This window comes from Aquila chrysaetos, chromosome 7 (assembly GCF_900496995.4).
Source record: "Aquila chrysaetos chrysaetos chromosome 7, bAquChr1.4, whole genome shotgun sequence".
Classification (NCBI taxonomy): domain Eukaryota; kingdom Metazoa; phylum Chordata; class Aves; order Accipitriformes; family Accipitridae; genus Aquila; species Aquila chrysaetos.
Window position 1 is genome coordinate 12,089,348 of NC_044010.1, and position 144,179 is coordinate 12,233,526.

General features: G+C 39.7%; 1 protein-coding gene across 5 annotated transcripts; it reads left to right on the top strand.

The window, feature by feature from the left end:
* The first annotated feature begins 40,200 nt into the window (after window positions 1–40,200).
* Window positions 40,201–112,624, top strand: NECTIN3 (nectin cell adhesion molecule 3). 5 transcript variants are annotated; one of them, XM_030020243.1, is made up of 9 exons: window positions 40,247–40,512; window positions 69,685–70,023; window positions 77,170–77,466; window positions 79,361–79,478; window positions 82,401–82,552; window positions 96,700–96,838; window positions 98,237–98,318; window positions 110,568–110,630; window positions 111,169–112,624. In XM_030020243.1, the coding sequence occupies exons 1-9, from the start codon at window positions 40,302–40,304 to the stop codon at window positions 111,343–111,345; spliced, it is 1,578 nt and encodes a 525-aa protein (XP_029876103.1). In that variant the 5' UTR covers window positions 40,247–40,301; the 3' UTR covers window positions 111,346–112,624. The 5 variants fall into 5 exon arrangements, with proteins under 5 accessions (XP_029876102.1, XP_029876103.1, XP_029876104.1 ...); XM_030020244.1 differs by having other exon boundaries at window positions 111,173–111,282; XM_030020245.2 differs by lacking the exons at window positions 110,568–110,630; window positions 111,169–112,624 and adding an exon at window positions 101,624–101,800.
* The last annotated feature ends 31,555 nt before the right edge of the window (window positions 112,625–144,179 follow it).

The window sequence follows — 144,179 nt, forward strand, 5'->3', positions numbered from 1 at the left end:
ACTTATATGTTGAAGTGCAAGTTTCCTTAAATTAGCAGGTAAAGGCCCCTGTCTTTTATTAAGGCTTGTTCCCTTCATAAAAACAGCGGCACTGTGAACAATCCTACAGGTTCAGTTTTGTTTTTCCATTCAGCTTGGTTTCATCTTTACTGCTTTTGACTAATATCCAGCTGTTTGCTAACCACGCTTTAATCAAACCTAGTTATCAACATTATGTATGCTCCGGATCAACAATGTGAGCTGGAAGTGACCATCAAAGACAACCATACAAATATAATTATCTTTGCATCAAATATGACTGGGCCAGTTGATAGCTATGCTTATAGCATGTCACCAGTCTTGTGAAAAAAATGCAAGCAATGATGGTTCAGCTCCCACGACTGAGAAACAAGCTTCTCACCTGCTTTGAAAGAAGAAATGGGGACTTTAAAGAGCTTTTTAGGAAGGGTTGTTTATTAACAGTGAAATTTCTTTTGTAGTGGGCTCCAAGATTGTTATAAAGTGTATTCATTCTGCAGTTTGTGTCATATTACAGCTCAGCAGAAATACAGTGATTGGTAAGCTAATCATTTGGTAAGCTCTTTCTTCCAGCCACTGACAATCAGCCTCTCTTCAACCATCAAAACAAGATTACCAGGGCTCTTTGTCCCTCTTAAATAGACATAAGATGTTGTTTTGTCCTTCTGACATCTTGCTTAAGACTGAAGCAGGTTGGAAACCACCTGGTTACCCATGTTGTTTCAGAAGGGTTTGGTGGGCCGTAGTGACCTTCTCTCTGCAGATGCTTTTTTGTCAATTTTTGTCAGTTTATCTGCAGTGCTGTCATCTCTTGTTCCACAGGTGAATCAAACGGATGCATCCACTAACACAGACGTGGCTTCAACAGTCTTCCAGGTGAGCAGTGCAAACTGGCATATGCTAATGCCCAGTAACTGCCTGACCATTTGACCTCTTGATTTTATCTCTTTTGGGGTTTATTCATGATTAGGTCTCATAGCACGCATTAGAGAGAGCTTGAAAGTATTTAACTCTCATGCTTTGGACAAACCCCCTCTTTTTCCATTTAAGAAGGGAACTACGTTATTTTAGAGTTACCAAGATAATCAAGGACTGGAAAAATACCTGGGTTTTTAAAAGTCATGTGTGTAATATGTGACACGGTGGAGCGCTGTAGTACACATTAGGGAATTTTAAAGAATTACCAGAAGGGTGGAAGGGAATCTATTACTAAAACCTTTTTTTCCCTAGGCCTTGTTAACCTGGAAATTTGCAAAAGTCCTCTCATAGTTCACACTTCTCATCAATAATCAAGGAAACAATATCTATAATTGAATATTTATATATTATCATAAATCTATAGTATGATTTACTTGTAGGAGGCCTAAGAAAGCCAGGGAGTTTCAAGTAAAAATTTCTAGTGTTCAGTTAAATGTCATCCATTACACCAAGGTAGTCAACTTTCAAATAAAACTAGCGTTTTATCAAGAATAGTATTGCAATATTTATTTCCAGTCACTTTGTGATAAAGTACTGCAGTCTGAGGTAATATATCAGCACTTTTAACTAGCAATTGAATGGCAATAGGCTATTCCCTGTCAAAGCCAGAAAAATACAAACACACAAAATACATGCCTGCCTTCCTTTTTCTTTTTCTTCCTGTTTCTCTTGGAAACCCACTTTTTGTTCTTATCCCCTCACCTCTGCACAAAATGTACAGCTAACTCTGTAGACCTGGCTTGGTACCTCCCGAGACTTCTAATGGGGTGGTGGGATATGCCACCAGCTGTTAAAGTATAATATACAAAGTTGCATTTTACACTGAAAATGGGCACCATTTTCCCTTTAGCCAAATGAAGCTGTATTACCAGCAAAGTATTTGTACAGCCAATGTCAGCATGTGTGAGTTATCAGATGAACTCAAGCTGTAAGCTCGTTCATGAGGAACTGCTTGAAGACTTTAGGATGCTGATAGGACTGGGGCTGCAATGTTCTTTCTGTTATCTCAGCAGAGTTCTGAGGAGCACTAGGTAAGTCTACACATCAGACTCACATTAAGCACCTCATTCCAAAAGAACAACTGCATCAGCATTCGCTTACATGCAGCAATAAAAATTAACAGATAAACTATTTCTTCTTTTTCTATTAGAAATATTTTCATTTCTTTTTTTTCAGTATAATGTTGGTATATGAATCTTTGGCTTGCACATCACCCCAGAAAAAGAGAAAATGAAATAAAAGTCTTTGCCATGAAAGGAAAATAAATCAACATCTTTTCATTAGAGAGGCCTGCCACCATGGTCTAGCTTTGTAAAATTTACAAGGGTGAAAAATTAAGATTTTGGTGGCCAGGTTGCCAAACCTAATGCATCTCATTTTTCTGGAGGAAGAATGATAAGAAAAGTAAATGAGCAGTTTTAAATCTTAATCTCTAGAAAAAGAAAAAAAAAAAAGACGCAAACCCTGCCAGAAATAAAATAATCCTATCCCAAATCTCTTCACCACAGCTTTAGTTTCAAGAATGAGGCTTTGAAACTTTGAGACAAGGGGAAATAGAGAAACAAGTTCTTTTTATTAATTTTAAGGAAAAGAACAAGAAGTCATCATTGTATTTCTGCCCTGCTATGTCCAAAGAAGCTTTTTGCACCTGTCCTCACTCAAAAAGATGTTCTTTTTGTGTCTGATTTTTAGTGATATAGGTACAGCTTCCCTGTAGTAGCACATCCTGGGATCCACTTTGTAACTCTAATGTCAGCTGAGTTCTAATTAGGCAATATATTCAGAATGAAGTGTGCATGTATGCTTTTGCTTTCTGATTCCAGTGGAGGATAATGCGCTTTTTTTTTTTTTTTTTTTTTTTTTTTGTTAACTTCTATGTTTGAGCAAATAGCCATCTCACCAGAAGCTTTGTTGTTCTTATAGGAAAATTCACAGAGCATAAGAAAATGTTTTAAATGTATTAGAAGGACATCAGTCATAACGTCTTTGTGACAGTCTTTGAAATATACACACACACATGCCCAAACACATACTTAACTTGGGGCAAAAATCTACATATGTTTCTGATTCTGGTAACATTACTGTCTGTTTGAAGAATATATTTCCCAAACTTCCACATACTTTCCAAACAAACTCGGACTGCAAACACAGGTTCTCACCACAAAATTTCAAAATATTTACATCTTGAAAGCCAAACTATGGAGCCAACTAATTCACCTCCAGTTTATATTACATGACTGTATAACTAATAAGTGAAGTCAGAAAACTGAGTTGCATTCCTGATTAATGCAGCAATTAAAAATAATTCTGCAAATTTAGCATCACTGAATTCTCTGCCAGTCATTTATGTTTTAGCTGGTCTGGTTTTCTGGGGAAAGCGGTGATTTCATGTCTGCTGTCTCCATGAGCCACCTGAGATGTGTCAGTCACTCAGGTGTGCTCAGCCTGGCTGGGTACCCCGTGCAGGGAGCTGTGCTGCAGCACCTGAGGGAGCGTCCCAGCACGGGGTGCTGGTGGGGATGGTGGGCAGCCCACCCCAGCCACGGCAGTGTGTGCTTGTCACCGCTGCCCGCACTGTTAGCTAGCCACCTCGGCCCCAAACTCCAGGGGTCTCCATGACCCACAAGCAAGTACCTCGCACTTCTGATACCCTGAATTTTCTCTTTGCTTGTAAAAATGAAATGGTGACTTAAACTTCAATTGATACACATTATAAAGGCATTTTTTAATAAAGAAAATAGAAATTTATTTAAAATTTTCATGAGCCAACATCTTAATGATGTACTTTTTTGTACAAATAGCTCAAAGTGATTCCCAGGAGGAGATAAGCTGCTTTATCCCCAGTTATGGGTAGGAAAATTGTACATCAAAAGCAACATGGGATTCTGTGTTTCACATAGTAAGCCAGTAACACTATGCCAGTGATCTTCAGCTGTGGAAGAAAGGGTCATATACAGTTACCTCTCAAAAGCTAGTATATCAAATATTCACTAGTAAAATACTTTACCTGTCAAATGTGCTGTCCCTTGAGTTTTGCTGGACATGTGCAACTAGAGGAGAAAGTCACCTGAGCACAAGTATAATAGGCAATATGTCCTTTCACAGGAGAGAAACACAGATCCTTTCAACCAGTGCACACACTACATTCGCTGACAGGACTGAAGGAAAAAATACAAAAATTAAGAAATTGAAAGAGGACTACTCTATCACAAAATAATTCAGAATGGTAGGAGGGTACCTCATTCACGCAAAAATGATTTCTTGGAGAATGAGATGAAAGGGCAGTTTAAAACAAAATCTAGAATAGTGGGCAAAACCTTAGTATCTAAAAATTGACCTCATGTGTGGGACATTATTCGTAAGCAAGAAAAGTCTTCTGGCTCCCTTTTTAATACCTGGGGGCATAGAAAGGTTGTATTTTGCTGGCAGAAAGGACCTTGCCCTGCCCTCACGCAAAGCCCATCCAAGTTTGCTCTCCCATGTAGTGAGGTGCAGCAAGTCCACGTTGCACTACTGAACCCACTCGTACAGTGCCTTTCAGCAGGGCTTACTTCAAACCACTGGAAAAACTATGAGAGGGCTCACACCTGGCTGCCCAGATTATGAGCAGAAGTTGTTTGCATCTGTATGCGTAGTTCTGCGTGGAAATACTCACAGAGTACTTGCATACATATTTAGAGACATATGTGTGTATCAAAATCCCCTGTGTTATGTCTGTGGAAAACCTTTGACTCTACAGTGAAATTATTCAACACATCTAAAAAGTTTTCTTTGCCAAAGTGTGGATGGTTTTCCTTTACGTTTACACTGTTTTCACCCATGTGATCCAAAATTACACGCGTTTGTGCAGTGTAACGTTCCTTCAGGGGTATGAGGCAGTCCTTGGGAAGGAGGAGCTGCACGGTGCCGGGGGTGGAGGGCAGAGTGGGAAAAGAGACCCAGGGTCCGGGCTGAGAGGCTGGGCGGCTGCTCCGGGGACAGCCACAGCATGCAGGGCAGGAGGCGATGGAGAGGGAGGCTTTTCCCGGGACACAGTGCTGCAGCCCTGGAAGTTACCCAAAGGTAGCCGGATGAAGAGCAAGCAGGGCACGCAGACCTGTTCCTCAGTAACGTGGTGGGCACAGGATGTCTGTCTGTTTTCTTTCCACACTGTCTTGCCTACTCACTTTGGGTTTTCTCTGGTTTTTAAATGAAATCCAGTTTTCTCATTCACAAGCTGTCCTGGCTCTTCCATGGTGCTAGGACGAGAAGGATGAGGGAGATCCCTATCAAAGCTTTGGCCAACCTGGCATCCTGCCGTAGGCTGGAGCTGGAATTGAGGATCACTGGACATAACAGGCTTCAGCGTGGCTAACTTTGGCAGCCGCCACTGTCAGTGCTGCTGGTCTGTTTTCCCGTCACAGTGGAGAAATGTGCACTCACTTTCTTGCACTGCGTAGGGGTCAGGTGTGAGCGACGAGAGCTTACAGACCCCTCTTTTCAGATTTCTGTTGCAATTAGTCTGAACGAGGAGGAATATTATTCAACTCCACCCTGAACCAGCTGCAAGCTTTTGTCTATGCACAGATCATATCATGTTCCTTGTCTGAATACAAACCATGTAGAAATCTCCCAGGCAGATTACCAACGATGTTTTAAGGTCCCTGATTAACAACACGAAAAGCAAATGTTATATAAATATCCTTCCCAAATTAGCAGAAGCAGAGCTCCCCAAGTTCACAAGACTTGCATAGACCAAGTAAGCAACGCACATCAGAAAAAAGTTTTAATGTCATTTATGCTGTCAGTAGTGTCCAATTCCATTTTGAAAGGATATTGACATATTAAATGGGTCTGTCAGAATGCATTGACAAGTGAAAATCTCGTGTAATTGAATATCTCCATTTGGACTGGATCTCTGCTTGCTCTTATCAGGACTGATTTATCAGTTCACATCAAAGAAGTCTCCAGTACTCTTGGAATAATGTGTTGTCTTTTATTATCTGTGTGAGCACATATGGTATCTCACAAAACTCAAGATGAGAAAGGTGTTTTACTACTGTACATCACTGATAGTCCATCTGTTTGCAGCAATAGTGTGGCAAAGAGATTACTTAACAAAACTGACTCTTCTAAGTAGACTTCATTTGAAATTTTGTTTAATGAAAAGCATAACCAAACAACTTGTAGAACAGAAAAATGCCTAACACAGTAGTCAGCACCATCTCCTGCCACTCAGTGATGATGTGCATGACAGAGCATGATACTTTCCTCTAAAGGGGATAAAGATAAGAAGTGCGTGTGAGATTACTCACGAGCTCTAGGAAGAGAGTTTTTTTCCAGGGGAACATGATACAAAAATGTCCGTGCTGGCAGAACAACCAACCATTACTGTTTGCTTCCTTCTTCAGATCTCCTCGAGGTGATCCCCAGAGCCGGTGTGAATCTTTACGATCTTTTGGACTTTTTCTGTCTTCCCACTTATGAATATTTAGGGCCACTTTATTTACTGATGACTGTGAGAACTTTGGAAAGCCTAACATCACCGGCTTGAGAGCACTTCAAGTATGCACAGGTTTAAACTTCAAGGAGACCAAAGAACTGCGGAAGGATGGAAAGAAAAGCGTCAAATAACAGAAAGTGAAAACTAAGCTAAGTAAACAGGAACAACTTCCTGGTCCTTCAGCCAAGTGCAGTTGTGACATAGACAGCCAAGGGAAACAATGGAAAGTCCATTGATTAGAAAAACCTAAAAACAAGCCAAAGAGACCATGAGTGAGGTAAATCCAGTCTATGATTTGGTTCATACCCTAGAGGAATATCTCCTACAGTACTTTAGGTCAGGCCAGGTCTACATTCAGAAAGTTCTGCTGATACCCTCAAGCCAAGGTGGAAACCAGACATCTTCTGGTAGATATGATGCCAGTAAAACCATTACTGTGGGCAGTTGTTCCAAAAGAAAAGATCTTTATATAATTCAGGGAGCTGCCAGAGAAATTTGGCCAATGGTAAGCATCTCCTATCTGCCTGATCTGGGTCTACATGAGAGGCTCTGTCAGCGGAGCTACATGAGCATCTGTAGACAAGGCTTCAATAGTCAGCCCTTCAGGGTAGCTGAGCTCACAGTAATGAGCTCAGTAATGCTGACCCATGAATAAAACTCATAAGACTATAGATTGAGTTACCAGCATGGTATGGTTATTCGTGCACTAAGTTTCACTTTATTTGTTAACACAGTGAAAAAAGTATGCCTTGTTTTATGCAGTCCTGTAATTCATCTTCAGCAGAACTACAGCTTCGTTTTTGCACATGAAAGAATGCCAAGCCCTGGCATTTTAACATAATCATTTCTATCTAGTTGTGATTCTAGCAAGACTGGTAAATGTGTACACATTTTGCACATAAGCAATGAAACACTGGCGAGAGCTTATGAACACAGTGATGAATTTATAATCTAAAGCCAAGCTACAGTGTACTAGTGTAACAAGAGTTCATAATTCTTTCCACAGGCTAAGGAATGTCAATAAGCTGCTTCATAAAATAATGAATGTTTGTAGTAATAATTTCATGGGTTGACTGCAATTTAATAGCCTTTATTTCCAATATGAGTTCATGAAGGATATCAGTGGTAAACAGGTTCTTATGAATTATGTTCTGTCAGAATTACTATTAAGCTGTTGTCGGTGTGTTTGTTGCAGTTTTTACATGCTGTTACTGTTTATGTGATGATCTGGTTTCATAAAACTTTATGCACCAATTAAAAGCTGGACATTTGCAATGGCTTTACTGAATATTCTTATCGATCAGTTAGGAGCTGGCATGACTCTGGGTTGCATCAGTTTTATGCTTGCCCAATACAAATTACCTCTGAGTGGCTTTTGATTTACGCAGCACGAATCTATAGACACTTTGCGTTCTTTCCCCCCATCTGCCCGTGTGAATCTGTGGTGTCGGAAGGTGTCACATTCACTACCCAAGGGATTAATTTCCTAGTTATTCAACAGGGACAAAGCGAGCAACAGCATCCTACACATAGATCTGCCAATGTGCTCAGCCTTGACCCGCCTCTAGGGCAGAGCAGGTAATGCATTCCCTCCGCTGTTGCCTCTTTAATAAGAGCACTAAGAAGAGTGAAAACCAGTGCTATTAGCACTCTTCCACTAAGAAGTGGACCTCAGATCTTTTACTTGTGATTTGAACTAGTGACCTAAAGATAAAGACTTTGTATGCTTTTATTGAACCTTTGAGATATCCGGTTTCAGCATTTAAAATATATACTTATTTTATAATCAATATGTCTGGGACACAGCAAATTTGGTGATATATTCATGGATTTTTTTCAGTAGCAAAGCTGGCCAGGGCAGTTCTCATTGCCCATTGCTACTCCCTCCCTACATCCCACTCTCTCCATTGTGTATCAACGTCTGTTTGTGCAGTGAACCAGATTTAAAAATGGAGTGCCATGAAAAAATTATACAAGAGAACAAAGTGAGAGCTATGTAAGCCAGTGCTGATGCCAAAAGAAAAATATGTGCTACCATGTTCTTTGTTCATCCTCTACTAGTTCTGATGAAGCTGGCCCTAAGTATTTATAAATTAACTATACTGGATAGTACAGAAATTATTTTACATTCCAAAGCTTGCAGGATAAATCTATATAATGAAGTAACAAATCATTCTGCAACTGCCATAAACTTATCCTCTGTATGCAAACAAAAAAACCCAAACAGTAAACTATTAAATTGGTAGTGAGGACGATGCAGCAATGTATGACAATGACAGCAGGAGACTGACCTGAGTTCTGACTCAACTCTGTGCAAGTCATTTACAAGTGGTTCAATTTTTCCTTTAAAATGTAAGTAAAGAAAAAAATCACCTTTCAGTGTTAAGAAGCTCTGAGCTCTGGAGGAGATGAAAAGAGTTATATAAGTGCAAATTACTGTGCTTACTCATTTATATTAAGAAAACGTCAGTTTTTCATTAAATGTTTTGCTTTGTTCAGAAGAATGAGATCCATATCTTGATGTAACAAACCTTATTCAGCCCACTCAAATGACCAGAATGTGTGATTCATTCGCTGTGTGCAGCAGCATTAAGCTTTGCAATAGCTTTGTCTGTGCCCCATAGTGAGATGGGCTATGATCTCAAAGTCTGGCAGCCTAGGGCGTGATTCGAGTTTGGATGGGAGATCTTTATGAATGTACATTAAATAGCCTTTTTGCTTCAGCAGGTGTCACATTTCCTTGAGTCGGTATTGAATTAAGACCCTAATTTGGCATTAGGAAGCAGTGTGCTTTTGGACGTGTCCTTTACCCAATAATAAAGTGATACCAGGAACCCAGTTGCATGGGCGGGCTTCATTTCCTGTGGTGGTGTTTTATCAGGGATACATGTAGGGCTCATAACCCTTATTAGCTGCAAAGCAAGATCACGTACTTGTTTTCTTTTAGAGAAACACCAAATATTACGATGTCTTATCTTAACTACTTTATCTTATCTTAATCCCCCTGGAAAAAATAGGGTTTCTACACCTTCTGGCCGCAAGACTAGTCAGCCTGTTAATTTTTACACAGCATGCCTGGCCAGCCTGTTGCTCAGTGTTTTGGAGGTTGATATCCATTCTCTCTTGGTCTATTCCATTTTTATTGCTGTCTCTCATCTCCATTCCTATCGGCAAACCTTAGATTTGTTCCTCCCTAATCCACTTTGATGTAACACCATCCACTAACTGACTCACCAGTTAGCAATCACTGTCAGATAAGGTTCTGTTTTCAGGGCAGCTGTTTCCAGCTGTCTGAAGTAGGATTATCTGTAGGGCCAGTCCAGAAACATTTATGGACTGTGCATGCCAAGTAGTCGCAGGTTGCCTACACATACATATTTTAATTTACTATTCAGCATCCTCTAATGTGATGAATAGTAATATTGCCAACAGTAAAACTGAGCTGTACTTACTAGAACGGGGACAAGAGGTTGAAAAAATTAGCAGAGAACTCCTCTACACCAGTCACAAGGTGCTAAAAACAGAACAGCAGAAAGGGGAATATAGTCTCAACCTGCTTGAAATAGGTTTGAACCTACCTTGTGACCTGCCCCATCCAGATGCTGATCTCAACCCTAGTGCATCAGAATAGCCTCAGAGCTGCTAACATCAGCCGCTCACAGCTGAGAGGAGTGAATTTGCCCTCACTGGTGACATCCCGCTAACTTAAGATGTCCCCACTGGGCTGGTGACAGAAAAACAGTCTAGAAGCAGGGTGGTAGCTCTGGATCATCTGGAAATCCAGCAGGGGAGGGAGATGCTCTGAGGGGACAGACGTGCCACGCAGGGGAGTCACGAGTACAAGGTTCTAAAGCAGTATGCATCTGGCCTATAAATCTCTGATGCAACAAGTGTTTCAGAAAAAAAAGTCATACAAATGTAACGTATTGTCAGGTTTCATCGAGTGTTACTTAATTTCTCATTTTTCAGTTGTTTATGTTGTAAAAGGTAATAGCTGAGCTCAGTATGCTAACAACAGTAATTAATGCTTACTTGCCATTTCCAGTGACTTGCTTTTGGCATCCAAAAGCACATCCTGTTCCGTGAGTTCTGGGAAGTGTTCACATTACCAAAGACTTCCCTACAGAAAGCTTGTTTATCGGAGCAAATAACGCTTAGCTGCTTAACACTCACTGTGCAAGTTGTTGAGCCTGCTAGTTCTTTCACACCAAGCTCAAGAGAGATGTAAAATCCAACCTAACAAGAGACAAACACCTGCAAAATGTTCAGTGTCTGTTAAACCAGTGGTACTGATGTAGCCTCCTCTGGACCCACTGGTGAAGCTTTTGCAAAGACATCAGAGAGATGGTACTCCTCACTTTTCCTTCCTTAGGCTTGTGAAGTATCTATATGCTTATGGCTGACGGCTTCCTTGAGATGCTTAGATGAAAATTAACAAAATCATCCATGACAGGATTTTCTAAATTTTGCATGACTGTACATCTCACTTCAGAGGTTGGAGAGGGGATTTATATTTGAGCTTTGAACCCAAGTATGGGACATTATGTTTGCTGTGTTAGTGATGATGTATGTCATCACAAAGGATTTTGAACATGAATTACATCAGTAGTGAATGTAAACAAATGTTTCAAAAGGATAAATGGAGATAAATATACAAAGGAATACTGCCATGCACCTTAGCTGCATGGAGATCCAAGTCTGGGGTTATAAATTAAGTTCTGTATGAGTTGCCATCTGAAGTAGATTTTGAATTGAATCAAAATCTGGCAGAAGGCTTCATCCTGTTCTCCCCGACGTCCACTTTCATGTCTGAAATTTTGTGAAGTCAAAAAGGAGGTCTTGGCAGCGTTGAACCCAAGGCTATGTCCTGAATAGGCTTCAGGCTCGGACTCCTTACCCCAGAACAGCAGAGCTACGAATGCTGACTCCGTGTGCCAGAAATACCACCAGGCTTGGGAGCAAAGTGTGATTGCTTCTATCAGCTGTGGGACTCATTTATGGCAGTTTAAACTGATTATGAAATTATAGCATTTTTCAAAATTTAGTCTTCAGTAGCTGTTAAGTGAAATAATTGTATTGCATGAGTCAGGTAAATGGTTTGGTAATGATCTAAATAGCTGAGCTTTCGATCAAGACTATAAGTTTTGTGAAGAAATGGAATTAACAAGTTTCAGTTCAGCAGGGCAAAATGGGTATGAGTGAAAACACCTAAATGAGTCCTAGACACAGCCCTGTCCCAGGGCAGGAGCTGTAAGTCTTCACAGGCCAAGTGACCCACCGAGCAAGAAGTTTGAGGATCTCCTCCATGTCTGAAATTGCTGAATACATTGACAGTTGTTAAGCACAGTTGCAAGTTGTGAAGCTATTGAGTTGATCCCCTTTACCAAAACTTTTGGACATGTTTTGGGCTAAAGAAATAGGCATCCTTAGAAGAGAAGCCTGAGGCCGTCCGACATGGTTAAAAAATTATTTGTAAGCACATGCACACGCCACTTCACTGACTTCTCTCTCATTCTTACTGCCAGCAGGAACTTGTCAAATCAATATGATTCAAACGTATCAGCCCACAGACTTGTGGTGTTTATATTTTTATTAGGAATACATATGTGTGCTCCTTTGTCCTCTCCTTAGCTCATTTTTTTCACAGTAGGAATTCCCTCAGCACATTTGGCGTGGAGGCACATCAGCACAGTACCACCTCCAGTGAGTACCAAGCAGCTTTCCAGCACGAAGCTGATGAATCCACAGGACTGGAAAAAATAAATGTGAGAGGGGAAGCGCAGTTCTGTTTCACCGTGCCGCTCGCTTTGGAGATCATTTCCCAGGCAGCTGTTTCCAAGAGGCTGCTTGCCCCATCTCCCGCGCTGCCGGAGCGCCCGTGCCAAGCTGGCTCTGCAGCTCCCGCAGCACCAGCCTCCTGCGGCCGGGGCACCACGGCAGGCTGTGCCAGAGGGCTGGGCTGGCAGGGGGACAGGGGTAATTCCTCATTAGCAGTAAGGGAAAAGTCCACGGAGAGACCGCTTTGCAGCAGTTCTTTGCTTTGGGGATGTCCCGTGGCAGTCACTGCACTGGAGGCCTAATTTATTGCCGCCCTTAGGATAAGTATTTCTGCCACGGGAATGATGTTTGCTTCCCGCGGGTCCCAAGAGAAAATAGAGAAGATGGGCACCGGCTTCATCTTTAGTCAGTTCTGTCATGTGTCACCACACTCAGTGTGTGTTTCTCTGCTGAAACAGTCCTTGGGCACTTCTGAAAATTTCAGTCAGTCACTTCCCCATGCTTTGCTGGGTCTTTTTGTTTGCAGTCTGGTATTGCGGCTTCATTCTTTGTATTGTTTTCTGCACTGAGTGGAAAAGGCATGTTACCCTGCCAGCTAAAGGTGGCACAGGCTGTTCTCAACAACATCACTTTAACATACCTATACAGATAGAGGTTTTGTTATTTTGTTTTGAGCTGCAGGGAACTTTCCTAGTTTTGCTGCTGCTGCTACAAAGCATGCTGCTCTCCGAAATGGCTGTCTGCCTGCTAGAAGCTTGCTGTCAGGAGACGGGAACTGGCGTTTAACCTTCATTCCAGTACAAGACTTTAAAGGAAAAGGTGCCTTTTATTCTCATTTTCACATACAGCTTTTTGTTTGTCCTCCCAGACTGAAGAAAAGGTAAAAATTAGACAACTGCAAAGCAAACATGCCACTTCATTTGCATGAATGATGTATTATGCTTCCATCACTTAAAGCAGACATTTTTCTGTTGACCGCTTCACATGAAGACCTACTAGAAAATAAATGACTGGGGTTTTTTGATTGAAATTGTCGTTTGGGTTTTTTTTCTTGTGTTTTCCTCTTAATAGGGAAAGGAGGATAGAAAGAGGGAAATAAAAATGAGTCAGAAAATGATGAATGACATCTAAATGAGTTGCATGGGAAAGTTAGAAAGTTCCAAAAATAAGGGGACTGAATTAGGATCACATGTGTTAAGAAGTAAGTGTAATAGAATTAAAGCAAGATGTAGATTAGAAGTTCACATTTCTGGGGTATAACACAAAGGAAATTATAAGTGAAACAAAGATTTGAGGAGGCAGCAATGTACGTTAAAGTTAATATTGGTCGAAGAGAGAGAAAATGAACAGCTAGGCTGAGTTTGTTTGGACTGAGGTAAAGAAAGAAAGAAAGTGGTTTCTGATTGTGGTATGCCTTCCACAGGAATGCAGACAATTGAGGATCTGAAAAAGCTGCTACACTGATGACAAGGCAGGAGGATTAAAAAAAATTTGCTGTATTCTGCTTGCCTGTCTTTGCCACTGAGTGCATAAGCCCTGGCTGATCCCTTGACGACACAGCGTCAATGCAGCTGTGAAAGGTGCAGGAGGAAAACAAGTCTGGGCTCTGAAAACACATGAACTGCTCAGGGGGCACATGAAAACAATGAATCAGATATTTTCTAAGTGAGAAAAAGCAACGTTGGTCAGAGCGGGGAATGACTTTCATTTATTTCGTTGCTGGCTGACAGTTCTGTTTAATCTATGGTTAATGTAAAACCTTTAGACAATATGTTCAATCTTGGGTGCTTAAACGAAGGCTTTTAAGATCATTTTCAGCACAGAAATGAAGGAGGCCTGGTTTTCAAAGGCAATGACTTCAGTGAGGTTTATTGGTGCTCTGTCAGTTCCCAGCTAGCTGCCAAAATACAGATTTAGGAGCCCAGCCGTAGTCTGGCCACAAAATCTACTGTTGGAGTCTGGGTGGGTGCCTTAAGAGTCTAGAGCAAAGCTTTGGGGAAAAACACAATATAAAAACTTTTTGTTTGTTGTTGAACTAGCTGGGCTGGTTTAGATGGTTATTTATGAGTGTATTACACCACTGTATCAGTATGTGGGTGTGCAGCAAAACTCTGATCCTTCACCGTCCCTCTGAACAGTTGGGTTTTCTCTCACCCCCTGCTAAGCCACCTTAAAACTTTGGCTTGTTAAAAACCTAGGATGCATCTGTTTGTGAGAAAAATTAGTCACTACCATGCTGCGGTGCAAGCCCACCATCTAGTCTGCGGGCAGTGGGGGCAACGCGGGTCACTAAGCAATGCCAGGTGGAGAAGGCAAGCCTCGGACCAGTGTTCCCCAGTACAGGGCTCCATTCCCAACCCAGCCTGCTTCCCACACAGCTCTCATTTCCCTCTCCTCGGGTAAAGCCTGTTGAGGTGTGTCAGCGGGAAAGAGATGAACTCGCCCATAAAATGCAACGCGCTTTCTCCCCTGAGAGACGGTCAAAAGGACTGACTTATTCACTGCCCTGGCTCTGCGTGGTGTCTAGCATAGGCAGGGTGGGGAGGGGGGAGCAGGAGAAGGGAGAGGGGTGACGCAAAGGGATCTGTAAGGTTTTCGCCTGTTTGAAGTTTGTGCCCCTGGGAACACAATGCGTGACAAATCCTAGGATTGCCTACACTGCTTCTTTTTAACATATTCCCTTAAATATTCCTTTGTTTGTCTATACATAGGTGAGGTACAAACAGCTCAGGGAGTAAATTAAATGGCTATTTTTTTTGGCTGAATTTCATTTTATTTGCACTGCTCTCTGGAGAATAAAAGTTCCTGTAGGATTCCCTGCTAACCAGAGGGCAAAAGTCTTTTACAATATTGAATCATTGACAAATTAAGAGAAAATATTAAAAAAAACCCAAAACCAGAATAGAGAAAGTATCGTTTAGTTCTTCTGAGACAACTGCCATTAATTTATTCTACCCCATTAAACTTTGGCTTGTGTAAAAACCTAGGATGCATCTATATGTGAGAAAAATTAGGTTATCACTCCTTGTTGACTCATGACTTTTCACATCATTGGCACAAACCCTCAGTTGAAAAAAAATTTATGAAGCTTTTTTTATACGTATTTCTAAGGTTTATCTGAAAGCCGTGTCCAGTTCAACACTTTTTAATACTAATCAGTCTGAAAATCACTGAAAACATTCAGCCAGTTAAAGTCAACAGTAGGTATGCTGAGGGACCACAGCAAAAAAAAGAGAATTCGGTCCTTGGTAGACAAGAAGCATTGTACACACTGTTATTCTCTGGCAAATTATGACATGATACCTTACTTACAGGTTCCTAGCAACACTATAAAGGACCTCATGGGAGTTATGAAGCCAGCTGCAGAACTGCCTTATTGAGCATGATGTATTTGATCAATGAAAAGCTGGCAGCCTTCATACTAGGGATTACACTGGTGTTGCTGCATCTGGGCAGATCTTCCGCGATCCTTTAAAGGTCCAGATTAACATATTGCTTTTACATATCAGCATTTGAACATCTCTTTGCGAAAGCAGCTGGAGAAAGTAAAGAGCACCAGAAAAAGAGAACAAAGAAGTCCGAAGAGCAGATATAATTGTCCTGTAAATAGCTGATAGAGGCTTTTGATAGCGACATTGTCCACACAAGTGCATTAAAAGCCATGCTGAATAACCTTCAGTGTAACTAGCTGCAGGATGACTTTAAGTACCAGTTGAAGAGATGGTTAGCCAGGATGTGATATCCATGTTCGAATCCCTGGATTAGTCCTGCAGTTTACACGAGGCAATCCCTGAGGTCCACTTGGTAACTGTTTCTCATCATCCAAGGATTTCCTTTGGATTAATTAAAAGATTAATGTCTGGAAATCCTTTGAATTTCCTTTCAGCAGCATAAGAAAGCAGCGAAGTTATTTGCCCAACTAAACATCTCTGTTTGACTTTCCACCCTTATTTTAAAAGTGGTGATTTGGCAACCTAGATAAATGAATATTAATGACAGTTGTCCACCCTTCCTTGGCTTATCTGTGCTTCATCCTCAGCTGCTGCTGTTATGATGATTTGGGATTTCATTTGTATTTAAACTTATGTAAATGGAGGTGCAAATTGGACATGGTGTTGCAGTTCCTGACATGCAGTCTATAAAACACTCATGCCAGAGATGCTTCTTGTTAAACGCACAGATGTGAACAACTTTCTGTCCACAAAGTCCTCCCCAGACAGTGAACCACTGCTCTCCTTCACAAATTTCTATCAGAGGATCTTTCAAACAGCTGACCACTTTAAAATCCTGCTATTGTCCCTACCTGCTACAAACAGCTTAGCCAACTTTGAACCAAACCCTGAGTCTTTTCACTGGATTATGCATTGCAAAAGGCTTTGGATTATTTTGTATGACTGGACCCCTTATTTATAACAAGAAGATTATGGTATTAAACAATAAAGAATTTTTAGACTCATGAGGGTTCAGATCTTTTAATTCTTTTGCTAAAAACTTCAGGATAGAAGGCTCTTGATAATCTTCTAGTGCAATTGATACTGTAGTAATTGGTACATTTCTGAACACTTTGAAAATACTACGCGCAGTCCCTCTGATACTCTAGGTGGCAAAACAAGCCCCACTCACTTATGCCGTGTAGATACTGACTGCAACACTGAGGCTTGTTAACTTGGTTGCTAGTTTAAAAAACCACTTGAGAACTGATACATTTTAGTACTAGTTATTATTCTGTTGTTATTAGGATTTACATATGGCTGGCTGTCTCACAATCTTTCCATTTATTCATGGCTATTTACCCATGGGATGGGTAAATCAGATGAAATTCACAGTGGTAGGAGAGGGTCCCCAGTGAGAAATCCATCACACAGGAGGTTCCACAAGCACCAGACTGATGAAGCTTCATTCTCTGTGAAGTGTTGTCTCATGGTTGACTGTCTTTGGCTTTTTCATTCTGAGCTCAGGGTGAAATTTCTGCCCTGGATGGACATTTATCACACCTCCTGATGTGTGCATTATCATGTTCATAATAAGATAGGAGCTTAAACGGTAGCACTTACTGTAAAAAGGCATAAAAAGGATCTTGTTCATCTCTGTGACCACTTATTTTCTTTACATTTGTAGGAGTTGAACTATCTTTTAAGCCTCTATCTCTCTATGAAAGATTATTGAAATTGGCCAACTATTTCAAATACACTCAATGGAGGGAAAAATGCGGTGGGATTATATTATCCTGCTTCCATAGGAAACAGAGCTAAAAATTAAGTGGTCTATTTTATACCGTGGTGCAGATGAAGTATGTTCCAGGACCACGACCCTGGTGAGGTGAGGAATAGCAAGTGCTGGAGTCAGACCCGCTGTGAATGGGGGGAGCGGAGGAAATCTGCGATGGCCTGTATGCACAGGCTTGTAGCCACCCACGTGGCTAAGGGGAAGCATACAGGTCTCTGAGGCTCAGGTGATCTTCGAGAGCCAAAGTTTCTCTCCGTCTTTTCCAAAGCACAAACTGTCAGAAGAGAAGTTAGAGGAAGAGTTAATGGAGATCAAGCAGGCAAATGAGGAACCAGTTGGGGGTGCACGCAGTCAAAGACTGCTCACACATAACGTGATTAAATTGGTACCCACAAAGGGATCAGTGCTTGAGCAGTGCCAGGAAAAGGGTTTTTTTCAGATGGAATAGATGCAGGTGCCCTCCAAGAAAGCTGACTACTTTATTTGTATCACCATTGAATTCAGCTCGTGACCCCTTGCCCCGAAGGGGTTTTAGTCCAGCCTTCTCTTTAATGAATTTGGCCAACACAGGACAGTAACCTGGAGAAATTTCTATTTACCTGTAGGAACTTGCTGCTATGCTGTACAATCCGCATTGCCTCACAATGTCTTCTCTTACTGTAATAGCCAGCGACCTTGGAATGATTTGAACTGTAAATAACTTCTGGGGCTTATCAGACAAGGAATGGTGTGGAGAATGATAAAACTGTTACTGTACTTGATACTCAGAGAACTCCAGGTCAGCCTCACCTCCAGCGAGGCAACTAACTACCTTCTCACGAAAAACAACAGCAGCTCCCTTCCCTGAGACAAGGATCCATGCTTTGAGAACAGATGGTGCTACATTTTATGCCAAGCATTCTGCACTTCGCTATTTATTAAATTGGCCAGAGAAGACCGTAAGACCAGCTCTCAAATAATACACATGAGCCGTGATGTATGCACTGCTTACGCCGAACCCCATTTACTCTGCAGACCTTTTATGCTGTTAAGGAGTGGAATAAGCACATGACTGGAAATCAGGCCCTCTGTGATTTTTTCCTCCAGCTGATTTGTTTTTAACTCTGTTACTATTTTATTCCTTGATTCTTTTTATTTAATAATTTCTGGAAGATCACAGCAATTGCTTTATTATGCCCCCAGTACAGATGGTGTCAGTGTCTAAAGCTGGTGGAGAGGAAGCACTACTGCTTTGACTTCACGTCTTTCTGGCATCCCCTTTGAATCCCTCCTGTGTCTTAGGTACATAGTTCTTCATAATTGCTCTACTTCTTCCTAAATAAGTGCCAAAACTCCTATGTCTTCAACACTAGCATGCTCATAGTTTCCAGCAGAGTAGAAAGCAAACCTTCTACCTTTCCCTTGACTCATCTCCCCAACAGTGACCCAGTATGCTGAAGTCTGGGACACTCACATGGGCTACAGATATTTGCTGTTCTAGAGGGAGTAACTGAGATGTTTAGATCATTGGTATTTCTTAGGATTCAGCCCAGTTGCTACCATTTTAATCTTCTCAATTTCAGTTGCCTTTTCAGCACTGTAATGTACCACAGCATTATGATCCACACAAAAAAAGAGGCCAAACTGAGCTAATCTCTGTGAAGCTGCAGTTTCTGGAAAGAACAATTCCTGCTATTGATTTTGGCTATTTAATATTTTTGTGTTTTAGAGATTGCTCTGAAAGGAAAGTACGACCCTGAAATAGAAGTTTAAAGCACTTCACAACAGCCTCAAGTACTTGACAAATTCAGTTAAGCATAACCTGTAATCACCATCTACAGGGGGGCCTACTCTGCCCTCAGCTGTGAAATATCACACACCACGTTTCCTTACGAATGCCTGCAATCGCAGTGGCAAGGCTCCTGAGAGAAGCAATACAAACTACAGGCACTGGAGCTCCGACCTGCGCGTGTTGACTGCCAAAAGATGGAAGCTGTTTAACAGAGCCTATGCCCTCTGACCACTTTTGTATTCACTGCCTAGGCTTCTCTTCTTTTTCCCTTTTTTCTTTAAATAAAAAGCAATTCTGCCTTGTGTTGCATTAAATACCGTGTTTGTGTTTTCAGTCTGAAGACTGAAAACGGATCTCGTTACAAATAGACATATATTTCTGGACAACCTAGCTCCTTAAGTAAAGGGATCCCAAGCCTACAAAGATCAAAGTGGCTAAGAAAATGTTAAGCTGGGGAAGCAGTTTAGTGGTCAAAGTCCTAGATTTACAAGCCAGCGGGTGCTGCATAATCAAATCAGGTCTCTTATGGTTGGTTCCAAAGTCACATCGGCAGGCAGGTTTGAGGGCCTGCAGGACGCGTTTATTGAAACTCCACTGCCTCTGGAAACAGCACGCAGCAGTGGGAAGGCAGGGAGAAGGGAACCAGCCGAGCTGGCAGGGAAGAGGTAGAGGAGCTCTGACTTAAGAGCACTCATTTTGCTTTCCGTGCGGCTGGAAGCCATGCTTATTTCAGATTCATTAGCCCTCACTAGCCAGAAGACTTCAGGAAATCAGCTCTTTTCTTCTTTATTCACACCCTGACTAATGCACACACAGAGCATTGGACAGCATGTTTGTTAAAAGGAAAAATTACATACTGGGATCTTGGCATAGGGTTGGGCTTGCGTGGGGAATCAAATCTTCCGAACAGGACAACCGGTCACTGCCCAGTGGTGATGGGGGTGTCTCTTGCGTGGGTTCTTGCAACAGCATCTTCAGCTGGATCAGGAGAGACCCCTCAAACCACTGTTTTTCTCAGTTCTTATAAGCTGGCAGGCCACAGTTCTAGCATACCTGTTATTTCCTCTGCTTTGAGAAAAGGAAGAATTGAGAGCATGATCTGGACTTCCATTAGGCTGCCTTAATTAAAAACATATTGAATCTTTCAATTATCAGCAAGGCCGAAAGAAAACTCAAATTCAGTCTGATCATTTTTCTACTGGAAATACGATTTATTAGGATGAAGTTAGCTTCTTCATATTTGAGAATTACAGTATCCTATAAAGTCTATTACTCTTGATACTCATATTTCATAATAAGTACATTTCTAAAAAGAGCCATCCAGAAAATGGTCTGAAGACGGGGGGGAGGGGAGGGGAGGAGAAGGAGAGGGAGAGAGGGCAGAAGGCATTTTCTATATATTTCAGTGTAGTATCACTTATTCCAGCAAAACTACACTGTTTTACATGAATGAGAATCTAAACTGATGTGACTAAATCAGTACCTAAACCCCTGACTCAGTACCTAAAAACCCCAAAATCAGAGCACCCACTGATCCTGGCTGGCACTTCCTCTTTTTATATGTGTGTATGTAAAACCATCGTTAAAGGTTTTTATGGTAGTACATTTACTTCTTCCTCTCCAAATAATGTCATTTCCATAGTAATCTTTCTTATCTTCAAAGCTTTTATCCTAGTTTTACAGGATTTCTACTGTAAAACAGCAGTGTTCACTGAAAGCTATCAGCAATGCTATAACTCATCTGTAGATATTCCAGTAAATGTTCTTTGGGGCAGCCACCTTCTACCATGAGAGGAAACATGTAGTGAGTGGGAAAATAACATGAACCTCTTCCCTTGGATCCAGATTCTGCAAACTCTTAAACACCCTCAATATTGACCACTTGACACAGGAATGTGCAATACTTGGTTCCCTGGTGGAAATGATCTGCAGCTCACAGAATCGGATACCTTGTTTTAATTTTAAAGTGGCTCAAGGAATACAGATGTAGCCAAATAACATTCCCTATTTCCAAATTATATTATTACTTTTTATCAAAACAACATAAAACGTTTACTTACAAAGTCTTAACCATTGGTATTCAGACAGCTTTGTCTTTTTACATGAATGTCCATCAGAACGTCCAATAGCTTTCCTGGAAGATTAGTGATATTTTACTCTATGGTTAACTAATAAAAGTATTAAAATAAATTGTTGAACTCAGAATAAAAGCAAGAATAATTCTCTAGGGGAACACACTTCAGTGAGAAGCATGTCATTGGACTGGATGAAAAGGTTCCTGATACAGTTCTTGGGGAACATCTCCACTTCATTCCTTCTTCCTGCAGCCATCACCTTCTGTGCAGTACAGCAGTCTGTGTACAGCATTACGTGTGATTTCTCAGACCATGGCATCAGCTTCTTGTTTTACTTATTGCCAATGCCATATGATGGGATCCATGTATTCATTGAAAACACAAACCTATTGGAAATGATTCTTATCTCACCTTAACTATCAGCCACATAGACATACAAGAAGAAATCAATTAAAGCTATATACCTCACCTTCTAAACACGTCTGCCTTTGTCCAGCTATGGATTAATTATATTCAGTGATTTATTAAATCACTTCAGGTAACAACATGAAGTTTGCTGGAATGAACAAACATGATCTCAGTAAAACACAGCAGACCTTAATGTGTATCTGAAAAGACACTTTTTATTATTTTAATGTTTGTATGCTATAATAAACTCTTTCTTGTTTTATGGTTTATACTCAAGATTGGTATAAGTGAAGGAGATCAGAGTCCTAGGTAGCTAGTTAACTAACATTCTTTCACCAAGCTTTTAGTTTCTGCTTTTCTGTCCTTGTTATAACAAACATCTTCACATCTGAAGTAATAAAATGCCATACATTCCCATGGACAAAACCAGAGCTTAAAAAAAGCTCAGAAAAGATTTTGCACAGTTCACATGTCAGACAAACTTGTACAGGCTCAAATTGCAACAGAAGACAAAGATCAGAAATTCCTAGAGGTCTGTACATATGCATTCACTAAAGTTGTCTGTAATTCTTGAGTAATATTGGTACAATGTTGTGCAGGCACAGAGGAAACAATGAGCAGTTTATAAAAATCTCCTTTACTAGGAGTTTGAGAAGACAAAAGCAAGCAAAGACAATGAGAAGCCTGCATGCAGATTCCAAAGCTATTTCAGTCATGGGAACTCAAACATGGGTCAGTCTTGTTTTTCAGTGAGATGTAACGAAGTGACTCATAATACAGAGACCAAGTATGAATTAGCATGGTATTACAATGACATGGATACTGAAAATGTGAGAAATATATACAAACGTTGCTAGGTGAAAGAGAAATCTCAAATTACGTCTACATTATCTGTATAAATAAACGTGAGTATGTGCATAAGTGCATCACGTGCAGCCTCCCTCCCCCTGACTTCTAGCACAGAAAAGCTTAAACATCTTTTTTTTTTCTTACACTCTTTTACTTGTACTTTTTCTTATACTGGGTCACTTTGTGCTCCCCCCCCCCCCCCCCAAATTCCCACAGAAAGGTAGAAAAGGAAGTTCCATCAAGAAAATCCAATCACATTAAACTGAGTGGTGAACAGGAGTGATTTTCACCTAGTAAAGAATTTACCTGAGGTTTACTTTCCGTAGGCACCAGTTCTGCAAGAAACATCGTTCAAATTATAATCTGTAGTGTGTGCGTGTGGTATACTGTCTTTTCTGTGACTACATTAAGTTGTAGGAGTGCTTCAAAAATATAGTCCATTGTAGGGCTGAGGTCCTAGATCTCTCCACTTTGCTTGGTTCCCAAATTTATGGCTCGCAGGAGAGTTTCAAAGGATAGAGTCTTAAGCTTTGTCTCTGTTCTGGCCCTTGGGTGTGGGGCACCCCCTCCTCCCCGCCAGCACTGCGGGGTAAGGTGACCTGCCACGAACTCCCATGCTTCCATGCCGCAGAAAATATTGCAAATATTATTGCTGCTGCACCCCGCATAAGCTGCTTTGTACATCTCCTGGGTGTCAGTGAATAGCAAGATAATAAAGTGTTTTTCTATAGAGTGCTTGAGTGTGGGCTTATATTTCCTACACTTATTCTGAAGTCCTGGACAGAACTGTGATATAATTGATGGTGATGGCAGTGTAAATTACAGTCTGGATAGAACTTAAAATATCCAAGATAGGGATTATGTTTATTACTGATGTGGCTTCAAAATTATATCAATGTGGTTTCAGAGGTATGATAAATATCAAGACTAACTCTAACACTGAAAGTCTAATGCCTGCAATGGCTTTTCAGGTCTGGCTTTTTAGCACAAGGATTGCAAAAGGAATGTAAAATGAATTCTTGAACTGCACTTCTTTCTTTCATACATATGGGCATTAAGCCATACTAGCCACTGCATTTCATTTTCAAACTGGTAATTTTGTAATTTGGCCACATATTACATCATCATGAGGAACACAAATTAGACTCACAGTTTTGACACAGGTATTCACCATAATAATTATGATTAAAACACTTGCTTATTTTCACTTACCATCACTGTGTGGAACTTTGCAATTCTGTATAGTCAGTACTTTGAACAGTAAGAAACCATTTTAAAAATTCTTTTTTTAAATGAATATCACTTAAATAATAAAGATTTTAGCTGCTATGCACAAGAAGTAATGACCCAAATTGCAATAACGAAAATAAGCATCTGCGTTGATGCGCATAACAAAATGATTTTAATGTACCTCATCACGATACTGATTTAGCATGAATTCTGGGGGGGAATATGGCATCTATTTAAACATCAGCATTCTCCCTCTTTTTTTTTTTTTTCCTTTCCCTCTGTCTACCTTTTAGGTTCCGGAGTAAGCAGTGACCATAAGTAGTAATGGGATAAAAAATTTTACAGCATACTTAAGTAGGTATAAGAAATTCAACCAAGATGTCTTTCTAAGTCAATATTTAATTAATTCTTAATCATGGCAACAGGACATCTTTTCTACTTAAGTTATCATGCTCTCCAGACAAACTTGTCTGAAGAACTCAAGCTTCTGGTCACCAATGATCATAAAAGTACCTAATACATTACAAGCATAAATCTTAATATTCTGATCAAATACTATTTTAGAAAAAATTGTTTCCACTAAGTCTTCTCAAATTTTCCACTGGGTTTTTAATTTTTACTACCTCTTTTAAAATATCTCAACCATGCCACCCTTTCCAACACTATAGTCTTAACTCTGCTAAGTTGATCTCATAACTTAGAAGACGACTGCTGAGGAACTAGATACCTCTGAAATGTCACCATGTTTCATTGTAGTTTGGTAAGTTTTTTAATTATTATTCTGCTTTCTGTTATTTTCTTTGGTAGTTAGTTCTTCAACAGAAAATGGCTGCACCCTATCAAAATGTCAAGACATACCATTGTTCATCTCAATATAAATCTTAATTGTGGTAAAATGGGGAAAATGTTCCCTTTCAGCAAATCCAGAAAAGATGTTAAAGCAGTCAGTGAAGTCAGCTGATACTGAATCACTACTGTTTGATACGGATATGAAATTTTCATAATAACCTGACAAGTCTTACATGGCTCAGGTTCAGGAATTACAACTCAGTGTCATGCCAGGCGTTTTTGTGTATGGCACTAAGTTGGAAAAGAAATCAGCAGAAGGTCAATAAAAAACTACTGTGATTGTATCTCCATGTGCATAGGTCTCCAAAATGTTAATCTCTCGTGAACTTCATCCTCCAGTGGAACTAAAGGGTTTGTCACGTGGATTAAAAATGTAGGGGTATGTTTTGTAAATTAATTCCCTAGTGGGGTGCCAGAAAACAGAGAAAACACCATCCAGATTTCACATTTGAGATGGATGCCACTGAAGGGAGAAGTCTTAGAGTGGAAAATGGGTTTGTAGCACCATTTCTATAATTAGTTAAGGGCAAACCTCAGGAAAGAGTGATTTTAGACATGAACTCATGTGCATGTGTATGCTTATGTCCTCATACACATGGTGCGAATAGTAACAGCACACGCCATTATACCAACACCCAAACAAGCCTGTGTGTCCTTTAGAGCCTGACACCCCTGAAGGTGTGTCATTTTAAGAGACGTGTATACAAAAGCTGCATATACATAGTTATGTTTGGGATTCATGTCAGAGAAAACCTCAGCATGGAAAGAAGACTGATGGTTATTAGAGCCTCCAAGGTTTCAGCATGAGGCTGAGACTGATGGTTATGAGAGCCTCCAAGGTTTCAACACCAGGCTGTTAGTCACTTTTTGTGTAGTCCATGAAATCGTTGGTCTCAATAGCTTCCCTGGATGCTAATGCTGTTTATGGTCTAGTGGGACAGCAGAATAAGAAAAAAACCTGACCAGAATCTAACTTCAGTAAAGTGAAAATAAGTAAGCAAATTGAGAGCTTCCAAAAGGTAGAGCCACTGCATTGCTTGTGCATCTGAGAAAACAGGAGTCGCTTCTGGCAATTAGTGAAGTTGGTACTCCACTACGGAGGTGCTCAAAGATTCAGCGCTGGGAACCAGATGGAATGAAATCCTGCTCTTTCCCTTCTGCAGCTGTTCTGAGTCGGGGGCCGTTACAAGCACGGTGCCTACAACCGGCATTATAGCACAGTCAACGACGCATTTACCTAGTAGTGACCAAAGAGGGCTGTAACAGAGTTAGTCATAGAGTGTGCAATATCTCTTCCCTTTGCCTTGTAAGCTATTGCGCTAGTTTTCAGTTAAAGTATGCTCAAACACTTTTCAATTTCCTTTTCACACCTGCGCAGAGGGCACTAAGCTTGTCTCCAGTCACATAAAGTCTGCTCAGGTGCGTACTTTGTTCGTTAGAAAAAGATGTAAACTTCATATGTAAATGACTTGCTTAAATTATGAGTCTTAGTCCAAAGTATATTCATAAGGACTGGACTTCCTTTTCCCTAATTTATATGCCTATAATGTACATGTCTACACCTGAGCTAGTTAGCTTAGGCTTTCTAATCGTTCAAAGTGAGAAGCAGACACTTCTAAGGGTATGTTCGTCTACCCTATTTTAGTTGTCTACCTTACGATGAGATGAACTGCACCACAGAAATGCCTTTTCCTCTCCGCTGCCTATGAAGGAAATCCAGACTGGCGATAATAAATTTACTTTTCATCAGATTAATCTCCCTATGCTTTTTAAGTCCAAGAACACCTTGTACAAGACACTTCCTCTAGGTGTCCATGGTGTCATCCTGAGCCTTGGAGTCTTTATGCACAATCCATGTGACAATTTAGTGGCCCTTAGTTGGGTTTTTCTTACCCTGTTGTGAAATTTTTTTCCTGGAGGGTTAAGTTGGGGGCGGCACTCCTTGTTAAATTACTAAACTTTTCAAGAAGTTATCACCTGTTACATGACTTCCATGAAGCCATTTAATGTACTTCCAAGGGAGGCTGTCATAACCTTCCGAAAGGAGGCGAGCCGTAAGCTGCGTCCGCATTGCCAAGCACCGTTGCAAGGTTTCCTAGCAGCAGCTGGATATGCCATAGGGATGCAGTCCATAGGTGGGCAAGTGCAGTTTCTCTAGCTCTGTGCTCTCCTTCGCCCCAGGAGGAAGAAGCTGCCTCAGCCATTCAAAGGATGAAACCAGATCTGTTGTGTTGCTGGGGCTCCATCCATTAAGTACCCCGAGGATTACGTCTAAAGCCTTCAGCTGACTTTGGAAATCGTCTGGAGCCAAAAGAAGAAGAGGCATGAACTTCTTTCATTTGCAAAAGCCTGAACCTAGTCAGTAGAAGGTGCTACACTTTACAACACACAAATTTGTCATCCTCACCTACAGCTGCAAATTCTGTGAATTACAGTAACCCGACATGGAGGTGAAAAGTGCAAAAATAATTGTTCTATGTTTTTTTAATTACTCCAGTGAATTTTACTCATATGAAGTATCAGAAAGTTACACATTTGCTCTTACATGGGTATTTTAATATCATTACTTATCTACTCTGAATGAAACTGATTAACTACCAGCTGAATTTTATGTGGAGAGCAACAAAGAAGTTCTTTTTGCTAGCAGGAGAGCTGGTTTTGAATGTTCACATTCTTGTTTGGAGTGATCTATGGGTAGTCTGGAATCCTGTAACAGGAAGGATTTTGTAGAAAATAGCTGGCTGCCTGATAGAGTCAAAAAGTAGCTGCTGCAGCAGTAAATCTCTGCCATAGTTTTGCATAAAGGCGTATCTAAATGGGGAAACTGAGCATTGTATTTTAGAAACACATATGAGAAATGAAAGTGTCACAAGTGACAAAAAATGGCTATTTCACCTGGGAAGGGACACATATAAAATCAAAGCGTGCCATGAAATTGGATTCTATGATACATTTCAAAATGGGGAAAAAACCAGCAGATTAATATTGTTTGTATATTTTCAGCAGTCCTGCAGTCACCTTGTACTTAGCATTGGCCATGAAATGATGGCAGAATCAAACTTAGTAAATATTTATTTAGCTCTAAGGTATTAAGACTAATCCCCTCAGTTTTCCCCTCTGTTTTCCTTTCACACAACTATGAAAAAGTTGGCACATGCAAACTTTAATTCACTATTGATAACCCAAGGGGATATAGAGCCGTTTCAACTTACAGAGGTGCTTGCTTAAGCAGTTACAAAATCATTACGGTTTTGCTGTAATATAGGAGAAAAGGTTTAAACTCTGCAGTGTGGTGGCTGTTAACTGACTGTTGGAAGAAAGGTCTTCTGTACAAAGGCCGGAACCCCACCATTTCATGGGGAAGAATTTTGTACTGAGGATTTCTGTGCTGCAGCCAGGAGCCAACAGATGCTTGGTGGGGTTTCACTGGATCAGCTTTACATCAGTTCGGAAAAAAAATAAGTGAAAGAACATGGTCCAAATCCTTTTTTTCTTTTGCATCAGCACAGCTTCTTTAATAGTTAACACTTGTACACTCTGGAATTGTGCCATGCATCTTAACTCTTCTTTGCCCAATTTATGAGATATGCGTGTCGCACTTCCATGCCAAAGCTCCGAAGTGGGGCTCTGGTGTGTTTCAAACACATCTTCCAGATACCCACTTCTGAGTGCAACAAGCTTTCTGCTCCTGTAGCTGTCCCATTCTGCCTCTTCAGCAGATCTCCGAGACTTGAGGAAATAAAGCAAGCCTATGCCTTTCCTAATATCTATCTATACAGGATGGCCTTACGCCAGTCTTTCAACGAACTCTGTGGGCTCTTGATGAGGTCCTTACCACAACAGTTTTTTCCTGCAAAGCTGCCTCATCACACCCTGTACATCTTTGAAAGGACGGAGTGAATTAAGGCAGGCCTCTTCAGAGCCCTGGCCTCATTTCTTGCTCTAATACACTTCAGTTCTCAGGACCTAGTTAGGCTGGTCATGCATTCGCACATGGTGTACTCACCTTTACTTCATTGTGTTACCTGTGAACGTTGAAAACCATATTAATTGCATTGTCACACAGTTCTGGGTTTTTTTCCTTCCAAAATGTAACTGGATCTAAATTGATAGCCATACGCTGGGTTATTGACACCTACAGTCATTACTAATACAGCAGAGTAAATTATGATTCTTTTTAGTTAAATAATTACAATAAAAAATACGGGGGCAAAATCTTCTACATTGAAATAGAAATGGACTTTTTCTGTGTATTTTTCATTGAAATGTTGCATTTTGTTCTCAGATTATGTACTTCTAATTATTTTGTCTTTAAAAAATATAGACTACTCACCAATGAAAAATGTTGTTTGAAAGGGAAAGCCAAAATGATTCATTAAAAAAATGTCAAAATAAGCAGTTGGTGTTTCTGAAATGAAACATTTCAGGTCTTTTTATACTGCTTCCATATTTTTTCAGTTGTAATTATTTGCCAAATTACACTCATTGGTGTGAACAATTTCGGTCACTTTAGAACCATACTTTCAGCGACTTTTCCTGTAATTGAAAAAAAAATTATCTATCCCTGCTGTTATAACAATAAAGGATGTAAAAATATTCACTGTAAAATGGAGCAGGAACAATAGACACAGTCATAGCAGCTGAATAAGAAACAGTATTTCTGTTTCATGAAAGTAATCCAGTAGGCATTTTCCAAGCTGTCTACACTTAACAGTCATGAGTGGTCTGTAGCTGTATCTAAAAGCAAGCCTTCTAGCACCTCACCGAAAACATTCCTTCATCTCCCAGGTTGAGGTTCCTCTCTTGCCTGAGTTAGATTCTGCATTTGGGTCTCCAACAGCATATCCCCACATCAGGACCTTAGTGACTTCTTTCTTTATCAGTGCTCATGCTGTCTTCTCTGTCTGCTAAAGATGTCAAATGTAGTAAACATAATTCAGTAAATAGGGTTTTAAATGTTTCAGCTAACTTTTAGTCTTAGAGATTCTCACTAGCACCAGAAATTCCAGCCTTTTTGAAAATGGTGTATACTCTCTTGTGAGAAAGTCTGATTTAAATTCACCTACATTTTCTGATTAAAAAAATAGTTTTGGTGATATTTCCCAACTCACTGCGATCAAGTTAGATCAGGGCTTCTATATTGCTACGGTTAACACACAGACTGAACTATACATGTGTCAGTGACATTGTTTTGGTCACACCAGCCATATAAAATAAAGCGTATGCATAAGTCTTTGCAGGATCAGGTCACTCATAAGACAGGTTGCATCTAAAATACCAATTTAGATAAATATATCCATACACAGGTAGAAAAATGCTACATACTGGAATCATGACTGGGTTGCAACCATAATTCTATTTTGCTTAGAACACAAGAAATGTTCCTCTAGTAACATACAACTAGAAAACCATAAATTACTCTGTCTTCTACCTCTGTGCCCTTAACATACTTACATATTACTGGTCAAGGACATATAAATATTTAATGGCATAAATCTCTGCTCATAACACACCAAAATTAAGGACTATAGCATTTTTCCTCCTGGAAAGAAGTTGCACAGTACATAATTTATACTATTTTCCACACATATGAGAGAGAGTGCAATGCCTTCTGTTTGACCGAACAGGCAGAGGCAGCACCAAAATCAACTTTTCTTCTCATACAACCTACCAGAATGCCAACACCTCAGTTCTAACACAAGGTTCATATCCTTACAAGTGAAATTGTTTATTATTGTCTCATGTAAGTAATTTTCCTTCCTCATTTCTAAGATTATTAATAAGAATATTATCAACAAGAATACAAGTCATTCTGATTTAGGAGAAGCTTTCTTATTCATCTGTCTTTCCAAGAGCTTACAACCCTGATGAAGGCTTCTCACGGGAAACTGAAGTGATACAACCAACAAACGATGCAGCTAAAAACAGCTCTCAGGGTTTGGACTGAGTATTTTAGATCAGTCTCAGCCAAGGATCCATGGAAAATTTGATTACAATTGGTTATACATTTTGTGCAATTGAAGTGTGAATATTTTCTGTCCTGCTGAAATTGTGCTTGCTTTCTCATTGAAATTCTACATGTTTTGAGGGGCTAATTTTTATGATGGCATTTATTGTTGAACACCCCCTCTCCCCAACAAGATCTGTTAGAATCAGTATGCTACTCATATAACCACAACTATTTACGCAGTTTATTTAAACCCCGTGCTAGTAAAACCTTTCTAAAGCATTGCACCGTTATTGAGCTCATGGAAAACCATGAGTTTCTGAAATGCTCAAGAAAGTCAGGCTTGGGGTGGCAGGGGTTAAGGATGATAGGAACTATCTGTTACTTCTCTGTATTTCCTATTTTATTTGTTGTGAGCTTCACTCGATTGCAAGCAGAGGAAGAACATAACTGATAAAACTAAAGCAGCTCTAAAACTAACATAAAATGGCCATTTCAGCTTGAAATGATTACGTTAAATATCCAGCCCACTCAAGGCTAACAGCAGAAGTCTATAGTGGGAACGTGGAGTCTTCTCTGAAAATGCAGCTCATGAACTGGATGCTGCCCTTCCCGAATGATGTGAAGTCATTTACACAACCAAATTGTAAATATTAACAAGTATTTGTGTTCATATAACTATAAACAGGTAATAAATGAAAAGTCTAACAGAAATATCATGCAATTACACAAACTTGCTTCCCACCCTGCAGAACCACAAGACAACGGGGCTGATGGCTCTCACTACCCCAAAAGTGAACACGGCCACCGTCGTGGTGCTTCACGGCCGGGTAACTCTGAGAGAAAAATCCGAAAAACAGGATTTGTCAGGTTGGCATCGTTCTTCATGCTCATCAAATTGTTTAGAGAGCTTAGCTGAAGCAAAAACTGAAACAGGATAGCAGCTGGTGCAAAAAGATCCTTAAACAACATTTGATAGATGATGTACGTGAGAGAAAGCATGGCTCTTTGGCTGAGGGAGGGAGAATTGCAACAAAGACCTCAATTTATTTTTGCCATTCTACCTATTATACCTAGGATTACCGCAGAAAACAAAGAAATAATGGCATTGTTCCTTTCAAGTGCAAAGCGTGACTGACTGCGTTTCATTCTGCTCTATTCCTTCCGCAAATTAAAGCCCCAAAAGTTACGACTACGTTTTCACACCAAAATATAGATACACGAATAAATCAGTAAATAAAAATGATCATCCACTGCAGGGCAGATGTTAACAAAGCACTTGCGGTACAGAAGTGAAATTGATACCAAAAACATTTGCAAACAACTCTAGGATTGGCAACTGTCAAAAGCCAAGAGATTCATATTTAGTGCTGGTACTTTTCTCTAATTCAGACATATTAAAAAAAGAGACACCATATGCTCAGGGGTGGGAACAGGGTGGATATACCAAAGTAACATTATATAGAAACTATAATAAAATCACTGTTGAAGAATTGATCCCAGATGACATGCTGTTGAATGTACTTGGATGTAAATGAGCTGACAAAAAATAGATAATTAAATATATAATTAGGCCTTGGAACCTGCTGTTGAAGGATAGTATTGAGGATGCAACAAACTTTACGAGGCATTAGCAGGTGTGAGTTTGTGGGCAGGAGAAATATGGTTTACGGCCTTTGTTTCTCAAGGTATTTACAGTAGATGCAACTTAGAGCAAGTTTCCTTTCTTTTAATTGGGTTCTTCTCATACTTGGTTACACATGTGTGTGTTTTACCAGTTAGGCCTGTATTCTTCCTGATTGTGTCTGCTAAAGGATGTCATTAGAAGAACGTCAGGTGTTTCAGTATTGTACATCTCACATAAAATACTCCTTTAAACTGATTTATTTCGTGTAAGCTGAAAAGAGGACTTTTGTATTTCTGTTGCAGGGTGGCCTGTTTTGGATCACTTAATCCTTTCTGAGTGGATTACTATAAATTAAAGGAAAAAAATTCTCAGGCCTTGTGAACTCTTAAATAAGGTGTAGGTGTACCCTTGCTCCCTGCCCCCCCCCCCCCCCCCAACAAAAATAATATTACTCCAAACCTCATTTTTGCAGAATCTGAAAACATTTGTGAATTTGGGACAATTTCCAGCAAATGGCAGAATGTCTCATTCTGGGGGACTGAAACAATAAAACAGCAAATATTTCCAAAATGAAACTTTGATACTTCACATTTAAATGATGCTTTTGTTTAGAAAATGACCTAATTTGAAGAGGTCAGAAAAGTTTGTAAAAGTCAAAAAATTGAGCAATATTTTTTTTGGCACAACACAAATTACATTTTTCCCATATTTTGGCTGGACAACCAAAGAAAAAAAATCCACTATTCATGTGCCTTTAATCTACACAGATTTTTTCCTTGTTACATAAGTTTTGATCCTGAAGTGACTTCTAGGTAAAACAGTTACATAACTGCAATTTAGGTGTAGTTATTATCAATAAAGGCACTTTTTCCTTACAGGAATAAGGGTATTCATTTCTTTATAAAGGCAACTTTGTCTTGGACATGGGAATAGTTGAAGTGGTGCAAGATATTTATGTAGATGAAGATTTCAACCTCAGTAACGCTTTCCATGTGCACCAGAGTACTTCTCTTTGTGTAAAGACACACCTTGGGACAGACCAATGAATGCCCAGGTTAAAGCAGAGCTTTAGAGATTTTCTGTATGCTTCTAACAGCATCTATTAAAAAGCTGTATTGAAATGAAGCACTCTGTGCACAGAGACTTGTTTTTAAAGTTTAATAAGGTTCTTCCAGTTTACAGGGTTTTTTTTCAAAGGATCAAAAGCATGTAGGTGCATTCTGGGCTACTCTTTTCAGATTGAAAGTAGAAGGGCAAATTCTGAATTCAATTACACATGTAAAAGTGTAAAAATAGCCAGCTAAAATTAATACGCATTCGCCTTTGTCACTCAAAGTTTTGAAAGACTTGATCTGTAAGTGACTTAAAATGTGCTCAAAAATCATTCAGAGACTCAAACCTTCATTTAGTTTCAGGCTGACACTAATTTTTATAGATATTAAAAAATGACATAATAGAAACTGCAATGTACACAGGCTTCATGCAGCAGAAACCTCCAGGTATAATAAGATGACTTTTTCTTAGTGAACCACGGCATGTTTCAATCTTATGCCGGTTTCTGAATGCACAGAAGTTTATACAATTTCAAGTACAAAACATGGATGTAAGCAGCAGGAATACAGCATGCTACTGCAGTTACCTTGTGACTTTACCTTGATGCATCTTTCGTATATTACATACCCAGGCTACATCCCTAGGACACAGGCAGGCACAACCTTTGGGTTCATGTACTCCACTCATCATATCTTGGAAAACCTGCTGCATTTATCAATCAGTCCACAGAGGAAAAGACAGTGGAAAAGAAGAAAGGCAAAGTAATAAGATTACACCATTTATAGGAGTTAAAATCTCGCCGAGACGTGCTCATTTCTAAGGATAAGAATAAGCACTCTCCAGGAAAATGAAAAGACTAAGGGAGGAGCAGTTCAGAAGATGAAGAGAGTAAGTCTGAGAAGAAAAAACAGCAAGTTCCTCCAGGGAATTCTAAACCTGCTTCTTCTCCCGTAATTAAGTGAAGCTGGTATAACAGTGCTGATACTAAAAATGAATAGAGGTTCTCATTAAAATGAATGTTAAAACTCCCTTTTCCTCGAATCAAGAGCTAACCTCCTGCTGGGGCTGGCATCATGTCAGTGAATCGGGACAATGAAAATATCATTTGAAATGTAGGTATGCACTATAAAATTGTGACCTCATCGGGATATAATTTTTTTTTCCAGAAGTCAGCTTTCTTCTTTTTGACCCTGTAGAAAAGCAGATCCATTTCGGTTTTCGTTAGTCGTGAGACAAACATCTACTGGGACAGCAAGAATCCTCCTACAGAGCTGAACCAGGACTATCTTGGGTAATTATCCCTCCTCCACCACTATACCACGCAGGAGCTGGATGAAGCGGCAGGTCAGCAGCTCTCTCTTGTGCAGGAAAATCAGCCAGACCATGGAGATGTGCCTGGGGGGCATCTTTTTGGCCACTGGAGAGACCACTGCCAAGGGCAGGGAAGTGGGACTGCAGTATAGGGATGTCCAATTGGCACCCAAGCAGACCGGCAACACCCTCGGCTTCTGGCTAACAGTTTTGGCTAGGGAGCAGCCCCAGGGGGAGTGACACAAAAAGCAAGATTTAGCATCCTCCCTCTGCTACACCAGCTACTCCCCAGCTGTAGATCAGGGTACAGTCCTTTGAGATTTTTCCTCTCTAACCATAGCACTTACCATGCTTCTGAAACGTCATGGTAACAGCCCTCGCTTGCTCATTCTCTCTTTTTCCTCTCTTCTCCACCTGTTCCCTTCACTTTTCTCTCTCTCGCCTTCCCATGCTCTCTTTCTGCTCATCTCAAGTATCTAATGCTTGTGCTTAGAAAGAAATGTGGTAGTTTTAGAACAAAATAAGCAAACTGCGCATTTGTCCATACAGACACATACAAATCAAGGGTGGTTTGTATTTATTAATATAAAATATCACAATTCAACATAAGTATACATAAATAGCTAAAGAGGAAGCAAGAAAGGCAAGAAAACAGGCATACAGAAGGAGAGCAAGAGACTACAGTAAAGGGAAGCAGAGCAGAAAGAAAAGAGGAAGCATTGTCTGGCAAATATTCTTCTGAGAGGAAGCCTTAAGTTTTCTGTCCTCTTTCTCAATGAGGTAAGTGGCAAACAGAGAGATCTAACTGGAAACCGTACCATTTCCTCACCTATTATTGTTTTTCTGTCAGAAATGCATGAGGAATTTACTCAGTTGGCTGAGAGTCTTAAACCTCTTGGCTGAGACAACAGGAATCTCAGTTGCATTGTAGACTGGATGATACGTACTCCTGACCATGGGTATGAAACATAATGTTGGAGGGTGATTATTGTCAGTAACTGCATTACTCTTTTGTGAAAAAAGCGTGAGCTTTGGGACTTTTCTGAGACACATAAAAGTTCTTGCACAAATATGTGAGAGAAGGGCCACTCTGTGTGCAAGAGAACCAGTTTTCTAATTGTACTTTGCAATGAAGAGGGAGTCAGTCACTCAGATTTCTCCTTAAAGGGATAGTCTTGGTTTGAAACAAGATTTAAGTATGTCATCTTTAATAAGCAAAGTACAGGGCAAATGGATTTTAAAAATATCATATACCATGCGACTGTATATATGTTATTCTTGGCTAAGCTCGCTTATGATTTGAATCAAAATATTATGACAGATTTTTCTATGAGATGACAACCCAGATCATTTTGCATTATACTGTATGCAAAGAGCTGGGAAAAATGAGAATAATCCAATTTTACAACATATTCTTAATCTTAGTCATTTCTTAATAACAGTCATGGTTATAGAGCATCCTTCCCCCCCCCCCCCCCCCCCAAAATCCTAACTGTATCCAACACTATTAAAAACATAATTTACCAGTGACAAGCCAAACTCTCTGCATTGTGGGGTGTTGTCTGAGCCTTTTGCAAACATGTTCATAACGGTCAGAGCACCGAGTCCACCGCTGGGTCATGAAATGCGTGCACATAAATATGCAGCCCACGTTCTTTGGTCTTGCTGGAACCGCTGTCAATCATGCCTGCTGCACAGCCTACAGAGATGCTTTTCTGTGGCTTTCTAGACAAGGAATTGGACAGGCACCTTTCTGCGTACAGCACAGAAAACAGTAACTCTGGCTGCAGTTTTGCTGAGGCACGCCCAGAGACACAACTATTCTGACTTCAGCTGGAGGAACGATGCAGAAACACAACCACCTGTTAGCAAATCACAGAAACTCTGCGTAACAACAAGCTAAATATCTCATCCAGCTGGAAGCCCGTGGAAAAAAAAAGGCAGGTTTTGTTGGGGTTGGTTTGGTGTGGTTTTATTCTAAAGGGTCATAAGGGGTGGTGGTGCGCAAGCATCACAAGGGAGGCCCCGTCCCATCCATTCGAATGGAAGCGAGAGTTTTCAGAAGAGCACATTGTTCTGCTACAAATCTATTTGCCGATTCCCACTGAAGTGAATAGCCCTTCATTCCAGTGGGAATTTGTGCCGTCACTTCAAATGTTATGCATATAAGTTAATTTCACACTGCTTCAGGACTTTGTTTTCAAATGACCAAAAGGGTTAAGAAGGGAGAAGTAAATGCTTGCCAAACACCCCGGTCTAAATTAAGGGTAAGGGCTTTTTTTTTCCTGGGGGGAAGGGCAGGTGGGTGGACAATGGCCAGAAAGAGAGGGAAATACAGACTGGAAATAAAGTACAGTCTTTTGTATTTCTGCAGCTCAGAGATGCTTTTGAACAGGTCTGCTGCCAACTGTGGAAAACCATCTTTTTATGAAAAAATATGCCAGTAACAACAGATATACAAGAAGTGAGCCAGTGTGTCCTATACGCATTTATTCAATATTATGCAAGATTAATTGTTTGGAGCATCATGCCTTCAGGAGTGTTCTAAGCATTGAGGAGCCAAATTTATCACAAAGTCCCCAGGATGCCTGATTACAACAGTGCTGAATCTGGCACTGGAAGATGTTACCTACAGACTGGGCACAGTTCTGTTTAAATATGACAAACTGCATTTGCTTCCTTAGCCTGCATGAATCGATGTACATATTTTGGCGCTAGACCTTCAAAACATTTTATTTTGAACAGACTTAATGCCTTTTGTTGTTTTGGAATGAGAAGAAATGAAAATATTATAGCAGATGACAATTTGATTACAGTTGTCACAAATAGGATTTTAAGGGTTGCACTCTCAATTACACTGTGGCCCCATTATATTTCCTGCCCATCCTAAGAGTGCCTTAAACATGGTGTAAATGTAATTATGAGATGTAATTTGCTTCGACTGTTAACTATAAAAGGGGATTTATCTATATAGGACTTGCCTATGCAGGGAAATGGAATAATTACACCCAATTAAAACATCTAGCTGGAATGTTACATCAGCAAAGCCATACCAGTATAAATTATTCTGCTACAATTATGCTCATCAATTTTCCCATGTAAAAAGGCTCTTAGCATAAATAAAAATTGGGCTCTAATGATTAATTCAGTATTATATTTATCCAGGTTTATTGGCATGGTGGAAGGTATTGGTTTCCACGGAATCAAAATGGCAGAGAGTCTAACAACAGACTAAAAGACCAGGCTTCAAAAGTATCAGTAGAGTGGGAAAACCTCTTTTTTTTCCTTTAAACAAACTGTCATACAAATCTGTTTACGTACTTTTGGACAAGCTCCTGTGTATCACCTGAGCAATCCTGAGTCCCAATCCCACAGCACACAGGCACAAGAAGTTTTGTACTAGCTGAGGATTAGATTTATGGAATTACATCAATTTTACAAAACTTTGAGAGTCCTGTCAGTTATGTTGGTTTGCATAGCAATATGTTGATGAACGTCGAAAGTCCATCACGGCTAGCAGTTTGCCTCTAGGAACTCGTCGCCTGAATTCTGTTTTGTTTCACAGTTACAAATTAATGAGGCCAGTTAATTGGCAAACATTCAGTGTAGCTGAAGACCAGATGAACATACTATTGTGAGCATCTGATAAACTTAGCTATCCGTAGCTCTGAGAGAAACTGCTGTTCATGCACACCATTGAAGGAAATTATAAAATATTACGCTGTATTGTGGAAAATGTGGGGCTTATATGGAACCCGCTCCCAGCAGATGTCTCAGCAGCAGGTATGGTATATACAGCTATTCAGTATTCTCCCTGAAGTTTTGTAAGGATAGTTCACCTGAAATGAAAAAGCACACCTACATCGTAAAGAAGCAAGACCCTCACCCCAATTCTTTTGAGCGTCTGTATTTTTCTGTTGAAAATCTGATTTGGGGATACATCCGTTGACATTGTGCTCACAACGCTGACGTTCAGATCAGTGCTGAGATGCAGCAAAGAAACTCTATTTCCCAGAAAAGTCACCTTTAGTTTTGTGACCTGGTTACAGCCTGCTCTAATTCTGAGACAGCCCTTAGCCGGACTCCTGGGACCTTGGGGAAAGGCACGAATCCCCTCTTGACCTCACGAGCAGCCACCTCGCCCTACCACTACAGCATCGGTCTCCACCTGTGCTGGGGCACCATCGCTCCCTCCGGAGCAACTCTGCTCTCATCGATGACAGCCTTACCCAGAGCAAAGCTACGTGCTGTGCCACAGCCGACGATCCCTGTGCACGCGCTGGCGTGACCAAAACCCTCCCCGCTGCCCCCCGGACCCCTGCAGGCCCCTCTGCGAGGGCTGCGCAGGGCCATATTTGGTATTCCTCGGCGATTTCTGCGCAGGGCTCACGCTGCTCCCAGATGGTTTCAGACCCCTTAGCTCTGCCAGAGCCTGCCTTCGGATACAGTCCTCTCCCGCGGCCCTAGGATGGGGTCCGCATCTTTTCGTACCCGTGCGCTCCACGCTCCCCTTCGGCTGCCGAGACACCTCATACCAGCCACGCCGGGCGGGGCTGTGGAAACAAGCGGGTGCCCCTGCCCGGCAGCTCGGTGGCGAGCGGGCAGCACATCACACGCCTCTCAGGAGGGGTTTGCCAACGGCAGAGTAAGCGAGCAGGGGACGACGGCGGGAAAGTTTGCTGTTGGTAAAACCCCGGGGCCGAGGCTGCGCACCCGCTGCCAGGGGCCCAGCGCAGGAGCCGCTGCCTCCCGGCCCCGCAGCGGGCGGGCGGGCGGGCGCCCCGTGGAGAAGGAAACGGCCCGTCCCGCCGAGGAGGGAGCCGCGCCGGCCGGCCCCCCGCGCCTCCGGGGGAGCCCGGGAGCGGCCCCGACCGCGGCCGGGAGAACGGGAACGCCCGTAACCGCGCCCGGCGGAGCGGGCTGCGGTCAGTCCCCCGGCGGACCCCGCCCGAGGCATGCGCTGCTGACCGGTCCCCAGGCCGCGGGGCAGCACCGGGCCGGGCCGCGCAGGATGCCTCGGCCGCACGGCTCCCCTCTCCCGCCGCCTTCCCGCTGCCTCAGCCGGACAGCGGCTGGGAGGACGCGTAGCGGAGCCTCCCTTCCCCGCAGAGGCGAAGCGGGCCGGGCGAGGCGGAGGAGGCCGGCGAGGCTGCCGGGGAAGGCAGGAGGCGCCAGGGGGAGAGGGCGGGCGGTGAGTCAGCCCGGACCGCCGGGGAGCGCGGCGCCCCCTGACCACGCTTGGGGCGGTGGCGGGCGGGGCGGGGGGAGGGGGCGGGGCGGGACGTACCAACAGCCCCCCGGGGGAGGACACCGTGGCACTCCCTCCCACCAGCTGCCCGCGTTGCCACGGGGATCCCCCCCCGCCCCCGGTGCGCGGGCGAGTCTGCGGGTCCACGGAGCGGGCCGGGAGAGGCGGGGGGGGCGAAGCGACTTTCCCCGCGGCGGGTGGAAAAGGGGCGGGCGGGGGTCGAGGCAGATACGCTCGCGGCACACGCCTCCCTCTGCCCACCCCCCCCTCCCCGCGGCGGGGTGGTGTGGCCCGCTCTGAGGAGGGCGGGGAGCGGCGCGCAGCGCCTCCCTGCTCAGTGACACACGCACCCGGTGCGGGGAGGCGGCGGCTGCTCGGGGAGCGAGCGAGCGGGAGAGGGAGGGAGCGGGCGGGCGTCGTAGCGGCGGCGACTGGGAGCCGAGCCCGGAGCATGGCAGGGGCTGAAGCCGCAGCGGAGGCTGCCGCCGGTTTCCCCTCCTCGCCGGCTCCTCCCGCCTGCCGGGAACTTTTTCCGGCGGCCGGCGGCGGTGCCTTCCTCCGGCGGTGGTGGCCGCAGCGGCGGCGGCGGCGGCTCCGCTCGGCGGTGCCTCCCGGGCCGGGGCTGGGGCTGCTGGGACTGGTTTTCTCCCGCTTCTGCTGCAGTAAGTGAAACTTTTTCCCGTTGGCGGCCGGGGCAGGGCGAGGGGGCGGGTGGAGGAGGAGGAGAGAAACCCGAGCCCCGGCAGCGCCGGGGGACTCGGCCGAGTTGGGGGAAACTTTGTGTGCGCGCCCGGCGGGGCGGGGTGGCGGTTGCTGCCGGCCGGCCGCCCTGCGGACGGGGAGGGCGGGTAGGACGTGGTCGGGATCGCGGGAGCGACTGGGGGTGGGAGGGGGTGTCGGAGCCGGAGGCTGCAGCGCGCCGGGGAGAGCCCCGGGAGCTTTTCCCCGCTTTCTGGCCGAGAACCCCGCCGCTAGCGCCGCCGCCGGCCTCGCCGGGAGGTCTCCGGGTGCCGGGCGTCCCGGGAGGCCGGGGCGGTGCGGGCCGTTGTGGGCCGTTGTGGCGGCCGTTGGGTTCGCTTGCCGCGGCGGAGGCCCGTTGCCGGCGCGAGCGGCCGGGGGCGGGAGCCGGCCCGCCGTTGCACCTCCGCGAAGTTTCTTCGGGGGTCGGCTCCGCGCCGCCCGGCCGGGGTGGCCGCAGCCCGGGGCGGGGCAGCGGGGGAAGTTCGTCCGGCGGCGGGGCCGGGGCTTCCCCCCGACGGGCGGCAGGTTATCCGTCGTAATTCCCGTCCTGAACGGCGGGCTTTCGCTTGTTTGCGGGAATTCACGGCTGCTTGGGAGCCCCACCGCCAGCCCCCTCTCCCCCAGCTGGTGGGAAGGACAGAAGGGTGGGTCTTCTTGTTCCCCGGGTGTACTTCGGGGCAGGAATAGTACGCTCTTTGCTTCTGGTGCTGTTGGCTTGCATCGTCGTTCCCTCTTAATCGGGGTGAAATCGGTGCTAGTTACGGCGGGCTAATGGTTTTAGATCGCTTATCTCTCTCGGTGTGAGCGTGGGTTTGTGTACTCTCCGTCACCCCCCTCTTGAGCAGCCGCTGCTGGGGGCACTGCGGTGCGGGGCCACCGTGTGGCTCGGCGTGACCACTCGTAGGAAAAGACAACCATCACCACCACCACCCCCCCCCCCCCCCCCCCCCCCGTGCTTTTTCCTGTGGAAAACAAGCAAGCGACGTAGCAGTTGGAAACTAAATCAGAGCAGGATTTTTTTTTTTTCACTGCGTGCTGTGTAGTGTCATTTTTACAGCAGTGGAAGATGAGAGAAAAAAAAAGTGGACTTGGGCAAGAGCACATCGAAAACCATCATCCTGCTGTTGTATTCCCAATGCAGTAATGAATAGTTGGCAAGGATATTTTATTATAGGATACGCTATGTCCTTTCCCTCTTGAAGGAAGGAGGAACAAGTTAGAGGAGGTAGTCTCTGGAGGTTCATGTGATAAAAATACCAAGACTTGCAAGCCATGCCACCATAAAGCAGTTGTATAGAATCTGAGAAATGCTTTTTCAGGGAGGGAGTTGAGGTACTGCTGCTGTAAGATTGTGCTCTTGCATGTAATAGTCTCCCCCCTCTGGCAATGATGTAGCTTTCAGAAAAGATGATTATTACTAATTTAAGCTTAAACACATGCATTTGCTGAGAGAACCCTGTTAAATGGTCTACGTTCTTCTATCTGTCCCTAAAGAAAGGCACAGAAGGGCGGGTCTTCATGCACATAGGGTTTATTTTGGAGGAGTAAGAGTAGTTCGCTGTCATTCCTTGTCCTGATGGTGAACCTGTTAGTGTTTCAATTTACTGAGAGCTAATGTGCTCACATAAATTTTGTTGGGAGGGATGATTTGGTCCTAGTCAAGCTGAGTAACAACTGTAATACTTCTTACAGCACAAGAGTTCTACGGGGCTAGGTGACTGTCTCCTTGACCAGAGATTACTGGGATGTTGCTTTAGAGAAGATGAACTATATGTTAGTGAAGTGGTCCAAGAGCTGAATTGCTCACGCAGAATTTCTTCTGTGTTGCATAGAGTATGTCCTGGCTACAGGATTAAGTCTTTAAACTGATGGCTTGCTTTTTTTTTTTTTTTAATAGATCAGCTACTAAACTAAGTTGTTGTTGACATAACTGAAACAAGATCTATTGCTTTCTTATATGTTCTCTAGAGCTGCTTGGCTGAATGTTTTAAAAAGTGTTAAAGACGTACTTTTCTTCCTCTTTAAAATACATCCAACAGTTTTATTTCCCACACATAAAACTTTGGAGCTCTTAGTTGATAACAAACACTTATTATGCAGTATTTGCCTTTATTTGTGGTAAATTGACTTTTTCAATATTAAGAAGGCACCGTACTTCAAAACCTTAAGGCTTGAAGACTTAGTTTTCATAGGGTTGGCAAACTTCTTGCACTAGCAGTTTTTTCCCCCTCCCTTTGTTCCGGTTGATTTCTGCTCTTTTGTGCTTAAAAAGGTGAAGTTGCAGACTTGACATAACCTTGCCAAGCTATTTTTACATGTAAACGTGAAGATAATAGTAACAATGAAGTTAAGAGCATCCGTGTGCCATATCATGCGGTGGCTTACTATTTTAGTCTTAATGAGTGTAATTCAGATGTCAGTCTTCCCAGATTCCTTTTGGCATGTGAACTTGACTGATAACGCTTCAGAACATATGCCAAAAGTGGGAATGTTGTGTTGAAATAATTTTCTTTTTCAAGTGCAAGTTTTTGAAGTATAATCTATGGATAAAAGGGGAAACTTAAAAAAATACTAGTGACTTTTGGACTGTGAGATAAGGAGCAGGGGAAGATGGTTTTTCGTCAGTATCTTAGTTTTTAGATTACTTTTCCCCCTGAAATTTCCCACAATTGTTTTCATTATCTCTGTCACAGGTGAGTGTGAAGGGAAAATCATGTAATGACTGAGGCTTTCAAGAGTGCTCATAAATACATTTTGAGCATGATTAGATGTTGATGGAACCTAAACCTGCTGACTACTTTTGGTCACCATTCTTCCTGCTGGTTGGTCAATTCTGATAATACTAGCAAAAAGAGGAACTGAAAATGGCATCACAAAAAAAAAACAAACCCAAAACCCAAACAAACCTAGTAGAATAACTTCATTATAAAATCACATCAATTTTTATGCGATTATTGTGACTGACAGCTGGAAATGATGATTTATTTGATCTATAATTCCTCAGGGAAATACTATGAAAAAACTCCAATGCTCAAACAAAAAAACTGAAGGGGAAAGGAAGAGAGAAAATTTATGTGGAATCTGAAATAACAGCAACTTTTGGATTTTTGAATAAAAATAGACCTGCTTTAATAAATACTGCTGTTTTTAGGAAAGCGAGGCTATCAGGTTCAGCTTACAGGTACAAGTAATTCTTCCACTTCTCAGTTAAACAGTACGTGATGCAATGAAGTATGTACTAAACTTACATGATCAAATGTAGTGTAGCTTTGAACTAGGGGAGATATACGACATCCATAAGAAACATCATCATAACCTTTACTCTATAAAATACCTTGGTATACATTGTGGCAAGTATTTTTCAGCTATGCTGTATATGAGGAGCTGTGTGCTACTAAATAATGAATTCCTTATAATTTCAGTGCCTCGTTAGTTTGCACACAGTGGTTTTTTGCAAAGTGTTTTAGAATGTAAGCATGAATTAAAAACTAAGTCAAATTGTAAAGTGAGGTGAATAGAAAGGAAAAAAATATAAGATGCATTTTTCAGGGACTTCATTTGGGAAATAATTGTGGTTTTTTTCAATTTGAATTGTTGGTTATGTTAAGCTTCTCAGTAAGGCTAGAAAAAGAAGTGTTTGTGGGGCATATGTTTTTAAGTTCTCATTGATTTTTTTTTTTTTTTTTTTTTTTTTTCCCCTTAAAGCAACCTGGAGTACAGACCTCCAGGCTGTAGTGGACTTGGAAGGGTTGGATTACAAAGATGCAGATAATTCAAGTCTAGAGTGTACCATATACAAAAGTGGAGTTGCAAATAAAAAAAAAAAGGAAATTCCCAAGTAACTATTGACCAGAACAGGCTATTTGACTAAAAACTTTTTTTTGTGATTTTCAGGTTAAGTCATGACAAAAATACGAGGTCAAGCAAACCAGGTTACTACCTTGGAAATGAGAAAGTGTGGTAGAGCATTCAAAAAGACAACATTTTTTCCTCATTGTATGTAAAAAGCAATGTTTAGTTTAGAAATTCATGTCTGAATATGCATTTATTTTTTGAAAATGGTACGGAGAGAAATGCACTTTTAAAAAGGTGTTAGGTGAGCCAATATGACAACAGTAGGAGAAGGAATAGGAATACTATAGAAGGTATTTGAGAAGTTGGAGAGAAGGAAATGTTGTTGTAATATGTAGTAGGTAGGGCAGTGTATGAAACTGCTGTGTGAAAAACAGAGCAACTGCACTGGTAGAAATAACAAGAGTAACTTCAAATAGAGGGAGAGTTAAACCTGAATTGTTTAATAATTAGCGAAAAAAATGAAGCCAGAATTTGGTCAATCTGTACTTGAGGATAACTCAATATACTCTGAGGTGTGCTGTTCTGGAACAGCTTTTAGCTCTGTTTCATTGTGGTAGGTCTGTCGTGTTCAAGATTACTGTTAAACTATGGTGCTCACGTAAAATAAATACAAAATAACAAAATGTAGATGCTAACATTTCAATAAAATATATTGTATAGGCTTATAATTCTTGACTGCTATTTAAGTATTAGACAAGACAGTTTCGATTTATTTGTAGCACTGCATGGAAATAGTGCAAGTTGAAGTTGTTCTGAAAGAAGTGGTTATAAAACTTGCATGGACAGGGTGAAAGCAGGTTACAGTAGTCATATATTTTAGGATGAATGAAAAGCGAGTATGCCAACTAACACTTCAGTTTCTGGTGTGCAAGAACTCCCATATATGTATATGGAAGTGAAGTGTAATTTTGAGTGTGTGTTATTTGAGTTAAGATCTGAATGCTTTGAGTATTATAAAAGAATTGTGATGGTTGTGTAGCCGCTTGTGCTAGGTAAAGGTTGAACAGTTTCTTGATTTAAACAATGTGTTTCTCTCTTGCCTCCTTAAATAATTTTATGTTATGGAATATGAAGATTGCTTGATTTTGAACAAAAGAGGGCTCTAGCAGGATTTCTTTCTTGTAAGATTAGAGAGTCAAGTATCCTCTTTAGAAATATGGTCAAATGTAGGTGGTTCACTTTCCCATCCCCTTTAGTATTGCTCACAGGATGATATTGGGAAACAAAGGACTGTTCTGTAGCAGGAGAAGCAAAAATATGTTGCCTTTGCAGAACATCTGTACCAGCTGATTACCCTTCAGGTGCTGGTGTAGAGCTTTTAAGGTACACAAAAATCACAGATGTAAATGCATCTACTGTGAAAAGGGAAAAGGCATTAGGGGTGTGTTACTTCAGTAGGCAGTGTGTGGGGCTAATGAGTAGCATTTGTAGAGCTCAAAGTGAAATTGAGTTAGAAGCTTTAGAGTCAAAAGTCTAAATCTCAATTTTTAGAAGCAAAAGCAGTAGTGAATGGAAGTAGGGTAAGAGAAATACAAAACCTGGTATACAGACTGGTAGAAGGTAATCTTAAGTGCCAACTACTTGCAGTGCTGTTAGTAAATGTCATCCTTTTTTAGTGTTCATTTGGTTATCTATTCAAGAGCAGTAAAGCTGAAGAGTATTACTTTCCTTCCCATGTTACATCATATTGTTGCTGTGGAGGTAGCTTGACCTGCTGTCCTGTGGTTGAATGCAACTTCGTCCAAACAGAGTTCTTTATCAGAACATGTGGCTACAGACTTGTTAGATAAGTCTGCAAAGAAGTGAGAGTGCCGAGATGGCTTGTGTTGTCTGCTTGCTCTGGAGTCTGGTACATTGCCTCTTAAAGATGAGCTGTGTGATGATGGATTACTTTGCTCTAGCACTGTTTGTGTTTGTACTTAGGCTGCTTGTTTCCAACTTTGAATGGATGTGTTGTATTCAGTCAGGATTATTTGAACTTTCTTTTTTTATCCTGATGAGTGCTGTAATGACTGGTATGTAGATACTAATGCAGAAGTTCCTGTGAGGAATTTTCTTGATGACCTGATAATTGGATACTAACAGAATGGCCAGATTTTCTTAGTGAGGAATAGCTATAGGTGCAATTATTTAATTATTATTTTATGCCATGTGGTTTTGGTTTTTGTTTGAAGAGGAGGAGGTGTGTATGATCTTTAAAGGTACTTTCTAACCCAAACCATCCTATGGTTTTATGTGGGGTTTTGTATGGGGTTTTTTGGTAAGGTTAGCCTATGTAAAACAAGATTTTTGAAAAGTATATATTTGAAGGACAGTTGTGTTCAGTCCCTCAGAGCATAGCTATTTGAAATGCAGTAATGTATTTTTATTGAGAGGATGGAGAAGATGATGAATTACTGGGTTAGGCATGAGATAGGCTGATCAGCCTTTCTTGTTAGAGGTAAAGGGGTCATTAACAATATTCTCTATTCCTGGTTAGAACGCAGATGGATTGCCTAGAAAAGAGTGTCATGTAAACATGGGAAGAAATCCCAAGAATAGCTAAGAAAGCAAAGATGGAATAGCTGAATGTGGGTAAAATATAAGGAAATATATGAGAATAGAATAGGATCATTAAGTTTGGAAAAGACCTCTAAGATTGAGTCCAACTGTAAAGCCAGCACCACTGTGCCCACTAAACCATGTCCTGAAGTGCCACGTCTAGATGTTTTTTGAACATCTTCAGGGATGGTGACTCCACCACCTCTCTGGGCAGCCTGTTCCAATGCCTGACAACCCTTTCAATACAGAAATTTTTCCTAATATCCGATCTAAACCTCCCCTGCCACAACTTGGGGCCATTTCCTTTAGTCCTATCGCTAGTTACTTGATAGAAGAGACCAGCACCCACCTCACTACAGCCTCCTTTCAGGTGGTTGTAGAGAGTGATAAGGTCTCCCCTCAGCCTCCTCTTCTCCAGGCTAAACAGCCCCAGTTCCCTCAGCTGCTCCTCAGAAGACTTGTGCTCCAGGCCCCTCACCAGCTTCATTGCTCTTTGGACATGATCCAGTACCTCAATGTCTTTCCTGTAGTGAGGGGCCCAAAACTGAACACAGCACTCGAGGTGCGGCCTCACCAGTGCCCAGTACAGGGGACGATCACCTCCCTGCTCCTGCTGGCCACACTATTTCTGATACAGACCAGGATGCCGTCGGCCTTCTTGGCCACCTGGGCACACCGCTGGCTCATGTTCAGCCGGCTGTCGACCAGCACCCCCAGGTCTCTCTCTGCCGGGCAGCTTTCCAGCCACTCTGCCCCAAGCCCGTAGGGCTGCATGGGGTTGCTGTGACCCAAGTGCAGGATCCGGCACTTGGCCTTGTTGAACCTCATGCCATTGGCCTCGGCCCATCGATCCAGCCTGTCCAGATCCCTCTGTAGAGCCTCCCTACCCTCAAGCAGATTGACCTTCCCTCCCAACTGGGTGTCGCCTGCAAACTTGCTGAGGGTGCACTCGATTCCCTTGTCCAGAAGCAATTAAAGAGTGAATTGTGTGGTAAAGACAATGTCAGGGAATATGATAACTGTGTCTATAAAGTGAGGAGAGATGAAAAAGCTGTTAGGTGAGAGCTTGTTTTACTTCCCTGGATGTGAAAAGACAGTGAAGTTGTAAAATAGTGGGTTAAAATGAGGTGTAGGTATGTATAAGTAAGACTCTTGAGGGGGCTCATGGCCAATATTTACCTTGGTTCTGGAAAAGCTAGGCCAGTGGTTGCTTACTACAGAACTTAGTACACAGGCTTATGGTGAAGAGCTTCAAGGCATAGCACAGCAACTTCCAAGTCATAATAAAAACACGAAACAAACTTTTTTTTATTATCCAATAGATGAATGCTTCAAGAATTATTTTTCTTCTCATTCTTTTCAGGTAATTAACTTCTAGTTTTTGGTCTGTTTCAAATGTGAACTCAAAAATTGGTCTTTCTGTCCATAAGTTACCAATAGAATAAAATTAGCAGCAAGAATAAAAAAAAACTTTCAAAGTCTTGAAAATTCTTTCTCTGTCCTCTATTCTTTTACCTCTGTTTTCCCAAGTGTGAGGAACTGAATAGGTGAAGTTTAACATCAGCATGTTATCAAAAAGGTCACTATTAGTTCAGGTAGTGGAAAGTAACAAGCTTCTAGACTATCATCTTTTATCACTACTGCATTCTTCTGTTCAATATTTTTCCTTCTTTTCAGTTGATTGTCAAGTAGTGTACAGAAGTAAAGCAATTTTAATTTTGTAATGCCTTAAAATAGCATGGTTTTGCATTCTCAATGTGAAGGCTAGTCAAGTGTAGCTTGTTTTGAGTTGACTGGTGTACTAGGATTACCTGCAGCAGTAGATGGCTCTTGTTGATCCCCCCACCCCACCCTGACCACCCTCCTGTATCTGATTTTCATTATCTGGCATTTAAGATACCTTTAAATGTCTACAGGGGATCATTGTTTTCTCCTTTTCTATTAGTCAAAGCTGGCATATGAGAGTTTTTAAACTTGTCCTTAATATCTTCCTGGGATTAGTTTGAACAGAACAGAATGTTTTGCTTGAGTGACTGTTTTAAATACTTTGAAGGTGCTAGTGTGTTGTGGTTTAATCCCAGCTGGCTATTAAGCACCACACAGCTGCTAGCTCACTTCTCCCTTCTGTGGGATGGGGGAGAGAATTGGGGGGGGGGGGGTTGAGACAGTTTAACAGGACAGGAAAGGAAGGGAAAATAATAAAAATAATAAAAATAATAGAATATACAAAACAAATGATGCACAATACAATTGCTCACCACCCGCTGACCAATGCCCAGCCTATCCCCGAGCTATGGTGCCCCCTGGCCAACTCCCCCCTCAGTTTATATACTGGGCATGATGTCACATGCTATGGAATACCCCTTTGGCTTGTTTGGGTCAGCTGTCCTGGCTGAGTCCCCTCCCAGCTTCTTGTGCACTGCCTTGGCTGGCAGGGCAGTGTGAGAAGCTGAAAAATCCTCAAATTAGTATAAACACTGCTTAGCAACAGCTAAAACATCAGTGTGTTATCAACATTATTCTCATCCTAAATCCAAAACGCAGCACTATACCAGCTACTAAGAAGAAAATTAACTTTATTCCAGCCGAAACCAGGTCATAGTGCTATCACTGTAATGCAGTGGTGCATGCAGAATTTGAAGTCATTGAAATGGCAATCTCCTGCCAAAAAACCACATTTGCTAAAAGGTGAGTAAAGGCTAGTCAAACAGGTCTTCATAGTTCATGTGTGTACAGATGAGTGGAAAAAACAAACTGAGGCAGCTTGATGATTTTATTAGTTAGTTTTGGATCTCTTAATTTCACTAGCCCTTGAATTAGAAGATTACAAATTAGTGTTTGACTTACTTTTTCTTAATCCTGTTTTGTGTGGGCATTCTTTGCCCAATTCTGTTGCTTCTTTTTCACTTGCAATACCACCCATGGTGCATATGGTTAAGCTGAAAACTAATTATTGCTGGATCAAGTGCATTTAAGAACAGCCTATTGGATGAAGGGATGCTGGAGATAGAATATGAAGAAGTTGAGATTATGTTCAAGTTGGGCAACTACCTTTAATTTCTTTTCAGTGTACATAATCTGGTAGAACAATAGTCAGTTTAGTCAAGCATAAGTTAAATTACATCAAATGCAAGGAACTTCTTCATAATAACAGAACAACTGAGAGAGCAAAGCTTTTGACTTGTATTAACTTGGGGTAATTTTTTCCCCAGATTCCTTCTTTAATTTCGCCTACATCACCGGTTGGCCCTTGCCATAATTAACAAAGTTGACTAAGTATATTTTTAAGATTATTACTAGAGGTCAGAGAAGCGAAGATCAAGAGCTGTTAAGCTTAATCCCATTTTTGAACATATTTTTAAAGATTGATAGTATACCCCAGTGATGCTACTTCTGTGCTTTAAACAATTCAATGCACTTTTGACTTCAAAAGGTAAACTTTTAAAGAGGTGCTATAGATCTAAAGAAATCAACCATGATAACTTGGTGGTTGTGACCGTACCATTAATCACTTCTTAGGAGATTTAAATGCATCCTGTCGAAAGTTTCATGTGTTATTGGTAGCTGAGGTAGCATGAAATGGTCTACTTCCACTAGCTAGAAAGTGCAATATACCCATTTATCCAGGATATCCTGTATAGAAAGAAGTATAGTAAATTCTGCATAGCTGCGTTTCAGCAGTTTGTGGTATCAGAGGTAGTTCAAGCTTCTGCACATAGCATATATGGCAGGGGGTTGGAACTAGACAATCTTTAAGGTCCCTTCCAATGCAAACCTTTCTATGATTCTATATGTATAAGACAACTGTTAAGGTCAATGGCGATAAAATAGGCTTTTAACTATAACCAGATTAATTATCACAGTTGATGCATTAGTGATTTCACATGAATGTTTAATAATTTGTGTTACCTTCTGACAAATCAGAATGTAATCTGTTGTTGAGAAATAGTTGTGTGTAAGCTTCATGTAAGATCTTTTAAAGATTTTGCTTAGAGTGTTCTGCCTTACAGAAGGAGGTGAGAACTATGGGACTCTATGGAACTGTTAGTTCCCTTGCTGATGCATTTTGAGAGCTACTCTACAGCTCTGTTTTCAAAGACTGAAGAGGCATGGCTTAGATGTGATAAATTGATGTGGCTGCAAATTAGGTGAAAAATGAAGTGAGGAAGAGGAGTTGTGGTGTCTCCACAGTTTGAGACTGCTCTGAAAAGAGGTCCTGAATTGATTGCTGTAAGTACATAGGACAAGACTGTGGACAAAGGGAGAACAGTGAGTGTTATTAATCTTGAGAGGCATTTAACAAGGTGTCCTAAAATGTCCTTGTAGCCAAATTGGTGAGATATGGTTTAGGTAAGTGTATTATTAAGTGGGTGAAAAATTGTGTGTACTGCTGGACTCAGAAGGTTCTGATCAGCTGTATGAAGTCCACCTGGAGGCTTGTTACTGGTGGCATGCCCTTAAGGATCAGTGTGGGGCAGTTTGTACGCATTCCAATCCCTCTTCCAGGTCAGTAATGCACTTTAAGCAATTTTGTGGATGCTGCCAGATTGTGAGGGGCAATTGATATGCTGGAGACTAGGGCTGAGTGGGACATCTGTGGGCTGGAGAAACAGCTGGCAGAAACCTCATGAAATTGAACAGTAAATGCCAAGTCTTTCTGGGGCGGAATGATCCTGCGCAGCAGTGTAGATGTGGTGCTAACTGGTGAAAAGCAGCTTTACAGGAAAGAACATAGTGGTCCTTGTGGGTCAGTATGTGCCTTTGTGGTGTAAAAGGTGAAGAGCATACTAGGCATGATCAGCCAGTTGAAGGAAGCAATAATTCTCTACTATTCAGAGTTTGTGAGACTGCATCTGGAGTACTGTGCCCAGCTTTGAGGTCCCAAGTACAAGGCAGATGCTGAGGTGTCTGTGGAAGGCCACTAAGATAGGGAGTCAGCAGCACGGCATGTGTGAAGAGGGGCTGAGAAGTGAGTTTGTTCAGCTTTGAGAAAAGTCTGAAGTGGGCAATCCTAATTGCTGGCTCTGACTGTTTAATAGGAGGTGACAGAGAAAGTGAAGACTGACTCTCCTTACACATGCACAGGGAAAGGATAAGAGGCAACAGACACAAGCTACAAGGGAAATTCTAATAATGTGTTAGCAATATGTTTTCACACACTGAGAATGAAGCACTGAAACAGGTTGTGGAATCTGTCCTTGAAAATTTTCAGAACCTGATTATGGTATGACCCTGAGCAACTTGATCTGACTTGAAAGTTGGCCCTGCTTTCAGTTGGGGTTTGGATTGGATAACCTCCAGAAGTCCCTTTCAGTCCAAATGAGCCTCATTTTGTGCATGGGTAGGCAGGAGCTGGTATACTATAGTTGCTAGCCCTGGAAGAAAAGTAGTAGTTGGAAGTCTTTTTCTGTTAAGTTGAAAATGTCCAAGTAAAGTCTTAAACAAGTCTTTCCTATAAAGCAATTTGACTGCTAAAAGCTTAGTTTAAAATTGGATCCCATTGTTAACTCCTAATGTAAGTAATAACTTTTAGAGAATTTCTTAAAGGAAGACTTGCCTGCATTTCTTCTGTTACTTCAATAAGCAGCCAGTAAGAGCAGTTCTTTACAGCACAGAGCTGAGTGCCAGCGTGACAGACACTGAAAATGTAGTTTGGCAGTAAATTGAGCAGCTATTATACAGCATTAATATGCTTGGCTATTGGTTACCTAGCCTTGCTGTCTTGTTGCGGTTCCTGGACAAAAAGGGTTAACTTCCTGGAATAGCTTGCAGTGGAGGGTGGCCTTTAAGAGCTAAAAAAAAGCCAGCAGTGTCAGCAATGCAGGGGGCAGCAGGCATCTGCATAACTTTGTAATGAAACTGGTAACTCATCAGATCTTGTCATGGACAGCTGAGATTTAGGCATTTGATTTTATGAATTGCTGCTCCTGGCAAAATATGCTTATTTTGTATTTCATAATATGGCTGCAGTTGTTAAATATTGGCAGACAACATGCAAACTTTACAAGTAATTGAAAATGTGAAGTTAATGTTTAGCTGTCTTCCTGATCTTACTTGAGACTTTGCTACTTTATGTAGTGCAAAGTACAACCTCCCTTCTCCTCCCTCAGACCTCAGCTCTTTCTAGAGTAGGGGATATGTGGGAAGACAACATATAAAAAGTGGAGGAGTGGCCTGCTCAAGGGAGTAGGGGCTTTGCTAGGGATTGAAGGTCTTGTTCCTTCATCTAGGACATCACACATGTCACTGCTCCTGACCAGTTTTTAGTGGTTTTCTAATTTCAGTGTAGGAGGTACGGTTGTGGGGGCAGGGAATGCTGAATGCTTATAACTGTTGCTGTATGCTTAACAAAATTTCAGGTCCTTCCTTAAAATTAATTTCACAAAAAAGCCAAACCCCCAAAATACTGATACCTAGGTGCTTATTTTTAGAAATTCAGTATTTTTTGCTCGTACAGATTTTTTTTGCTAATTTACCCTTGAGCTTTCTGTAAGGACTCTGTACACTCACAAAACCAAATGCAGCGGGCTGTCCCTCTGAGTGTGCCGTGTTCCTTTCTCCATTTAAAGTTTGAACGTTGTCCATTTCTGCTTGACTTTAATTTTTCTTTAATCTTCCTATGTAAAAGTAATATCCTATTAAAGACAACTAAACATGTTAACACAACAGTATTTTTCCATTGCTCTTGTTCCCCCCGACATGGCTGAAATGCCCTATGTAGTTTGGTTTTGGTTTTTGTTTTTTTTTTTTCCCCAGTTACCCTAAGTCAGGAGATGTTATTTGTGCTTAAAACTTTGTTCTTGGTTAATTTTACTAAGAATTTATCAGACACTGCTTTTCAATATGCCACAGCTTTAAATGGCCATCGTTTTGGCTTGTCAATAGCAGCCAGCATTTCTGGTAGTAGGTGTTAAAAGTTGTTTGGGGTTTTTTTTGTTGTTGATTTATTAAACTATCTTGTGTTTATACTGAATGAACTTAACTTGCCTAAGACAAAGGAAAGCAATCTGTGTACTCATCACTTTGACTTTATTGGCCATTATTGACAGCACAGTTCAGAAGTCCTTCTCCCTCCTACCCCTACTTTTGAGTAGATAAAATACAACTTAGTTCTAGGAAATGTAACTTAAACGTGATCACTTTTTATTAGACCTTCTGTTTGAATGTAAGATAGTTAAACAATAATTGTGCAGTCCAGAAATTGATGGTTAATTGTTTCTCGGAGTCCATAGATTAAGGCAAACTTAAGCTATTGTTAATAATGTATGGAGAAGTGGAGTCAGAAGTGCAGTATAGCATAGGAAGAACAGCAAGTATATTGGTGTAGAAAATTAAGTTACTGTATAATAAAATAGTGAAGTACTGCTGTAGTACTGCACATGCCTATAAATGCAGGCATGGAAATACATTAATTCTTGATTTAGATCTTTATTGCTTCTCATAGCCAGCTGAGTTGACTGTCATTCCAACAAGTGTGCCATGCAGTCTTATAGTTAAAATGTAGATTGTGGCTGACCATTGCAGCTTGCTTGTGCTGGCTGGTGTAAATAATGGGAAATGCCCAAAGGATCAGGTATTAATTCAAGGACACTAAGACTTCACCAGTTACAGCTCAGCCCAACTACTTTAATACAATGTTATTGCCTTGAAGATACCTGCTGTAGGATTCCCTTAGTTGCAGTGTAGGGTTGTAACTTTGCTAGGCACTGAACATTTGCTACTTCAAAAAAAACTGAGAAAGAAAAATGGTTTATGTAATATTCTACTTGAACTAATGACAGAAGGACTTGCTTATGAAGATGCCTCAGTCAGCTATTGCTTTTGGTAACATTTAGGATCAAATTTTGGTTTGCTAATTCCATAGGTCATGCATTCAGCAGTATCTGCTAGGCCTGTCAGCATAGTGGTACCTTAACTGTCTTTCAAAAAGGTGTCAACTGAGAGATGTTGTGACAGAGCTTTTTTTTTCCTATTTAAGAAAGCTTATTAACTTATTGGCTACTACCTGGTATTTATACTGCTGGGGGAGTACCTAAAATTGTTGTCTTGGCACTTTTAATTATCAGATTGAGGACGTGAATATTGCTTAGTGGTTTCATCATATGTTTGCACCTAGTTCTGTCCATCTGAAGTCTCCTGTTTTGTGTGAAGGACATAGTATTGTTGGAAAGAAAAGGAGAGTGATAGTTATCAGAGGGAGTTTCCTGTGAGGTTTGGAGGCACCCCATCTGCTGACCTGATTTGATGTCTTGAGAACTTTCCCCATTTCAGGGCCGTTGGATCCAGGATGTTACGGAGAGACTAAGTCTGATCTTTTGACTGCTACGTTTTGCATATATCCGTATGGTCACCAGTGATTCTGCCAAGGGTAACTCTGAGTGTGACTAAAGAACTCTGAGGGCTAAGGTGAAGGACATGAGTTTAGAGCCCACAACCTGGGTGCCTATCCCAGTGAGGGAGAAAGACTCGGGTAGGAGTGAATGCATCTGGCTGTTGTTGAAGGTAGGACTTTGAATTCTCTGACCACTGAGCTGTCCTTGAGGAACAAGAACTGCTGAGCCACAGTCAGGGTCTGTCTGACAAAGAAAGATGGGAGTTTCTTTTCCAATAGTGTTAACTTGTGAGGAGGGCTTTAAACTAGGTATGTTGGCATGTCCTCAGATTTTTCTCTTATCTGAAGAGAAGATATAAGGAGCAATAAAGAAGTGTCAGGGGGACATGATGGGAGAGGTTTTTTCCCCTTCCATTGTGAAGGCAGCACAAACAAGGACTGTGCACAACCACAGACTTACGACCTCATTGGGATTCTGGCAATGTGGTGGGATGGCTTCAATGACTGGAGTAGTGCAATTAGCTGGATTCATACCTTTCAGGAAAGGCAAGCTCGGAAGGTGAGAAAGATAGTGCTGTACAGAAGAGTGGATAGAATGTATGGACCTTTGCCCTTGAGCAGGTGACAAGCCAGTTAAAAGCTTATTGGTAATGTTAAGAGGACAGAGCAAAACAGGTGACACTGTTAAGTGTCTGCTACTGCTGGCCTGATCAAAAAGTACATGAAGCCTTCTTTAGGCACCTGGAAGAAGCCTCATGATTGCAGGCTATGGTGTTCAAGGCAGCTTGACAGGTACAGATGTGGGGTCCTGGTGAACACCAAATTGAGCATGTATCAGCAGTTTGCCCTTGCAGCAAAGACAGACTACCTCATCCTGGGCTGTGTTAAGCATGGCATCAGGTTGAGGGAAGGGATCCTTCATATCTATTTCACACTGAAGCACTGTGTCCAGTTTGGGGCTCCCCAGTACCAGAGAGACACTGAAGTACTGGAGCAAGCCCACTGGTGGGCCACCATGTTGGTCGGGGCCTGGAGCACAGGATGTATGAGGAGAGACTGCAAAAGCTGGGCTTGATCAGCCTGGGGAAGGGAAGGCTGAGGGGAAGGAGACGTTATTGCTGGCTGATGGGAGTGTGGCAAGAACATGGAGCCAGATTTTCCTTAGAGATGCAGCTTGAGGAAATAGGAACAAGCTGGAGTGGGGGAAATTCCAGGTCAATGTAAGAAAAAAATACTTCTCTGAGGGAGATCAGACACTGGAGCAGGTGCCTAAAGTGATTGAGGAATCTCATTCTATGGCAATATTCAAAACCTGACTGGATGAGTCTCCAAGCAGTCTGATATAACTGGACCTACTTTGAGCAGGACTAGGTCGCCTCTAGAGGTCCCTTGCCTTTTACCTAAATGAAATAATTATTCTCTAAATCAACGTTAGAGCTTGTTTGCCTTTGCCCATGAGAAATGCATTATGAAGAAACCTATACGCAGTTCACTTGTATTTGTGGTAATTGGTAGGTATCTTGGTTAGAAATGATGAATATAGCTTATATGTGTGTCGGAGATGATCTGGTGAACGCTTTGGAGACATCACAGGCTTTCTGTGAATGCATTTTCTCTACAAGCTGATACTGATAAATAGTGATTCCTGGGACTTGAGCATTCTGAACGCCTGGGTCTGACAGATGAAGTCAGAATGATTGAGTGAAGAATGTCTTGCTGCTAATACCTTACACTCTGGGGTAGACATGAGCTTTCTAGGTAATCTAGCAAGATACACATTGCAGTTATCCTTATGATTAGTATGGCAGTGTATGTATCTATTGCTGTATAGCAGAATAGTGGCTTTCTACCTTATAATGAAAGACAGCAAATAGCAATGACAAAAATCCTATACTGATCACTTTGTATTGCATTTTTGGATTCTGACTGCAGTTGCCTTGTTGAATTTCTGTTAGTCTATGTAATGGCAAGTTTATTATATGGTAGTGCTCAAACAACAATCATGTAACTTGGAAGGGAAGTTGTTTGTTGGACTTAGTGTGTGACTCCTACCAAGCCATGTTTTTGCAAGTTTGTGGCTAGGTGGAAGAGGCCGTGCTGCTATGTCACTGATAACTCCCAGATTTTTGAAATGAAGTGGGAGTGATGGGCAGTAACTCTTCAGACTTGTGTGATATTTATAGTGCCTCATCTGCCCCAATTTTCTTCTTCCTCTCAAAAAAAAAAAAAAAAAAAAAAAAAAAAAAAGCAAGCTGGTTGGTATTGTGATAGCATTAAATAGCATTAAATTGGTTTTCCAAATAAGGAGTGGAGAGGTTTGGAGTCTGGAAGGAAGTGTGGGAGGATAGTTATCTGACCAAACCTTCAGTAAGCAGTCACTGCAGTCTTGCAAGGACTTTTTCTGGAGAGAACTCATATGGTGGAAGGTGTGGTTCTGGGGGATCTTGTCTATTTCATTCCCTGGAGTATCAGATGCCCTAATTAAACATAACTACTTGTTGCTGATAGCAAGTTGGAATAAAGATGAATTACAGAGTTGTGGAGGACCTTATGAAACTGAGTGATGGAACAATGAAACAAGCTGCAGTGTAGATAAATGTTCAGTGATGCCCATGAGGCCTCCTTTGTGGAGGGAAGGAGTAAACTTCATATGTATTATTGCTTCTGAGCTGACTGTTGGAAACAAGGCCTTGGGTATGTGATGGTCAGTTCTGTGAACTGATGATTTTTCTGTGTTAGTTATCTTTAAAAGGGGGGGGGCAAATCAAGCATTGGATTAAAAGAACAAAACAGAACATACTGTGCTAACATGTAAATAGATTGCTTGCCTGTTCTTCAAATACTTCTATTCAGTTCTGGTCCCTTGATCTTAAAAGTGAGAGGAAAAAAAAAAAACCAAACCAAAAAAACCCCCCAAAACCACCTTAGGTTTGGAGTAGGTTCAGAGGAAGGCAGCAAGGATCAAAGGTATGAAAGTTGGCTAAGACTTTTCAGTTGAGAAAAGAGGCAATTTCTTTGGAGTAAGGGAAGAGAGGGAGGAATATGGTGGAGTCTGTGGAAATCATGAGTGATGTCAACAACATATATAGAGATTAACTTTTACAGTGCAAGAAGTAAGTGTTTGTCAAATGAAGCTACGAGGAGGCAAATTGCAAGCTAAGAAGGTGTTTTTTAGAACTGGTGGCAAGATTGCTGGCACTCCTTGCTATAGGATGCTATGAATGCAGAAAGCTTATGAAATCAACAGGAGATGGATCAGTACTTAAATCAACTGAGGGTTAAGCTGGCAGGTCAGATCAGGCTTGGGACAGCTGAAAGTATTAGGAGTACATGTTTGTCCTGACAAACTGCCCGCCCCCCCCCCCCCCCCCCCCCCCCCCCCCCCCCCCCCCCCCCCCCCCCCCCCCCCCCCCCCCCCCCCCCCCCCCCCCGCCTTGTTGTTGCTTAAATTTCCGCATGTGACTTGGTAACTTTCTCCTTGGTGAGAGCACAAATTGTTATTATAACAAGTTATGCTGTTAGGTTTCTAGGTGATGGGGAAGTATATCTGGAGTGCAGGGAAGGAATCTCAATCTAGAACTGCTGTCTTGATCAAAGTGTCTTCCCTTTTTTTTTTTTTGAACCATTTTATCTAAGAGTTACTGAAAGGTGAGGCTACAGAGGTGATTAGCCCCCCCTGCCCTGCCCCAGTCTACAGTAACTTACATAAAATATTCAGGTCATGCATTTATTTTTGTAATCAAATATTGAATCTTTTGATGCCTTCTTTTCATCTATACAGTCAATTATATAGGCAATCCTGCTCAAGTCAGGTGTGTCTTTGACTTGAGTGCTGCTCTTACCTGAAGGAAGTCCTACACTAAGCCTTGCCTCCACTGGATTGTCCTTCAGTGGCTCAGCTGAGCATCTCACATACAGTTCCAAATGTGGTAGAATAATGGTGATTTATAGCAGCTTGAATGTCTCGTGCTTATCTCTAAAGTTTGGACTGTGGACTGGAAGCTGTGTTGTCTTATCAGTTTTACACTCTTAAGATGAAAGACGACTATCTTTGCCAGAGGTCTTGCATGAAGGCAGCTGCACATGAAAGGTATGAACTAGGCAGTGTACTGTTTTGAAGCATGTCCTCTGTCATGATATTATGTTGGCATCTGCTTTGAACTTAAAGCATAGTAATGCCAGTTTTGGAACTTCTAGACTTAGCTCTGAAGAGCATACTAGAATTGAAACTTTTTAAGAATGAATTGATGTCCAGAAAGTGGCGATTTTTATGTAATGTACATAATTGTATCATGAAAGGCGATTGGTAGTAGGTAATGGGGCTGACTTAAAGGCACATGAAGCTCTGTGTACTTGATTTATAGAAGGCAGAAAAGCTGAAGCACTAGCTGACTAAAACTAAGTGATTAGGTGTTACTCTATCTCCTAAGTGGAATTTATGTTATCATCTTGAATTCACAGCCCTGCAAAAAAAATGAAGAAATGGAGCTTTTAAAAGAAATTTTAAGAAAGCAACACTAAACTTATGTCTAAACATCAGTTTATAAAATAACTTACTAATGATCAAACTCAGAATGAGTTACTTTTCTCAAAGCTGAAGGCTGTCTGTTACTTCTACAAGTCTTATTTGTGGTTGAGAATGAGAAAACTAGTCTCTAAAGAGTGATTTGAGTATGTCACATTGACTCAGCTGAGGACAAACTGATGCTAATAGAGATTTTGTGTGGGTTCATATACACAGCTTTGAAGAGATAAAAGCTTTTAAAAAATACGTGACAAAAGCTGAATATCTGCAAAAGCTGAATATCTGCTTGTGGATGAGAATACAAGAAATAAGTAATAGAGAAGACTTACCTGCTGTGAGCTGGCTGTCCCTCTGAAGAGGAAAACTTTTACTGAAAAGTGTAACTGGAAAGGATACAAATGGAAGCAGCAAATGGTCAAAAACATTTGGTGAGAAGACAGCTGTCTAATTGACCAGGTTGAATATGACATTCAAGTTAAACCCCAAATGCAGTAGACCTGAGGATGAAAAAAGTAGTTGAGTGTTCTGTCTTAAGTAAATACGTGTTAGCTAAAAGCACTGGTGCTCTTGAACCTAGAACTTTTGGTTTCAGAATTCTTTTTTTAAGTGCTGCTAACTGAGCATTGAAAATGGAATGAATTGGCCATCCTAGATGTCTTCTGAGATAATTCCTTTCTGTTTTTGCTAATCCCTTCATATATAACTGTGTTAGTTCCTTGATTTGCAAAGCGAGTGAGGGTAGTCTTGAAACACAGGTGGAAAAATGTGAATCAGCAGGTTGCTGGTAAGAGGACTGGGAATGAAAAGACTTCTAAAAGCAATGTAGTCTGAAATAGCTGAGTAGTGAGGTCTGGGTGAACCAAAAGGTCATGAGGGAGCAAGTGGTATAAGTGTGTGGAATGGATTGTTGCAAATAAGCTCCTGAAAGAAGAGCCTGCAATTGAGTTCATCAGCATGTGTGTTGTATCAGCTAACAAGAATTTGAAGGAAGACCAGATTATTACTTTGCTAAAAAGGTCTGTTAATAATCTTATAGTAATTAGGCTGGCAAAATCCTTGAACAGATCATATCTCTACCCCCAGTTCAGGATCAGCTTAGGTTGGTTTGGATGTTTGTGTTTTTATAACTAAACATCAAACCTTTCTAGAGGTTGTGGAGTCTTACCATTTTGGTCAGGGTGTTCATTTGAGGAATTCACTTTCTGTAGCATCAAAGGTGTTCTTGATTTCAGTGGGTTTTGTTGCTTGTTTTTGTGGGGTTTTTTTATTGCTTCAGTTTATCTCCTTCCTAACCTCCATAAGCATACTCAGCAGTGCAGGCATTCTCTTTTTGCAGTGCAAGTATTTCAGGACCTTTATTGGGTTGCCTTCTTTTGAGAACAATGATCAGTTCTTCCAGTCCTTCCTTGTAGGTCATGTTTTCTAAGGCCTTTGAGCACACTTTGTTTGCTTTCAGACTCTCTAGGTGGCTAATACCTGAAGTATGATGTTCAAGCTGAACAACTCGAGATGGAGCCTCACTGATGTTGGGTAGAGAGTTTACTTCCATATTAGCATAGTCTACAGTGGCACTTTTAAGTCTTGAAACATAATCACCATATACTCATACTTGCTGTAACTTTCAGAACAGTCTTTGCTCTCTAACCAGTTACTTAACATCCTGTATCTGTTACTTATACTTGTTTCTACTGACTATTATTCTAATTTGGACCCACTAGAGCTTGAAGCTTTTTTCAGGCTGACTGTCAAAGATTTGTTGTACATAACTTCACTAACATCTAATGCAGTTAGTTGGCAGCCCCATCAAGATACAGAAGCGTGATGTTCCTTTTGACATCCCACTGTATCTGTTCGATATTTTGGTTATGTGTTTAAACTGGTTGTCATATAGGAGGACTTTAACCTTGTCTTCCAGGTCGGTTTGTCAGAACTATTGACTTGTCTTTTGTGTTTCAAAATATTTTGAAGATGGTCTGGAACTCCTTAACAAAATTTCCAATCAAAGGTTTTAGTTACATGAATAACTGCTTTTTTTCAAGCTATTTTGCTTTTCTTTTAGTGTGTTTATACCTATTGTTCCAGTACTTGGGGATTTAAATTTATTTAAATGGAATGTGAAACACTTTGTGGTGTTTAGGGAGAAGTGGTGTATATTTCCATGGATAACTTTTGAACTACTTGTTTACTCTTACTACTAGTTTTTTGAGGGAGTGCGACTAAGGATGAGATATTCTTTTCCAGTCCTGCATTTGAGCCTGACCCATTTGTTGAGGAAAAAAGTATCTCGTTGTCTTGCTTGTTTCCTTTTAAAGGGGGTGGGATTAGGAGGTTTGTCTGGTTAAACAGAGGTTGGAATGTTCATTGTGGAAGAACTTGAGCTGCCTCATAGCTTGCCTCACTTATTAGTTCAACATGTCTTGTAAACATCTGAATGCTTAGTATCAGGATAAACATGAATGTCTTAATTTGCTCTGTGTTAACGTACATAGAAGATTATAATGTAAGAGTGTGTAAAACAGGTGCTGATGCTAATAAGTTGAAATTCCAGATGAAGTTTTAAAGTTCATGGGACTTTGTAAGCATTCTTGGTGAGTAGTTAGATTTAAAGCTCTAACCTTATAAAACTGGCTTTTTAAGAGTGTCCTTCACAACTCAATTTGAATCATGAGCCTAACCTTTTTTAAACTTTTCTCTAGTGTCTTAGGTTGTATTTAGTTTCCTGCTGCTAGATACTAAAGGTTTGTGCAGCATGGTAGGAAGCAGAGTATGCAGGGGCATGGTCTCTGCCCTCTGTGGAGGTAGTGAAACTAGAACAGAAGCACCAGTTAACATGTGAAGAAAATGGCATTGTGGAATAATAATAGTGGGTCTCAGCCATGTGTGACTTCAAGTGCAGAGGTGCAGAGCTTTTTTGAAGCTCCAAGTCATGACTGTATGAGTTGGACTCAAACTATGTTAATGTTAAACTCTGAGTTTAACTACTTTTTTCTTTGACTTTGTGTTGCACTGGAGTAGAATACCTCTTTCTAATCTGTTTCCTTGCTTTCTGTGATGAAAATGTCAATCTTCCTCATAATAAGTGTTTATTGTGGTGCTGTAGAGATTTGCATACTTTATAATCTCGACCCATTTGTATTAGGATGAGAGTATTATGTCCAGTATTGCATTATCTGGCCTTTTAATAGGCAGTGTGATTCTTCTCTCCGTGGGCTTTGGGTGCTATCTTGTGAATGGTAGCTGTAGCCTTCCCCACAAGTATCAGTATTCCTTAATATCTATCTATATATAGATATACATGTTGATTCAGCAACTAGAGGAAGATAATTGACTGTCCCTTCCATCAGCTGTGGGGAATTAAGTAGTTGAGTAACACAAGCCTCTTGGTAAAATGGTGTGATATGTTGTTAGCTCTACCCTTAGGAGCAGCAGGTAGAGGTTCAAAGTACTTAAAAATTCTGCAGAACATCCTATGATAGCACTTAACTGAGAATTTGTCTGTCTTGAGCTTGATGTTTTGAGTAAAACCCCTGCTTCAGCAACAGTTAACTTTTGAGACAGTACTGAAATCAAGAGACTAACCTTTTCATGCATTCTCAAACTCGACCAGTTCTTGTGGCCAATGTCTTCAACTTCTAGGTTGCTTGAAAAATTTTACCTTTGTGCAACTTCTTTTTACAATTTTCAACTAAAAATGATGTTCCTCTTACTCTAGCCTTTGTAAGCATGTGGGCTATAGTCACCTAGAGGAGAGCTGCTTACGTGTAAGATAAAGTTAAGGCTGGAACCTAGTTTTGGTCCATTTGTAGGTATAAAAAGGTAACATTCAGAAGTTACAGATGCGTTTCCAAGTGATGAATGTACATGAGCCACAGTAGTGATATATCAATGCAGTGGGAGAAGTCTAGGAATATGTCATTATTTAAACAATTGTCATGTTCCTAGTTTCCTTTTGGTATCAGGTAAAGTTGACCTCTGGATTCAAAAGATTAGTCCCTTGGACATTAATAAAATGGAAAAACAGCCTGAGATAGCTGGCAAATGCAGAGTAAGGCTAAGAGGATTTGAGTAGTCTTAGCTTCAGACTATTCAATTGCTATGCCTCATTTCACCAGAATTTTTTGCCTTCTGGTAGGCTTTTGTATGCCTGTTACACTGTTGTGATAAACACTGAACAAGGTTTTAAGAATTACTCTTCTAAGATGGAAATAATATGCCTCTGGCTTGCTTCTTTTTTAAACAAAAAGTGCCATAGAAAAAAAGGAGTTTATGGAATGCTTTTAGAAGCCAACTTCGTGCCCTGTTCCCAGCCCACTTTGGCCCAAAAACTTCATTGACAAACTAGCACTCCACTTCAAGCAAGGGTTGTGATAAGGCAGATCCTTCAGTGAGAACAACCCTAGGTTATAATACTTTGTCTTTGATGCAAGTGTGGGTTTTTTTCTAAGTATTTGTTTAACAATTCTGATTGGAAGCTAGTGTTGAAGCATTTTTTACTACTAAATCTGAATCCCTTCCATTCCTTGGTTCTGATCTTTTTTTGACACAGTAATTTGATTGTGCTCTGGTACTCAAAAGACACATACTGACTTTTTTCCAGTAATTTAAGCATATATTTTTATAAAGCCTCAAGTTGAGGTTTCAGGCTTGGTTTTTGCAGTATCCTTAAGTGATTTGATTCTCTAGCTAAATAAATCTGAAAATGCCACTAGAATGTGTGTCTGTGTTCTTGCTGCCTCTGTTGCATTGCCACTTGTGATTGACTGAGCAGGGAATGAGCCAATTCAGAAGGCTAAATCAGGAAGAAAACAAGTGAGTTTTTGTAGGTTGGGCACTCTTAGGTACCTGATGGGTGCTGATGCAGGAGAAGGCAGGCTGGAAGAATGAGTCTAAGCTTTCTGATGTCAGCTAAAATTAAACTGACCTAACAAAATAATGCTTAGCCTGACCTTAAGAGTGTTTCATGGAAGTTCTGCTGACATAGTAACTTGCTGTCACCAAAATGGTATGTTCTTGTTGTTCTGCTCTGCTCTTGATTGGAACTCTTCTTGGTTCCCTGTGTTAGTGTGTAAGGCCAGATATACCCATGAGCTGAATAATTTGCTGATGTAGGGAAGAACTTAAGTTTTTCTGCTCTTCTGCAGTATGGCTTTATTGTCTTGTGGAAACAGTTGACAGCTGGTGCAAAATAATTGGCTACGAAGTGTCAATGTGGTCTCTCAGTCTTGCCAGTGGTGTGCTGTTAAGCAGGCCAGGCTTCTACAGCAGGTAACAAAATCCATTGCTTTTGTTATTAGACTTGTGCATGGCTGTTCCACATAGAAAATCTCTAGATTTGCTGTTTATTACAACAAATAACAAGCCTGGAAGCGTGGGGAGTACTGTCTTACTTCGTAACATGATTACTTTAAGAAGGTCATTATGTTTTCAAGACCTGATATTTCCTCAGTATCTTTTTTTCAGTTAGTGAGAGAAGCTTGATTAAGAATTACTAGTGAACAGCTTCTGTTATCATGGTCAATATTGATAGCTCCTAGTTCTGTGGCTTTTAATGCTAGAAGTGAGTTTTGGGGATTTTTCTGTTTTGTTTACTCTTCAAACTGCTTTTTGACAAGTTAAGTGAGACTGGTCAGTGCCTTGCTGTTTTGAATAAGATTCTTGCAATGGTCTGAAATGGAAGAGCTAGTGAACACAATGTAAACCTGATTAAAAATTTTGTTTGGAAAAAATTATGAAATCTAGTGTTTATCTGAAATAAAACAACAGCTTGTACAATTTGGACTGAGATATATTTGCAGTACTGGGTCTTGAAATCTGGTCTGTGTGGTGATGTCAAGGATGGGTGGGAAAATGAAGAGGTACTGCAGCTCATTTTGGGGAGGGAGCAGGGGGTGTCAATTCAAAAAGGCCAAAACCATGTTGCTCTGGAAGGTGTTTTACCAAAGGTATAAGAACAAGAAGATCATGCTTTCCCTCCCTGCACTCTCAAATGAGATAATCAGCTTTGAAATTATTTTATCTTAAGACTTTAAGTTGAGGTAGGGCAGTCTCATGGTATTAATAAGTAAGTGTGAAGCCATGAATAGTAAATGACTGCTTTTTTTAAAAGTCCTCTTGGCTGTTAAAATTACAGGTAGAGAAGAACTGTTGCAGTTTGAGAAGCTGAAATGTGGACTGTCAGTGTCTGCATGCAACTAACAGTGTTATATGTGGAATAGGTTGAGAGTTTTATTGGCATGTTGGCAAATACATTGGAAAATAGGTGTGTCAAGTAGATCGACTAGGAGGACTATCTACCTGCTTAACTTCTGTTAGCTTTGGACACAAGGTAGTTTTGTGATAGACTTGGATGTGAAGTATTACCAACGTGGATTGAATCACTGTGCAATCAAAAAAAATAATCAGTTAGTGCGTAGGGACTTAGCTACTCAACTTTTACTGGTGGGTTACAATAATTACTTATCTGACAGTGTCTTCAATTAAGTGGCTTATGCATGAACCTCATTCCACGTTTCAAAGCTGTGCTGGAACATACAACCTGTCAGAGTACACTTGACCGAGTAAATGAGAGGGAAGACATAAACTATTTTTTCTGTCTTCCAAGTGAGCAGAAAGAAAAGGGGAAAAAAATCCACAAGAAACTTTGTCAAATCTAAAGAAAAAATGTAAGAAAACTTCATGATGCTGTTTTTGCCTTGAGAAGTTACAAAATAAGATCTTGATTAGTAAGTGGATACAAATTGTTTACTTAAGGCCTTTCGAGAATGGTGATAAGCAGACTTCAATATGGTGAAAGTGAAGCAAAGAAGGTCAGATTTCCATATTAGATTTCGAGAGGAGGAGAGCTAGGCTTTATTAAAATGGTAAATGTGTCCTATGCATCAGTACCTTGGATCAGTTAAGGAGATGAATAATGTGGCTTTGAAGTGACTTGTTCTTCAGAATCTTGTGCATTGTAAGCCTCTAAAGCTTTACTTTGGAGTAGGCATGTAGCTGTTACTCATTCTTCAAGTACAATCTTTGAGAAAAATACTGATTCTTAAGTGGAAGTCTCCATGTCAAAGGAAGTAGTTATCTTAGAGTCCTGGGTCTTGGAGAGCCCTGGATATCAGCGTAGTAATTAACTTACTAGCTTGAACGGTTAGCTTGAGTGCTCAGCAACCAAAAGAAGTTACTTAAATAATGATAACTGGCTGAAGATTAAAACCAGAGATGCTATTGCAAATTAAAGATGCGGTTGTTCTCACTCGAGCTTTAAACTATTTTTAGAACTTTAAAAACTTTGGAATATATATACTGTTACATAAATTATATGCAAGTCCAAGTTAAATGATTAGCATAGATGAGTTGCGTTTTCTGTCTTTGGAGTCTGAACATATATCAGAAGATTTGGTGTAATGATCTATTGGCTCTACTTCCTTAATTGGAGAAGGTGAATGAATGATAAGATGTAACTGATTAGTGTTCTATAGCTGCAAGTGTGTGTTTATATATAAATATATGTAAGGCCTGCTCAGTTCAGTCTGTAAATCTTAAAAGTAGCAGCAATAAAAAAGTTTCCCCTCTGAAAATATTCATGCAATTCATGTGAGAACATAATGTTCTCATGGTGAAAATGAGCTGTTAGAAGTATTCCTTGGTGGAAAAAATGTTTTATTTTCACATCTTCAAAAAAGGGATAACTGTTAGTCAAGTACTGACTTATTAAATGTACTCTGTTCATCTTTTTGTAGCGAAAGCCTCTAATTATTGGAAGTAGAGTTGTAAAAATAAATAAATAGATAAATAAAAGGAAACAAAATAGCTTGTGTGTTCTGTTAACTAGGGTGACTTTCCAGTTCAGTTTGTTTAACTTCCCAGAAGTCCAAGCAGCCTTTATGTAAGTTTACTTGTACGGCTTTTCTGTAGGAAGTTTGTTGGAGTCACATACAGCTGATCATCATGTTACGGTTCAGTACAGGTTAAGATCCAGTAGATTTAAATATTGCAAATTGCTGATTTCTGAACAAAAGTATGTTTTATTTACTTAAATGACATTACAGAAGATGTATATTCTGAAATACATTGCAGTAATGTAATTTGTGAGCCTTATTTCCATGTGAGGTAGAAAACAATAGTTAAATACTTTTTAAGGAACACCTGACCTTACGCTTAAATGTAGCAATGGCAAGTGGAGACAAAGTTTGGGCAGAATTCTGCGTGTTTCAGTTAGTGTTCAAATAGTTGCCCTCTTTCCAGTGTTTGTCTCAACAGTATGTATTAGTTCAAGACGCATGAGGAGACTAGACAAAATGTTCTTTCATTACTTGTGGATTAGTCATGGTAGATATACTCTATATGAAACTTACTCAGTTTTTTGAGTTTCCCGGCTATTTTTTCCCCCTTACCAGCCCCTCTTAGTAACTGGCATATCAACTATCTTGAAATAAAGTTCTGGTTTATTTTTATTTATTTGTGCAACTTAATGCTTTCATACTATTGGCATTAGTCAGTAGTTTTATGCTGAAGAAATCCATAGCTGAATCTTTAAATTGCTTGTTTAGGGTGACTTCATTGGCTTAAATTATGATTTGAATACTGAAAAATCAATTGATGGGAAACAGAAAGCTTTTAACAATGGACTTGTACATAAAGGTATATAGAGAATTTTTTCCTGAACATACGGTTTCTCTTTTGTGGGAACTTGTTGACTGAATAGGCAGTTAATGTCTCAAGTTGAACAACCTCTTTGTGCTTGTGAAAATGAGGCTGCTAAAATTTATACTTGAATCTTGTTTCCATGGGTGAACTTTCTCGGTAACAGCTTGAGTACTGATTTGATAACTGAAGAGAAAATCAGAGTAGTTGAAATGGCTCTGTTAAAACTTAAGCACAATAAAAAGAAATACAATGCAGACTAAGACTTTGCATCTTTTTCATCATGTTAGTTTACTCCAAGAGAACAGATGATTGAAGTTGCTAGAGCATCTGTTTGGCAAAGAAATTGTGAACCTGTGGTTTAATGAGCTGCTGCTTTGTCCTGGTGGATTTCCTTTCTTGAAAGAAGGTGGTGTAAAATGCTGAGCTCAGAATGCAGTTGCTACTGTGGAGAAGTATTTTGGGTATTAAATGGAAATACATTGAATCTTAAGCAAACACTTGACTATACCTACTCCTGCGTATTTACTGTGTTAATACAGAGGGAAGATCTAGTGTGAAGACACTACACAGTGTAGCAGAAGATTGCATATGTATGATGGTACACATGTTTATTGGAAGCTAGGATACTGATCGACTGTCACTGTTAAGATGGAGTAGTTTGTGGGGTTTGGGTTTTTTTTTTGTTTTTGTAATTGTTGCTTTGCTTTTTAAGTAGTGACTGGTATAGTAAGTGGTAGGAGTTTTACTTCTGCATTTCTCCTTAAGTTATCAGGAGTCTTATCTTTTGAAAGTAGAAGTAAGTGCAGTAGTTTAACTTAAATTTTTACCTGATGCTCTGGATCAGTAATCAGACTGCTAAAGTACTATGTCTGATTACTGTTTTTTCAGTAAATGTGAATACATGCAATGCTCATATCTAGTTAAATTCCCCAAAGATTGATACACCAGTTAATTATCGGGTCATTAATATAGAAAGTTGTGTATTAGCGATAGTATTCTCTGAAGAATGGTTGATCTACACCTAGCTTTAATGTTTCTGCTTAAAGCATGCTTTTGTAATGTTTCCACACTGCTGTGAATCAGCAAGAATACTGTTATTCAGAAGCAGGAATTCTCTTTGAAAAAGGCAAGTTAATTACTGAAGAAGGCTTAATGTGAGGCATAACCATAATGTGTACCAACTAATGATTGCTTTGTTTTTAGGTGCCTTAGCTGGACCAATTGTTGATCCACATGTGACAGCAGTTTGGGGGAAGAAGGTTGCACTGAAATGCATAATTGATGTAAATGAAACAATAACACAAGTTTCTTGGGAGAAGATACATGGTAAAAGTTCACAGACTATTGCTGTTCATCATCCTGAATATGGAATATCTGTTCAAGGAGAATACCAAGGAAGAGTGTCATTTAAAAACTACTCACTTACTGATGCAACAATCATCTTAAAAAATGTAAGCTTTTCTGATGCAGGAGAATATATTTGCAAGGCAGTTACATTCCCACTTGGAAATACACAGTCATCAACAACTGTAACAGTACTAGGTAAGTCAACTTCTTTATGAAAGGAGGTGAAATTAATAGCTCAAACTTGTTAGTGAAATTCTGCAAACTTATTAATACATTTTATTTTACCTTTTAACCTAATGACAATACAAAAAAGTATTTGCCAGTCTTTCCTAACAGGTGTCTTGGTATACTTAGTAACATCGTTGAGGAGACTTCTTTTGGGTCTTGCTTCTTTAGAACTTGGTCATTGATTGTCCAGATATTAAAAATAAGCAGTTACTATTTAGGCATTGTGCTAATCTAAATATTTGGGCAGTGCTTTAGAACTTAGACCTGGGAGTGCTGATAATATAGACTGTGTGTGTGTGTGTACTGAGAAGCTGCCAAACGCAGGTTTAGTTACCACCTTGGCTAAATTTCCTCATAAATGTGTTGCTAATATGATAAGTTAATGTAGCTGCTTGGGGCTGGTGATGTAAACTGTTCTTCGTAATGTAAAGCAAAATTGCCTAGACGACTACTGGGAATTATGGGGAAAAAAAGAGGCAATTTAAGCCCTTGACTGGTTGTGGATAGTCATAATGTGAAGCTAATATAGACTCAGTTTTTCACGTAAACTAATTTTGTCTATCTTGTTGAGAGTTCAGTATTGCTGTCATAAAGGACTAGTACTGAAGCACAGGTAGACTTAGGTGGTAGTGCAATATGAGGTAAAATGATTACTGTGTCTGGAAACTTGAAAACCTACTGACTTGCCTTCTCCTTATAGTATTATACCTTCTTATAACAGAGTAAGTTACTTCTGTATCCGCTGCAAGTAGTCAAGTGATATATTCTACAGCAGAGGTGGTCCTCAATGACTCTTTTTGTAAACAAATGTGCTTTTTAGGATCTTCTTGGTCTGTGATCTCTGCTTTCCACAGCAGTAGAACACTGTGTGAGATAAATCAGATAGCTGTAGCACAGTATGTAAACTGGTTTTCACCACAAGGTGGGGCAAAATAAATGCATCAAAGCAAGTGGCTTAATCCACTTTGAAACAAGTAACTTGACCAAAGAAGTTCTATGTGATATACAAAGCACGTAGCTCTCTTCCATCTGTATTCTGTCTGTAATGTACTACAAGTGGCTATGTCTGCGGCTGTTGTAGCAGTCTTTTGATTTCAGGTTTCAGCTATTGTGCTTTATGAACATACAGTGGGAGGTTCTTACTGCTTTCCCTCATCTCTTCTCATCAGTTCCTATTTCTAAGATATTTTTTTTTCAGGTCACACTAGTAGGTGTGTCCATTTTGCCCTTCAAATTTTAGGTTTATGGAGAATATTAGGAGGAACTAGGAAAGCAAATGTATGGCCTGTGTGTTTATTATTCTACGTTTGAAAATGTTAGGACTGCAACTTGCTTGATAAGATACACATTATCAAAAATGGCAGTTGGAATAGGTAAAGAAGTATTTGTCAGGCATACAGTAGTCCTGATCATACATTTTTTTTCTTAGTTGATGTAGATGGTTGATGATAGTTGTAAGCCTCTCAGTGACTTGGTATCAACCTCTGAATTGCAAAACCCAACTACTACTTGCAAAGATGCCTTTCCATCCTAGTTAGCAGCTGCTTGGCTTGCACGTACAGCTGGGTAGCTAACCCTCTGTTGGACTTACCTATGTTCTGTGGCCTCAGCAGGAGTGTTTTCTGTTCTTCTGAAAACTTTTGGCTACACTGACATTGAGACTTAAACAGTAAAAATACTGGGGAAGTAATGGGTTTCAGAATATGAATGTAACTGAATAACTTTTGAGCTTTACTGGCCTGAACTCAGCAGTTCCACTCTCATCAGAGTCTTAAGGCATGGAATAGCTCCAATCAAAATTTAAAACCTGATATAACTTAAATAAGCTTTATTCTAATTGCATTCTCCCACTGTTCTAAAAAACTCTCCTTTAAGTGAGGAGAGAAAAGTTCATGTCCTAGGACTGAAATCGTTTCCAGTCCGAGCAGCATTGCCTTTTTTCCTAATCCCTGTCTGTTCCTGTTTAGCAAAGAATTCATTTTCTTCCTATATGTAGTGGACATACTTAACTTAGTCATGTAGTAGATGCTTGTACACTGTAAGGCAGAGACACTGAAGACAAATGAAGGGAAAAATAACTACAGGATAACATGTCCTGTATTTTGCCACAGTACCCTCATCACTTAAGACCATATTTAGAACCTCTGTTTTATGCTACTTAAGCTTAACAGACTTACCACATTGGGTGACTTTGCTCACTTACAGTTTGCTTCACTTAGTGCTTCATACTGTCTTAAGGAAATGCACTGTAAAAGAAGAGGTTGACAGTGAAAATATGAAAATGCTTTTTGGGTCAAACAGGTGTATTGATCTTGTCTAAAACTTTGGTTCTTCAAACTTACCTTGTAAACTAGGACAAAAAAATTGCAAAGAATTTTGTATCAAGCTGTTTCTTTCTCAAGATGCTGACTAAACTGGCCAAAATGGTGTTTGAAGGCAGAAGAGGTAGTGTGTGACAGGGTAGCTTGCAGAGCTGCTATAACTTTTATGTGACTAGCTTGAGCACTGTATACAACTATTTTAAATACTTGGTTCGGTTTGACTCTACTGTCTTGTTAAGCTAGTTTTCTCAGCATGGGAATTGATGAAGTAGACCTTGCTTTTTTTTCAGGTTAGCTCCCACCAGTGCTGCAAGTAAAGAATGAGCTGCACAGATGACAATGTCAAAGGTGTAGGTCTGTCACCATGAATAGATCCCAGACACACTAATGTAGAAATTCTTACAATAACAAATTAAAGCAAGATGCATGTCAGACAATATGGAAAATGGATCTTCTCAGACAGTTCTGATAAACTAATGGTGTTTAAAAAGTGCTAGTTGATGGGATGTACACATACTTGAGTACAATACTCTGGGGAAAGAAGAAGTATCAAGTGGATAACAAATTAGTGAACTGACTGGTCTTTAAAAGAAAAAAAGTCAAACCCATCCACAAACCAGAACAAAAACCCCAACAAACACAAACAAAAACCCAAACACAAGAATGAAACAAAAAACCCAAAGTCAATAATAAAGGATTAATTAGTGAACAGGAGAAGTTACACAGAAATCTACAGCTGCTGGCTTTGAGGGGAGAGAGAATAAAAAGTAGAAGTATTGTTTTGGAAAGAAGTTATTCAAGTAAATGTCAGTTGTGATGAAGGGGCTGACAATTCCCAGTGTCATGCTGTTGCCAAGGAATTAGTGAATTTAATGGTAAGTGGAAATAATACTGTTTGTGTTGTAATAATGCCAATTTCATCCAGACCTCCAGTGCACAGTGGCAGAAGAAAATTAGTTTTAAAACTAACAGAAGCAGTTGAAAAAGGCTTATGAAGTACTTAAAACCAAGAGCAACTTTGAGGCCTGGGAACCTCATGTAATAGGATTTAAGGCTCGCTCTTTTCTGGATGCTTTATTATGTAGTTTTTCTATGAAGAAGAGTAAGGACTTGAGCAATGAGAGATCTCTGACTATATGAATGTAAGGTAAAGCTAGAGTAAGTAAGGTTAAATTAAGTAGTGGTCATGAATCAGTAAAAGGGCTAGCACAGATGTGCAAATTAGTTGAGAGCTCCTAAACAGCTGCACATCTAGCTTCTATACTTCAGCCACTGTTTCTTGTAATTTGAATATAATTGATGCTGTAATATTGCTTTGGATTTGCATGACTAATCTTCTAAGATATATGACTGAGGTGATCCATATGCAGTGACCTTTTGATAACGTCTGTCCATTCAGTCAGTATATCTATTCTGTTGATAACTTAAAGGGTATGGGGGAAACTGCAACTGTTCTTGAACGTTTACATTGTGGAAGGAGGTTCCTTCTGCTTTTGGATCTTTGTGGGATTGGTGGCTTCCTTTCCCACACTAAGCATTGTTCCCACCATCTTTTTCAGTTGACCTGAATAGAGCATAATGTTTCTACTGACTGGGTGAAGCAGCTTCTTTAATGCTCTCCCAACCTCCTTCATGTGTCCACTACCACCACCATTGTGAGCAATGAAAGTCTGTAGGACATGCTTCAGTATGATTCATGTGGCACACTGAATGGTCCTGGGACAAAAGAGGACTGCTACAAGAGTCTGTGTATATAGAAGTTACACTTTCCAAAAAAAAAAAAGCAGCCAGCCAAAAACCTGTCCAAACCCCACACTTTGGGTAATCTTTTTTCCAGGTTGAAAACAGTAAAACTGTTTCCCATTGTGAGAGGTGAGATGCCAAGGGCCCCTTGTAATTAGGGATTCGTTCACAAGATATTTATCCTAATCCATGAGTGAAACAGCTAGAAAGGCTGTAGAATAAGTAGCTGGGTTACTGCTGGTTTTGCTTCAGTTGCAGGGATATAGTAATCCTCAAAGGATAGACTATAGAAGTGTTGTTGCAAAAGTTGCTTTCCACTTTTTAGTATGTGGCTGTTATCTTGTAGTTGGTGTGTAGTCCAAGAATCATGATTTATGGGAAGATGTGACAGTAGAAGCCGAACCGTATGTGAATTATAAAAAAACTAAAGCACCAAAACACATTGGACTGGGAATAAGTATATTTTATTAAGTTGAGTAGTTTTGAACAGTTCAGCTTTGTTTATTTCTGACAAGTGTAAAACTAAGAATTATACAATGAACTGAAACTGGCCAGTCTCACAGATTTCAGATATCACTTGAGAAAGCAAAGTATGCTTTTTTCCTGACAATGATAATCTTAGCAGAAACTAGGCTTTTTAAATGAGTCTATATCCTGTTCTCTGGCTACTATCACTTAATACTTGAAGATACTTTTTTCTAAAAGCATGGTAAGTGAAGCAGCACACTGAGTAGTCTGCTTTGGGTCTGGAGACCTCTGCTACCTTAGGTAAGACTTCTTGTTGACTTATGTATCCCTTCACAAAGGGGTAGAGGAAAAATTCTGGAGTTGTGTACTCTTCTTTGAGGAAAATTCAATGGAGTAGAATATATGAAACTTTATTTCCAGCTGAAATGATTTAGGTCTGTAAGTTCTGGCATGAAAAGCTAATGATAGCTGCTGATTTAATTGATTTCACTGTGATGGAGATATTGGGTGGGGAGGGATACAGCTAAAATTAGTATCTTTATGCTTCTAAGACACTAAATGTAAATTTGGGTGTTTACTTTTGCATTTCAGTAATACTACAGAAGCTATTGAAAAGGTTACTACTAGTGATTTGGGGGGAACAAGCTGGTAATATTTGTTAAATCAGGGAAACAAAATTGTGGGTCAAAGAACAAAGCTAAACGATGTCAAGTTCTCCATACTAGGTTTTAAAGGCTTTTTTTCAGATTATAGAATGGTTCTTATGTACATCAGTTCAAATACGCAAGCTTATTGCAGAAAGTTTTAGTTGTTGCTAGTGTTGTAGAGCAGGGAATGAAATTTTGAAAGAAGCTTTGTTAGAGATGCTTCAGCTCTCGAAGAATGAATGTAGGTCTTGGTGGAAAAACCCTGCTGTTGGTTTATTTACAGTAGGGTCACTAACAAATCACAGAGGGTAGGCATTCAGAGAAACAAAGTAGATAGTAATCTGCTCTCAGTATCAGCCCAAACAACCAACCTACAATTTGGGAATGAGGCATATTCTTTAAGCACTTCAAAGAATAGAACAGAAAAACATGTATTTTTATAAGGTTATCCATTTAGTAGTTGCCTTTCCTTTTAGTGTAATTGAGCAAATAACAAACCACCTTCTTCAGACATGAGCGGTGTTAGACTGAGCAGAAAACAAAAAAAACTGATTCTGGCATCGAATTCACTCAAGCTGAAAATATTTGTTACTCAGTTATCTCTTGAAAGTATAGGTAGTTGAAGTGTCTTGCCAGGTATTTTGAACTCTGCTCCATTTCAAGATATGTTGGTCAGCTTCAACTTCTTGGAAAGAAATTCTGTGAAGTAAAGTTCTCCTTATAGGATACTGAAAGGCACAGAAGTTGAAAGAATTGCCTCTGCTTTGTGATTAGTGAGGGCTGGTCCACTGAGGTGGATTCTGAAGCATTATGGTGTGTAGTGATGACTTCACTTCAGAGGACTCTGCCTCATGAGATCAAAAGACAAGGATTATGTAATGGGCTGGTATGCTATGGGGAAATGTGCGTGTTGATAGAAGTGGGCCATCCTAGAAAGCAAAACCTTGGTTTGTATCTGAAACACCAAATCGTATTTCTCATTTAGGCTGCAACTGGTGGATAGCTTGTACAGGGCTGAAACAGATTTCTTAAATAAGAAGGAAATTGTTTTAAAAGCTTTTAGTTTATGGCCCTCAACAGCAGATTTGTACATCAGGAACTCAACTTCCTTTTAGAAGGAAGTGTTCTCTAAGGCTCTAAAATTTTGGGGTGAGCAATGGGTTTATAAGGAGGTTAGGTCCTTCCACTTGCAGATTTCTCGAGTCCTGGACATAGTATTGAGTTGAAATTTTGTACTTCTATAGAGCTTTATTCACAAGAATATATAGACAGAATTTTATTTATATATAGAAACAATTTATTTGTATATCAAAACCATACAAATTTTGTATAAAAATTATGTATGTTATGTATATTTGTGTGTATGTATTTGTATATATAATGTGTGTGTATATGTAATACTTTTTTAGAGTTTAACTGTACTTTCAGCATGGAATCAGTTTGTATTGTACTGATCAACAGAAGCTTAAACCCTTAATGTTGGGTGTTAAAACACTGAAGTAGCTTTGAAATGACACAAACTGACAGTATAGATTAATACTCTTTAAGTATTGAATATGCAGCAGAATCTAAGCGTTTTTAAAAATCTTGGTATAGTTTCAACCTAATAGCTTAAGCTGTCTGTTTTCAGACACTGAACTGGAGCACTGTAGTTGGTGTTCTGAACCTAACCATGTTGGAATTCCCTTTCAATGCATTAAATGTAATGAATAAGCACCACTAAACTGAGCTGACAAAGGTGAACAGTATCAGCAGGCCAAAGCTTTGTATAGCTATCATCTCTGAGATATGGCATAATCTTATTTCTAGGATATCTGATTAGCATGGGCTTTTGCAAATGGATTAGATCTTATCTAACTCTTTTACATAGCAACAGTTTCAAAGATGTAGATTCTGTCTTGTTTAAATTTACTTTTTTTTTTCCCTCTCCCTAGTTGAACCTGTTGTGAGCTTAACAAAAGGACCAAACCCTCTAATAGATGGTGCAAATAGAACAATAGCAGCCACTTGTACAGCAGCCACTGGAAAACCTGCTGCAGAGATTGACTGGGAAGGAGGTCTTGGTGAAATGGAATCCAGCTCTACTTTGTTTCCAAATGAAACGGTGACGGTTGTAAGTCAGTATATGATTGTCCCTACGCGATTTGCAAGAGGAAGACGTATAACTTGTATTGTGAGGCACCCTGCTTTGGAAAAGGAGATAAGATACCCTTATGTGTTGGACATACAGTGTAAGTATTCTGTAAGGTAGTTACTACTTGGTATATATCTTATAACCATCCTCTTCATTGGTGTATACCTTCCGCAGGAAGGAGATGAGCACTTAACTACTTCATGAAAAAAAGGGAAATTAAAACTGTATAGAAAAACATGTGATAAGAGGTAGGTCGGGCAGGAGTAGAAACCTAGGATGTCTGTATCTAAAAAAAAAAAAAAATTAAAAAAAATTTAGTCACAAACCTAGAATACCATTATGTTTCTACTGTTTGTTTTGGGTATTGGCTCATGGGTAAACATTATTTTTCATGTTTATATTCAGCATTGAAAAGATTACAGAGAAAATAACAAACTCAGTTGATCCGTGAACTGTTTATAGTGCCTTGCAATTTCAGCAGTATTAAAAAATAATTCTAATGAAGATTCATGTTTGAGATGACAAGTTGAAAGTAGGTCTTATGGGGGTCAGTAAGTTTATTTTCAAATTACTCACTAAGCTTTTTCCACTCTAATTTGCAGAAGGAAACAAGAACATAACATATACATTCCTAACATTTGTTACTCAGCTTCAGATTGCTCATATAATTCAAACCTGTACCAGGCTTCTTTAACAAATCTGTGGCTTTAAAACACATGAATGTGATGTGAGATGGCTTACAAGGCTGCTTAGCTATAACCAGTTAAGACAAAAAAGCTTTAGGCATGTGATCCATTTTTTGTTACACAATGCAGGTGTGACCAAAGCAAGCTATCTGCAAGTTCTTCCTTTGGTGTCCTGTCTCAGCTGTGTGCTGCTTTAAAGTTCCTAAATCACAGAAGTCTGTTAATTCAATTAGAAGAAATGTCGTGGCTGCAAAAAGTAAATTTTGCTGGTTTGGTTTGACTAGAATCTCTTGTGGGTTAGTTTTTGTACTGTTTGGTAAAGAATCACTTATTTGGGCATAGAATTGATTAGTACTGGTTTATTTTGTCAATGTTGAAATGAAGTTCTAGGTTGAAGTGCCATTGATACAGAAATGGAAGTAAAGATTATTTGTTCCCATTATCCTCTGAAACAGTGAATGAGAGAATGAAGTTCCATATTTGAAGTGAAATGAGGGGGCAAGTTGGTCTTAAACTTATTTTTGTCTGAAATCAGTGGTAAGGCATGTTTCAGAACTTCTAACAAAATCGTGTAGTAAGCAACACAGCAGCGAGTGAGAAGCAGAGGTTTTACATCTGCGCTCTCTAGTCTTCCTTCAGTCTTCCCTTCCGCTTACAGCTTTTGCAGCTACTTCTCCATCTCTGCTGTATGAGCTTATACCAAATCATACTTGTTATTCTGTTGTCTGGCTTCTAAATATTTCAGCTGGGTCTCTCCAGCTTATCTGAAGTAACCTCCTTGCTTTTTAGAGCCATAACAACATAATTCTACGTTATGATGCCAGTGGATAACTGTTAACTGTTTTAACTGGCATCTGTGGATTTTTTGGTGATTTCCTAATTACCTGGCTTTTCAAAATGCTGTTTCTGATCCTTTGCTCTATCTCGTTAGTGAGAAGTAGCTCTAATTTCCCATTCCTCACTTCCAAGAAACTTTAAACTGATTCCTTTCTTTTGAAGTCCTCTCACTTCCCCAAAGTGCTGTATGTTTGCTGAAAACATGCAGTGGGACAGTTGCACTGATTAAAACAACTTGCTGTTCCTGATCTAATCCTCTGCTGCATAGTATGTTGTAGCTTGGACCTGTATTGGTGTTCTTTGTGTATTTTGTTGTTGTCAGGGTTTTAAATTTAAAACAAACAAAGAAAACACACCAAAAAAAAAAACCCCAAAACCACCTTCTGTTCGGTTGAACTGACCATTACACACAGTTCATGCTTAAAGAAAATATTGTGATTGTTGATAGGTTAAATCTTTTTTTGTCAGATGCCCCAGAAGTTTCAGTAACTGGCTATGATGGAAACTGGTTCATTGGAAGAGAGAACGTTCAGCTCAGATGTAATGCTGATGCAAATCCATTACCTATGGAATTTATGTGGACCAGGTAAATATTTATAAAAAGGGGCTTACCACATGATTAAAGCGGTTTAATCTCTTAGCTTACTGTAAACACCTGTTTTGAAAACAAAGAGTACATGACTTGTATTGGGTTCTAATGTTGTTATCCAGCCTTTTAAAAAGAGGATACAAGATGTGTCTATGTTTGAATATGGGTGAGTGGATATTGTGTAAATTTACAAGCCTGAACAGTTTGTCATTACTCTCAGGATAAAATCTTTTATAGTTACTTAATAAAGTAGTCTAAACTGCATGTGTTGCAGTATATAGAGCAAAGCCCAATAAATCTAGTAGGGATCCAACTATTATTTCATCAGTTCTGTTTTATTATTATTTAAAGTAGATTGTAAACACTTGAACAGACTTTTCTGTATCTGCATTTTAAAATCTGGAAATTACAGTTGAGATGGCAAATACTGCTTACTGAATTACAGAATTTGTCACGTTTTTCGAAAGTGCTCAAGTAGTTGCCAAGGCAGATAAATGTGATGTTTTGCATAGTGATGGAAACTAGGTCTTGAACATATGTGTCTAGAAAAAAAAAAAAAAAAAAAAAAAAGGAAAAAAAATTTCTTACGTAACAGCCACATTTTGTGAATATATGGATTGGGTGGGCCCTGCTCTGAAATTTACTGCTTTGCTTTTGCAGCCATGGATGTACTTTGGGCAAGAGACAGACAGAGGAAGACAACAAAAGCAACCATAGATCAAAATCTGTCCTGGGAAAAAAAAAAATTAAACCCAGCTATTTTAAATTGATTTGTTGCCTGTAGAAACAAAGGGAATAACTTCCCTAAGGACAATGTAAATTCTTATGTAGCTATGTTATAGTGCCTCTGTTGGTAAGATCACAGGAATATTAACTGATGTGAAGCAGTAATCCACTGCTCTACCTTCTCAATGGTAGATATGATTTAGCATATAGGAACAGTAGTCATAATGTGGCTTGAAAATGTTGTACTGATAAGTTTGAAATTGCTTGATGGTAGTTTTACAGGAAAACAAATTATTATAACTGACTCAATCCTAAAAGTAGCCATTGAAATCTTAAGTCGGTATTGCAGCTAACCCTAGTCAGAATGGCATGGCTACACTAAAGTAGATTTAGTAAAATGTATGTTTTACCTACGTGCTGCAGTAGGCTGCCATCCCCATCCCATGCTTAGCTCAAAGTCAGTGTGATGAGATACCTCAATGCACAAATTCCTATGTTTAAAAAAGCATGTCAGGCTCTCAGCAGCAGTACCACTTGTTTCTTCAGATAAACTGGGTTCTCAGTTGTTTGATTTGAATTTGAGATGTATGTAAGAAAAATCAATACAACCTCTATTTTCAATTTCAGAAGAAATATATGTTTTTAAATATATTTGAAGCACTTCAAGCTTCAGAGGTCATTTATAAACTTCTTAAGGTTAAAACTGAACCAACTTCTACGAGAAAAGCTTAATCCTCTGGAATAAAACCGGTGTACGTTTTTTGTTTGAGTAACAACAAAACCCATCCGAGAAGCTGTAATGCTGGTGAATGAGGAACTTGAAGGGGGGGGGGGGGCGGGGAAACTCTATGCAAAAGAAGGATAGCTTGAGTGTTTAAGGAAATGGAAACTAGCTGTATTGAAATTGTATGCTATCTTACTTGTTTCAAAGTATAATAGCTTCTAGAACTACCACACCAAAAAATCTTTATCCCTTGGAAGCAAAGGTGACATTGTATTTGCTAGGATAGTAATATTTTCATGGTCAATAATATTTTAAAGTGTTGCATGTATGAGGACTTCATTAGAATAGAGCTTTCAAACCAATTGACTATTTTATCATGGTTTTTGAAATAAATACTTCTGGTACTATGAATTAGGAAGTACATGCTTAATTGCTCTTCTGGCTGAAGCAATTCTGGGCAATAATCATTGTCAGCACAGCAATGGTGAAGTCTTGAACCTACATTTGTTGGAGATCGCGTTTACTGTTAACTGTGGTTTTTTTCCATTTGAGTACCTATTTAAGTGTCAGGGCTGGCTTTTTTGTTCAATACTATTTAAAAATCATTCTGGCTAAATCCTTCTAAGATACTGAGACCTGGTGATTACATGTTTGAATATTGACTTAGTCTTGCTTAGCTGTTAATAGTTACTTAGATAAAAGCAAAATGGGATCCAATGGCATGAAATGACAGGTGTTTAATGGGGCAGTTGGCAGCTCTGCTAAAATAGTTCCAGTGCGTTTGCCCTTTCAACTTTTTCTGTTGTGCTTACACAGTTGTTACTGCAATCACATGCAAAATCCTACAGGGAAATGATAGATTTGGAAAAGCCAGTTGATTAGAGACAAATTTCTTCTAAGCATTTGTTTCCCCAAATTTACCACCAAGCACCAAACTAGGTTTTAGTGCTGTAGTTTATATAGAAAAGTGATGGGGGATGACAAAAGGCAGGCTGAGAGGGAAGAAACTGCTTGAACTCTTGCTCAGAAATCCTAGTCAAAATGTCCTGCAAATTAAGTGTGTACTGACAGAAATATTAATTGTGATAGCTCAGCTGGATGCAAAAGAACAGGCAGATAATCCTGACAGCAGTATCAGTGCTTCTTAGTTTGACTGTTAGTTTTTAGAGCTTGGGTTGGATTGTTCCTCCAAGTTCTTTTGAAATAATGTTTTCTTAGTTGTAGTAGTGGTCATTTATAGACAGCTTGTTAGTGCCAGCGGATTTGACATTTAAAGGATTTGGCACAGAAATTAAATACTAAATATTCAGTTGGACACTGAGAACATCCAATGAAAGCCCACTGACAATGTCAGAGCACAGTGAAAAGTTCACTCTCTAGACTATTTCAAGTACTATTTTAAACTAGTTACATGTAGACTTTAGTTGTAAAGATTCACAGTTGAAATACAACTAACTATTTTGTGTTAGGTCGGATGGACAATGGCCTGAAGGATTGCTATCTGTCAACAACACTCTGCAGTTCAGCAGCCCATTGACTTACAACTACACTGGGACTTACATCTGTAAGGTGACTAATTCCCTTGGTCAGAGAAGTGATCAGAAGACTATCTACATATTAGGTAAGTCTTACTTCTCAGCAAAGACAGTGTGTTAACTTGGAATTTTTTTGCTTAAAATAGCAAACTGAAGAGCCAGTTGATACGTAAAATATTTATGCCTTTTAATTGTGTGAAAAGCTGTTTAAAGTACAGATTTGAGAGCTACAGTAAAACTTGGGATTAAACTGATTCTTTAGTAACAGCAACATACGGTGAAAATTTTTAAGGTTGAGGTAGTTCCCATAGTGCTTCTGAGATTGTTGCTTTCTCTTCCTAAGTGAACTTTATTTTTTTTCTAGTGTTAACTTGTATTTGGCAAGACATACTGACTGCAATAAACAGTATCTTGTCTGTAATAAATTGAAAAAGCAGATGTTAGTGGGAGGAGAACAACTACATTTAGAAAAGTCAAAGATGCTCTGCTTTATGGAAGTTAGGGTTATGTTCTGAATATGTGCGTTGTACTCCAGTTACTCATTGTCTCCTTTTCTCAGGATGCAGATATCCAGTAATCGTAAAGTTAAGTATATCATGCAAAACTCTTGCTGATCTCCTTAGTATAATATGACAAATTTGTGTGTCTGTTTAGCCCCACTGCTGTTGGGAAACATCCTCGTCTCTATTAACAAAAAGTAATTAACGTTTTACTATGACACCTTCTTTGTGAAAGAACAGCATGACTTAAAGGGGTATATGTGAATAGTGCTGTACAAGTGTGAAAAAGCTCTCCAGGTTTTCATAATGGATTAGCTAAATTAGCTAATAGCTAGCTTGATCAGTAAGTGCTAATATATTATAATTTTTTAAGGAAAATAATACAGATGTGGAAATTAAAACTTAATTCTGTTGTATGGTGTTGCTGCTCTTCAGTAAGTTCTTGACATAAATTATTTCACAATGTAAATTAAGTGTCTGAGTGCATGTTGGCCAGTTACAGGATACAGACATAGATGATTTAAGATTAGATTCCATAGATTTAAGGACATGGATCAGTTGGAGCGAGTCCAGAGGAGGGCCATGAACATGGTCAGAGGGCTGGAGCACCTCCCCTATGAAGACAGGCTGAGAGAGTTGGGGTTGCTCAGCCTGGAGAAGAGAAGGCTCTGGGGAGACCTTATAGCAGCCTTCCAGTACCTAAAGGGGGCCTACAGGAAAGCTGGAGAGGGACTTTTTACAAGGGCATGTAGTGATAGGACACGGGGTAATGGCTTTAAACTGAAAGAGGGTTTAGATTTAGAGATTTAGATTAGATGTAAGGAAGAAGTTCTTCACTGTGAGGGTGGTGAGGCACTGGAACAGGTTGCACAGAGAGGTGGTGGATGCCCCATCCCTGGCAGTGTTCAAGGCCAGGATGGATGGGGCTTTGAGCAGCCTGGTCTAGTGGAAGGTGTCCCTGTCCATGGCAGCAGGGTTGGAACTAGGTGATCTTTCAGGTCCCTTCCAACCCAAAACATTCTACGAGTGATTCAGTGATTCTGTGATTTCTTCCTAAAAACTTAAAACTAAATATGAACACTTAAGGATTGAGATGAGAATGAGAAGTTAAGACTAAAATTGAAGGTCCAGGATGTTTGAAGCCACATCTGTCAGAATTCATATTTGATAGTTATCCGCTTCTTTAGAACAAAGGATGGTGTTTCAGTCAGACTGACATAGCTACACTGCAGGCCATTGTGGAAAACTAGTCAGTTCTAATTAACTGACTAGTTAATGAGCTAGTTAACTGGAAGCTTCTAAAGAGCTTGAGACAGTGGAATTACTTGTAAACAACTTAAATTATATAAAATTCTAGCTATTAAAAGACTGCTAAGTCCTGCAAACAAATATGAAAGTCACTTCTGTGAGAAGTTACTTCTGGGTGCTTGGTTCTAATGCCTCCTTTATGGAGAAGAACACATCAAGTTTTTGAAAAAGCAGAATAGATGTAGATGCTAATTGAGCTGTGGTGATGGCTTATGTTCTAGCTGATGGCGAATGCAACATAGCTTAAACTAGCTTACTGCAGAGATAGTTACGCTGTAGTAGTTGGTCTTTGGTGGGGACTGATGGATGCTGTTTACATGTGTGCTGCTTTTCAGCTTTGTTCAGCAGCTTTGTTCTGCTGCAGTAACTTAATTGCAAATAGCAAAACTTAGCTGGTTTTAGGGAGTGCCAAAACTGAACCTCAGCTAGCTAGAGATCGTACAGGGTCATCATTCTACAAACAAATACTTTAGATGACATTAAATTAATTTCAGTTTTTAAAAACTTAGAATTAATCTTGGAGTGTGTAGCATGATGAACATCTTAAGAAAATACAGGTCATTTTTAGGCAACTCTAGAATAAATCTGGTGCTGTATCACTAAAACTAATGCTCAGAAAAGTCATACACATTAATTTAATGCTGAGACAAGCATCCAGCACTCTGCTCTAGATACCTTAGAGAAGATTATACCAAACTGATTAAAAGCACTGTGTATTAACTTTTAGTATCTGGGAGACTTGATTAAAATGAGAGGTGAGGCAATCAAAGTATAGTACTTGTATTGTTTTCAGAAATTAGTATTAAGCACACTTTATTGTGACTTGAACTTTTTAGTGTGACTGGCTCTTTAAATGAAATGCCCTTAAAATGATGCAGGATGAGTGATGAAATAGCAAAAATGTCTATCTTAAATAATAATTGTTCAGAGGGAACATAGAGACTCATGTCAGGAGTACAGAAAATAAGACTGAAGTAGTAAACTTTTAAGTCAAACTGCTTACCATCTCAATATTTGACTTAACTGAGCTGATATTATCTAGTAATGGTGAACATGGCACTGCTGTACTGGAAGGAATCATTTTTAGTTAGCCTATTTTTTCTGTTAGGTATTTTCCACTGTATAAAACTTGGCAAAACCATAAAGAGAAACTTAGAACCTAGCAGACAAAGCTGTATGATCATGCCATCTTTCAAATTTTAATTATGAAGCTGTCAGAGGATTTATGAAGTTAATGTTTCTGGACAGTCATGATGCTGGTAGTTGTAAAGCTTTTTAACTGCTGGAAAAAACTTAAGTTGAAATGTGTTGTAGGATTGGAATGGAAGCTGAACAAAAAATGCTTTTGGTCCTAATATGTATTGTTAAAAAATAAAGCTGTATTTTTAATAAATTCTGTTGTGCTCCTAACGTTTCTGATGATACTTTTGCAGTGGAATAGGGAAATATAAGAGAAGTAGTTGACAGGGACTAAATGGTATGTTCACCAGCTTTTAGTTAAAGGAGATGATACATCTTTATATGGATAGGGAAAGACTAAAATGGTGTTTGAAGTTAAAGAATTCTTTTAATACTGGTTTCAAGGCACAGTTATCTCTGCTGTTTCTTACTTGTTCAGTGATGTAAAGTTAAACTTGGTTTGTATAGCTGTCCAGCCAAAAGCAAGTCGTGTTCCTCATGGACTTCAGAGGTGATCAAGTATTGTTGAAGTTCCTGACATAGCCCTACAGCAACAGGTTTTCCAAAACAAGCTGATAGCTTGATATGTAAAGCACTTCATCTTGTAATATAGATCTATTCAGGTTGTTTGCAGAAGGATTTGAACTTTATTTTCTTCGCTTTGTGTTCATTTGCCTTCATACTGTTTACTGAGGCTTTTGCTTTCTCCGTTTGCGAGAGAGGTGACCTGCAAGACTCACATTCAGATAGGAAAATACTTGCTTCCTCTGTCATCTTGTCAAATGTCTGCCTTTGGAAGAGACTGTTGTGTTAAAAGTAAACCCAGCCTTTGTTAGCCAGCAATCTAGCAATTGTAGCAAGATGTGACTTGTAAGTACAGTCACCTTCCTGTAGATTAGATATCGTCAGGGTTAACGTAACAGAGGCTGATCGTTGTTTTTGCTTTTGTTTCTTCATATATAGACCACTCTTTTCCAAGAGAACATTGTGAATACAGGCACTCTTGTATTTTCTAAAGTATATTAGAAGGGGTATTGATAAACTGTTTTTCTGCTGTATAGAAAAGTGAGTCCCAGGGTATCCTAACTGCTAACTTGTATGCTGCCTTGTAGAGCAGGTTTTGAACTTTGAATATTGTTTCAGAATATTCCTTGCAAGCTTGAGGTTATGTTAATGATAACGGCTTTTTCCTTGAGTCCCAAAGAAATGCCAAAATGGTCTACTTGATGCATGGAAATCCCAGCTAGAAACTGCAAAAGTACACTGAACTTTGAAAGTGGATGATGATGAAAGAAATTGTCAGTTGCTTTAGTCTGATACCAATCTTCATATCTGTCATGCTGCCAAAATGGGGAGGAACAAACTGAAGATAATCCTATGGAAAAATGTTTAAGTCCAACGTGGAATTTGTGTACACAAGACACTTTGTGGGGAGAGGGTTACACAATGTCCTTACCCACTACTTGACTTTGGAGTGAGAATGGTTGGAGAGACAATGATAAATTTCAAAATCATTCAATCTCAGGCATTCAAAAAGCCTTCTTTCATGGAAAGGCTACTTTCCCTGTTGTTACAAGGGAGTTGCAACATAAGCTTTTCAACAGTTGCAAGGGCTGTTTTTGTAATGCCCAGCTACACAGAGTTATTAACTACTTAAATTTGTAGGTACTTAGCATCTAAGGGAAATTTAGCAATAACAACAGTTTAAGAAGCAGAGGTAAATGTCTCTGTGCAAAGATACATTGAATACATATACAGGCAGACACTTTCCGCTCTGTAAAATGAGAACTGCAAAGAGAGAGAAATCTTGTAATTTGTGCAAAGCCAACTCACTTTTGGATTATAAGTAATTGATAGCAGGTCCTTGTCTTGCAGATGGCAAAGGGATATGGGAGTCGAAGTGTGGATCTTGAATCGTGTGGGGTTTGTCATTTGTTTTTTAAATTGGGACAACTAGACTTCATCATTGTTTTTGAAACTAGACAGACTTTGACTGTTTGTATTAATAAACAATAACTAGCCAAGGCCCCTTCCCTTCTAAAACTTTGTTTCTGTAATGGTTAAGTGATAAATTTTAGACAAAGGAGATGTGTGCCAGTACTGAATTTTCTTCTTCCTTATTATAGAGCTGGTCACCTCAGCTCTTAAATACTTCATAGCGGGCTAAATCCAAAATGGTTTGTAGTTTTAAAATACTGTGTGTTCTAGTTGATTTTTACAATGGTGTGCTTGTTGATACCAAGACAGGACTTAAACTAAGATTTTTGAAGCTAATTGTCTGGTTCTAAGGATGATCCATCCATATCTTTGCCCATTCATCTTTCTGACACTTGACTTCTTGTTGGCTTTGAATTCCCACGGAAGCAAAGATGGGTCCTGGACGTTTGAATGATGGTGTACTGCAGGGGGATCCAGGGGGGAAGATATAGTGTTTAGGGACATAAGACACATCATATAGTCGGGTGTCTCTACTAAACTTAATTGTAGAAACTCGTCTGCCCAAGGTAAGTTGTTTCTATTTCTAGAGCTGGGAAAACTGTATCAAGAATAGTCATTTAAGGGAAAAATAAAAATATCGGACTGAAGCTGTTGAAAGTTGGTACTGATTTTCATGGGAAACATCTGGAAAATAAGTAATAGATGGAAAACTAAGCATATTGTGCAAGGACCGTGGTGCTTTGTTTGAGAAGCTATTAGAGCTTCATTTGAAGTAAAAAGCAAATCTTGCTTTTCTTAACAGAAAATTATCAAAGGCTTTGAAACAAAGTAGGAAAACTTGGCTTCTTTTTATGTATGGTGGGAGCTGATGGGTTTACTCTTTCATACCAGAAAATAGGTTTTTGCTTTCTTCAGTTACATCTCCTATCCTATTTTAATGAGGGCGATAGCTATGTAATAGTAGAAGAAATTTTTTGTGGGTCTTTGCTTGTCCTCATCTGTACTACAGGGTATGTGTAATAAGGGTTTGAATAGGGCCCAGAACATAATAAGAGACAAAAAAATGGAAATCACAATGCATTTAACCTAAAACCAAAATTTTTCAGAATTTCTGCCAGTTTCAGCTCCCTGGCCTTCATGGGTACTTTAAGTTGTTGTGGTTTGTGCAACAACACAAGCCTACATCACTGAAAGCGATGAAAGCTGTTAAACATTGGGTCATAAGTAAAGTGTTAAAGAAAATCAGTTGGAAATTGATAATTTTGAATAAAGTGTCATTTGAAACAACTTAAAATCAATGTGCTTAATGTTTTGTGGAAAGCATTAAGAACTCAAAGAAATGGGTATTGGCAATGATGTGAAAAGTTATAATTAAACAGCTTGTTGGTATGAAAGACTATATTCTTTCATACCAACACATGAAGAATGGCACTTCATAAATTTGGAGATAGCATTTAAGATGTGATTTGCAAGCAGAAAGTTATGGACTAGAGGTAAGGAACTCCGGCGTTCCTGGTCTTAATGTTGTTTTCTGTTTGGGAAACTTGCTTGGTGCAGGAAGTGGAAAAAAAAATAATCTAGTTTTACATTCAGAAAGCTCTGAGTGACATCAGAAGCTAACTTCATGTGTTCTTAGCCATAATTGGCCTTATGAACAAGGAGGGATGATTTTAAGTTTGTCATTCTTCAACAATGAAAGGTACTGACACAGATAGTAGAAGTATTCATGGTTGTAGATTCTAAGAATACATGTAAACAAACACTGAAGAGTTACATTTGCAATGAATTTAAGATTAATATGTTAATTAGTGCTTGTAGATAATGCAACTGGACAACCTGACAACTGCTGGATGAATCAAGTTTTGCAGGAAAAGCTTTTTGTAAAACACTGGTATTTTAATATATTAATAATAGTGTAATTGCCACTGTGTTTATTTCACATATGTGATGGTTAAACTTGCCAGGATGCAAATACTGCATACTTGTGACTGTGTTTTTTATATTGTGGATGTGGAGGATGGGACTTAAGACCTCAGTATCAGAGGGAAATAGTTGAACAACTACAAAACCAGTTTAAAAAAAAACAAAGTACCTATAGCCTGGCAGAAGATATTGCTGGTACTGTCTGAAATAAGCTAACAAATCTTGTGTCTAAAGCAAATACATTTTCAAGGAAGAGGGTTTTGAGTTTAACTTCTTGACCTAAGGATTTGTGGGACATGGGAACCCTGGTAAACTTGGATTCCTTAATCTCTACTTCTTTGTTAAATTATTAAACTCACTTTAAATCAGTTTTTACTAAAATCATAATCTGAATTCCTCTTGTTCATTTTGATAGTGCATCTTCCTTGTTCAGTTTCCTATCTTCTGTCAAATTAATTTCATTTATGTATAGCTCCCTAACAAATCACCACTTTTACATAGTCAAGTAATATAATTATGTGCTTTGAAAATCTATGTAACAATTTGCTTATTATGTCAAGCTTAAAAGTGTTCAGCAGTGAGGTGCAGTCTGAAGTATGATTTGTAGTGATCATGACAAATGTGGCGATTCTGTCTAGTGTGAGAGAATTGTATGGCCGTCTGAGTAGTAAGAGTAAAAATCATATTTATGAATCTTTAAAGTTATGATTTGTCAAATAACTGGGAATTTGACAGATTTCCAGTTCTATCTATTTTACTTTTTGTGGTGGTAAATTTAGGGTGCCTCTGTAGTATGGTAGTGGTAGTTCCATGGATCTTGCTTATGGGCATTTAAATAACATGACATAATGAGCTACTTGGCTATCCATGTAATATTCTCTCTAAAAGATTCAAGCTATAATGACATGTTTAGTGTTTGTTGCTTTACTGATTTTAAACCTACCTTGCATTGGGCAAGGCAAAAAGCCGGTTTTATTCACTGCAGCACAGAAATAGAAACTGGAGTTGCATGTAACATTGCGATTGACTGGGATAATCTCAGGAGGCTTTCTCAGTGTCATCAGCCCACCACTTGGAACCTTGTTTTCAATACAGATGCATACATCTCCAGTAGACCTAAAGAACAAAGGAAAAAGCTGAGTGCTGGAGAAGCTTGGTGTCTGGCAATCTCTTGTTTACTTGCATAACCTGACATAAAATCAGCTGACATTTTATATTGAGGAATGAATATGGAAATTTCTTTGTGCATGAGGGATCAAATTGCTTTTAGAGGAATGCATAGAAACCATTTTTACTTCAAATGTTCCAGTTGTTTTATTCTAAAATCCTGAAAGCTCCTTGCTCAACATAAGTGTTATTTAGAGATTAATACATGTCATTTTTAACTATGCTTCTTTCACTAATCCCAAGGTGAAGCCGAGTAAGTTGTATTAATGCAACAAATGTTTTTGGAGAGAATAGCTTAAAAATCAGTAGTTCATGTGCTGCTGACTGAGCACACAACTCATAGTTTTTCATTCTTATACTTGGTGCCCTGAACAATTTCTGAAGTGGGAACTTAATGTGGAATAATTGACTCTGGCATAAGCAATTAATGTGATCCAGTATTCCTAACTGCTAGCTGGAAAGACAGAGGACTGCTTGGGTTTTTCCTAATAGACAGCTTGCTTCCGTGGGGGAGGTAAATAATGTGCTAAGAACAGTGAATATCTGAGCAGAAAAGCTGCATCTCCTTACTTTGAGGAGGGCCCGATGCCTACTTAAAGATTATTTTTATTTTATTTTCTTCCCATAGTTCCTATCCTGCTGCAGCATAGCTCAAAACCACATGCAATGAAGCTAGTTTAAAGCCTGTGGCAAGTACAAGACTTTTTGTAGAGCCATGAACTTGAGAATGAAAAACTATTCTTGTAGAACATACCCATCAACTTTGCTTTCTTATAAACCCTTAACTGATTTAGCTTGCATTGACATTCTGTGCCTTTTCTGTGTCTTGTCTACTTCTTTGCTCTTTCCATTAGATCCTCCTACTACTACCACTCGACTGCCCACGATTCCCTGGCATCCTTCGACTGATGGCATCACAGGTTTAGCAACAGAACCTAGAATAATAGATTTCCCAACATCAACCTTGCCAGCAATGCAGGAAGACACTTGGGGTACCGTCATCGGTAGTGCGGTGGGTGGGGCGCTCTTCCTCATACTTGTCAGTGTTCTGGTTGGAATTATCTGCTATAGGAGAAGACGGACGTTTCGTGGTGACTACTTTGCTAAGAACTACATTCCGCCATCAGATATGCAAAAAGAGTCTCAAATAGATGTTCTTCAGTCAGATGATGTGGATTCTTACCCTGACAGTATAAAAAAAGAAATAAAGCATCCAATGAACAGCTTAATATCTAAAGATTATTTAGAAGACCCTGAAAAACCAGAGTGGAACAATATAGACAATATTAACAGGTACCAGGAACGTTATGAAAGACCAATGGATTACTATGAAGGTGGAACATTGGGAATGAAGTATATGGGTGGTGAATGTTATGATGACAATGAAGAAGACTTTGTTTCTCACATAGATGGCTCGGTAATATCTCGGAGGGAGTGGTATGTGTAGTACCCACTGAAAACTAAACATGTACCTACAGTTCATTTCATTGGCTGATCACTTTCAGATTGTTTATACTTACACAAGAGGAGGAATAAACTTTTTGAAACTGATTTTTTTTTTTGAAGGTTTTTATATTGTGACTTGACACAATGGAAATACTGAATCTGGGGAAAATGTATTTGAGCTGCTTTTTTTCCCAATGCTGTACTACTGTTTAAGATTTGAGTTTTAATGCAGAGTGCTTATATTGGTCTATGTCAGAGGTAAAAAATGCTAAATTAAAGTTGCCATTCAAAATTGTTCAAGAATAAAAAGTGGCTGTCTTGGCTCTCTGATTTAAAAAGAAGTTTACCTAAGGCAATGATCAAATATAATCTTCGGGGGCTTCTACTTCGCAGATTACGTGAATTACTCCAATCTAGATACCATCCATGGTAAACTTAATGTTTCTGTATAGCAAATACTTTACCAATTAAAATGAGTTACAGCAGAATCAAAGCTTTATTTTTAGGTTTTTCTGCACAAAAATAAATACCTCTTAGCATTTTAATGAGCCTTCTTGTAACTATGTACTTAAAAGAAGTCATTGCACTGAAACTAACTTATGAACAAAATTTTGAGGAGTAACTGTGTAAACAGGTCAAAGGCTTGTCTTCGAATAAGATAAAAAATTATTTTTTATAGTGATTGATTTCTAAAGCTTATGCTAGTGTCTGTATATATACATACAGTAGGATATTTTGTTAGGCCTGTTAGGCAGGATGTCAAGACTCATTAATGAATACAAAACTGTTTTTGCAAGTATACAGGGTACAATATGAGAGACCTGTTTCTGAGGCTTTGTGGGAATCTTACTATTGAACTTGAAAGCTGGAGAATTGGACACAACTAAGAAGAAAACTCTAATAGATTTCGCAGCTGGAGGCTAATGTGAATTTGCTTATTTTCCTGGGTGCCAATAAACATCAAGCACGCTAAGAGGTGTCAAAGCATTTGCTAGAATTTTTATGACCAGAAGTTAAAACAGTGGTTTTACGCTGCTTCTGAATAAGTTACAATGCTTGCTTTGAAGAGGGTAACTAGAATTTCAGATTATTAGTAGGGCAGTGGACACTTGCATTGCTACTTCATATAGTGAAAACACACTTTCTGATGGTGCAACTACAGAATCTATGAAATGTGAGTTTAGATAAATTGTGCAGTCTCTGTACCGCAGTGGATTTGTTTCCCCTGCAGATAATTGATACTGATTTAACAACATGTTCATGTTCTTGTTCTTTCAAATGACATTGTATGCATTGTATGTGGAACATCTCGTTTGACATCCAAAGTAGTTCTACTTTGTCTTGAGCAGGTTCACCAAACTAATTCTGCTGATTATGTAGGGAGGAATGAAATAACTTTAAATGAATTACAGAACAAGGATAAATTCATAATTAGAATGGTAGATCCTTTGAAGTGCCATTTTAAAGTGTTTAGCTCAAGAAAATGAAGCTGATAAGGCTATTTGAAACCTGAAAAGGGAAAAATCTCTGCTACCTTTAAAATGAAATAGGCCGCATAATTATGGCTGCTTCATGAGCATACATGCCGGAAGTTCTTTTCTATCCTCATGATCTTTGGTAGCTTACAGTATTTAGAGCTTCACAAAAATAGTTGTATTGAGCATTGTAGACAATACACTGTGATTGCCTATGACTGCATGCGTTCAAAATTAAGACAACAGCTTTATTTGAAATTCAAATGGAACAGCATCCCTAAATTTAAGTTCATGTTTGAGTTAATGAAGTACTGATATACAATTGACCAAAGTCTCAAGAACAATGGCAAATGATATTGTGTATATCTGTAGTTTGAGTGCAAACACAAGGGAAGGAGTTAAATTTCTAGCAGAAGGTTCTGATCCAAATTATTTCTGGAGTAAAGAGATCATACCTCTCTTCAAATAAAAAATATTTGATATATCATCTTTAAAAGATGGTCTTACTTGGAAATAAACGTAACCATAAACCTGTTCTCCACATGGGATATCTTGCTTTTGTCTCTGTGGATTTTTTTGGTTTGATTTTTAAAAATATATATATATATATTTAATTCCTATGAGTTAATAAGTTGAAATGTTTTGGAGTTGAAGTTGATAATAGGGATAGGGCTTACGCGTGTTGCAATGTTTTGTACATTATGTCTGCTGTAAAAAGAATTGATTGTAAGTACAAATGGCTGTTGTGTGAATAAACTCTTTGTTATGTTCTGGACGTAGGTAGTGTTCAAAAATGTTTGACAGGTATGTTCTTAAAATTGGAGATGAAAAAGCATGATAAAAGATAAAACCAGAGGCTGGGTAGAAGGAACTAAAGTATTTAAGCTGTTTAAGATGGGCTTTATGGGCTTTTTAGCATTTCCTCTTGGAGACCCTAAAGAAGTGTCTTTAGAAACTATTTTAAGAAGTATGAACCCTGAGAATGATAAATAGGGATGGTTGCTGTCCAAACAGTTTCACTTTAACCACAGCTGATACACTATCTAGGATTCACATTCTTTAAAAAAAAAAAAATAATTTTTTTTTCCATTTTTTGTTTTCAGTTGCTGTAGCTCTGCTTTAACCATATTTCTTGGAGTGAATCAATTCCCATCTATTTCTGACCAACTGGTAGTTAAAATGCTGCTTAGCTGGCACTGTGTATCTTAGGTGCTCTTTGGCTTGTTCAGCTTGGCATGGTAGTCTGGGTTTCTGATCATTCCTCTGGTTTGATAGAATTTTCGTGCCTACTTTTTTACCAAAGCAAGTCAGAAAAGCAAATTAAGTGAGCCCTGTGGTAATTGCACTTCAGTTCAGTTCCTGTATATTGCTACATTTGCTGGGATATCGCTGTTTTTCCTGGTGTTCAGAGGTAAATAGGTGGCTATTGTCATCTCACCCAAAATGGGATTCAATGGCTGAACTTTCATTGAAAGTATAATACTTCATGGTGTTTTAATGTTATAGCAGAATTTACCAGAAAAAAAGGCACTGTAAAGTTAGTACAGTATGAAACAGTCAAACTCTTCTCTTGTAATCACAAGACCAAAGCATCTTCATGAATTTGGGACCTAACAGTGTGTATTAGTTACCTGCAACTTTCTCACTTAAACAAGAGGACACCCAGTGTTAACTAAACTTAAGCCAATTAAAATGCAGTGGTTAAGTGAGCCTTCCACTGATTCATGTGCCCATTCTTCAGGAGAAAATGGGAATTATGGTTCTTATGTATATAGAGTGCTATCTGACGGACAAATGGAGCTTATGCCAAGAAAGCTGTTTTGTGAAATAGAACAACAATCACTGAAGGTGTTATGTTAATCTTTTGGAGTTAACTTCCTGCAAGTTGTTATTCTATGACTTTATCCCTTAACTTTAAGACAGTTGCAAAAAATGCTTATTTCAGTTTTGTTCAAGCTACTTAAATGTATGTGCATGAGTGATCCCAGGGGAGTATTGCTGTCAGGTCTTTCATGTGCAGTGAGAGGACAGGAATCCCTTTATCAGATTGGAAGTAAGGTGGTTTGTTTGGGGTTTTTTTGTTGTAGTTTTGTTTTGTTGTTTTTTTTTTTTAAATGAGGGATGAGAAAAAGATGACTTTGTCCAGATTTCCAGCATACAGGCAGAACAGCGTTAGAGTTATGAGTAATTGATAAAACATATTGCATAATTTTGGCTTTTTGACCTGTGGATAGAATATACAGCTTAAGAAGCTCTTAAAATTTCCTCTGGTAAGAGATTAAATAGAGGATGGTTGTGTGGTATTTGGAGAAATGCAGCATATGATTATTTCTGAAGGAAAATAGCTGAAGTAAACTGCATTTAGAAATATGTTACAAGTATAGAGCTGTGTTAATTTTCAACTACTTTGCCATTACCTTTCTGATCCAGTAATCTATGTAGATTAGAGCATTATTTCTATATTCTACCTATCTTTTACAGGAGAACGTTTTAGTGAAGGTAATGTGAATTATTCTAATTGTACAACTTTTTGATAAGCCTGTTGGTGCAGGTTTCAGTGTTGTGAGACTTAAAACTTACTGAATTTGTAGCATAGTGAAATGGGTGACCTTCAAAGACTGACAAGTGTGTTAATTTAGTATGAGTTCTTAAACATCAGATTTGACAATGCTGAGGTCAAAAGAAAAATAATTTAAAAAAAAAAAAAGCTTTTCTCCCCCCTTGATAAACTTATTTATAAAAATGACTTTCTTGTAGGTTGAAGTGTGAAGTCTTAGAGATGATAGGTGGTCTTAGGGCTTGCTTTGATAAGTGTAAGCAAAGTATTAGTGAGTTGGTGTGTTCATTGCTCATAGTAGTATATCTTTTTTTCCCCTGCTTTTAAGTTTCCCTTTTTCCTTTCTGCAGACTTTAGTGGCTTTAAAGAAAGATTGCCAATAAAGACATAGTTGTCTAGCTTTTTGAATTAACACCTTATTTGCTCATGTAAGTGCGACGCATGTGTTCTGTAACTTCATATTGCCTTGAAATCAAAAATAAAAGTATGCAGCTAGTAATTATTAAAAGTAGTCAATGAAATTTTTTAAGTCATATTAGTGATTCATGAGCTCTCTTAATTTGACCAGTTTTTTAATTGTGTGACTGGAGCAAATACTACAAGAGTGCTAGTGCAGGACGAGGCTTTCTCTTTGGTCGTGGAAGGAAGAAACACTTCTCAGAGCAATGCTGAAATAGCTTATCTGAGTATTGAAAGTATGTGAACTTCTTAAAGGTGTAATCTATGCTATCACATTGCAGATGTGCCATTTAAGCAGACATCTTCTGTTGCTGTAGCAGGGGCTGTGATTGGAGCAGTCCTTGCTCTTTTTATCATTACCATCTTTGTGACAGTGCTGCTGACCCCAAGGAAAAAAAGGCCATCCTATCTTGACAAAGTGTGAGTATGTGTTGGATTTTTTTTTTTAATTGAAAGCAATATGTAGAAAGCATTTGTTCTATACAGGAATTTAAATGTCTGAGTTTCCTTAGCAGCTGTTCAGCTGTCATAATTTCAGGGCTGTATTTTCAGAGTAGACAAATGTAAAATCACTTGCATTTCTTAAAAAAAAAAAAAAAAAATGAGGAAGCTAAGAATGACTTCAGAGGTAATACAAACTTCTGAAGAGATAAAGAATTTTTTTTTTTTCAAGAAAATGCTCATTGATTGAATTGGAGGGCAGGGGAGAGGTCCATCTTGACTGATGCCAGAGACTACTAGTTTATTGTAATTGTAGGTCTAACATGAGAACAAATTGACCACGCTTTGCAGAAGTGAAGGTCCACTAAGGTTTATCCTGATATGTGTGTAAAATGAAGCAAGCACCCACAGACATGTGCTTAGAAATGATTGACTTAATGTGCTTTCTGGAATGTTGGTTGCTTCTTTAAGTCTCTGGTGCAGACATGCAGTTTACTTTTGTAAGCGTCCAATATGGTCAAACAAAAACAAGCAAACAAAATAAATCTGAAAAAATTTTGCTAGTTGAAGTGGATGGTGTCTAGACCCTGTTTGGAACATGCGTAAGGAGTGATGATAGCTTTGAATATCTGTAAATACAAGTCTTTTCACACATGCCATATACAGTTAACAGTGAAACTGAATGAGAAATGAAAGTGTCTGTTGTGTCTGCATATATTTAATGAGGAGTAGAATAAAATAACTTAGTGTTTAGCATAAAATAAGTTTCAGCATTCGATTCTCTTGAGCTAGCGAGATGAGTCAAGTGTTTTCCTACAACTGAGTAATTTCTAACATGGTTAGAAATATTGTTTTCTTGTTTGTTTCTCTGAAATGCTTCAGCTACAGAATTTATATGAATAGTCTTAAGCATTTTAATTCTTTTATAACAATTTGTTTCACTGAGAAAGTTACAGTAGAGAAATCTTGCATGTAATAATTCATTGTAAGGCTTTCTCAAAGTCTCTTCAAAGAAAGACTGGAGTAGCAAAGTTTGCTCAAGCTGTATCTCATAACATAGAAATGATGATAGATACCAATAGTCCCTAATCCTACTTAGTTGGAGTGTGTGTGGTGGAGTTCAGTCTACTTAACACCTTACGCAATAAATAACAAATTATAGGTGGTGCTTTTCTACTAAAAGTGTGTGGCTGAATTATTGCCGGGGTGGATGTGTTAACATTACAATATTTCATATATGTGTCATTGCTGACTGAAATGTGTGTGTCCCTGAATGTTGACTGTTGGATGATTTGGCAGCTAAAATAAATAATACCTGACCATTCAATTGGACTTCACAAACATGGCATGTCATATTTCATTCTTTCTTTACTACAGGATTGATCTTCCACCCACTCATAAACCATCCTCCTGTGAGGAGAGAGCATTCCCTGTACCACAGAAAGAAGCTATGCTTCAGGTGAGTAAGTGGTTATATACATCTCAAATTAAGGTAGGAAAAGCGTTAACTTTCCTTTATTTTGTTAATTTAGTCTGATTTTGCTTTTCTGGTGATGTATGGAGTTTATCGATTGTTGGTTCACAAGCCAGAAGTTTCCCTACATATGTGATATCTGAATCTTACATCGTTGGTGTTAAAGTCATCCTTAAAGGTCAGGAAATGGGTAAATAGATCCTTTTTGTATCTCAGTGTTTGACAGACTCTGCTCCTCTTGAAGTAGAAAAAGCTATAGCTGAAATTGTGTGGTGATTAAGAGAATATATATAGCTTTATAAAACAATCTTCACATGGGGGAACAAATATACTTGGTAAACTTAAGTGACTTCAGCATCATCATCTTCCTTGCTAGTAACAACTGCCATTCTTCTTTTAAGCTGTTAAGGTTCAAGTGGTGGGGATATACTGGAATTTGGGCTTTGGCGTAGCTCATCTACCAAAGTATGGTTTTGATTCCCAGTGAAGATCCCTAAATCACTTTTAAATGGTTGCAATTATGTACCTTCTAATTTGATATTTTTTCTTGAATTTATCTTTATCAGGAACAAAAGACTCTGTACTAACTCTGTGACAATTACTTGAATTTTTAGTATGCTTTCAGAGTTAGCTTCATGTGATCTAAAGTAATGCTGTCCGAACAAGACAACAATAGGCAATAAAGTTCCTTACCAGCATTTAGTGTTTGGGTGGGTGTAGTCTGATACAACAGCATCATAGCAGTGATACACTGGAAAGTTAATTCTAGCAAATGAGACAGTTAAAATAAGTGGGGAACAAGGAAGGATAGGACTGTCCTTAGCTACAGCATGGCTTTGTACTGGATTGAACTGCTTGTGAAACTCCAGATGAATTCAGAAGGCTTCTTTTGCACTAGGCAACACAGAAGGGACCTGTTCATGGCAGAGGGCTTCAGTTAACAGCATCGATTATTACACTTCTTATAATAAGCCAGTCTGTTCCTGAAAACTATAGAACCTGACTGTAGCCCCTAAAGTGATAATTGGGGGGAGGGGGGGTATATATTAAATCAGTCTGATTTTTAAAGTTCTGCTTACACTGAAGAAAACTTGAATCACCTATCACTATTACTGATAATTAGATTGTAATTGTTCTTAATGGGATTTTTGTTCCATCTTCAGTACTTTGTATCAATAATGTGATTCTAACCACTGATGTGCTGAATGATAAGACTGAGGTAATTCAGGCAATTTTTTTGTAACGAATACTGTTTTTCCAATGCGCTGGTATGCCTTTGCAGCTTTAAGGACCTGTAGAAGCCTTTTTTTCTGATAGAGGGATGCCCTAGGGAAAAAATTTCATTCACCTTCAAGATGGATTTTGATAGAGTTCTTAGTAATGCTGAAAATATTGTTGTAGATTTTCTTAATGTAATTGCTGGTTACTAAAGTTCACCAAATATGAGTTGCCAATAAAAGCTTTCCTTTTTCTCATGAAAGTAACACATGAAAAGAATATTGTGTTACAAATACTACATTGAGTAATACTTGCTAATATTGTTGCTGAATGAAGCAAGAAAATTTTCTGAGATCCATTGCTACTTTTAGTAGCAGCCTGATGATTATAATATTATGAAGGTATAAAACAGTTGGCAAAAAGCATAATAGGTTTTTGTCTTCTGATCTTGAGGGTGGTATAACACCGAAGATGACAGTGAAGACGCTGCTTTTTCTATGCTCAGGTTGGGCATCTTCTGCTAACTCTTTCTTCTGTCACTAAAATACTCAACAAATGCAATATTGAATCATGTTTCTGTTAATACAATCCTATGCTTTAGGTATTACAGTAAAAGATCATCTTGTAGAATCAGAAGATATGGACTATTGTGTTATTTGGACTACTGTGTTATTTGTGCATCTGTAGTGCTGCTAGATAGCAAAATGACAACAAAAAGAAGTGCAATTATTTATCCTTTACAGGGCTACTCATAAAGTGCATACATTATTGTTTTTTTCAGAACTGTTCTGTCTGAATTCTTTCTTGGTTTTGCTTACTGTGGCTTCTGTTAGTGAATATTTAAGAACTAAGAAAAGCTGAAGCTGACTGTAGTCTTTATTGAACATATAATAAAATGCTTTATGTAAATATATTTTGTAAATAAAGACACTAAACAGACTGAATCTAATACTCATTTCTCTCAAGCTGGATAAATACAGTTTTAAGTTGTTTTGGGAAAGGGAAGAGAGAGATCTAGTTCTTTTTCAGGCTACATGTTAACTATGCTTTATTTAAAAATAATGGGCGTTGGCATAACATTGTTAGTGTACCTGTTCTTCTTCTCTTCTGTGGAACTCCAAAACTGAAAAGAACTGGAGCTGGAGGCTGTTTTCCTACCTGATACTACCTATAATCAACATGTACTTTTTCTTATGCTTGAGGCAAGAGTTTCTGCTTTATCTAATAGAAATAAGTGTCAAAATACTAGCTTTAGCCAGGAAGTGATTGGTCGCATTCTTGTGGTGTAATAAGCCAACACTTGAATAGCTTTAAAAAGGTAAAAGAAGCAAGTTAGCAGCCTGTCACTATGTCTTGTCCTGTTAGACTAAAAGTCTGTACTAGCCACATGATTTATGTTCCAAATGCTGTTTGAACTGCGTTGTCTAGTCATAAATGAGAAGCATGCTGGTGAGCCTCTCTAAATAGTTCAGATGTAAGCTTCTGGTTACACTGAAAAGAACTGTAGGTGAAGTGTCACTGCATTGTCAACAGCAATAGATGATCAAATTCAATCTGAGTGGAAATGATAGGCTGCACGAAGGTGCAAGGTAAAGTTAAGAGGGAATGAACTTAAATGGTGTGTTCTGAATACAGTAGTTGAGGATTGTAAGTGAATTGATTCAATTTAAGCTGATTCTGGTTATTATATGTAATGTGCAAATTTTTCAATCATCTGTACAGTTATTGTTCAAATCATGCACAGTAGGTTTTTTTTGGATCTTGTGAAGTATTCCAGATGCAACTGAATAAGCTGAAATTCTCCTGCTTGTGTCCCAGCAGTCAATATTCAACTAGATTTTACCCATATCTGAGTAGATTGGTGTTGGTATTAAAATGAAGGGGGATGTTGTAGACACTTGATAATACTGGATAGCCAATGTCTTTCATAGTTACCCCTTCAGACTTGGAAGCTTTAAGTATACTTTAAGTATGCATTAGTGTTTATGTGCTAATGTTAAATAATAAGCGACATGTATATACAAGTACTATGTAACTGAGTACTCACAATTTCTCTGTACTGGTGTTTGCAGATACCAATTTATATATTCATGTGAATCACTTAAGAATTGAGAAGAACTGTTCACTTTTGGCCCTAAAAGAGCAAGGCACAAGTCCAAAACATAGGAGTATTAAGTGGAACAATGAAAAAATGGTAGTGTAAATAGTTTTATTTACTGTTGTATTGGGTTTGTGTGGTGGGGTTTTGGTAGCGGGGGGGGGGATGGCGGGGATGGCGGGGGCGGCGCTACAGGGGTGGCTCCTGTGAGAAGCTGCTAGAAGCTTCCTCAGCTCCAAGTCACACCTGCTTCTGGCCAAGGCCAACCCCATCAGTGATGGTGGTAGCACCACTGCAATAACATATTTAAGAAGGGGAACCTGCAGCGGGGGAGGAGACTGGAATTAGAGAAACACCTGTGCAGACCCCCAGGTCAGTGAAGAAGGAGGGGGAGGAGATGCTCCAGGCACCGGAGCAGAGATTCCCCTGCAGCCCGTGGGGAAGACCATGGTGAGGCAGGCTGTCCCCCTGCAGCCCAGGGAGGTCCACGGTGGAGCAGATCTCCACCTGCAGCCCGGGGAGAGAGGACCCCACGCCGGAGCAGGTGGGTGCCCGAAGGAGGCTGTGACCCCGTGGGAAGCCCGCGCTGGAGCAGGCTCCTGGCAGGACCTGCGGATCTGTGGAGAGAGGAGCCCACGGAGCAGGTTTTCTGGCAGGACTTGTGACCCCGTGGGGGACCCACGCTGGAGCAGTGTGCTCCTGAAGGACTGCACCCTGTGGAAGGGACCCATGCTGGAGCAGTTCGTGAAGAACTGCAGCCCGTGGGAAGGACTCTACACTGAAGAAGTTCATGGAGAACTGTCTCCCGTGGGAGGGACCCCACGCTGGAGCAGGGGAAGAGTGAGGAGTCCTGCCCCTTCAGAGGAAGGAGCAGCAGAGACAATGTGTGATGAACTGACCGCAACCCTCATTCCCTGTCCCCCTGCGCTGCTGGTGGGGAGGAGGTAGAGAAAATCAGGAGTGGAGTTGAGCCTGGGAAGGAGGGAGGGGTGGGGGGAAGGTGTTTTTAAGATTTGGGTTTACTTCTCATTATCTTGTTTTGATTTGATTGGTAACAAATTAAATTGATTTTGTCTTTTTTTTCCCCAATTTGAGTCTGGTTTTTGCCTGTGTCTATAATTGGTGAGTGATCCCTCCCTGTCCTCATCTTGACCCACAAGCCTTTTGTTGTATTTTCTCTTCCCCATCCCACCAGCGGGGAGGAATGAGCGAGTGGCCTCATGGTGCTTAGTTGCTGGCTGGGCTTAAACCACGATAATTGCAAAGACTGTAGGTTCATCTTTATCAACTTTTTTAGCAACAAAGCTATTGCTTTTGTCTGGGTGAGTTTTTAATAATCATTGTCATGGAAGTACTATTCTGTTACTCGGAACTATTTTTTGCGTGTAATGTGAAAGGGCAGTGAGCAGCCTGAAGGTTATGTCCTTGGTGAGAGAGGGCTCTCTGCTTGGCAGCTAAGTTTTGAGGCAGATCAAGAGGAAGTTGAGCAATGGAAGAATTCCCATGGCTTAAAGAGAAATTCTTCTGTTGCAAAATAAGAGTGGGAGAGGGGGCGCTAATTCAGGCAATCCCTTGAATCATTAGTTTCACTGTATTTCAAAAAATATGTCACTAAGAAGCAAAAGTTCTTGCCTGGAAACATGATGGAGATGGACAGTCTTTGACATTGTGAAAGAACTGAAGTCTAGCTTGACAGGTGCCTCTGAAGGAAAGAGGAAAAAAATTTTGTTGTATAATGCAATGCATGAATGTTCAGAGTCCTTGAAACATTCAGAATTTAATAAGGCTTTCCTGTAGCAACAGAAGTAAAAGTGGAGAAGGGAAATACAGCCCAGCAGGTAATTCTAGCCATGAGAAGACTGACTTTAGACTTGCAACTTATAAGACTATCTCTTGTATTTAGCCAAGCAACCCAGTCAAATGCTAAAGTTCTTTAATAGTAATATTAGTATTCCTATTCAAAACAGAAAAGATGGTGGAATTGTATTAGCGCAGTTAAAAGCATATAACACCATTTACTGAATGATGGTACTTCTGTATCAAATGTGAAAAGATCATCCACAGTACTCTTACACCTAGCATAATATTGATTCATTTATAGATTCTGGCTCTCTTGAACTTGTCTAGTTCTTTTCCTAATGGTCTTAATACAGGTGGGAATGTCCCTTCCTTAATGAAAAAGGAAGCATTATTGTTATAATTTGCCTTAGACTGAAGAGCTGTTTAGGCAAACAAGACTGAGTGGAAGGAAGTACAAAATGTGCATAGATAAACTCATCTGTATTGATAAAAGATCTTACAATGGATAAAAACCATTAACCGGATAGGGACTAGAATGAGGCACAAGCTTTTTTGTTAGTGGACGCTTTTGTAATGGGATTTCTAAATTGGAAAGCATGAGAAAATGTAAGATGAAGATGTTGAGATAATTGGTTTAGGCTTTTAAAGGAGTGTTTGAGAAGGACCATTTTTAGAGTAAAACGCAATGCTTTTATGAAACTCTGCAAAATGTAAAGGCAATGCAAACTATTTTGAGTATTGAAGCACAAAACCCCAGATACACTGTGTCATCCTGCATAGAAACACTGTAGCTCAGCACCAGTTTTCTTTGACAGAACCTGATGATATTTGTTCTATCACTTGCTCCATGGCAGTAAAAGTTACAGTTCCTTTCTCTAGCAAAGGTGTTGAGTTTTCATGCTATGTGAGAGGATTTCCTTTGTCTCTAATTTTAATTGAATAAATGAACCCACTGGAATCTCCTATTCTGGTTTCCAGTGTTTGTCTAAATCCACTGTTGGTAGAAATTATTGAGCAGACACCTTTTTGTTGCTCACAGAATATTAGCCTTTGGTGATGATGTGGGGGTTCTTGTTCCCCATGTGTCTTTTGCCTTCTTGTGTGTTACCATGCTCTTAGTTCGGGTATGAAAGAGCAATGTCTCCTTCTGGTAAGTGGTAAATAGCATATTCTCAGAATTGGTCTGCAGATTGCAGTCTAGGACTTGAGAAGCAAAAGCAATATGACTTTAAGGGCAGGGGAAAAAAAAACTTTTAAAAGGAATTACAAGAGCGCAAACATGACAAAAGTTGGAAAAATAAGCCTGTGAAGATGGTGGAAAAGAACCGCTGGAGGAGTGGAGAAAGAAGAAAACATTAGACAATTTTTTTTAACTTGTTTCACAGTGCATTTGCAGGTCATGTTAAAAGTTAAATAACTCAAAATTACTTCAAAACTTGAACTAAATAATGAATGTGGAAAAGTAAACAGTTAAGGGGAAGGAGGAGAAAAGAATGAAACATTGCTGAGATGGGGTTCTTTTCAAAAACATTTTTGAAGGTAAGAACATGGGTGTATGACCACTGCAAATGTTACCTACCTGTATGAATACTTGTTGGAGGTGGTGGGCTTTCTGCTGTAAGACATGCAACTTAGCTACTTTGTGTTGTTGCTACTGCTGTGAGGCTGTTGGGAAGAGCAGGAATTACAAAACAAACAAATATGCAATTGTGCAAAAGCTGTTTCTTGAGCCTATTCTGCCCCTATACTATTAGTGAAGTGTGGCATAGAGGGAAGAACTTAATTAGGAGCAATGATACCATGGTGTAACTGTATCCTAAATCATAATTATAAGGTAGGTTTGCTTGGTATGATTAAAATTGACTGTTCTTTAACCAAGGCAGTTGGTGATTAACTGCATGTTTGGAAATAGCCCATTTCACTTACAAAGTTACTCCATCATAATGGTGAGAAAAAAACTGTTTTGGAAAGGGAGGTTTCAAATATGTGTTAAGTAGCTGACATTATAATCAACGTATAGCTCTAATCTAAAAATTGTGGTGTTATATTAACTTTTTATAAGTAAGCTACTGCTCATATAGAATTATTGTTGAAAGTTAAACTGATTTTTAGAAACAGAATTATTATCCAAAAATTATGCCAATACATCCAAAATGAAATGGAATATCAATACGGAACCAGTGTGGTTCCATAGGTCTGAAAGCCACTTAAGGTATGAAGAGATAAGTGAGCTTGACTGGTGGAACTGGGCAAATGATTTATCTCTTACCACACACCTCTTGATTCGTTCTGTGGTGCCTCTGTGAGGCTTTGTTTCCACTCAGTATCAATAGGAATTTTTTGCTACGTGGAAAATCCATAGGGATAACACATATTAGTATATTAAATGTCAGCTTTTGAACTGGACAGGGTACGAAACACCTAATTAAACTGAAAGCAAACAAATCAAAGTGTGATTTCTGAAATGATTGTACTGTATTGGCTCTTGATAATTTCATAAACATATCAAGTCATCTACTGCTGTATTAATTCAATACATGCAGACCTCTGTTTACATTGAAGATTTAACCAGTAGGGATTTTCAGACATTGCATCTGATATTCAGGAAAAGGTTTATGTATGTTTGTCTTGAATGAGACTTTATTACTTAATCGAACTTTTTTGCTACTGAACAGGAAGGGGGAAAAATTCCTAGTCTGCAGTGTCTTATTTGTATGAAGGTCTAGAATGGACAGCTAATTATAGTTGTTCATCCTTTTTTTTCCCATAGTGCCATTAGGCGTTAGTGTAACTGCAAAAATACTCAGTTTCTGCTATTTTTAGTGAAGTGTTACTTCCTGCAAAGGTTTAAATAACAGATAAAGTGATTGGGATCAAAACTGGCTCCTCTGAAAGTGAGCTGACTCAGTTGTAAGAAGGTTTTCTACTCAGGAGGAAGTGTGTTTAGTTGTACTAAATCTTACCTGGAAAAAACCACCTTTATTCAGAGATGCAAATGTATAGTTGAAGTAGAGGTTTTCTTTTTTAAAATTAAGGTTAAGAAGAAAAAAAAAATGCAGCATTTAGATACTTTCTACCGCTTTTGATAGTTTAAAACCATAAATGCTTAACGAAGAACTGAGTTCCTTGGGATTTGAAAATACGCGTTCAAGTGTGTTCTGTGTAATGTGTGCAGTGTATTTATTAGCTGGAGCCTAGAAAAAGGGCAAGGAAGCATTTCTTCCTGAAATGAGTAGAACTTTGTCTCCCAGATACAGTCAAATTAGAGGTAAGTATATAAACATCCACAAAATGGTTTTGTAAATAAGTTAATTGAGTTTAGCTGTTTGGTCAGTTTGGAAGGTTCTTATACTGTCTGCCCTCTTGAGGATATGGTGCTCTGCTCTTGTTTTGTGCAGTGAGGCAGTTCTAGGCCTGGGCTCTTCTGCTTAGCTCAAATTCTAACTTATTTTGGGTGTTCAAGATGTGTATAAGCTGATCAGTGCTGTAACTACTAATTGCATGGAAATATTCAGCAACTTCATGTATGTAGGCAGGTGTCAAAAATGATGACCTGTTTGACTTAAGTAGTGAAGAAGTTATATCCAACTATTGTTAGTCTGAATAGGTTTATTATGAACTGTACACAGTGTAGGCTGTTAGTGTTCTGTTCTGATATGAACCATTGCAGAAAGGAGCTCTTCTTGATGTGAATGTTCTTTTCTAGCCTTGATTGATGATTTTTCTTCATGCTGTTGCTCTTACTGCAGTGCAGTTGTCCTCTCTTTTTAGAGACAATTACAGGCACCATATGTCTGTCCCAAAATGTCTTCCATTTTGTCATATTCTTACAACTGTTAAGGCTGTGTTCTGCTTGTCTATAAAGCTTCACCTTTCAAGTCATCACTCTGATATCTTAGACCAGTGACTACATAACCTCAAGGTACATGTTTGTTCTCTTCGGCTATACCGGAGCCTGTTGTCTTCAGCTGCTGTCATGTTATTTCAGCTTTTTGCCTGCTTGGTTACCTTCAGGTTGCTGATGGCAAAGCAATGGTAAAGCTGTGAAATTGGCTAGTGACAGACTGAAGCCAAAACAAGCAGTATTAAGCTGTGGAGTTGTCTGTTTTCTGAAAAAATCTGATACCTAGTCATTGAAGGCTCCCTATACTTGACCCAGATATACTTAGTTGTATGTTACTATGAAGCAAGCTTCTTTTACTTATGTTCTTTACAGAGCATAAATGGGAATTACTTGTTTTCCAGGAGTTTTGCTATCTTTTCCAAAACAATCTTGGAGGTTGGTAGAAGGTGGATTCTTTGTCTAGAAGGAAGGTGACTGAGGAACGAGAATGGATTGGAGGTCTTGAACTTTACAGAGTAAAGGGTAGAGGAAACAACTTCATTGAGAAATGCTGCTAGTGGATCATGAGTCAAGCAGTAAAAGTCCCAAGATCCTGCGAGGGAGAGATCTAAGCAAAATCTAGATTCCTCCTGTCTCCCATTGGATCAGTGTGGTGAATTACTCAGATAAACATGTATTCTTGTCTTCCAATAGCTGCCAAATTTAGCAGTAGTCTGCCCTTTTCAGATGGGACCAAATTCAGAAGGTATGCAGATCACTTAAACAGTGTTAATCATGATTGGTACATGAGTACTGACCGAAGGAAAGAATTGGCCATTCTGAAAGAAGTATTTGGAGGACATGACGTCCTTCCTACTGAGTGAAGGACCATTACAAAGAACAAAAATTTACTTGCTCTCCTTTGGCTAAGACAAAAAAACAAATAAACAAACAAAACAAAAAAACCCAACCACAACAACAACAAAAAACACCAAAAAAAAAAACCCCCTTATTTGCAAAAAATAGATTTTTGTGTTAGGTGTTAGAAAAGCTTGCTAATAGAAGAGCAGAGAAGATATTAGGCTGCCTAGGAAAATTATTTGTGGTCCAAGCTGCTTTTGAATAGTCTCTCCAAACACTGTTCAGGCAAGGTGTCAGTATGGGTGATTCTAATTCAGCAAAATGTCTGGGTGAACTCTGACAGAAGTTCCTTTCTGCTGTGTTTTTCTAGCTTACTTCCAAGAGCACAGCAAGTGTGCTGATCTATATGCCAGTAGTGCTGGTTTTCTAACAATAGCATTTACCAATAAATTTTACTTCTTTTATATGTGCATGTTAACCATACATTGTTAAGTATAGATAAGCTATATGTAGCTCACTTTTCTTCAAGTGTGTACAATGAGCAAGACTTCCATCTGGTATTATTTCTTAAAGTTAGATGATTTCAGCCTACCTGGTTATGAAGCGTTTGTGTACTTGAATATGGTTTTGGTTGCTACTAATAGGTGTATACTAAATAAGCCACAGCTATGGACTCCTTACAATATCAGGAGTACTAATAAAGACCAACTGTTCCAGAAGTAATATAGTTGACAAGGTAGAGAAGCTTTCGAAGATATTTTTTCCTGTCTAGAAGTTATGTCTTCTCTCTTTAAGCCTTATATATTTTAATGGACAGGAGGAACATCTGTACATTATGTACATCTTTTATGTACTTGTAATTTTATTGATAAGCATTTGTTCTCTCAAATGGAAGGCTAACACAAGCACTTCTGTCAGGCGAAAGCGTAGTCACACTGTTGGGAATGTTCATGTTTGCTATGCATGTTCAGACTCAACACATTAGCTCATAAACCTGTCACAGAGTCCCAGTATGCACGGGAACAGTTTTGTTGTGGAATGTAAGAGGTATAGGGAGGGCAGAAAGCCATGGCCATCTGCTACCTGAGAACCTCTGGTTTTATTATGGGGCTTATGAGACCTGACTGAAAAGTTAAATGATAGACACACCTCTCAAATGCTTTGATCACTAGATCACCATCAGCTTTAAGACTTTTTTGTTATGGTAATAGCTCTGTGGTGCTAAAGAATTTTGAAACTTAATGTTAAGCAGTCTGTAAAACTGTATTGATTTTTGGTAGTGGGACTGTTCTTTGGGAGCCAAAAAAGGGCAAATAACTGCAGAATACATTGACTTTCTAAGACTACTTTTGTAAGTAGGAGAGAGAAATCGGGTAGCAGGACCCAGCTGGATGGTAAGTTGGTTTGGGGTTTTTTCCTATTCTAGCATAGCCAATGTTCCAAAGGACTAACGGAATTAATGAATCAAGCAATGGACTCTCATTTGAGTTGCAGAAGAACTTACTGCGTATATGGCTATGTTTTTATTAGCAAACCATGCTGAAGAGTAAGAGCAGACCTACAATTGACATTGAGATGTAGGGCGTTCATGTGATATGTGTTTGGTAGGATTTTGGTTGCTGTTAGCTCTTGTCCTGTCCTGTGAATAGAATGCCAGTTAGTTCCTTGTGTACATCTAGCTATCAGGCCTTGCTAGGCCTCTGAAATAATATTTTGGAGAGATATACTTTGAGGAACAGGTTTTAGGCCTCACAGAAAAAGTTAATGGTAAAACATCTAGGCAGTGTGGACTGTCAGTTGGAAAAATCAGTCAGCAAAGCAAACTTGAGTAGCAAGTTGTAAATATATTTATGCTGCCTTAATTAATAAGGGGAAAATAAAATTAGTTTAATTTGTACTGAAAAGCATTTTCTTTTATTTGTTTTGGGTAGTCTCATTAGAAGCTTTTTATTTTTCAGTAGGAAGTAACTTTGTTTAACTTTATCAAATTAAGAAACAACCATATACTGCCTTCTACTCTCAGTATTGTACAATTCCATTTCAGTTAAATATTTTTTGTGCAATATCAGACTCGGCACTTATCCATATGATGCTTGTGAAAACTTTATAACTGATTTTGGATTTTACTTTGTTTTTAACTTGTGGCTTATCTAAAGTCAATGTCATGTTAAAAAAAAGTTTTTTAATCTTAAACATGCTTATGCTTAAATAAAAAAGTAAAAACTAATAAAAATTAAATGTCTAAATAACACTTCTTAAATTGACAATAGCATCTCTTTTTCTGCCAGAGATCAGCTTGTAAGAAGTGTTCTAAATGGTAGTCAGTTAAGACACTTCACAAGGCAGAGTATATTTTGTGATGACTTTTTGTATAAACCAAACCTGTTCTGCAGTGTTGGATTTTGACTTGTTTCCACTGTAACTTTTCTTTCAGAAAGAAAATTTTGCTTTGCAAAGCCAGTACAGAGAGAAGGATGCTGGAAACTTGCAGCATATGGTAAATAATATGGCTTGAATTCCTGACAGAAGCTTTGATTTCATTTTGTGCCTTAAAATAAGCTTATAAGGATGTTTTTCGTGTAAAACAATATATTTGTCCATCCTAGTCAAAACTGTGTGGGTTTGCTATCCATGAAGTAGAATGTGTCAATATCATTTTAATATCCTGTATTTCTTAGGTAGTTCAGCTGACTAATTTAAATACACCAACGCTACAGCTTTGAAGTTTTTGTTGAATAAAATAACAAAACACAGAAGTGCTGACAGGCGTTTTCATAGTTTGTGATCTGCTTTTTAGATTTATGGAGCTTTAAAATCTAACTTACTTTGAAACAAAAGTTTGAGGTGAACTCTGGATAGTTACTAACATTTCTGTCATATCTGTTAGTGATTGGAACTTTTAAGTTCATGTTTCTTAATTCATAGGACTATTTTGGAGATCATGCACCTTTAGCTTGCTTAAAGCTTTAACAAGAATAGGAGTTGCAGGTTCTATACAGGAACTATGAAATTCATTACTTCTTGTGTGTGTTTAGAAAGCTGTGAATGGAAGGCAACTTACTTGCGAGACTGAAGAGCCACAGGAACAAGAAGGTCTTCAGCATGTGTATCCTGTTTATCAGCAAACATACTACAAAAATTGGAGCAGCAGATACCCGCAAAACTCAGGACTCGGAAGAGTCTACATCAATCCAAGGGAGCATTATGTATGATTCTGTACCCAGATGTCTTAACTTTTAAGATAAAAGGGTTTTAATACATGTTGACTGTATGACCAATGTGTCTCATTGGTTTTCATCTCTAAAATAATTGGGGGGTTTTTCCTGTGGGAAGAATTTGCATGGAGACTTTTATATAGCTAAACCCTATGGAATTTAGGACTTAACTTGCTTCTAGTCTTTGGTATGTATTTGTTTTTGTAGCTATATCAGCCTGCCAAAAGAGGAGAGCCGTTTAGCTTTATTAACCTTCATAGTCATAAGATGTGTAAATTAGATGAATCAGTTGACTTGTGCCAAAATGTAGTTAAGCTGTTTCCCTGGTTATTTCGGGAAGCATTCTCTCCCTGAACGGATTTTTACAATAACCTTACCTATGTAAAAGTGAGTAAATATGAGCAAGACAACTGAATCCCTGGTGACATAAGCAGTCTCAGGCTGACAGTCTTTTTTTTGTTTTTGCATCTTGCAAAACTTGGGATAGCTATCATTTTGACTGGCCTTAGCTATTGATTTCTCAACTAGCTCTACCTCGCCCAGTCAAATGAGCAACTAGACTACCTCTTAAATACTGACTTGCTGTTTCGTAACATATGTTCTGTGTCTTCCCATCTTGTTAGAAGTGAAATAATTTCTTTGCGTCAGAAACTTTTTGTTTTATATTGATCCTGGCTGTCAGTTGATGTACTTGCTGGTTGCAATTTCACAGTAGGTTTATGTCAAGCTTAGTTGCAGGAAGTAGATGACTAGGCAGACAAAACTTCCTGAAGGTGTCTTATGTGTAGCTGCATCTTATCTACAAATTGCCATTTAGCCGTTTTTCCCAGTATGCTCCCATGTTAAGTGCTGCAGAGTTTGTCTTGCTTGGTAATAAATATATTTCACGTTCTTTGGTTTCTTTTCAGTTTGCAGTAAAACTGCCTGTGAGGTGTTCTTACATCTTGGCAAGAAAAGGAAAGCTTCAGTAGACTTCAAGTAGTTTTCAGCACCTTCTTTTAATCCTAACCAGTAGTGTGAAGTAACTGGAGAATGTCCTGATGTTACCAGTCCTAACAGTATCCCATGAGATTTTGACTGGGGCGTAATGGTTGAAAAATGTGCTCAGGATTTTTTTAGAAAAATGAGTTTTCCTTTGGAGTAAAAAATAAATATTTAGCAAGTAAAAATATGTATATAATGTATTAGTGCTGAAGCTAGCTCACAGGACAATCTTAAAATATTTTAAGACAGCAGGAAATAAGACACTGATTAAAATTTGCTAGAGAAACTTAAACGACTTGCGTGTATTCTATATACATAAGTACAGAATAATGATTTTCAGTCAGATGACCTGAAGACACAATAACGGCTATGTCATACTGAACTACCTATTGTTACAGAATTAAACATTACTTCTGTGATATTAGTGTTTTCTCTGCAAATGATAAGATTTTTTTCAGAGTCATAGTTGTAGAAGCAATAGAATTGAAAGTACAGTTAAGTGTGCTGCAGGCAGGATGCCGATATAAAACTTCTATTCACCCTGCATTAATCTCTGTCATAGTAACAGTTAATGAGATCCCTATCCATAATAGGACTAGCTAAATATTTCTAGTTTGTTACAGGTAGCAGCTAGAAGATTATGGCTTAGGTGCCCATGTTCTGGACACTGTACAAGTAGACATTAACTGTTCTCTTGCTAAGGAACTTTCTGTTATGTGATCTGGATGTTGACAGCTGAAGGAATGGCAAAGAAAAATGTTGGAGAGAACCTGTTTTTTCAAGCTTTTTTTTGAACCACTGTCAGCTTGCTTGTCTTTTAGGGGCTAAGCACATTCATTTAAATTGAGCAACTGTTTTCAACTTTAAAGCCTCCTGCTGTATTTGAGACCTAAAAAAGGGCTTGTGTGCCCCCAAAATATATTTTCCAGTAATGTCAGTTTAAGCAGCTACCTCTTTCCAGAAGCATTGCCTCACCTATCCTTACATTACCGCAGCTCCAAAAAACATCTACTGCCAGAACATGAAAAGCAAACAGTGTCTCGGCCAAATGTTAAAGCAAAGGAAAGGACAGAGCATTGAGAAGAACTGTACTGCTTGAGATAATTTGATCAGTATCACTGAGCAAAACTTTATACAAAAAATACCTAGATATACATTATAGGGTGGTTGAAAACAGTGTTATTGTGAGAATGCTTCCACTATGTTAATTAGTACAATGTGATATTGAGCAGGTGATCATTTCAGCTCCTATTATGTTGGCAGATGATGTAAAAACCAATTATTTTGGGTTCAGACCTGTTCTACTGCTTTTTATTCTTATTTGCAGATACATTTTTGTTTGAAAAGTTGAAAATTCGGGGGAAGGAAGGAGGAAGGAAAAATGCTATCAACAAAGCTATACTTGGCTTGTTTTAATTCTTAAAAGTAGCTTAAAAAAGAAAAATGTAGTCCAACTGTGTTGCTAAAGTTATATATCAACAAACTACAGAAAGCTTGAATTGCAAACTACCCATCAGCAGTAGTTTTCCCTAAAGTCATTAGGGAAATATATTACCTTGTTGATTACCTGTGAGAAATGGTTTCTTTGTAATCTGTTCAGGGACATTTAGTGTGTTAGGTTGTCTGAAATGTTGCTGTTAGTCTTAAGTGTGGCTGGATTTGGGGAGGCGGGGCGGGGGGGGGGCAGGGATTTGGCATAGACTGCTCTAAAGAGAACAGAAAAATGTCGGCTGATTAGGATTTTCCATGGAAAGGATTGCACATATAGAAGTGAGTTTGATCTGCTTTAAGATGTAGAAATTGTCCTTTTTTATTTTTGTACATTTTCAAATGTTTGTATTTGTATTTCGATTTGAATAAAAACATTCAAAATAGAAACTTTTCATAAGTTGTTTAGATTTAAGATTGCTTAAGGTATGGAAAATGCATCCACATGGCGATATGTTTCTTCCTCTGAGCATGTGGGGTTTTCGTAACGGTACCAATTTTGAGTATCTGTTCTGTTGAATGCTGAAATGAGAGATCCTTTCAACATTTGTTTCATTTAACAGGGGACGTATACTGGATTTTGTGAAAATCCAGCACTTGGGTAAACTGAACACGCAAAATCACTGTTGAGGGAGGTAGGAGTGGAGGGGAAGAGTAGTAATTTGCATCTCTAGTGTTGATAAATTTAAATTGTCCTCTGCTCAAGTATCTTTAAATTCTACAAGCTAGTCTAATTATAGAAAGCAAGATTTAATGTTTGGTGTATGTCCAAAATGTTTGTGGATGTAATACAAAGGAAAACTGAGAAAATTCCCTAACTAAAAGAAGGGAAACACTTTACAGGAGATTATTAAAGGACTACTGCTGTTAGGTCACAAAATGATCTAATGTATTGGGTATCTAGCTCGAGGAAAGCCCAATAAAAAGGTGTGATAATTCATGAAGAGTGGAGGGAAGGTTTTCACCTTCAGAGTTCTTAACTGTAGCTGCTTTCCGGCAGTGTTACTGCTCTTTTTTTCTCTGAGTGATACAAATTCTGGTGCAGAATGTTGTATTGTGCAGATTAAGAGCTTAAAATACAGTGTAGTAACTTCTTTGATGCCACAGACCTGAACTTACTCCATCTGAACCACTGTGTTGTTTGAAGGCTCTGTGTGTGAATGCTGTAGTAACAGGTAGTAACAGAGCAGATGAATTTGTCTCGACAACTTAGGTCACTTCAAGGATTACTGACTGGGAGAGCTAAAGCTCCAGGCAAAAAAAAAAAAAAAAAATAGGGCCTTGGTAGTTCTTAACTGCTTGCTTGCCTGGTGGCAGGTGGCCTCGGGTTTTTTGTCCACTTGCGGTACATGTCCAGAGTATTGGAAGACTGGGTTTGGCTTTTGGAAATGCGTTGCTTTCCAATAGCAAAGCTAATGCTTTATTGCTGCATACACATGTAACACATCTTCCCAATGTCATCAGATGGTTAAGTTTGAGATTAATCAAGCTAGCCTGCATTTTTAGTGGTGTTTCAAAGCCATGTTACCTGATTTTATGTAACTGGTGGTGTAGATCTCTGGAGTACTGGAGAAACTTAGAAGAACCTGCTTGGTGTGGAAGGACTTAAATGGCCATTTGTTGTGAAAGGTGATTAAAGATACTTAAGTTCTAATGAAGTGCTATAATGATACGTATATGTTGTGGTAAACTCTTAAGGTAGTGACAACTAGTAAAAAGCAAAAGCTGAAGACTGGTTGAATCTCAGCAGGATAACACATAATAAAATTTTTTGTTTATTCCCCTCTGGAGGTAGATAGCTTAGAAAATTCAGTGGCATTAAAACCTACTAACCTTCATTCTTCTTTTTTTTTTTTTTTGTGTGTCTTGCTTTGTAACTGAGATAATCTATTTTGAAAATATTTGTAAGCAGTGAAAAATTGCTAGGCAGGAGTGACTTTGCTAAGAAACCAGTCTGTGATAAGACCTAATTGTGAAGAGTGCTTTCTGTAAGAACTTTGACTCTTTATGTTTAGGCAACTTTTAGGTTATGCTGTTCAGCTCTCTGCTTCTATTATCACCGGCTGCTTTGAAAAGTAGAGGCCTATGATTTGATCCTTAGCCAAAAACTGAACTTGTAAAGGAGCCTACCTGTCGAAGTACTGGTTCAAAGTTCTAATAAACCTCAGAGTTCCTTTCTACAGAAAGTAAAGATTTGAAGTTTCTGTAGTTATTCAAAAGTATGGCATTGTTCCTGGTAATTAGCTTAATACCTTTAGCTGAATAATACCAAATGAAAATGTACAAAAAATAGGTTGTGAATCTTCGTAATAATTATTCAAACAATGTAAAACCCAAGTAGAGGTGTGTTAGGCATTTTAATCTGCACTGACAACCCCTCAGTGCAGCTTTTCCTTATCTCGATTTGTGGTCTTACTTGAGTTGATTTTATGCTGTTATCTAAATCTAGATCCTCCAATTGCCAGTAGAAAATAAATTCTACTTGGGAGCCCACAAGTCAAGCTGTGATTCTTCTACCCTTTGTGTTACTAGTAATCAAGACTGTACAATTGGAATTTAGCTCACCATTTTGAGACCAAGTTGGAGACAAAGTAAACTCCAGCTTGCTCACCAGCTTAGATGAATTTGAATTTACTGTGCAGGGCTACACACAGAATGCATAGAATATGCTAAATATATTAAAAAGTCATTTTAATTTGACTGGGTTTAGCTGCAGATTTATTACATTCCAATTTGAAATGTACTCTTCCACTGGGATAAATTAGAATTAAAATTAACACAGATTTACAGGAAATAACTTTTTTTTTTTAATGCTGATTGCCAGAGAAAGAAGCTTAATATTTGCTGTTGCACTGCACCTGAATTTGTTCCTGTTCTAGTAAAACCTTTAGTGGGTTCTGAATTTTTATGATGCCTGTGACAGTATATCAGGTACTCTTACTGCTCTTAATGTAACTTGATAATTTAGTTATCTTTGACTAAATCCTTGTCTACCACTTTTGTCTTTGGTTCTGATCCAGTGCCATGTGACTTCAGTCTAAATGCTGGGAAGTAACTCCATTTTTGCATCTATATGAAAATAATATTCCAGCTGTATCACTTAACGATTGTAAGCAAAGTGTTAAAGAGATGCTGTAAAGGATTCAACTGTCTTTTGTTTTCCACTTGTCCTTTTCCCGATGTTCAGTTTTATTTATTACTGTCTTGGATCTCTAAAATCTTTCTCCTAGTGGTCTTGCTGCATTAGATCCTGTCTCTAGGGATGGTGTGCCTGCAGTTTCAATCTTCTGACACTTCATCTTGCCTGTCCTGTTAAGTTTCTTACGGTTCTCTGTATGACTTGAGATATTCTGTGCTTGAACAGCTCCTTAGTTGGCAGAAAAATATTTTAGGCCAGTATTTGTTTACACCATTCAGCTCGTAACAAACTTCAGAAAGTGAAGATTTTCTTGCTAATTTATGGCTATATGCAGTACTAGGTCATGTGCAATGCAGCAGTGTACCAAGAAAAGGTGCTTCAGTCCTACTGGTTGCCTGCTGGCTGCTCCAGGGAGAGACAGACACCAATTAAAAGATTTAAGTGTGCTCTCTCCTGTCACCATAGTATATTGTACTCGTAAGAAAAAAAAAAAAAAAAAAAAAAAAGAGTCCTCAGATCTACAGAACTTTTCTGAACTAACGTAGTAATTTTGGAATCATTACTTTTAGGTACTATTTGTGACAAGAGCTGAATTCCTTGTCAAGTGTGGTAGATGAAAACAGAGCAGTTGTACTTCTGTCTTCTGTTTGACTAAATTGGCTCTTTCAAGACCTGACTACAGCTACTAATGTGTCTGCTCCTATTAAGCATAAAAACTGAAGCTGCCTGAGTTTAATCCCACAACTGACAAAGTTCCTTCCTTCTTTGGCATGAATTGAGAGGAAGGAGAGAAATTGCTATGGGCAAATAAAATGCCTTTGTTAATCCAGGTAGCTTTAAAATCCAGACTGACTGGATAGCATCATTTGTAGATCGGTTCATCCAGGTAGGCTAAGCAAATGGACAAAAGGCTTAAGGTTGCCGGAGGAAGACTTGCACCATTTCTGGGTACAGTGCTTTGTTACTAATGCTTGTGACTTGACTTAATGTGTCACTTACTGTCAGCTGGATCTGTTTCCTGTGGCCAGGAATATTGCTAGCAGCTCAGGATTAATAACAAATAACAAATATTGGGTAAGGCAAAGTGTCTCATGTGTTTGGATGTGTTTTGTGTTGGCTCTTCAAGTGCTTTTAAAATTGGCTACTAAAAAATTGGGTCCTAAAAGTCCCACTACCTTTAACTAAAAAGTCAAGACATCTGCTGTACACTTTGCCCTGCCCTGGAGATCAGGAATTCTTCCTGGCTGGAGTCGATGCCTTAAGCCATATGGCACAGATGTATCTATGTACAACAAAGCTGAGCCGTCTCTAATTTTCCAAACTTGGCTTGGCCATTATCAAGGCTTCTGTCTGGACAGAAAGATGTCTTTCCAGAATCTTTCGTTGTGGGATTGTTCATTTGATCAGCCAGCAAAGTCCCTGGTGTCCTCTGACTTTGTAGAGGCTAGTCCATCCAGTGTACATATTCCAGAACCTGGAGGTTCTCCTGCCTGCCCTCTGCAACGTGGATCTGCCTCATTTCTGGTGTTTAAAAGGGAGCTTTACAGATTCACCATGTATTCCATTCAGAGTTATTAATTTAAGTAATTCAGATCATAAAGGTGTCAGACACCTTAAAAAACCCTACTTTGTTTCTGTTAATTCTACAGCTTGTCTGTCTCCTATGCCCTCCCTATATCTTTGTTCCTTCTACATCTGTAGGGTCCTTCTTTGCCCAGTCATCTCATACCATTTTTTCCAGCAGGGAGAGGCAACAGTCTTTCCCCTAGGATTTCCTTTCTCTTTATATTCTTGGCTAAATATATCCCACTAATATACCTAGTTAGGGTTTTACTAAGGAGAAAATATCTAATGCATTTCTAAAATGGAGAATAGGTTCTATGTTGTACCATATTTGTCTCTTATCCTTCTGCTTTGGCTTCTTGGGACAGTGTTACTAATTTTTGACTCTATAAGGAAATGGTTGAGATTCAGTGTTGCATAATTTTTTTTTTCTCCTCTTTCATGTTTTATAACAGCGTGAGGGATGTGGTGTGTATGTGTGTGTGTATGTGTTTAACTGTGAGAAATTTTCGAAGTGGAAAATGGGAAACTTGTCAACGTCAGCTATCCCCCTTATAGCTGGAAAAATGACGATGCAACATTAGAAATGGTTAAATCACCCTACTTTCAGGTGATATGTGACAGAGTAAGCAAGAAAAAAGGCAAACATGGAGTGGACTATAACAGCTTGGAGGAAACAGTCCTCTGCTTATATGAGAAGGTGATATCATTTGGACTCCTTACCTATTGCCTTATTGAGGCAGGATAACTAGTGAGGTAGCATGTTCAGTAGTGGGATTTCATGACAAAATATCTTGGTCTCCTGATGGTAGAAATGAGCTCCATGCTTCTAGCATAATAGAGTATTACTACCAATCAACAAAAAAATATTATTCTTTGCCAAAGCAGTGACTGACTCTTCAGTTTTCTGAAACCATTTTAAATAAACCAAAGGTGACAACTGTCTAGAAAGCTCCTCAGTTTCTGATGTGTCCTAATAGCAGGAGGAATCTGGTTAGTTTGCCTGTTGATGCTACTTAGCTGAATGTTGTATGTTATAGTAGGGTATCCAAAAGCCACAGTTTTGAGACAAAGTGAGAGATTTGGAATTGTCACTTTCAAATGTGTTACTATGAAATCACATCCAAGTTTCACCATCTGTTTGAGATTGGATCTGTATATAGATTAAATAGCTGTATAGCTGTCCCCTAGTCCATGAAAAGATTCATCTAGAAAGCCAAAGATAATTGGTTTTCTAGTGTCACTGATCAGGCTTGAGTGCATGATTTGCAAAGCAATCGTAATTGACCCCATGGATATCTATGTGAAATAAAATGCCTGGTGGATACTTGTAGCTAAAAGTGTTGATCATACAGTAATCAGTAGCTGGGATACTGTATTGGGAAATAACTCAGTAATTTTGAATTGGAGAAGAAATCAGTTCTTTTTAAAAAGACTAGTGGAGGGGCGGGGGAAGAAGCTGCTGTTAAGATCCCAGAACACAAAGTGGCAGCTTGAAGTAGAAAGCAACTTAAGCTACAGGTGAATAACCATAGCAAGTAGTGATGTTGGCTTGTTGTGATGGAAGCTTCAGGTTTCAGATCAGTCATTCTCTTGCAAGAATGTAAACGATCTTACCCAAAGACGATTCAGAACTTTGCGAGCCTTTGTTTGAAAAAGTCATCAGCCTTTTGTGTCTAAAGATGAAGCCATGGGAGGTGCACAGATGGAGACGACTGTATGCTATAGGTGCTCACTGCACCTTTTGACTTTCAGCTCTCTTACCGAACTGTCTGTTCCTCTTCTGCGGGGCTGCCGAGTAACTTCAGCAGGAGGGCTTCTGCTGCAGTTTGGGTTCTCTTGACATCAGCAATCGTAGTTGGTACCAAGTTTAATTCTGGACTTTTCTCTCCCTGTCCCCTTGCCCCTTCCCTCTGCCCATCCCCTCTGCTGACACTTTTAGCAGTATTTTGGGGAATTTTTTAATTTTAAATGCTAATGTTCTAGAGTTGAAGGAACTGATGTTGGTGCACTTCTCAGATGTTGATTTAAAGAAACTATGGTAGATCACAGTATGATTATGTTCTAGTAGGCTAATGGATGCCCTGAAAATGTTTGGAGCTGCTTTGGACCCACTCCAGCACCATTAGACAAGTACCATCTGAAATAGTCCTGACTTGCATTAGAAGGAAGAGCTTCCTTATGAAACCACACGCAGTCATAAAAGTATTAGTGGGGTTTTTCTGCTGTTGATGTTTTATTACAGTTCATAGCATAATGTTAATAGTCAGATAGTGTCTTTATTTGAATACATACTATTCATGTCTTCCCGTTCCTGAGAAAACTTTCAGTAAAGAGGGAGAAAAAACCACCTAGGTGATATGCGAGTAAACTTGAATCTGAAATGACCACATTGAGTGCTATACTTAGTTAATGCAATTTATATGGGAGCTCACCATGTTACTCTCTGGCTATTTTAGACAAGAATCTGGGAAACTGGGTGCTCACCATTATGTGCCCAGTTACAGATATGCCAAACTTTGCAAAAAGTGGGAGGACACTTTTTTAAATTGCATACCTTGAAGTCACCCTAAATCCAGTTGGCCAAGTTGCTGCTAATCCAAATAAAAATATTTCATAGGGTCCGTTTATACCACACAGTAATAAATATTTTTTAAAAGATGCAGGGAAATAAGTGAAAGAAAACTCTTCGAAGCTTCCTACGCACAATTTGCATATGACAAGATTCTCTGCCCCTTTGTGCATGTTGGTTGATGTAGGTCAGGAAACCATACGTTCCCTGTCAAACTCCATCTTTGCATTTCTTGCAAGTTTAATTGTATCAATAATAGCACACTCCGACATGAATTATTTGCTGGCTTTTGCAACTGGAATTTTGCAACCCTCTAGGAAATCTAAGTATTTTTAATATTTCCCCTGAAACTTATTTACTACTTCCTCTTACAGAGATAGGCTTGCTGCTTCTCTGAATTTAAGCATTGTTTTCTTTCTGTGGAGATGGAAATTTGGTTTCAAAAGATCAGACATCGTTGACCATGCTTGACTGACATAATTAACAAGTCCTAAACAAGAGCCCTCTATTTAGGGCTTTTTAACAATTCCTCCCCTTCCCTTTGTGACTTTGAGTCTGAAGTCTTTACTAAGCTTTCCATTTTCTATATGTCTGTGCATTTAACAAGTGTATTTGTTTGGAATGACAGTTGATTTAGACTTACTGGCATACCTGATATTTTCTGAAGATACTGCAATATTTGGTGCAAACTGAAAAAAAAGAAAAAAAAAAAAACCCAAAACTAACCAAGTAGGAAGCTGGTATGTGCTTCCACACAAGTGTCAAAAGCCCATTTTAAAAGCTGTCACTCAAGTCCCACTGTGCTTTACTGGAGCACTAAACAAGTGAGGCTAGAGGGAATAGTGATTGTTGAGGACTGCTGTGCATCTGGATAGCACTTGCTCTATCTCATGATACCTTCAGCTCTATTAAAGAGCTTGTATCTCACCCTGATTGGTATCAGGAAATAATTAAAATATAATCTGGTGCTCTTCATTAGAAGTGTTCTTGAACCTTTCAAAGCTGTCAAATAACTGTTTTCACTACTGAATGTTCCCGTAAATAAAGTAACAGGATAATATGGTCTCAGTTATTTTTGTTCGTGCGTGTTGGACTCTAATACCAGCATAAGCACACACTTGTTCTGTAAATGCAGATGAATGAAAAGTTCTGGATATTTATACAGACTCACAGGCCAGCAAGGCCAGCTCTTCTGTAAGGCTGCGATTCCAGAAAGTCACCATTTGACATCAGCTGGTCAAGGGCTAAAAGATGGAATTCAACTAAAGTGTAAAATGTATTAAACTCTCAGTAGTTGGTACATTAATACAGGTGAGCTGTTTGTGCTGCTGTTTGCTCTGCTGTTTGGATTTCCCCTACCCAGTTCTCAAATTTAAGTCTTTCATTTAGGCAAAAAGTATCAAAGGTAGCTTTTTGTGTGTTTCCCTCTGTGAATTGCTTTGCTGTTACTGAAATGCTTTGTGTTCACAAAATATGAACACATGGGGCTAACTGCTATAACTACCAATAATAGGTTTTATTTATCTTCAATTAAAATGATAAATATTAGGACAAAATTATGGTATCTTTCCCAGTAGGCCTGTACAGGTAGTTACAAAAGAAAGCTGAAGGTTATTGCCAGGTATGTGGTCAATACTGCTACCCTCATTAGGTCTGTGATTGCGTGGCATAACTATTGAGTAGTTTTCCATTTGTGCAGTCAGTTATAAGATAGAGGAATATAAAATTATATGACCATCATGATGCAATGCTGCTGCACCCTTTCAAGTGAATTTTGTCTCTGTAAGCATAGCTTTCCCCTGTTTTTTCCTACTTGAGAGAACACTGCATGTACTGTGAAGTTGCTTAGACCAAACTGAAATGCTCTTTTGTTTCCCAAATTGCAAACCTCTGAAAAAACACAGATGAAGTTCTGATTTGAGCTGATGTTAAGCTTTCTCGAGAGAACCTAGGCTTCCTTTTAGCTTTTGTGAAATCTGAAGATGCACGGTTTTATTGTGAAGTGAAGCATTGTTGCATCTCAGGGTCTTGCGCAAATTCTGCATATCAGATTACAGGGAAAAAATGTCCTGGAAGGGAAATAAGTTTCAGTTTTATTGCTGTACTGCTTCAAGTTTGTATTCTTCCTCAGTATCCTCCCTCACTCATGTTTTTGCCCTTTAATAGCTGTGTCTCAGGAATGTGTTCAGCTGTGACATTTCCCAATAAGTCAGACTTTTTTTTAATTTGTTTCAGTGGATTTTTTGCCGATAAATGAAAGTAATAGTCAGAGAATAGATCTCTCTTTAGTTACACAGTTGTTGATAATGCTGCTTCTCTCCATTTATTTTTGTGTGAGTGCATCTTGGGATGCAAGGGTGAAGAGAGGAAAGAAAATGAGCCTTTTGCATCAGGATGGGGCACCTTCAGCAGCTTAAAAAGCTATTGCAACAGAGCCTGTGCATTGAAACATGCTCATCTGTGTGGTGTAGTCTGTCACAGGTATAGCAGCTGTGAGTCAGCCCAGTAAGTGTCTCTGTATGAAGTTGATAGGATAGCAGGTGGTTTTGGTTAGTATGTCACCAGCGTGTGCTATACTGAATGCATATTTTTCATCCCACAAGTCCCTGCTAAATACTGAGATAGGCTGTCAGTCCTGAATCTACTCCTGTGCTTTTGAAGCTAACCATATGGGGTGTGAAAGTAATTAAAGGACTACTTCTTTTGCAGTTGCCTGCAGTGACTAAAAATGCCCTGAATGCTTAAGGAATTGCTTAGAAGAGAATGAAGATTGTCTTGGTGAACACAGGAAAAAATGATAGGATGCTCTTCTCAGATAGAATTACATAGGGTGCCAGAATAGCCTCTGGAGACTGAAGTGATGGACTGAATTTACAGATGAGGAGGTTTTCTGAAAAGGAAAAAAAAAAAAGTGTCTGTTAGTTTTAATTGTATGCTTGCTTCATTTTGGAAGTCTGGAATTTTTTGTCACCCCTAGTCACTGCAAGAGACTTGGCAACCGCTGTGTTGTATTGGGAGGGCTGAGAGCAGACAGAGTACTCCACATGGGGCTTCACAAATCCAGAGAGAGGGAAGTAATAATTTTCCCTTGACCTGCTGACTACACTCTTACTAATACAGCCCAGTAGGCAGTTGGCACTCATTGCTGCAAGGGCACGTTGCTGACTCATGGCCAGGTTGTTATTCACCAGGACCCCCAGGTGCTTCTCTGCAGAGGCCAACACTTGCTCTCTGCTTTCTCAGTTCCTGTGTTTTTTTAATATATGGATCAAGTTAAGCTTCTGTAACTGAGGAATTGAGTCCTGCTATATACTTGGTTTAATACATGGGTGTACTACACATATAGTTATGATGGGTAGTGGTCACTAAACTTTGACCTTGGTAACAATGTTGACTCTCTTATAAACTGGAAATTTGCTTTGTGTGTTTGGTCACGCTGTGGGTTTGTGGTTTACTTGTTGTTGCGCTGCAGGGGCATGGTTTGCTCTTTGCTGCCATGGTAATGAATCAAAGGTTATCTGCAAACCAGATAGTTATGGTAGGTGTAGCTCAAGACAAGTTCAGTCTCTTAATAGTGCCTTTAATACTACTTAATCATCTCCAGAGACCTGCTCCAGCTAAAATATTTTATTAAAAAAAAAGAAAAATCTAATTATTTGTGGGTAGAAGAAGGAGCAATGATGCAGTCACACTTTATTGCCCCTGTTTCTTCATAAATTCTGTTGTAAGGACAAGATTGCGTTAGTGAGTGATGACATAGTGTGGCTTATTGTAGCATGTAGCTTCATAACAGGAAAACTTCCAGTAAATATATCAATTTATAAATCTAACTGGTCTTTTACTTTTATCACAGGTTTTGTGTAATTAATTTGTAACTAAGACTTTTTACAGAACTTTTCCCAGTTTTCAGGAAGCTGTCTGAAACTTGGTAGGCATATTAAACTCCTTGTACAGTAAAATCATCGTTCCCACTGCTGTCCTGGACTCTGCTTGATTATTGTTGTCTTCAGATCTGGAAGGGGGAGGTACATGAAAGGCAAAGCAGCCTGACACAGTGAACTCTGCTGTTCTGCAGGCATCCTTCCTGACTGGCAGACCTTCAGTGTAATCTGTTTTAAGTTTTTTAAGATTTTTGCGCTCAGAGTCAGTGGAGCACCCAGATTCAGGGTTTATGCAAAAGGAAGTCATGTTGAGGGTCAAGGGTTATAAGTGAAAAAGGACGTGGCTTGATATTTGTCACAATAAAGACTGATGTACCTCTTTGTGTGCACCAAGTCTAGTTAAAAAAAAAAAAAAAAAAGCCAAAACAATGTGCTATATACACTCCCCATATTCTACTCCCTGAAGAAAAGCAGCATGGTGGGGTTTGGTAAAAAACAGTGAATTATTTGGCTTCAGAAATAATTAAGTCAAGGGGAACGCATGGTCCACTTCAGAACTGTATAATTTTAAACTGTGCTTTTCATTCTTTTCTTAGCTGTTAATCTGTTCTGCAGTTTCTGAAAACACAAGATTTGATCTTCTGCTGTCTTAACCAGCAAGGAAAGAGAAAGTTAGGGTTAGGGGCTCAGTCCGAGGTAGACACTTTCATCCCATTTGTAATGCTAGCAGTGGAAGATGGCTGTTCCCATACTTTACTAAGGCTGCCTGAAACTGACAGTGCAAACAAGCTTGTAAATGATGTGGTGAACAGTGAAAGGGGGAGAAGGATTAGTTTTATAATGCTAGTTAAACATCCTAATGTCCAAACAGACTTCTGTTGGAATCTCACTTAGGTAACATCTATGAACCTGGGGAAAAATGCTGTCTGAACAGATAGCGGAAAATTAAAGCATGGCTGCTGAATTACCCGAGCTATAAATGAAAACAGAGAGAACACAGGCTACTTGTTGCTTTAGGTTTAACAGATCTTACACTATGTATCTCTCAAGTCTTACAAAGTCCTTACTGCCCTTACTGCAACTCTGAATTTTTTTTGTGTAGTCCCAGATATTTTATCTGTAGAAAACCAAAGTAAGTAGTGGCCAGGCTTCCCACTAAGAGAGCTGAAATGCTTTCATCTTCCCGTTTTAGATGATGGTTAGATCAAAAGCCTAGCAGGAGAACCATTTCCCTGTTTTTACAAATGCTTGAGCTCTGAGACGTTGGTGACTGGGGGAGGTGGGTATGAGAAAAATGTCCCAGTGAAATCTGCTGGGAAATATGGAGTACTTAAGAACTTCAATGTAAGACTAGAAGGATATCAGGCTGTGAAAGTAAGCTTCCCCACTGTCACATCTAGTTGCTCTTACGTTCACTTTCACAGACTGACATTGCTTAATGTGTAAAGCTGTTGTTTTGTAAAAGACTGTTTGAACACCTGATAGCTCTGCTGGCCAGGGACCTCCTGATTTCCATCTTACAAGTGTATTTGGTAAATCCTTACTATTTACTCTTGAGGTGAATTGTCTTCAGTTCGAATTTTTGCTTTCTGATGTCATGGTTATTGCTTCTCAGTGCATCGGTACACAGCACCTGTATTTCTCCCTTGCCCTTTACTGGGCTGGGTTAAAAAAGCTGAGCTCTCTGTTGGTAATGCCAGACTATTGGATGTAACCACCTGAGAGAGAAATAGTTCCTGAGCCTTCCTCTGTCCTGCTTTGTTGTGAACACTTGTTACTTAGGCTTTTAGATCTCACACCAAATACCCCATCAAATCTCACACATAACATCCACGTTTTAGTTAGTAGTCTTATTTATATGAAAGGTGGCAGAGGGTTTGTTTTTTTTTTTTTTTTTTTTTTTTTTTTGCCATTGGGACACATGGGAAACAGCATGGTGTTCCTTAGCTGCATGTGGTTCCTTTGCCACATGTGGTGGCATTATAAGTGTTCCCAGTGGCTGGCAGAGTAATTAACCTGGCTTTAATTATTTGAAATGTTATTTTTGTAGGAGGAAGATACATAACATGAACATTGAGGCATTAGGATGAAATTAATTCCATCAGAGTGGCCAGGAAGTCCTGCAGAGCAGACTTGCAGTGCACTTGAAATCCTACCTATTGGTACCGTGAACAATTTGGGTGCTGCTGATGTTGCTGGCTGGGAAGCTGCTAGTTGAACAGAGCACCTTAATGAAGTCAGGCATTGCTGGAACTGTAGTTGCTCGTTTGCTCCCACCCAACATTCTTCTGTGGCCTGCGCAATGGACCTGCTGTCTGGGTGTTAAGTTAATGATTTGTGCTGCTTTTAAAGCCCGATGAGTTTTGCATCCGAAATAGATACTTTGCGTTCAGCAGCAACAGGGGTGGGAAGCTGGTAGTTGTAACAGCAATGATGCCTTTGGACAAGGCTTTCCTTCAACAGCGTGCAGCAGAAGCTGAACCCCTATTGTTTTACTGTAACTCATTTAGACAGCTCCACTGTTAACAGTGCACGGGGTGACCATATGAGCCCCTCCGCCCCCAGCATTTTGCAGAGCAGAGGTACATCCAGTGAAGAGCCAGGGGTTAACCTGCGCTGTGAAGGTCTGTAGGGCTTCTGTGGCTCCCCTTGCCGGGGGCAGGAGAGGGGCTACAAGGCCAAGGACCACAGAAATGGGAAGGTTTCTCCTGGTGGAGGTGTGTTGTTTTATACAAATAATGAGGTGTTTGCTAGAGGAGAGAGAATCTACCACCCTTGTTAAGCTGTCTGGTGGGTAGAAAGCAAGGTTTCTGTCCCTGCTCTGGTTAGTTTTTCAAAACAGAGAAGCTTCAGTAAGGGGATATTGAGAACAGACTAGAACAGACTGAGTAGCCATTATTAATCCCCATGTTGAAGGACTCCCATACAATAGAGGCAAAAGTTGCTTAAAGATTAAGATTTGGGGTTGGCTTTTTTGCAATCTATGATAAGTATTCTCATTTTACTTATTGATTCTCCTGAGGTTTTGTGTCTTCTTACAAAATAGCAATAGGTCCCTGATTCATTGAAGAATGAGGAAATACTGGCAACTTACAACTTTTTCAACATTGATAACCCTTTTCAGCCCAGGTATAGTCATGGTAATTCTGTCTGATTTCGCTATGTCAATTTAATGCTTTGTGGCAGCTTTGATGTCTGCTGCTAAGCGTATATTATTCTGCAACTCAGAGGTATTTCACTGCTGGGCAAGTTATTAGGTGTCTTGAATGTGCTTCACCAAATGTACAGACTGTTTTAGGATCTTCCAGTATAGAAAACAGTCTAAAGCCTAGGTGCTATTTCTTACCTACTACTTTGTAGTAGTAATATCAGAAGCATGATTGAACCATACAATGGGGAAAACTTAAAACAAGTCCTGCTGTAACATGGCAAGAAGTAAATGGCACCTCCCCAGCAGCCCAGCTCCATTTAGATGAGGATGGAACCCGAAATATTATAAAGCCCATGCCGTTCCTTTTGGCTGGTTTTCTAGCACGTCTGAAATAATGAGTCAACACATGACTAGTCAGCTGCAAGCTCCATAGCAGAGGGCCAGGTAAGCACTGGGCAACGCTAAACATGCCAACTGCTGAAGCACGGAAGTTAGACTAACAGCTACTGTCTGGTAGGATTTGCAGCATGAGTGCTCTTGCTGCTGGTGTTGCCAGCAATGTTGAAATCTGAGGGTTTTTGGGTTTCTTCTCTTTCTGAAACTAAACTCCACAAATCAATGTTGCCATGGAGAAGTACCATGTAAGCATCAAGGGCAGATGATGATCTACAAATTAATTATAGAAATCTGACTGCAATAGTGATGATACCCCTGGGATATAAACGAGTTACCATTAAATTCAAATAGCCATTTTCAGGGAAGCAGTATTTCTTCAACATAATGTAGTGCTGGCTGATCAACTATAACACATGAAAGTTTAGGCAGTGACGGATGCATGAGCAAGGATGTGGATGCTCAGCTAGTTATGAGCGAACAGACACATCTGATTTCTGTCTTCTTTTGTACAGATGTGGGCATAGGGAAGTGACAAATAGGTCCTTTTATGCCCAGAAACTTGCATGTGCTTGGGTCACAAACTTGTCAGCTGAAGATATGTAAAAACTTTTTTTTTGTCGTTTCCCATTTTATGATTGGTCCAAGCATGACACTCTGATGAAGGGAACCTGCTGATTGCCATGGGATTTCTACATAACTGTTCTCCCTGGGTTTTTTTTTTTGGGGGGGGGGGGGGGGGGGTGGTTCTTGTTTACCCTATTCGGTTTTGGCTAGGAAAATCCTTAGTCCTGTCTTCCTGTCCTAAGCTGCTTGCTGAAGAACATTATTAAGGAAACAGCATGTAACATGTTTAAATAGAAGTGTTACTTTACTGGAAGTGCTGAAGAATAGAGAGTCTACAAAATGTATAAAGAAGTAAAATTAGTTTGGGAAACTGGGTATAAAGTGTGAATTCTAAGGATTTTAAATCTTGCCAGTATGAAAACACTGATCAGTCTCATATCAAGGGCACATCAAAAATCTCAAAAGGCTGGAAAAAGAGGTAAAAGGTCAAGCTGCTTGCAATTTGAAATGGAATTTTTAGTTGCTAAGCAAAGTGGTTAGGCATGGGAGTCAGCCTGCCCTACCCTGCGATGGCTGAGGGAAGAGGAAGAAGGGAGATGCCACAAATAGCTTATGGGCTAGTATGTCAGAAGGGAGCCGGGATGCCCCTTCAGTGTACTCTGTGCAGCTCAGAACGTGTAAGCTCCTCAGTCAGTGCAGAAAAGGGCAGAGAGCATTTCTCTCCCTAGTGTTCAGGAATGCCTTTCGAGCAAAGACCTGGGCTTTTTTAGAGGGATGCAGGGATGTGTCCTTTCTGGATATAAATCTCCCATGGCACATGTCATGCTTGTCCAAGCCTGGTTATATCCCCTGCATCTCTACTGCTGCACCTCGGTAAGAAATGTCAATGTGTAGTTACAGCGGAGCCTGCATCGGCAGCATGGAAGAATCTGGAAAACGAGCATCTAGACCCATTACTGAATAATAAAGAAAATTCCAACTAATCAGAAGGCCTGCAAGAAATCCTTCACAGTGCCATGGCATGTTGAGCAGGATGCTTGTAAGGCTCTTCCAAGTGCTGGGTAAATTGAGAGTTTACGCAGACTGGTCAAAGAAGCATTTCTGCAGCTGCTTCAGTGTTTGAGCTTCATTTTCAATTCTAAAGGTGGATTTGTAAATGCCTAATGAGATCTGTCTGGTCTCCAGCTGTGTGTGCTGTTACAAACTGTGCTGACCTGTCTCAGCTCTCTGATGGCTGTAAGGAGGAAAACAGGCGCTAATGAGGGGGCTTGGCTGTGCCTCCCGCTCCTCTTTGGCAAGCGGGGCCGGGGGCTGCCCGGCTGGGCCAGGAGGGGTGCGGGAAGGGAACGTGGGTGCTGCGGGGTGGTGTTTGCTCTGAGCATACAGAGAAGGGTGCTGCGGGCAGAACTTGGATCTCTGGGAGGAGGATGTTCTCCTGACTAACTTCTCGAGCAGGTGCCTTGATTAGGCTATTGATTTGGGGGAAGTATATTCAGCAGGGAGGGCAAGTCTGTGATGTGCAGACACTGCTAGGCTGCAGTTGTGAGCCCAGGATTGAGTGCACGCAGACTGACTGACTTCAGGTGGCAAACCTGTTGTGCTTCTGCACGTATCTGCAATGGGAAGACCTGGCTGTTGTTGCAGTAAAGTTGCTGGGCTGGACTAACCAATGATTTGAACTGGCGAGGCAAATGCTGCTTTCTCAAGACCGCTCGTCATACCAGTGCTTGAAAAACTAGCAGATTTGTAGTGAAGTAGTGCTAAGGGGGCACGTGAGGAGAGCTGGCATTTGCAGAGCAGCAGACCTTCCTATTTGTAGGTCATCTTACTGGTAATAAATTGCTTTGAAATTGAAAAAAAGAACAGATGCCTCCTTCTCATAGTTGTCTGCTTTTTTTGCCCAGTTGTTGCAGTAGTGCTGAGGGGAACGCTGCCAATGGGAGTTAATTTACACAGGATTCCTATTCCTTATCTTCTGTAGCGATGAGCTCGGATATTAGAGTATCCATTCCTGGTACAACACTGAGAAGGATGATGCTTGGGAATGAGTGAAAAACTAGTGGAGTCATTGAAACAATTTGAGGGTATTTCGGTCACAGAGAACACTTGAATGCAGATGAGTAAATAACAGAACAAGAAATCTGCAAGAGGCTGCTGCTTGTGGTTAAAGAACAGTGAAAAGTCAAATTAGCATAGAAATGAAAATGAATAGATACAAGGAAATGAGGAAACTAAAGTTGTGCTGGTGCTCAACTGAATTGGCAGGGTCGAGTGTTTCTACTGACTGTGAAATAAATAAATCAGAGTTCCGGCTAAGGTGGTGTTGGAAAGCACATACCTAGAGGCTAATACAGCCTTTGTGCTGCCAGAATAGCTCTGCTGGATTCAAAGCTAGGAATTAGCTGCCCTAGGTGAGCTTCTTATACAGAACAGCAATAGAAATGCTGAACGCAAGTCATACAGTGCCACATGGTAATACAGTAACGAAGGGAGGCAGCAGCCACTGCTGTTGTCTTGCCCAATAAGACTGGGAGGTTTGTACCACTGTGACTTCCAGAGGCTAAAACAAGTTCCTCACTGTCTCGCTGCACACCAGAGAGAACTCCTGGAGACCTTCCCTCTCCTATTGTGTGTCACACCGTGTCACAAAGCAGTCCAGGCAGCTAGCAGGCTCACAAAACTCTTCCACAGGAACTGAAAGTCCTCCACTATGCTTTAGATCTGGCTTTGCATCATGTATGTTCTTCAGAAGTTGTTCTCTGCACAGAGTAGATTTGTACCAGCAGACAGGAAAACCTGAAGAGAGTCCTGGGCTAGTTTATATTAGCAGAAAGAAATTCTTCACAGGAACAGGTGGAGTCATAAAGTTGTTAAGGTACAGATGTTTGGTTTTGTTTTTCCCCTGTTAACAGATGATTTTTTTTTGGTTCTTGGCATAATTTTCGTAGTCAAGTAACATCTTGAATTCAAGTATAATTGACTTCTCACCGTTTTTCATGAAAAGCAAATAAAGCTTCTTCAATAGAGAGGAGAAAGATACTCAGGTGGTGTGCAAATAAGCTTGCATCCGAAGCACTGAGGTCTTTGTGATGAAGTGGGGGTTTCTGAGTTCTGATGCTCACCCATTAATCTATCCTGTTTCCAAATTCTTCATATTTATGACAAGATACCGTCATCTCATTTGACTGTGGGATACAGAAGTTGCTGTTTTTTCATTTTTAAAAAATGCTGGTTTTTTCTAATATAGAATTTCACACGTCAAGTGCAATTGTGATCACCTCCATGGGAATACTCAGGACTTAAGTGTATTCTCCAATGTTTTTACTTCATGTAAACGGCTTAGCTTTAATTTTGGCCTAACAGGTTCATCTGTCCCTGTAGCTAACCAGCTTGTTATAGATTCTTCCATTATCCTGCTCTACCTCCCCCCACCACTTTCCCTGTCCCAGCAAAAAAACAAGCAACCATCATCAGGTTATAGTTTTACCAATCCTACTGCCAGGCCTCAATCCCTTGCCACAACAAGCTAGAAACATCTTCCCTTTCCTCTCCATTTGGTGACTTAGCACAGTATGAAACCATAGTTTTAACTCAGCTGTGTAGAGGCTGATTTTTGAAATAGGCTATACCACTCTCCCAGTTGCTTGTTTCCACCGTGCATCAAATCCAACAGTTCATCTTGTCTTGCTGTCAGGAGACTGATAGGTGAGTCAACTCCAATCTAATCATGGTTAGTTTAGGGGGGTGTTATTTTTTTGGCTGGATCAAAGGTTTGCACCTGACTGCTCAATCCAGTCAATGGGAAACAATGGGAATATTTCAGTAGGAATGGGCATGTTGGGGGAGGCAGACCACCCCTTTGACAGTAGCTTCCTGTTTGGCTGGATTAGGCACGTTCAGTCTGAAAGCTCTAACCATTGAATCTTGATGCCTTATATTCACCTGAAAATTAAAAGTTATGTTTAGTAAAATCATTTCAACAGGATAAATGTAGAGACTCCATTGCTGCTTCTTGACAAAGACCAGACACAAAGTAATTAACCCTCATTGGAATGACTGGCTCTCAAAATCTTTCAGCTAGGGAGACCAGTAATTACTGAAAGAAAAAGACAGAGTATGGGCTTAAGCAATAAATATCTATAGAGTTAATCTAGTTAAGCATTCAGGAATTAATCTCTATCTCTGCTAGAATTTGAAAATACTCCATACTTTGGCAATTCTTTAGAGGGCTAAAAGTGGAGCTGCTTCTCAGAGTAAACAAACTTCATCGATAATTATTTGTTGGGTATGGCAACACAAATCTAAAGATGAGAATCTGGCCAGAAAACGCAATGCCTTGTACTAAGTGCAGTCAGAAGAGACTGCACAATGCACAGACAGGTGCAAACAAGGCTATGAAATGGGGAGAAAAATAAAGTTTCTATGGGCAGTTCTGAACCCTTTCAGAAGTTCTGGTTCATTTCCTCACAGGGGGTCAGTGGCAGAAAAGCTAAGCATGTGTCGGTGGCTGAGATTTATTTCCCATAAAGATGTTAAATGCTCACTGGAAATTACAGAAAAGCTCTTTAGAGGACAATGGGGTCACAAAGTGATGTATTCTGCTGCATAGATGTTTGGTTTGAACATAAGCCTGTTACCTGTATGAGTTTGATATAAAATCTCCTTTCTACCAAAGAAACAAATTAACTTGATTTGTTTATGCTTGAATCTGTAACAGTTATCATCTCTCCCAAAGCTTAGCAGAATGATCTCCGAAGTCAAGGGAACCCAGTATGTGATTGCTGTTGTACAGGACACGGTGGACCCCGTGGGTGGTGCTCATGGCAACAGTGCAGCATTTTAGAAATGTGAACATGCAGCCGTGCATGTAAAGAGCCACTTCTTGCCAACAGCGCTGAAATACAAGTTAACCAATGCAGTCCTTGCACAAATCATCGGCTGGCAGAAAACCTGTCCTCTAGAAAGTTTTCCCATAATCTTCAGTGAGTCTTTTTCTTTCATAATAAAATAATTCTTAGCTGAATGTCACACTTGCCATCTCTCCTACTGAATTATTTATTCACTTCCAGCACTTACTTTCTCGTTTGAAATCCTGCGCTGTCATGTATTCATCAAGGAAGCTGTCCTTGTTTAGTCTGAGCAACTGCTCAGACTGTCCATATCCAAGCAGCTTAGTCTTGCTTGGAAAGAGGATGCTTTGGAAGAGGTGGTCTTCCTCCCTCCCACCTCCTTTGGCCTCTTAGTTAACTGGTGAGTAAAGCAAGAGGAAAATATGGTGTGGAAAAGTGATGAACTTGGGCTCAGAATGGAAATAGCAACTGTACAAGTGCTGGATCCTGCAAAAGGCTGAGGCACTGGTAAATCCATGTGCGTCAGTATTCTTATAAAGTGGTTATGACGGTTATATAGAAATGCCAAGGAAGGAATATCTATGAAAGATCAAGCCTGACACATGAAAACTCACCCTGATGTCACACTTGAAATCATGGCTTGGAATTTGGCTGACACTGGTGGTAAATGAGTAACAGGAAAGCCTTTCAGGATAAAATTGATGCTGCTGTTGTAAATCCTGCTGTCTAGCGCTATATTACTGTGAGGTTGTCCCAACAATTTTTGGACTAAAGCCTGAACCCACTTTCTAGTTTTCTGCCTGTTTATGACTTGATATAGGTCCATTTACTGCCGTTCTGGCTGTATTTTTCTTTTTTCATTTAAACACTATCTTAACAGCCCAAGTGCCTGTTCCAGAATCTGCCATTGGTGAAGACTAATGTAATGTATTTTCCCTGCACATCAACTGTGTCTATTTTGTTCCCTTTCCCTAAATCAGCATGTGGGAAGGAGGGACAAATTTTCCGTAGTGTATAGGTATGTCCCAGAGGACAGTGACTCTCCCAAAATAGGAAGATGCTTAGTCTCTCACAGGAGTGACACTGCAGCACGAGGCCTTCAGGAAGATGTCCTGATGATCTAACGAGTAGTGTGGCATAGTCCGTACTCCCGTGTTTTGCAGCGAGGTAGGTCAGGAATTGAGCTGTACCTTTTTTCATCACCCTGCTGCTGAGTTCTGTAGTACCATCAAAGACTAGAATAAAAAAAAGAAATTAAATGACATAGTTTGAAGGGGGGACAAAAAAAGAAAAAAAGCAACAGGTTCTGTGTTCTTGTTGCTTCTGTGCTGTCATTTGAGCGTGACTGATCATTGCAGGCATTTAAAACTCATGTGGGCTCAGGACACTGGTCCGGGGAGGCTGATCTGCAGACCAACAACCCATGTTGATGTGGAGACTGTAGATAGCCCTGAGTTGTCGTGGTATTGGAGGGTGCCAGGGACACTTGTAGATGAAGCTAATACCGTGTGAGCTGGCGAACAGCAAATTCTGCTATGTGAGTAGGAGTTAAAAGGAGGGCATTAATAATCAACACTGTTGAATGCAAACTATTGAAAGATGAGATATTTCAGACTTCCTATAGTTTTTTTTGAAGGTTTCCTGCCTTGTTGGGAAAGGTGATGCCATCAATTAAATTTCACTGGCACTCTGAATATACTGCTTGATATGCTGGGCTTGCAAACAAAGATTTCTTTGTAAAGATAGTGGTTGAATTCCCATTTTAATAATCTTATTCTGGAAAGATAATAGGGTGATATATTTTTCTTTTCATTGAGCTAAAAATTATTCCCTGGTAGAAATGGAAATGAGAAGAAATTATACTGGCATAAAAGCATCTTAAAATATCTTCTACCTGGAGTTAGCAACCTTTCTGGTGTGCCAGATAACAATTTGCCCTGCCAAATTATGTGAAGCGTGCCCGTAAACAATGCTGGAAACTGGAAGATTGCCTCTTGGAGGCAAAATGCCACTCAGCAGCTGACGAGCAGTGTGTTGCCTCTAAAAGAAGGCAGGGCTCCTAGCTAACCTGAGTTCAGATTGTGCTGAAAGCTGGAGGCTGCTACCTCTCCCCAAATGCCACAGCTTCCACTGGTGTAGCGTGTCGCTCCAGTCTTCTCACAGGCTATGTTGGGCAGATGCACCGAAGACAGCAAAGTCCAGAGATTGCTTTGACTGATTTCTGTTGTGAAGCTGTATCAAGAACCAATTGCATCATAGGGGAACTTGCCAAAAATGCAGATCTCAGAGCTCATACCTGTAGTTGCCTGTGCTGTTGCAAAGTCAAATAGATCTGGACACTTAAAGAAACTATTTGGAGAACTGTTGCTCAGGCTGGGATGAATTTTCCTGTTACACTTAAAATTAAATTTTTAGGAGAAAAGTAAGATTTTCAGTTAGTGTAAATAATGATATGGAAATCATAATAGGTAATTCCAAAGTCCAGGCACGTGTTAAAACGGATGAATCATCGTGTCTGGCTTCTTAAAAATTATTGTATTAATACTCAGTGTGTATTGACATAATCTGCAGGACGTTTTCCAGCAGTGTTTTATCGCTAACATTTTTGGATCAATAACGCAAAATTAGAAATGGTAAAGCTTTTTCTCTAATGGCTACTGCTGAATGGCTCAAAAAGGATTCCAGTCAACTAATTTTATTCAGAAGCTATTGTCTCTAATTGTAAGATGCTGATTAGTTATAATAATACGTTGCCAACAATTGATGAGTCATGCCAATAGTCAGATCAAGAGATTTGAACAACAAATCTAAATATAGCAGATACAAAGAAGTTGGAGAATCTGAAGTCTATTACCAATGGTACTGATAGCACAGCTGTTGGAATACATGGGGGAATATAATAAAAAATGTTTGCAATATGAAAATGTCAGTAAAACCCTGTTGTTGCATCTTGCAGTGATTGATCTGACAAATACCTCGGAAGCTTCTTATTCAAGCATGTTTTTACCTGTGCAATGCATACTAGTGCCAGTGTGCTTATTGCATGTGAAGCTTTATTTTTGCTGCGGAAGGTCAGATTAGATTCTTAAAAATCTGTTGTCATCTTTCCCTTCCCCTTTTCTATTTCATTTTTTCCGTTAGTAGAAGGGGACGTGAAGGCTCCTTCCCGAGACTTTTCAAGCTTAGAGCATGTATCATGGTATCTGGTGTAGAGCCATGAGCAGTTTGTAGGAGGACTCATTGGCTTTGGCATGGTTTAGATGTTCAAAAGGGGCAATGCGTCTGGACAGTAGCTCTCTAGAGTGGCAGAGGGACAAGGCCCAGGTATACAGATGTCTTAGTCAGCTGTTGTAGGTCACAGTCAGATGACAGAGGCTGCTGATGGATCTGTCACACACCACCTGATAGCCTCTAGCTATAGAGGAAGAAAAAAGTGCCAGCAGCAAAAAAATCAAGCAAGAGGCCTGGAAGAAACAAAATCCAGATGTAAGTCGGTTAAGAGAGGAGGAGCAGCTGAGCTGCTGGGCCATCCAGCAAGTATAAAGGGGAGGGCGGGATCTGGAAGGACTGTAACTGGTGTTAGCGGTGTGCTTGTGGGTGCAAGAGGCTGGAACATGGAAATGCACAGTCTCCTCTAACAAAACCACTATTTGCCAACCTGACCAAACGTTAGGGGAATCAATATGTGTAAAAGTGCTGTATCTATTCACTGCTTTATCTACTGATGTTTTAAGTGAGGGGGTTTTGAGGATTCAGATGATGTCTTTGGTGCCAGTTGTTTTATATGTTTTACAGGAAAGCTGAGGGCTTCATATGGAAACCTTTTTCTTGAAACTCAGTGTGAATAAATGGCCCTTAAAGTTAATTGCACAGTTCCTTTGGATGTTGTTATTGTCTGTCAACCCTCAGCATCATTGCGATAGAGACAATGTTCTAGTTGGTATATGATTTGTGAAAAGAAATCTCATTTTCAGGGATTCTTTCTTCTTTTCAAGAGAAGATCTTCTAATTTGTTTGGTGATTTACCAACCTTCAATGTGCGAGTATGTTTTTCTGGGCTTTTTGTACCCCGCTTTTTAAAATAATAATTAAAAAATCACAACTGCTCAAATTGTAAGGTATTCTTTATTGGATTCACCTGAGTTTGCACCTTCTGCAGGTTATTCCATCTTGGTTTGATGCATTAGGAGTCACCTTTAGATTACTATCTACAAAAGATGTCAAAGGCTTTACAGCTCTGTTCTGGAGTCATGCCTTCAGCTCTCAAGTTCCCTCCTTTATTCCTTGTGCAAGCTACTCTGCTTATAGTTGCGTGTTATAATGGGGTGGGGGGGAATCAAGTATCCCCTGAGTGCCCTGCAGCTGTAGTGAATTTCACAAGGCACACAGCCATGTAAATACTTCCATTTCAAGTTCTTGAAGGGGGTGCCTGTATCTAACAGTTTTGTAAAGGACAGTAAGGTAATGCAGAAGGTTAGTTTCCACATAAATTTAGAGCTTTAAAAAGTATGTGAGAAGCGCAGGAGAGAAAATAATAAAAACTTTGCAAAATACGGTAATGTTCCTTTTAAGAGTCTATATCTGAAACTATCTTGGCAAGTAAAACTGTTGCCAAACAGTAGCTTCACACTTTTGCTTATATGGCTGCAAGAGAAATGTGTGGCTGTGGAAAAAACTTTGCTGTAAGCTTGTGTCAGCTCAGGTTATCCAGCATAGACACAGGGTTTGTGCAGCCTGTCTCAGAGAGGGCTCAAAGAAGCCCCTCTGCTTTAAGAAAATATGCCAAAATAAGTGTTGAACAGAACAATGATTCTTTTAGCTCTAGAAGAAAGGGTTGCATCCCCCTAAGCTTTATTTAGAGAATGGGACTTGCCTGAATTTGAGCCTCCATTTTTGCTGTTGAAGAGTGGTATTTCCATGCCTTTCTTCTCTCAGCTGAAGAATTTGGGCAGGATCCCAGATGAATCAGAAGTCTGAAGTGAGCCTGTCTCTGGAAAGAGTGTGTCTTTGTGCACTGACTGCTGCACAGGAGCTTGACTCAGTTGCATGAACGTGGGTGCTCTGGAGGATATCATGGGTACAGTTAGCTGGCTGGTGCTCAGGGGTTGTCGATCCTAAAAGGCAGAGCAGATTCTCTGAAGAACTTGTGGCCCCAGTATAGATGATGACTGATGTATTGAAAAAATTCTACATTTTACTATAAACAGCAGATGAAGCAGGTCCCTAGGCACTAAAGCAATGGGAGGTTTCCTTGCTTAGCCCACTGGTTACATGCCAAGTGGGTCGATGGTTCATTGTAGCTATTTCATGCCATGTTGTTCAAATGACTGGGTTATATGAGGGAGATGAGGAATGATGACAACTTTTCCCAAATTGTTTTGGACTGTGGAGGACTTACTTTGAATGTCATATGACGTTAAAGGTTCAAAGGACTTGTGGGTGGAAAGTGTGATAATTTCAACACCAGAGCTCCACTGAAGGGAGAAAAAACATGCTCATTGGATAGCCATATGTCTCAGAAGGTCAGGAACATATTTGTTTGATGTAGATGATGTTTAGCTTTGTAGATAGAAGGAAGAAAAATGAGTACTAAAATATTTTCTTTGAATGTTACGTTCAGCACACGTTGCCTTGTATAAAGAAAAAAAGAAAGAAGTTAAGGCAAAAAGACAAATGTTAATCATAATTTTCTTTCTTGGATCACTGTTAAGCAGCTGTCTTATTCATTGCTTCATTTCCACTAGGGGCCAATGAATTGGAATTACAGTACTTTTATAGCAGCATCTGCCTGAGCCCACTCTGGAAATGTTAGCTCATAAGCAGGAAGCCGCTCTAAAATGCTCCACCTTACTTGTCTCTGGCTCAGCACAACCAGTATGCAGAGAAAGCATAGATTTTTTTCTCAGATAAACTAAAAAAAGGACTGCTGTTGAGTTTCGTGCACGTGGGTCACGCGGCGTGGTCTCAGGACCTTATGGCATGCGGTGGAATGCAGCTCAGTTGCAAGCAGTCCTGGAGGGTGAGTATTGTCTGTGTGTGGGAGGATCCACGTAGTCAACTGGAAACTTAAGATCAAACTGTTTCGTAAGGTTTCTGTTGTTTGCTTTTTCCAGCTGGGGTGTTTACACTAAGATCTCTTCTTTAGTATTGCAACATGTGTGTTTCCCTCATTACTTTCCTCTTTCACCTCTGTGAATCAGCAAAGACTTGTATAAAAATGAAAAGCTAATTGACTTGGCAAGTACTCAAAGGCTCTTAAGGTTGAAGAAGGGATGGAAGCTAATGTTCAAATGTGAGTAATGCTGCTTTTTGTCCTTTGTTAGCAATGGATGTTGTCAGCCTGGTGTTGCATCTGAGTCTGAAGCATGGGAAATAAGCATAGCGTAGGCCTCAGGCCATACCAGCCAGGGAAGTTTTTGGCTGAAATGAAGCCCCTTGAGGACTCCCAGGTCGAGGTTCAAAGTGATTTAAACTGCTGTTGGAAATTTCAAGACATGTTCTCGGCTTCTGGATCAAGAGGTTGCATTATTGCACGTAAACCAAGCATGCAGACAGCCAGGTGTTCTCAGACTCACTGAAAACAGTAGTTTATACAGAAGACTATGGAAATAGTATGTCAGATGTAAGGGGAGCTTAGCTGGTCAGTTGTGTTGAAAAGCTTTCCAACTGCTCCTTGCCGTTCTCTGGAGGAAAGTAAATTAACAAAATACCCCAAGGACAATCAATGAATGTCAGTTGTAGTACAGCATACCTGCTAGTCTAGCCATCTTGTGCCATTGGCCCGAGGTGACATTTGCACATATTCTGGACATAGATGATCACTGTAGATGCTTACAGAAACAAGGACTCGCTTTCCTGTGCTAGTGTGCGTTCGTAGGCTCAAATCACAGACCATCCTTGCAAGCGGTTTTGCAGACAAGGACCTGCGAGTCCTGGCGGACAGCAAGATGACCGTGAGCCAGCAATGCAGCCTCATGGTGAAGGCAGCCAACCTCATCCTGGGCTGCATTAGGAGGAGTGTTGCCAGCAGGCTGAGGGAGGTGATCCTTCCCCTCTACTCAGCACTGGCAAGGCTGCATCTGGAGCGATGTGTCCAGTGCTGGGCTTCCCAGTAGAGGTGACACATGGACATACTGGAGAGAGTCCAGCAAAGGGCCATAGAGATAACTAAGGGACCGGAGCATTCTTCATACAAGTAAAGGCCGAGAAAGCTTTGACTCGCTAGCCAGGAGAAGAGAGAGCTTGGGGGGATCTCATCAATGTGTATATGTATCTGATGGGAGTGGGGGTAAAGAAGACAGAGCTGAGTCAAACTCTTCTCAGTGGTGCCTAGTGGCAGGACAAGGGGCAGTGGGCACAAACTGAAACACAGAAAAATCCATCCAATTCCATAAGAAAACACTTTTTCACTCTGGTGGTGACTAAGCACTGGCACAGGTGGCCCAAAGAGGTTGTGGAGTCACCGTTCTTGGAGATATTCAAAGCCTGACCAGACACAATCCTCTGCAACCTGCTCTAGCTGACCCAGCTTGAGCAGGAGTTGGACTAAATGATCTCGAGATTCTCCTTCCCACCTCAACAATTCTGTGAAAACAGAGTTGGGTTGTGTCTAACATGGAAGCTTGAATGAGGACAGCTTCATTCAAGTAGAATTTAGATTAAGGTGAATAGGTTTAGCTCAAAACAGAGCAACTGTTCTGGTTTTGTGAATATATGTAACAGTAGAGGATCTCCTTACAATCTTCAGTCTTCTAGAAGCTGTACTCTGTGTGGTGCTTGGCATAATGAGGATGTAGCACTGCAGACCCTGCTGAGCATAGAAGGGTATGTTCTTCAATGGCTTTCTTCTTTCCTTGGAGGTCGCAAAAGATAGCTGTAGGCAATTACTTACTTTCACAAACTGGGCTTTTCTGGATTGCACCAAATAGTCCACTGTGCAGGCTCTTCAATATGTATTAAGGGGCTGTTTTGCCTGAAAATGTGGCGCTTTTTTCCCTGCCAGAAGATGGTAATATCTGCTTCTGTAAACTACATTATACTTGAAAAAAGGCCTATTTCATTTGGTTTATGCTGTCAGGACTTGACTGACTTTTTCACAGCCTAGTAGACTAAGATCCACTATATTTAGTCTCTGTGAAAGCCAGCTAATCTAGGCAAAGAAGAGAAAAATCTGCAAGTACTTTCCAGACTTCAGATATTGTCCATGAAGCATTGTATTCAGGAGAGGAAAGCGGGCCAGCAGCTTCCCCTCCCACTCATACTTGGAGATGGACATTGAGGAGATGCTTGAAAAATGGCATAGGCTCATTTTGTGCTCTGCTAAAGCTGCAGTTCAATTTTTCATGGCGTATTTCAGCAGAACCAATGACAATTTTGACTGAAAATTGGCTACAAACTTGTGTAAAGTGAGGCTGCAACAAGGTGATAAAACTTACGTAGATGAAATCTTGTCATAATGAGCACAAATGATAAATGCATTGATAAAGTTTCAAGATCTTGAATCCAGCCACCAACAGAAAAAAAAAAAGCATAATTAGCTGACAAACAAGTGTAAAAGGTGCACAGCCAGGAATAGCATACATCTGGCTGACTTAAACTCGGTGTTTCTAGAACACCTACTTTTGAGGAGTTGCATAGTTTCCCCGTTTCCAGCTGCTAAACTTACAATCTCCATCACTTTCAATCTGATCTATGTTTGTAGAAACAAAACCAAACCCAATGATTCTCTGAAGCAAAGGTTACTAATTAAAGAACCTGGTGCATTCGCATCCGTTTTATAGCTGGATCTGGGATGGTTGTTGTTTTTCCCTAAATCATCTTTTAATTATCTCCCAAGCATTTGCTTTGCCTATGAAGGGGTGTAATTGGCCTTATGGGACTAGAAGCAACACAGGAGAGTGCACACTACTTTTCAATGGCTACAACTGTGCATAAAGCTTGAGGACACTGAGACTTGAGTTTTGATGCTCTGGGAAGAGTGGGGTCTCTTGGTCATTATGGCCCTGTAACCTGCTTACTTTGTAAGCTTAATCACTTTGTAAGGCCTCCAGACTGATTCTTACTAAGCTTTGCCTGATTTTGTCTTAGCCAGCCTAGAGCTTTATTTTTGTTTGTTTTGCTGCAACAATAATTTTTTTTTTTAATGACAAGGAGGCTATTGCCTAATTTGTTTTGCTCTTGCTTCATTTTGTATAAGCATGTGGAATTACCATAATTTTATATAGGCAATTGTAACAAGTAGTTATTAGAATGAAACATTCATGGCCATAGCATAATGTAACATGGGGTAATGTAGGCACAGTATGACGGTAGAGGCTACCAAAGATGTCACAGGATGTGGTGGAGAGGCATGGGATGATACTGGAAGGGGAAAAGGATAATATTGGAGGCCTTAGGGCTATCAAAAATTCAACCATGTTCAGTTAAAGAGCTGCAGAGCTGGACAAAACCAGTTTTAGTGGTAATAAAGAGAAAAGGAACAGATATCCAACTTACGGAGAGAAAGAGTTTCTTACCTATAGCAAATCTGGATGTAATATCAAGTTGCACATCTGTGAAGAAAGATTTAAGTGTAAAATTGTGTTAGAAAATGTATAAAAATACTGAAATGTGGGCCCTGGAAGAAGAAAGAAACCATTGACAGCATACTCCTCAGCAAAGGAGAGGAAGAAACCCCACCATGAACATGATGCTCCTTCTAGCAAAGGACTGGGGAGGGGATGCTAACAACTTGTTACAACCCTGGTCCCCCATCCTTCCCCCACAGCTGATTCTTGAGGCTGACTTACTGTCACACTTGAGAGCCAGAGGGGCAGGATAAGGGAGAGCATAACAGCAGAGAACGCTTTCGTATAGCAATCTTTGATGGTATTACTGAGCTGTGCATTGTATTGTTTAGATAATTGGGACTCTGAAGGTTAGTATCATTGTAACTGCACTGTAATAACAGTTTATTGTATTTTAGTTAGGCTGTTAAGATTTTAATTAGTCTAACAATAAATTCTTGGCTTCCCAAATGAAGCATTTCCCCTTTTGCCCATAACAAGGCTTTGAGTGTAATAACTTGTCACATAGGTCCTACAAGGATTGAAGAATGACGAGTGTGTTTGCAGAGAACAAACAAAGCACTGTGCTGATTCACTGAAAGAAATCACGGAGAGAAGTAGACAAAGCCAGAATGATCTTCATCCCAATGACTAATGATAGAATACTTGCACTGTATTACTTATGTTATTTCAGCAAT

Excerpts from the sequence above, each read along its gene's own strand:
- NECTIN3 (XM_030020242.2), top strand. The coding sequence starts at position 40,302 with ATGGCAGGGGCTGAAGCCGCAGCGGAGGCTGCCGCCGGTTTCCCCTCC. Across the intron at positions 70,024-77,169 it reads AACAACTGTAACAGTACTAG|TTGAACCTGTTGTGAGCTTA; the intron begins GTAAGTCAACTT and ends CCCTCTCCCTAG. Across the intron at positions 82,553-91,335 it reads GAAGACTATCTACATATTAG|ATCCTCCTACTACTACCACT; the intron begins GTAAGTCTTACT and ends TCTTTCCATTAG.